The sequence below is a fragment of the Pygocentrus nattereri genome, chromosome 26 (assembly GCF_015220715.1).
Source record: "Pygocentrus nattereri isolate fPygNat1 chromosome 26, fPygNat1.pri, whole genome shotgun sequence".
Taxonomy (NCBI): Eukaryota; Metazoa; Chordata; class Actinopteri; order Characiformes; family Serrasalmidae; genus Pygocentrus; species Pygocentrus nattereri.
In genome coordinates, this window is record NC_051236.1 from 4,091,169 (window position 1) to 4,235,347 (window position 144,179).

General features: G+C 42.9%; 13 protein-coding genes across 14 annotated transcripts in view; all 13 read right to left on the reverse strand.

The window, feature by feature from the left end:
* Positions 1-19,549: 19,549 nt before the first annotated feature.
* Positions 19,550-32,465, reverse strand: si:dkey-43k4.5 (potassium voltage-gated channel subfamily S member 2). Of its 2 annotated transcripts, XM_017711663.2 has the most exons (4): positions 32,346-32,371; positions 32,025-32,112; positions 24,885-25,861; positions 19,550-20,550 (listed from the first exon to the last, which is right to left on the reverse strand). In XM_017711663.2, the coding sequence occupies exons 2-4, from the start codon at positions 32,101-32,103 to the stop codon at positions 20,008-20,010; spliced, it is 1,599 nt and encodes a 532-aa protein (XP_017567152.2). In that variant the 5' UTR covers positions 32,104-32,112; positions 32,346-32,371; the 3' UTR covers positions 19,550-20,007. The 2 variants fall into 2 exon arrangements, with proteins under 2 accessions (XP_017567152.2, XP_037391012.1); XM_037535115.1 differs by lacking the exon at positions 32,025-32,112 and having other exon boundaries at positions 32,346-32,465.
* Positions 32,466-38,566: 6,101 nt separating this feature from the next.
* On the reverse strand, positions 38,567-39,493 carry LOC108435667 (odorant receptor 131-2-like). The gene has a single exon (XM_017711665.2). The coding sequence runs from the start codon at positions 39,491-39,493 to the stop codon at positions 38,567-38,569; it is 927 nt and encodes a 308-aa protein (XP_017567154.2).
* Positions 39,494-50,184: 10,691 nt separating this feature from the next.
* On the reverse strand, positions 50,185-51,108 carry LOC108435668 (odorant receptor 131-2-like). Its single transcript, XM_017711666.2, has one exon. The coding sequence runs from the start codon at positions 51,106-51,108 to the stop codon at positions 50,185-50,187; it is 924 nt and encodes a 307-aa protein (XP_017567155.2).
* A 10,400-nt stretch (positions 51,109-61,508) lies between these two features.
* LOC108435669 (odorant receptor 131-2-like) lies at positions 61,509-62,432 on the reverse strand. The gene has a single exon (XM_017711667.1). It carries the CDS (start codon positions 62,430-62,432, stop codon positions 61,509-61,511), a length of 924 nt encoding a protein of 307 aa, XP_017567156.1.
* Positions 62,433-73,310: 10,878 nt separating this feature from the next.
* On the reverse strand, positions 73,311-74,234 carry LOC108435670 (odorant receptor 131-2-like). The gene has a single exon (XM_017711668.1). It carries the CDS (start codon positions 74,232-74,234, stop codon positions 73,311-73,313), a length of 924 nt encoding a protein of 307 aa, XP_017567157.1.
* Positions 74,235-80,602: 6,368 nt separating this feature from the next.
* LOC108435671 (odorant receptor 131-2-like) lies at positions 80,603-81,526 on the reverse strand. The gene has a single exon (XM_017711669.1). It carries the CDS (start codon positions 81,524-81,526, stop codon positions 80,603-80,605), a length of 924 nt encoding a protein of 307 aa, XP_017567158.1.
* A 9,860-nt stretch (positions 81,527-91,386) lies between these two features.
* On the reverse strand, positions 91,387-92,310 carry LOC108435672 (odorant receptor 131-2-like). The gene has a single exon (XM_017711670.2). The coding sequence runs from the start codon at positions 92,308-92,310 to the stop codon at positions 91,387-91,389; it is 924 nt and encodes a 307-aa protein (XP_017567159.2).
* A 6,342-nt stretch (positions 92,311-98,652) lies between these two features.
* Positions 98,653-99,903, reverse strand: LOC108435674 (odorant receptor 131-2-like). The gene is made up of 2 exons (XM_017711671.2): positions 99,833-99,903; positions 98,653-99,610 (listed from the first exon to the last, which is right to left on the reverse strand). Exon 2 carries the CDS (start codon positions 99,583-99,585, stop codon positions 98,653-98,655), a length of 933 nt encoding a protein of 310 aa, XP_017567160.2. The 5' UTR covers positions 99,586-99,610; positions 99,833-99,903.
* Positions 99,904-107,260: 7,357 nt separating this feature from the next.
* On the reverse strand, positions 107,261-108,184 carry LOC108435675 (odorant receptor 131-2-like). The gene has a single exon (XM_017711672.2). The coding sequence runs from the start codon at positions 108,182-108,184 to the stop codon at positions 107,261-107,263; it is 924 nt and encodes a 307-aa protein (XP_017567161.2).
* A 7,618-nt stretch (positions 108,185-115,802) lies between these two features.
* LOC108435676 (odorant receptor 131-2-like) lies at positions 115,803-116,726 on the reverse strand. Its single transcript, XM_017711673.2, has one exon. It carries the CDS (start codon positions 116,724-116,726, stop codon positions 115,803-115,805), a length of 924 nt encoding a protein of 307 aa, XP_017567162.2.
* A 3,946-nt stretch (positions 116,727-120,672) lies between these two features.
* LOC108435677 (odorant receptor 131-2-like) lies at positions 120,673-128,610 on the reverse strand. The gene is made up of 3 exons (XM_017711675.2): positions 127,685-128,610; positions 120,795-121,107; positions 120,673-120,690 (listed from the first exon to the last, which is right to left on the reverse strand). Exons 1-3 carry the CDS (start codon positions 128,608-128,610, stop codon positions 120,673-120,675), a joined length of 1,257 nt encoding a protein of 418 aa, XP_017567164.2.
* Positions 128,611-134,476: 5,866 nt separating this feature from the next.
* LOC108435693 (odorant receptor 131-2-like) lies at positions 134,477-136,706 on the reverse strand. The gene is made up of 2 exons (XM_017711689.2): positions 136,446-136,706; positions 134,477-135,196 (listed from the first exon to the last, which is right to left on the reverse strand). Exons 1-2 carry the CDS (start codon positions 136,704-136,706, stop codon positions 134,477-134,479), a joined length of 981 nt encoding a protein of 326 aa, XP_017567178.1.
* A 7,461-nt stretch (positions 136,707-144,167) lies between these two features.
* Positions 144,168-144,179, reverse strand: part of LOC108435678 (odorant receptor 131-2-like) — a 963-nt gene continuing 951 nt past the window's right edge. The window contains exon 1 of the mRNA XM_017711676.1: positions 144,168-144,179. This exon is cut by the window's right edge and continues 951 nt beyond it. Coding sequence (XP_017567165.1) covers positions 144,168-144,179 — 12 coding nt within the window.

Consider the following 144,179-nt stretch of genomic DNA (forward strand, 5'->3'; position numbering starts at 1 on the left):
AGAATTAAGACAGTTCTGAAGATAAAAGGGGTCCAACCTTTTACTAGCAAGGTGTACCTAATAAAGTGGCTGGTGTGTATATGTATATATTGATTTACAACAGATACATATGTACATACAGTACCAGCTACAGTACCTAAAAAAAAAAAAAAAAAAAAAAACTTTTAAAACTAAAACGGTTTCATCATCATACATATAACAGCTCGTGTAGGTTCTCTGGTGGTTCTGGATAGTAAAATAAAATGTCTATATTTGTATTGTAGTCATGGCGACCCCTGGTTCCCATCACCACCACTGTAAAGACATCTGAACCTCTACATTGAAACAGTTCACATCAAACCACTCTTTACATCTCAATGATTTGATTTTCAAAGGATTTGGTGGAATGCCCCTGTAAAGCTGGAGGGAAGTGAGGAGAGTTGCACATGTTTGGTGTTTTTAAACGCTGCTTTTGTCACATTTCTGACACGCTGTCAAATGAAACAAGCTCAGTTTAGACACAATCTGACGTGATTCCTGTCCCTGCTGGAATTCTGCAGGATGCGTTCCTGCAGTGAACGCCTTCTACGAAAGTGCAATTGAGTTAAACACCGTTAAACTAGTGTCAGTTAAAGACCGAGAGGACGGGCAACACCTGTCATTGCTAAAAAGCCCATTCAGAAAGAGCAGCGGTGCATGTTTTAAAGCTTACCTCATGATTTTTCCATTTTGCTCAGGAAGCTTTTTCAGCTCAAAAACATTCCACTCTACATTCGAATATTCTGAAAAGGCTCGAGTCCAACATGCATCACTTCAGCTTCATCTTTCAGTCGACTTCCCTCTGTTCAGGTGGAGTCCATGAGCCGGAGGAGGCTGAAGACCTCCGTTCTAGACCTAGAATGTCAAACGGTTGTCCTGTCCAGTATCATCTAAAGATGTCAAATTATTCCACTTTAGCAGATTTCTCCAGCTTACAGACACACATGATTAACAGTTAGATCACTGGAGCTCTGAACTCGGGAAGCAAACATTACATGCATCTGGGCATTCAGTAAAGCACAGTTTCACCGTTTGTGGAACTAGTGGCTACTTCTTATTCCAGCAAATACTAATCATATCAGAATCAGCAGGTTTTTGCATTAAAAAAGCATCGGGCAGATGATTTGGGTGCTTTTTCGAACCAGAAATTGTTGGTATATTAATGAACCGCTGGAATGTTTAGGTGACACTATGTTAGGCTCTTAATTAATTAATGAACAAATTAATGAATTAGTTAACTAATTTTTACCCAGTTTCGCTGATACATAATCATATCAATTGGTACTAAGTCCATAAAGATTGGCGCTATGAAGAAATTTAGCATTTGTGTGTGTATAGTGTTACAAATGCAGTAAAACGAATGAAATACAGACATTTTTTCTTCTGGATTCAATAAACACATCGGTTATCAGATTGAAAGAACGACCTAATCGAAACGTCCAAGGCTGATTTTTACTTTAAAATAAATAAATAAATAACGAAATGATCATCTGCCGATACTGATATGATTTCGATATCTTTTCATCCCTAAAAATATCAGATATCGGCACATAGTTCCCATATCGGTGCATCCTTATTTGCTAAGTAATGCTGCTTGATACAGGGGCTTATTTGCATGATGGACTATCTGAGCAGCCGACTGTAAACACCAACGTATTCACTTCCACAGTAAAAGCTGTCCTGGTGCTGTGACTGCACGCCAACTGGACATGGTTCTAAGCTTAAACCTGTTTGTTTTTCAATGCTGTATATGAACATATTCTTATACTCTGCAGGTCCCTGTAGGGCGCGTGACGATTCACTTGAACGTGAGGCACATACATTATTGTCTTGGCTGTATATATACGGGAATCCTGCCTAAAAGAAAATGAAAATGAAAACAGTAAAATGAAAATGCAAACCTCTTTTTTGCCATTTTTTTTCCAAACATCTGCGAAAATATCCTGCCAAAACTGAAAATGAAATGCCTTCACTTGCAGTTTCATTTTTTCGAGCCGTTTGTGACAAAAATAAAAATAAACATTTTAGTCCTTATTCTGGTTTTTCACAGTATTTTTATTTTTGTGACAAACGGCTCGTGCTTGTGAAAAATGAAATTGCAAGTGAAGTCGTTTCATTTTCAGTTTTGGCAGGATGTTTTCACAGGTGTTTGGAAAAAGAAATGGCAAAAAGAGGTTTGCATTTTCATTTTACTGTTTTCATTTTCCTTTTGGCGGGATTCACCTCCCATATATATAAGGGGTGTATTTAGTTATGCTGGCCATGGACATTTCAAAAGGGCATCATTTTATTTGTAGACGACTGTAAGCCAGTGCATCAGCTCCATGCATTTTTTCTTGCTGTAATGGCAGAATTGATTTACCAGTTTAATTGTCTTTTTTATTTTTCCTTTCAAACGTTTGGTGCTTTGCTGAAGCTGTGAGGGACTTTGGTTTTGTTCAACAGTCTTAGTCATTTCCGAAACCCATCATGCCTTTGTTGTATAGCAGGAGGTTGCATGTTTGTACAAGTTAGACTCAGGTGTTATTGACTCAGGATACTTTTATATGGTTTGTAATGCTTAAATACTGCTCACCATTCCTTTCAGGCTTGTTCAGAAAGCATGTATTTAAACTAAATTCTAAATAGCTCATTTAAATCATGCCCCAGTAATAGCACACAACCACATTTGCCTGGCGTCTGTCTGACGAAGCACGTTCAACTCGGACTGGGTTACCAAGTTTCGCAACACCTAACAAATGCAGTCAAGACATTTAGGAACTTTGGTGCTTGAGCACAAGAAAGTGTGACGTTTATGTCAAACAGCCAGTCGCATGAAAGCTATGAAAGCAATATTTTCCAAGTCACAAAGTGGGGGGGGGGGGGGGGCACTGCAGGCTGTCCACCTCTGCCAAAAGGCTGTCCCTGATTCGTCCCTGATTCGTCCCTGATTCGTCCCTGATTGGAAATCCTGACCGCATCCGGCTGTGGAACAAGTTAGGAGTGCAGCGTATGTTGCTGTGGTGATGCATCCTGGTAGAAAGTGATCCATCACTCAGTGCATTTACATGCACTCAGTAATCCCATTAAAATCAGATTTCTGCAGTTACCTGATTATTCAATTGTAAACCGCACACCCTGATTTCAAAGATCAGAGTAAGGTCTAAAAACCCAATTAAGAAATCTGATAAAGAGGCTGGATTTGAGCTCCGTAATCAGATTCCTCAGTGCTGTGAGCTCTTACTCTGATTTCTTTCGGGATTTCTCAGTCTGAGCATGTGTGAAAACAGACGGCGGCACCGGAAATAAGCAGCAAAGTCAGTTATATGCTTAACGAAATGAAGGATTTAAATATTCTTCATCATCTAGATGATGTATGTTCATATTTCCAGGTAAAGTGTAAAAAGTGTGACGTTTATTTAAAAAAATTAAATAAAAAAAGAAGCCACGACATGAAGTTTGAGTTTTACGTTATTTTTAAGTCACGTTGTCTTCTGTGACTTTATTGGCTGGTTTTAAAGCAGAAATCCAATCACCGCCTGACTCGTAGACACGGAATTTCCCCCAATATCTGATTGCTGAAGTGCCTGTAAACGCGTCAGTCAGCTTACCGACAAAATCAGATTTTTTGCAGTTATCGGAACATTAAGTGCATATAAACGCAGTCATTGTGAAACACAATCCAGGGCTAGATTAGATTAAACTACGCATAAAGTTGTCTGGTTTGGGAGGAAATCCTGCTTCGTGAGACAGATGCCAGGTCTTGTGAAAGACTCAAGTGCTCAGTCTTCAGTGTGGCCAGTATTTTCCAAGTGTGCCAAGGCAGGTTTGCACAGGAAAGGTCCATTCGCCTTCGCCATCTCAGTGTTGGTGGTGGGGAGAGACGCCTAACGCAGAAAACATAATGTAGTATATAAACCGTCTTTCTTTTGGATAATCAGCTAAAGACGTACAGTGACTATATTATCCATATTTGAGTCTGTTACATCCTGTATTAAATGAATGGGCATGCTGTCGAATCTCATAGTCATGTTTCTTCTTTCTTACACGCAGTGTGAATACAGAACCAATGTCAGAACACGTTCCTCGTCCTGTTGTTGGTCCTGAGCAAGGACTTTGTAATGTGCCTTAAATTATGCAAAGAACATCTATTTGCAAGTGGTTAAACCTGATATGTCTGTCTGTTTTTACTTGTGTGGCTAATAAACCAGATTCATGATCATCCTCTGTGTCATTTGATGTTCTGAATATGACACTTTTAAGAACTCTTGGAAGACATCATGGTGCATCGTCCCAGGACATATTGCTTACCTCTCTACCAGCTACATCAGTTACTATGCTCGACAGGTCTCAGTTTCAATAGACGTCTCTCCTATGGCTCCTCAGATCCTGGCAGACGTGTCTACTCGCATGTAAGCAGCCACCTGGGATAACAGGCAATGGCCAAGGAACACCTTAGCGCAGGAGTCGGCAACCCAAATGTCGACAGTCATTTTATCAAGTGTCAACAAAGATCTAATCAGCTTGGGAGCCACAACTTTTCATGTCCGTTTTATTAAAGTAAGTTAATGTTTCAGCATCTTGGCTGTAAATATGGCTCGGTATGTGCTGATGTACTAGAATAGTTTAACAACTATAAACAAAAACACAGACTCGCTTTGCTCTGCTAAGCTTCAGCTCAGCTATAGCCACTTTTTTCACATCTCTGGCAGGAAACTTTCCCGCAGAAGTAGAAGTTTCTTGTAAAATGTCTGAATGTTCGACTTTTTAAGAAGCTAGGGTTAGTTTCTCATCCACCAGTTTTATTCGAATTTTCCCGTTCCACCTTAAATTATTGTAGCTAACTACATAGCTGACTGTTGCACCGTTTAAGGTGGAACGGAAAAATTCAAACAAGAAGCAGGCGAGCAAGAAGCGGCTCCAGCCTGGCGACGTTTTTGTGTATAACAATTTCTCGTTGCAGGTTCAACGCATCAGCTGGAGTGATTATAAACGCAAATAATTTCTCTCCGAATTATTGATGTTCATCTTAAATCTTTTTTGTCGTGCCGTTGGCTACTAGCTGGGCGAAGTTGTGGTCTGTGTTGCTATGGTGACCAGCAGCCTCTGCACTGATCTTCATGGATAAAGGGTGAATTAGCGGTTCTACATTAACTCCATTTATTGTGAAAAAGCTTTATTTTACAGGAGAGGATTATTTTATTTTTACCTAAATATCTAATTGTGCTGCGGAGCCACAAAAGGACAAAGTACCGCATGCGGCGCCGGAACCACGTTGCCTACCCCTGGCTTTGCGCAATCACCTTTTGTTCCATAACAATAAATTAGCAACCACCTGGGATAACATAGCAACCGAACCTTTGTCCAGCCAACATAAAGTTCATTCATGAAGTTTCCCCTTCTAGTTAATAATAAAAATAATAGTAAAAAATAATTATAGTGTTTGTGGAAGTTGGATTTGATAAGTTTGGACTTTTGATAAGATGTTCTCGTCTGTTTATCCCTGTACTGTCAAGTCAAAGTTTATTTATACGGTGCTTTTTACAACTGGCGCCGTCACAAAGTAGCTTTACAGAAAAATCTGGGGCCGAGCCCCAATGAGCGTCGCCAATGGCGACAGTGGCAAGGAACCAAGACTCAAAAGGAGAACCCATCCTCTGATCGACACCAGGTAGCAAACAGCATTCGTTACAGGAGCAGCAGGAGGAGGGTCAGTTCATGAGCGATACTGGTGGAGTGTCACGTTTAAATTTGCATTATATAGTCACATATTTCAAATGATCATCTTCAACATCATCGTTACCATGGCTTATATTTATATAGCATCTTTCTAAATGATCAAGGAACCTTTGAAATTAGAAAGTAGCAAAATAATCAACAATACAGAACACACCGTCACGGTTCCCACAGCGAGTGGGGGGCTGCGGGGGGGGTTCACTGACCACAGTGTAGGCTATAGGTATAGGAAAGTCTTACTAAGTCACACCGCCACTACGGTGAATCACACAGGAGGCCGGCCTGGAAGACTTGAAGGCTGAAAAATGTTTATATTTACATTTAAAGTGAGTTCTGAACTACTGCCCATAAGGACTGACAGTATGAAACAGCAGATAAAGAGATGATGATAAAGAGAAAATGTTTTCTTTTAAGACCTTGACCTCGTCAACAAAGCACAAAGGAGTGCTGTCATGACATACCAGACCTTCTTTCGTTTCCGCGTCCTGTCTTTTCTTAGTCAAAATATCAGAGGAGAGTTTTCAGCGGGGTCAGCGTTTGACTTTGGGTTCCACATCCATCATCTCGTCCAGCTTTGGTGTTTATTTCACCCTAAATATGGAAGGGCGGTGAAAGGAGAGAGTTCTGAGAAACACAATCGCAGGCCTGGACCACAAAAACGCTGCCCAAGTTTCCACAAGGACCAAAAGTAGACAAAGTATTTTTTTAAATCATGTTTTATTTTATATTAATTTTTTTTATGTATGTTAATGATGCTGTAGGCGAACAATTTGATTGCTTGTAGCACCTCGAAGCATCTGTCCGTTATATTTTTCATCAAACAGTTATTTATGTCGGCTAAAACAGCGCGGTCACCTTCTGAGTCATCTTTGGTTACAGTTCTAGTGGCATGGACTGAACAAATATCAGCACCAGAATATGAGCAGTTTTATCTGCTGGAAAATAAAACGCGCGTATTACTATTCCTGAAAAATAAATAAATAAAAAAACAAGATGCACAAGAGCCTATGTACATATTCTGGACATTTCAGAGTGTGTAGTGAATCACAGAGCTGTGTTTCTTCCATCCTAACGATGGCAGGAGAAATGTAGTGCTTCTGGAAGTTTCCAGCATACAGGAGTTCAAAGCCTTTTCCAAAACGTCTCCCCTTGAGGTCCACTTATGACATTTGTGTGGTTTTGTGTATAAAAACAGACATAATTCACTTTTACATCACTATTTTCCAACTTTACCACAGAATCAAACAGGCTGGTTTATGTAAATGAGCTATATTCTGATTGGCTGTGCCCAGACTGCTTTTCGAATGAGCTTTTACCTTCCAAAGCATGTCCCCGAAAGAGTGAGAGAAGCTCTCCGTTCACTTTGGGCTGATTTCAGTCTTAAAGGCACAGCTGACTGATCACCGTCGGTCATTTGATCCACAGACTCGACCGTCGCTTTACAGCTTCAGAATAAAAGTTTCTTCATGACGGTACAGAAATATGATGAAGCTGTGACTGCAGAGTAATGTCTGAAGAAGAAGCTCCTCACTAATACAAAGCGTGGAGCAGCTTCAGCGCGTGATAATAAGTATTAGTAGTAATTATTTACAATTATTATTTTCCATTTCTTTATTTGCTTATTTTATAATGATACTCACCAGCCACTTTATTAGGTACACCCTGCTGGTAAAAGGTTGGACCCCCTTTTGCCTTCAGAACTGTCTTAATTCTTTGTGCCAGACTTTCAACAAGGTGTTGGAAACGTTCCTCAGAGATTTTGGTTGGTTATTTGAGTTCCTGCTGCCTTTCTATCATCTGGAACCAGTCTGCCCATTCTCCTCTGACCTCTCACATCAACAAGGCATTTTCGTCCACACAACTGACCGCTCATTGGATATTTCCTCTTTTTCGGACCGTTCTCTGTAAACCCTAGAGATGGTTGTGCGTGAAAATCCCAGCAGATCAGCAGTTTCTGAAATACTCAGACCAGCCCGTCTGGCACCAACAACCACGCCACGTTCAAAGCCCCTTAAATCCCATTTCTTCCCCGTTCTGATGCTCGGTCTGCACTTCAGCAAGTGGTCTTGACCACCTCTACATGCCTGAATGCAGAGAGTTGCAGCCGTGTGATTGGCTGATTAGCTATTTGTGATAACAAGCAACTGAACAGGTGTACCTAATAAAGAGGCTGGTGAGTGAGTGTTTAGTTGAGGCTGTTTCTGCTGTGTTGTCTTTCTCTTGTTTTCTAAATCTACAATATTTTATATGCAAACAACTAACGGTGGAGGAAGTAGCAGCTGAAATTCATAACGTGGTGAGCGTGTCCTGTCCTGCTGAATGATGAGCTCCAGCCCACAGAGCAGTAATGAGGAGCGCACGCTTTAGAAGGCGCCTGTGCAGTCCGACGTATTCCCGCTATCCACCACATGATCATTTCTAAATATTTTAATATCTCAAAATAATGATTCCTTGAATTTTTGGCTTCACATTTCTTATATTTTCTCAGTATTTTGACTTAATAACTTGGAAAATAATTAAATTTTCTGAATATTTTGACTTAATAACTCAAAAAGTATTACTTTTTCTCAATATTATGACTCAATAACAAACAATTACATTTTCTCAACCATTTGTCTTAAAAATAATCTCAATATTTTGACTAAATATAATGACATTATCTCAATATGTTGACTTAGTATCCCAGAATGATTTATATTTCTGAAATTGTTACTTCTTTCTTGAGATTTTGACTTCCGATTATTTCTGTGCTACAGAGTCACAGTAAGTCAACATTTTAATAAATAAATATTGTGACACACAAAGTCAGGATGGTTACATCCTGCCAGACGCAGAGAAGAAGAAGCGTGTTGTCTTCCTCTCTGACCTGACGGGACTTCATAAATCTGACTCCGTTATGATTTCATCACAGGGTTTTGTATAATCTGGTTTGCATATTTGTTGACTTTACTTAGCGTAACAAACATGTAGCACTTCCCTACACTCCCAGCTTTCCGCCGAAAGAGCAGAATCAGCAGAGCTTCTACATCAGCAACAAACTCCGAGAGAGACGAGTGAAGAAATGCACTGGAGTGTGAGAATTCCTGACCGTCCCAGGAGCAAAGCTTGAGTTACCTTTAATGTGCTTCCCTTCAGAACCAGCCTTCCGTAACGTGAGCGCGGAGATGATTCGTGGGGGTGGGGGGGTATATTAGGCGGGATATCAGCAACACAATACTCCAGCCATTAGGCTGCTGACACTCGCTCGCTGGACGAGAACACAAAGAGCAGAAATGCAGATTTGTTTTGAAGACCAAGACACAGAAAGGAAAAAGTTATGGGATGCTGTCATGCTGAGGAGGTAGTTGGCATGGAGACAAGCAGAAATAAATAAAATAAGCCAACCGGCCAACAAAGCCTGAATGGAAAAAATGAATTATGAAGCACTTTGTGAAAACAGAGGGGTATTAAAATGCGTTCTATAACTGACCACAGGTAGCGCGCACGGTGCTATACATACACAGCATTTCACTGATGAAAACACAGGAGACAACAACCTCCAAAGCATCGTCAACAATCATAATTCATAGCGCTGATCAATTAGGCAATGCCCTACGTTGCATCAGGTCACAGATGTCAGCTTTGATGCTGTAAAATTGGGACTTAAAATAATGACTTGTTTTCAAAATTATTATTAATTTTTTTTTTTTTTTTTTTTTATTATTAACTTTCTTGAAATTCTGACGTCTCAAAATGACGTATTTTCTTAATATTTTGATTTAATATCTCAAAATAATGATTCCTTGAATTTTCGGCTTCATATTTTGAAATGATATTTTCTCAATATTTTGACTTGTTTACTCGAAATTAGTTACATTTTCTCAAAGTTGTGAAAATAATTAACTAAAACATGGAATTATACAGCACTTTGTAAAAACTGACCACAGGTAGAGCGCACGGTGCTATACATACACAGCTTATTACAGCCGACACAAAAAGGACACAACAACCTCCAAAGCATAAACAGAGCATCGTCAACAATCATAATTCATAGGGCTGATCAATTAGGCAATGCCCTATGTTGCTATCAGGTCGCCGATGTCAGCTTTGTCACTGGAAAATTTTGGGACTTAAATGCTGAGCAGTATATCAGCTCATCAGGATCAGTGGCCACTACTTGCCGTCATCCATAAACATCAGTATCAGCATTTATTCCCCTGATTCTGTGTCAGTAGAGGAATTCCATTCCCGATCCTGGTTTAATTTACTTTTCCAGTTGAGGGGTTCTGTTCACTTTGGTCTTAACTGTACCAACGTGAATAAGGGACTGAACTGAGCTGCGTCCAGCCGGCTTTTCCCCCAGTGGTGACCAGAATGAGCTGAATAAACTGTCAAAGCAAAACAACAGCAACATTCGAGCTAAAGCTAGCTAGTTAAGATCGACTGTAGGAGCTAACAGCTAAATGCCGTTTGCATGTTCTCCCTGTGTCTGCATGGGTTTCCTCCCACAGTCCAAAGACATGCAGTCAGGCCTACTGGACACGCTGAACTGCCCCTAGGTGTGAATGTGTGTGATTGCACAGCGGTCAGGCATAACTTTCTACCACCTCCTCGTTTCTACACTCATTGTCCAGTTTATCAGCTCCACTTACTGTATAGCTGCACTCTGTAGTTCTACAGTTACAGACTGTAGTCCATCTGTTTCTCTGATACTCTGTTACCCTGTTCTTCAGTGGTCAGGACCCCCATGGACCCTCACAGAGCAGGTACTGTTTGGGTGGTGGGTCATTCTCAGCACTGCAGTCACACTGACGTGGTGGTGGTGATGTTAGTGTGTGTTGCGCTGGTCTGAGTGGATCAGACACAGCAGCGCTGCTGGAGTTTTTAAACACTTCAGTGTCGCTGCTGGACTGAGAACTTAAAATATCGAGCCGACAGCGTCCTGTGGGCAGCGTCCTGTGACCACTGATGAAGGACTAGAGGATGACCAACACAAACTGCAGCAGCAGATGAGCTGTCGTCTCTGACTTTACACCTACAAGGTGGACCAATATGGTAGGAGTGTCTAATAGAGTGGACAGTGAGTGGACACAGTGTTTAAAAACTCCAGCAGCACTGCTGTGTCTGATCCACTCAGACCAGCGCAACACACACTAACACACCACCACCACGTCAGTGTTACTGCAGTGCTGAGAATGATCCACCACCCAAATAGTACCTGCTCTGTGAGGGTCCATGGGGGTCCTGACCACTGAAGAACAGGGTAACAGAGTATCAGAGAAACAGATGGACTACAGTCTGTAAGTGCAGCTATACAGTAAGTGGAGCTGATGAAATGGTTCAGCACAGACGTGTTCAAACAGTTTGAGCGGCAGCAGATCAAAAGTGAAAATAGCCAAATGCAGCCATTTCAGCTCCTGTGTGAAACATTTATGGACTCTGTTTATGTTGAATATCAAGAGGAGAAACATCACCCAAGAACTTCTCCACTACAGCTTTAATTGCACCTGAAAACAACATCCCACTTGAAGCGAAAGCCCCCCTGTGTGGAAGGATGAAAGCGGTAAGTGTGCATGTGTAGTTGCTAGCTGACTAAGACGTCAAGATGGCAAGCCAGATGTTGAAGGTCTACTTAAAGACCTGCTCAGTTTAGCTTCACTAGCTTCACAGTTCAATGATTCACTGATTCAAGCGGCTGAAATGAGCTTTCTCCGCAGGGTTGCCAGGCTCTCCCTTAGAGAGAGGGTGAGAAGATCAGCGATTCAGGAGAGGCTCGGAGTAGAGCCGCTGCTCCTCCACATTGAGAGAAGCCAGTTGAGGTGGTTCGGGCGTCTGGTAAGGATGGCCTCTGGACGCCTCCCTAGGGAGGTGTTCCAGACATGTCCGACGGGGAGGAGACCCCGGAGAAGACCCAGGACACGTTAGAGGGATTATATCTCTCGACTGTCTTGGGAATGCCTCGGTATCCCTCCGGAAGAGCTGGAGTATGTGGCAGGGGAGAGGGAGGCCTGGGCCTCTTTGCTTAGGCTGCTGCCCCCACGAATGGACCTGGATAAGCGGTTGAGGATGGATGGATGGATGGATGGATGGATGGATGGATGGATGGATGGATGGATGGATGGATGGATGGATGGATGGATGGATGGAAACGATTCAACACAACAACCTTCTTGATTCTCAGTTCCAAAAATCAAGACATCAGCCATTTAATGCACGGACTGAATGTATGGACGCAGGAATTTAACAGGAATTAAACAGACAGTTGTTAAGTGTGAACACATTAAACTGACAGAGTTGTTGACTCTCTAACATCTCTCCATAAACAGACCTGTCCTGTTAATCTCTCTCTCTCTCTCTCTCTCTCTCTCTCTCTCTCTCTCTGTTTGAGCCCCTGAGCGACGTTTGCCTGAGTTGCCACATGGGAGCCACCAGAGCTGCTAGAGTCACCAGAGCTCCATCTCCGTTGGCTGGTCTCCATCGATTTGACAACCATGGAGCTTCACTCTGTACAAAGCTGTGCAAACCTCACCCTCATGAACTGACCATCCTCCTGCTGCTGCTGCATAAACTCAAACAAACAATCTAATGAACCATTGCTCCACGTGTTTTTCCCCGTTTTATGTTCTAATATTTTATACTAACGCTGTTTGATGTCCGGTGCGGTCCAGAGGAGGATGGGCTCCCCTTCTTAGTCTTGGTTCCTCTCAAGGTTTCTTCCTCTTGCTCTTAAGGAGTTTTTCCTTGCCACTGTCACCATCGGCGACGCTCTTGGGGGCTCGGACCCGGATTTTTCTGTAAAGCTGCTTTGCGACAACACCTACTGTAAAAAGTGCTGCGTAAATAAACTTTGACTTGACCTGCATCTCCACCTAACTTAGCACAGTTCCCAGGAAATTACCAGGAGGGCTCATGTGAACAGACGCCGATTCAATACCAGGAAAACAACGGCGTCTTGTTCATGGCTGGTGTGTTTCTGCCACGCATTTGGTGTCACAGGGTTTTCAGGTTTCATGAGTGAAGAACGTTGCCAGAGTGTATTTGCTGGTGCCGCACAAAAATGAAAATTCTCGGCTGAAGCTCAAACTGAAAATTCGGGATAAAATCAGCCAAAAAGCGAATGACGAATAAAAAACAGTTCCCATAAATTAGCTTACAAAAAGATTATAGTATGTAGGCTATGGATCCAGAAATTCAACAACCAAGAACAGTCGGCCATCCAGAGCAACGGATTCCACTATTCTTTAGTTGATTCTTTGTTTTGCCGTTTTCTGCGTATCGAGTGGGATGTTGTTTTTGGATGTAATCAAATTTGTCGTGGAGAAGTTCTTGGATGTTGTATCTCCTTTTGATACTCAACATGAACGAGATTCTAGTGCCATACTAGTGTATATTATGTATATGTGTATATTCAGAGTTGGTGTATGTATATATATATATAAGATTTTCATTCACTTCCCACCTGTGTAAATGTGATGTGACAAGCGTGATTTGATTGCAAATGCTTCTCATAGAAACTCAAAACAGTTGTTTTCACTGTTGATCTGCTGCGGCTCAAACTGTTTGAACTCGTCTGCGTTGACAGGCTCAGGACAGAGAAGAAAGCAAACAGTGCTTTAATGACCATTCCTATTTCATCATCATTAAATCTTTATTTTAGGCCTATTGTGTGTGTTTTTTTTTTTTCTCAGTCAAGAAGTTTCAGAAGTCTGCGCCAGAAGTTTTGGTGACAGAAATTTTGGTGCATCTGTAGTATTTCACGCGTAATTATTGTGTTTTCCGTTTATCTGCACAGTGACAGTAGAACATCTCCAAGGGGCTGCAGACAAACTTGAACATATCTTTGTAGAATGGAAAGCTTGCCTGGACTCTGGGATCGATTCCCAGCTCTAATTCGCCTGCTGTGCTGTGGAGCACCATGCTAACCAAGTGTCATGAAATATGTAAATAAACAAACAAAAAAAATAAATAAATACATCTTTTAGGTGAAAACAAAACACTTTTGAACCACATCATGCAGTCAAACAGTAAAAAAAACATACAGACCATTTTTCTTTTAGATTTTTTTACACTGTAACACGTATGACATCAGAAAAAAAAAACGATAAAAACAATACAAACCTCTTTTCAACAGTGATTCAGGTCAGTAGAGGCCGCTCCGTTTGTAATAGTCACGAGTTGTATGGAACCATTAGAACTACTTAGTCCTTCAGGTGAGTGGAGCTAATGTGAGTCTCACAGTCTTAAAGGCAGCATGTTTTCTGAGTCACTGCAGTGGAACTGAATTGTTGCTCTGCTGTCCTTCTGGTCAGTTCAGGCCTTTCAGGGTTATTCACGTTCTGTAGTAGTCAGCATGGTCAGTGCAGTCGCTCAGTCAATAGAAGGTGCATCAAATGGTTTAGGGTTTCATCATTAACAAACCGCAGTGCTAATACTGATTACAGGGAGGTTCAGCAGCTGAGTCTTTGTGGTTGTTCATGTTCAAGCAGTGCACATTATGACTGCATTGTTCTGTATTGAGCTGGTTAGTGGGACAGATTAGTGCACAGACAGGGAGGCAAATGCAAAAAGACCCACTGATTTCAAACCGTTAGACATGCATCAGGTGATAGGCAGTAAAGGAGCGTGCAGGCATGTGTGTCGTTTAAACTGCCTTTCGCTTCAAAGCGGTTCACATCAGTACAGCTTGAATACTGCAGAGCATCTACATCAGTTTAATCACGTGAAGTCTGAACACACAGGGCAGTGTTTTCATGGTGAAACAGTGACACACTGCCTGTAAACTGAATTCTGATGGCGCTGCTATGATGCTAAAATTATAGGCTGATTGCCATTAACCCTTGTGTGGTCTCCCAGTCTGTGGGATTTTCCATGTTTACCAAAATGATTCCAAAATTCCATTATTTCTGCCTCAGATCCTTGGTCTTAACTCATTTTCTGTGAAGAACATATAAAATAACCCGTTTTCAGAGCTTCACTCTGTTCACCCCCCACACATTTATACTACACATGTGGTGCTGGGCTGAACCCGCGGGCAGTAAAAGTGAGGAGGTGCTGTGTCCTTCACTCTCTTCTCCTCCTACATGGCCTGTGGTTAGGGTGTGTGTGTGTCTGTGAGGGTGAATAACATGGACAGGCTGCTGACTGGCTACAGCTGCTAAAGGAGAACTCTACACTGGACACTTGTGTTATTTTAAACATCTGGAATTTTTACATAATTTTTGGCTGTATTGATTAAAAAAAATACATTAACGTGGTGGGTCGACCAGACAAGGGTTAAAAAACAAAAAAACCTTATATGTGTGAATATATTGAAACACTGCACAATAAGGATGGGCATTCTAGATTATTTGAATATTCGAGTATCTGTAAGATGACAACATGCAACACTGGCTCATATTCATCAAAGCTGCATACATCTAAATTTGATCTTAAAATAGGCGCATACAAACGTCAATTTGGTTATACATCAGTATCAACTTTGGCGTAATAGACTGAGAGTAATAATTTAGCAAGGTAAAAATGCTTTATATGTGGTTAAATGATTAAAATCATGATCAATATCAATAACACTAGTAATAACATTGAGCGTGTTTACATGTACTTAATAATCTGATAACTGCAGAAAATCAGATTGTGAAATCAGTAATCAGATCAATGCATTTACATGCACTGGGTAATCAGACGATGGGGAAACTCCAGGTCTGCATGAGTCAGACAGTAATCGGATTCCTGCTTTGCAACCAGCCAGTAAACTCGCAGCAGAAGACGTGATGTAAAACTCAAACATTGCGCCACTTTACCTGTTATATGAACATGCATCATCTAGAAGATGAAGAATATTTAAATCCTTCATTTCGTCATGCATGCATTTGGTTTCAACGTCGCTCCAAAAGTGTTTCTCTGCGCCTCACAGCGACGCTGCTCGCTTATTTCTGGTACCGCCGTCTGCTTTCGCACGTGCTCAGACTGAGAGATCAGAAAGAAATCAGAGTAAGAGTTCACAGCACTGAGAAATCTGACTGCTGAGCTCAAACCCAGCCTCTTTATCTAATCAGATTTCTAGACCTTATTCCGATCTAAGAAATCAGAGTGTGCTGTTGACATGACAATTTGAATAATCGGTTACCTGCAGAAATCCGATTATGATTATTATCGAGTGCATATAAAAACACTCAATGTAATGTAAAATAATGTAATTTGTACATGTAAATCAGAACTTCTATTTTCTATTTTGGTCTTTTTTAGCTTGTTATTCTTTGAGTATTTAAAGTCTAAACAGACGAACATCTGAGCTTCAGGCGCAAAATAGTGGCAGGTTTAACAGAAGATTTCAACTGTACATGAAAGAAGCCGTTTACACCTTGAATCGACCAGCATTTTCACCGACAGGTTTATGTTCGAAATGCAAGATCAGTTTTCACCGTTTGATGGGCCGGGTGTAAACACCCGCACCACACACTGCGATCAGATTACGACTGAGCCACTCAAACCACATTCAGACGTAGTCAGAGACGGATCTTGACCACACGCAGTGCAATTGTAAGTGTAATGTGGTTTCTATGTGTAATTATAAGTCTTAACTTCCCTCTCTTGTCTATCAGCAGTGGTGCTGATCACAGAAGCAGCACGGTGATGCATCAACATCTGGAGACAGTGTGACTGCATTACAGTGAAACAAATAAATGGAATCGATACAACAGTGGGAAACCCTCAGGCCTTCAAGGCCTTCTGAGAAGGTCTAATGATTTATGGGAATTAAAAAAAAAGTCTGTACTTTTTAGTTCATTTTAATTAAGAAGAACCATGCTTGCATGTAAAGTCTGCAAGTGCTACGCAGATATAGCTAAGGAAGCTCTCCTATTAGTAAGGACATTAGGAGCCGACAAGAAGTCCTAACGCGTCAAAATAATCATCGGCATTATTACGCTGTGACAGAGAAATCATTCACATTTTGATTGCCAATAGGTGGAAGGCATTTTACATGAAACATCACTCTAGGCCTTCCAGAGGTTCTAGATACATCTTTGACTGACAATACAAGTGGCAGCTATAATCAGCGTAGTGCTAGAAATGGAAATCAGTGGGAACAGCTGTACACTAGAACTCACCACAGTAAAAGTGCTACAAGGTGAAAAATGTGTTTTTATATATATATATATATATATATATATATATATATATATATATATATATATATATATATATATGTGTGTGTGTGTGTGTGTGTGTGTGTGTGTGTGTGTGTGTATATCCATCCATCCATCCATCCATTTTCTAAGCCGCTTCTCCCTCAGGGTCACGGGTGTGTGTATATATATATATATATATATATATATATATATATATATATATATATATATATATAGTGTATCACGTAATATACTCTATTATATAGTCACGTAAAAGATTAAGATACCCATATTTAGTCCCACAAGGGGGAAATTTCATCTATGCATTTAACACATCCGGGCAGCGAAACACTATACACTGTAAATTGCTATTCAGTGCTGACAATGACGTAGAATCCTACAGTGATGATAGCAGTTTTTTACTCATGTTTTGGCCCAGTTTTGACATTTATGGCACAAACTGAAAGCCCAGCTTTAATAGTCACAGTTTGCCAAAGTATTTAAGATATGATATAGACATACAAACATATTAATGCAAGGTGTAAACAAGCTTGTAGAGTAGTCCTTGACTGCACAAGGTTTATTTTTTATTTGCATTACGACTAGCCTGTTCAATACTTTCCTCTAACTGATTCTCAACTGCACAAATTAGGGTGTGTTGCATATGTATATCTATATGAGGGTAAAATGGGATGTGTCTGTTTCCAGTAGTTTGCATGTCACTCTGTGCACTGAAATCTCCCCTTGCTTTTCTTTCCTCGTTCAGGGCAGTCGTGGGCTGGAGGTTAGGGAACCAGGCCTGTGGCCAGAAGGTTGCTGGTTTGATTTAAGTGCCCTTGAGCAAGGCACCTAACCCCCAGCTCCTCCCTGGGTGCCGTGGATAGGGCGAAGTGTGTCTTCACTAATGTGTATGTGGTGTTTCGCTGCCCGGATGGGTTAAATGCAGAGGTGAATGTCCCCCTTGTGGGACTAAATATGGGTATCTTAATCTTTTACATGACTTTCATCTTTCAATCTTTCATTATTGCCTACTAGTGTACTTGCAACACACAGAATGAGTTCAGTTAGGGCTAAATCATTTAAGGAAGGTATCAGTTTGTGGTTTTGATGATGATTATAGTCTATAAATTAAGCTCCGGGTCTTTTCTCGCCAAGAAGACTAGCACATCCGTTTCTTTGGATGCTGAATATGTGCCCGACTGCCAGTTCACAAGATTTTTGTTGTTACAAAGCTTGGTATGATGTATAATTAACTAGGGTATATATTTAAAATTGCAGCTTTTGTGATTTGAAAATTGTTCTCTTTTAAGCTGGGATTTTTAGACGGAAGTAATTGATCATTCAGCCCTACTCATGAATACGCATGTAGAGCATTCTCTCATCTGATTTAACATCTTCTGACGTTTGGCATGCAAGGGTTTTCACTTTAAAATAATGAACTCTAAATCGCAGTATTTATTTCTACTTTCCTGTCAGCCAGTTAACCAAGTTCTTGACACACCTCCTGCATGAATGCCCCCAACAAAGCATTCTTGCTGCAAAGGGCATCCATCTGCCAGTTCTCACTCTGTGTGATTCAAAGAATCAAATGATCCAAAGAGCTAGGTTGTAATTAATCCTTATCCACAATTATTCCAGCTGTCACGAGAAGTCAGAAAAACAAGACCCACATCACCACCCACAGCTGTGCATCCTCCCTACAGAGCTTCATCTCAGCAAAAGGCTGAAACAGGCTGATAATACCATCGCATGCAGAATCGAACAGCATCTCAGCTTCCTATGCGACTGTGATGGACCTCTGAAGTGTTGTTGTCATTCTGTAGTCGGGGTCTTGCTCAGATTAGAAACTCTGGGTCTAAGCAGGTATTCTCTGTGGGGCAAATGAATGGCATTAATTGCATCCTGTGGTCAACGACGTTCCGAACCCGATACGTTTTGCCGTAAGGACATTTATCCTCTGGACGTCGTCGGCTCCTCTGTATTACGAGGAGGTTAAGGAGCTGACTTAACTACTGCCTAATGACTACTGCCACATACAAGCTAACACGGCTGCTGACTGACTGGCAACCTCCCCAAAATACTCCGCCCAAACCAACAACTTGGTACTTAAACTGCTTTGGGTAGCTGGTGTTGTTTTACAGTAGTGTTCAGGTGAAATGGGAGACTTTGACAGAGCCCAGCTGGTGACATCGCCTATAGATAAAAATAATTGGCTTAGTAAGGCGTGGAAACAAGATAATTAAGCCTTGAATCCAGATTATTAAGGCATGACCTTACTAATTTGTGGCCATGACTTAATTATCTTGTTCCCAAGTCTAGGCCATTCATTAGGATCCCATTCCCACGCATTAATATGTTGTGGCCACATGCTATTTTTATTCATACAAGATGTCACCAGCAGGGCTCCGTAGACTTTAGATAAAGTAAATAAATTGAATGTCATTTCTGTGCGCAGACGTGGTAGAATTGTGTATGGAGTGTTGAAAAGCCTCATAATTCATAATTTGGGGCAGTCGTGGGCTGGAGTTTAGGGATCTGGCCCTGTAACCGGAATGTCGCCGGTTCGCTCCCCAGGGCCGACAGTCCATGACTGAGGTGTCCTTGAGCAAGACACCTAACCCCCAACTGCTCCCCGGGTGCCGTGGATAGGGCTGCCCACCGCTCCGGGCAAGTGTGTGCTCACTGCCCCCTAGTGTGTGTGTGTTCACTAGTGTGTATGTGGTGTTTCACTTCACGGATGGGTTAAATGCAGAGGGGAAATTTCCCTGGTTGTGAGATCAGAAAAGTATCACTTAACTTAATTCAGAGGATCCCAATTCAGAGGAGACCCAAATTTCCTTATAGGCATGATGCAGGCTATGGAATGAGGTGTGAGTTTAGAGGTCTACTGAATCAGTATGTGACTCTGGGAAGGTAAAACAGTGACCTCTGAGAAACGCTGCGCTCTTGAACCACTAGGTGCCTACCCAACATCACTGCTCTGACTCAATACAGCACAGCCCTAATGTCAATGTTTTGGTCAATGCATCAATAAGGTAGAGAAACAAAAACACTGGCAAAGAAAATGTATAAATGTATCCCTAATGAGTCATGACCCTATTTTGACAATAATTAATTAGGACACAATTAGGACGCTTGTACGTCTAGACGTGCAGACGCGTTACCCTCAGAGCTGATCAAGTTCTTTTCCTCTTGCGAGTGGAGCTCTCCTTTCATACTGAGATGAAATCACTGGAAGCGGATGATGTACATAGCTGTAGTTTACCACTCCTCCTTCATTGTCTCCATCTTCATCCTCTTCCTCATCCTCCAAACACTGACTGTCCCCTTCGGATCCTTCTTCCCCCTCTCTGACCTGCCCATTCATCCTCATTCTCTTCTTGCTGTTGTTGTTCCTCACCGAAGCCTCCAGAGCCTTCTGTTTGCGGTAGAAATGTGAGAACTTGTTGAATATGATGGTGATGGGTAAGGCCACCACCAGCGTGCCTCCGAGGATGCAGCCGGTGGCCGCGAGCTTCCCTGCCACCGTGACGGGCACGACGTCCCCATAGCCGACCGTGGTCATGCTAACTGTACCCCACCACCAGCAAGCAGGTATGGTGTCCAAACCGACATCCTCCTCATATTCTGCAGTGTAAGCCATGCCAGAGAAAACAGACACGCCCACCGCCAGGTACAGCAGCAGGATGCCCACCTCTCTGTAACTGTGCTACAAGGGTAAACATGAAGCAGGGAAGACAGTGAGCTGTTTGAATTCATGTGTGATACTTCCAGAGATGTGCCAAAATGACAAGTCTCGTTGGGCCAGATGTCATCTTATACTGAGAAATTCTAATGAGAGATGACCATAAGAAATTTTGGGCTAAATGTGGGTGGAAACATAGATTAATTGTTGTGTAAACAAAACTGAGTGTGAAATTTTGGTTCACTCAACATGAGCGGATGTTAGGTTCAAAAGTTCCACAAACGCCACTGAACTTCCAAAACGTTTTTACTGAATCTTATATGTAAATTCTTGAAGAGAACATCATTTGCTTGGGCCCCACAGTGAGAGACAAGAAACTTACTCAATGTAGGAGCATTCATTAGCTCTCTGAAGAGCCGTTGTGATAGATGGATGCTTACCTACTGCATGTGGCTTTAGCCAGAAATTCAACAGCTCAGAAATTCCAAGCAAAGCCCATTTAACTAGGCTTGAAGTTGTTGTGCCACTTTATGGTCACCCAACAAACCCCAAGGAACAACAGTCCAGACGTAAGGTTAGTTATTTTCATCTGCTATCATGTTTATCATCATCTGTGGGTGCCGGTTCAAATCCCAGGACTGACTAGGTAGGCAAGGCACTTAACCCCTTACTGCCCCAAGTGGTGCTGCTCTGCTGGCGACACTTTGCTGCTCCCAGAACGGGCATAGTTAGGCAGCAAAATGATGAATTTCCCTTGTTGGACAAATAAAGCACATGACATAATTTTGGAAAACCATGAATTGCCCTACGGAGAACAAGCCTGTCATTAGCCCATTTACATAATGCAAGGTAGTCTGGCTAAAAAATAAGTTCTCCCAGAAAACTCCCAATTATGCGTGTAGATGTGTGTTACGTGTTTTGAGTACAGTAAAAACAAATATTACCTCTTATAAGAGAAGACAGTTTTATGAGCTTATGACAGTTTTTCACTAGCTAGCTTTGCTTGTCTTTTTTATTGTGCTATTTATGTCCAGAATACAGACTAGAGGAAATTGGGGTGGGCTTTAAAGGGGGCATATTCTTGTCCCTAGACGGGTTTTCTCACTACAAGATCATATCTGGCCCCAGAAGACTAACATTTTAGTAAATTAATGTGTAGAAAAGTTTGACAGCAATAAAAAAAAAGACTACTCAAATGCATTTAGGACAGTGTCCCATGGGGACATTTGATTGGGCCCTTTGGAAAGTTACCCTAACCCCACCCCATCACCCACTGACAGAACAAGCACATTTTTATACTATGACATACATGCAACCTATTAAATTCTTATCTATCTGTCAAAATTGTGTTTTAATATTTTTGTAACAAAATATTGTGCAATGTTATAAAATAGCTGCATTTTTAAAAACCAGATTTGACACCTCCCTGACCTCTTTATGTGTATACTGTTTGTCTTTTTGGTCATCGTCCCACCGCAAAGACTGCACTTTGGCCCCACAGACAAAAGGTTTAGGCATCCCTGCTATAGTACTAACTGGTTTCCAGCATTGAGTGAAACCATACAGTGTCAGAGAAAGTAAACCATGGTATAATGTTCACGCCCTCCTACTCAAATGTTAATCACTCTCAATAGTCACCTGTTATTATGAGGTACCAATACATATCTGCGACCCTGATTATTTTTAATCTATTTTATCTAGCAGAATTCCCAATACCTGGAAAACAGCACACATAACTCCACAAAGGAGGTGATGCCGCTGATCTTCATAACTATAGACCCATCTCAAAATTGTCATGCTTAGCCAAGCTCATAGAAACCTTAGTAAATGATCATCTCAAGGCATTTCTGCATAGAAATGAAATCTTGGAGTATCAATCTGGTTTTAGAGAAAAGCACAGCATAATCTCTGCAGCTACTCTCATCTTAGACGATCTTTTCAGTGCCATCGATAAAAAGAAATATTGTGCAGCCATTTTCATTGACCTCTCTTAACCCTTTGATACAGCTGATCATTCCCTACTCTTAAAAAGTCTAGAAAACATTGTTTTTCGATCTCAGGGCTACTAACTGGATTAGAAACTCTCTCTCCAATAGACAACAATGTGTGGCCCTAAGACAGAACAAATCAGAGCTTCTTCCAATAACAAAGGGGGTCCCTCAAGGTTCGATCCTTGGACCAGTATTATTTAATATTTATATAAATGACATTGCCACCTCAATTGTTGACTGCAGAGTACACTTATATACTCATGATACTGTTCGACTGACTATATTGGTACTGCAGTATTCTTTTAATGTCCTGCAAATTAACTTTTTACCACAATAAACTAGTTTTAAAATGTTGATATAACTAAATTTATGCTGTTTTCCAGAGCCTCTAACATTGATTTTAGCACTTTTAAAATCACAACCTTGACATCGAAACAGTCAGTGAGTACAAATACCTTGGCATATCACCAAAGAACTTTTAAGCAACAAAGTTAACAAGCTTACCTGTAAACTGAGACAAAAATTTGGCTCCCTGTATCGTAACAAGGCATGTTTCCAAAGCACACAAGGAGAAAGATCATTGAAGCAACATTATCACCTGTCCTGGATTATGGTGACGCATTATACAGATATGCACCTGCAACTACTCCTAAATCTCTAGACTCTGTATACCATGCTTAAGATTCATTACTGGTGACCCCTACAGACCCATCACTGCATACTATATGAAAAGATCAGCTGGTCATCTCTGTGCGTCGGGAGCCTCACTGGCTTGTTTTATCTATAAATCGCTTACTGGCCATCGTACATCATAGAAACGCTCAGTGTAAACAATGCAGTTTAGACTCGTTCCAGTGACCGGATCAGCCTTCAGGTGCCGAGATTTTTACAGAGCTGGGAAAATCTGCTTTTAGCCCCAGCACCAGTGGCTGGAATTCACTACAGGAAACTCTAAAACTTCGGTCTCTGGTGTCACATGAACATTTGAACAACCTCCAATCAGCCTGACGCTGCTTTATTTGATTTAACTTAAGTTTTAATATGATTTTTAGTATGTTTTAGCTGTGTCTTAGCTACTGTTTCACTTTTTACTTTTATTTCTTCACTTTTTATTTATTTTATTATTCATTTATTTTATTATTGTCAATTTATTGTCTTACATCAATTTCTTTTATTTCACTGATTTATGTTTATGTATTTCATATATCCATAATGCTGTTACTTGATAAGTTGTTATATTGTAATTGTAATTGTTTATCGATTTAACAGTTTATTGGTAACTTATTATTATTATACATTTTTACTGCCTTTTTTTTAACAACTTTTCAATCCGATTCCTGTATTATTTGGCGACATTGTAAATCGGGGTCTCCCTCAACGTATTCTGAGTTTTAATAAAGGTTGACTGAGTGCTGCCCAATTTTGCACACTTCATCTCACAGGCACCCATAATTGTCTATTATTGATAAGGAAAGGGGGACTACGCCATTCTTCCTACACAATGAGAGCAGAGTCAGTTGTGTGCTTGTGAATGCTTGACGCATTCAACAGAACACAATCTTCTTAAAATTGGTCTTTCAAACCACTTCTGACACATTTTCATTTCATACATTCTTAGAAATAAAGGTACCAATCTGTCACTGCACTGGGGTGGAACCCTCAAGGCTCCATCTCAGTACCTTCAGTCAGGGAACATAACTGAACCATAATCCACTGAAATTATCTGTTCTAAGCTGTACTGACTCCACACCCCGCCTCGCCTCCAGGCTTTTATTCTACTGCTCTGTTTTAAAACATTCGGTTATGAAAAGGTACAAATACCAACTTTTCACCCGGAAAAACTAATTTAAGGTACACAGTCAGACCTTAAAACCTCGGGTGTACCTTTGAGGGAACATTTACACTGTTTGTACATTGATGAATGAAAAATGTCCCTGCACAGAACCTTCATTTCTAACAGTGTTGTGTAATGTACTTCCAAGAGAAACACAGTATCAGGGAGGGTTAATGACAGTGGCCTGGTCCTGGAGAACTACCTTCCTCCAGCGCTTAGTTCCATTCTGTATCCAATAAGCAGTCCTGCCCCTCACATAACTCTATTACATCTAATCTAGCCAATCAGGGACTTGGGAAAAGGTTGATTATCTGGAGCAGGTGAGGTAAACTGGCTGGAACTAGGTTGTGCAGGAAGGGCACTCTTCAGGGGATGGTGGGAGGGAGATATGATCCATTATATAACTGGTTAACATTTGTTTGATTTGACTGTGAATACCTGTATAGTCTAAGCAGACTAGGTCCCATTACTTTTAGGACGGTATGTCCAGGTGAGATTATTATTATACCCCTGATGTATTTTGATTACCCTACCTTTAATGTAGCGCCCAGTGACCTCAGCCCTGTTGAATGTCGGGCCAGCTTCAGCACCCTGAAGATTCTCATCAGCCTGAGGACCTGGACAAGTTTCCCCAAGTTCCCAAGCTCAGATTCGCCACCAGCAAGTAGGTCAAAGAAGAGCGTGATGTAAATGGGCACCACTGAGACAATGTCAATCATGTTTAGCGGAAGGAGGAAAAACTTTCGACGGTTTGGGGCTAGAAGCATCCGTGTCACCACTTCGAAAGTGAACCAGCAGATACAGAAAATCTCTAAAGCTTGCATGGTTGGGTCCTCAATTTGCTGACCATTCTCATCATACATTTGGTACTCTGGGATGCTATTGATGCACATGGTGGCAATTGACATTAACACGACACTGATGGAAAGTAAACTGAAGAGCTTGCTTGGGATGGAATATCCTGGGTTTTCCAAGGTCAGCCACAGGCACTTCCGAACATTACCACAACGCATGTCCTGGAAATGCTGAATGTCCTTGTTGAGGTCAGATATCTCATCCACGGAAGTGTCCACACTGCTCACATCGCTCTCCTCATCCCAGGACTTGTGATGGCTCTCCAGCTTGCGATCATGGTAACGATAACTACAGCAACTGTCCAAGAAGAACTCGTTGATGCCCCAGTACTCGATCTCCTGGCAGAAAGAGAAGACGCACAGCTCTTCCATGATATGCAGCTTTCCGGTCTGGTAGAAATGGAGGACGTAAGGGAAGAGGCCAGGGTTCCGGTCGAAGTAAAACTCCTTCTTCTGAACATCATAGTCATCACAGACCTGCAGAATAGCTTCCTCTGTGTCACAGGACAGAAGGCGGCACAGTCGCGTGTCTGGAAACTTCCGGAGCATGCTGGAGCAGAAACTGTGCTTCAGGCCACCCACGTTGATGTTCACCAGTCGATCCTCTGGATCCTGGTCCCACCTGGGGAGATTCCTCTTCACCATGCTGCACCTCTCTGTAGAAGCATAAACCACAGCCTGTCAGAGCTGCATAAATACAGATATAATCCAAATCAATGTATTTAGAAGGTAGGCTATACAGGGTGATTCAAAAAGATTCATCCGGTTTCATAATGATTTATTTCACTTGTAAGTCGTTACAGATCAATGCAGTGAACTGTAAACGGTTTAAATGAGCATAAAGTTTATTATGTAATTGTGCAAGGTCTCAGTCTGAACCTCCTCCAGCTGTACAGACGACATCAACACCACAGTCAAACTCATCCCGGGCATTGCTGCACTCACGGATCTTTCAGCGCGATTCCGGAGATCATCCAGTGCTGTGGAACCAGTGCCGAACACTCTGAGCTGCTGGAGCTTCACTGCTGATGAAAATCCCGCTGCACAGTTCTGACGGATTCACTCTTATTGACATGGAGAACGCAGAACGCTCTGCTCAGGGGTCTCAGCTCCTCTCAGACTGAAGGAGCCAGTCAGAAAATCTATGACCCTCTCTTACAGTTGGAGTGTGATTGGTTCCCCAGCGCCTCATGTTTGTAAAAGTTTTTGAAATCTGATGAATCGTTTTGAATCACCCTGTATTTTAGATCTTGTAAAAACTATGCCAGGCAGCTTGCTGAAAACTGGTAAATTTCACAGTAATGTCATTAAAACATGCTGGTGTCAAATTATTAAGAGATGACTTAACATTTAGAATAAATTAGATAACAGGTTTTTGTACATAATTGTGGAAAAAATCAGAGACCACCATTAATATATTTAAAGTCCAGTCAAAATGGTCATTAAGTACAAATTATTCCAACTTATCAGGGGATTTTTCGGAGGATATTAGCTATAAGATAATCAACTTGCATAATGAAGAAGAAAGTGAGTACAAAAAAGGAGCTATATCAGAAATTGGAGTTCAAACAATGAAAGATACTAAACCCTTGTGTGGTCTTGATGTGTTTGTGACTCAGTGGTCTCGTGGACCCACCATATTATTCATTTTAAATCAATACAGCCAAAACAATTTATGTAAAAATAACAGATGTTTTAGCAGCTGTAGCCAGTCAGCAGCCTCTCCATGTTGTCCACCCTCACACACATACACAAACACACACATACTAACAGCAGGCCATGTGGGAGGAGAACAGAGTGAAGGACACAGCACCTCCACACTTTTACTCCCTGCGGGTTCAGCCCAGCACCACATGTGGAATACAAATGTGTGGGTGGTGAACAGTGTGAAGACCTGAAAATGGGTTAAAATGTTCTTCACAGAAAATGAGCAAAGGCCAAGGAATCTAAGTTCGAAATAGTATTTTTTTCTTTTGGTAAACATTGAAATTGGATCCCAGAGATTTGAACACCACACAAGGGTTCTCTTTCATCTCTGAGAGAGAGGAGAAGATCAAGCTGCTTCAGATCTGAAAACATCCACAGGTGTTTGTCCATCCTTCCACTGTGAGAAGACCACTCAGCGATGTGGGTCTGAAAGGACGTGTAGCAGATCAAGAAGAACCTCGCTGAGAAAAGGAGACGGACACATCAAACAAAGAAGCTGAACGATGGACTGACCACCCCAGAGTCCAGACCTCAACACCACTGAATAGGTTTGATTACTTCAGAAAATCATCAACCAGCTTCTTGGACTGAATTCTTGAGATGTGGAGGATTGTCTGTAATTTTCTGTTAAACATGTTTTCTGATTTTTTTTCCTGACACTGACAAATGGATCATTTTAACTCTTTACTTGCTGTTTTGAGTGGAAATTAAACGGATGAAGGGTGGTCTCTGACTTTTGCACAGTTTTCTTGCGAGACAAACACAGTGTACAAAACATTAGGGCTGCATGCGTTACAACAGGTGTTCCTAATATGTTGTGTATAGCCACTTGTGAGTTGTGCGCACAAATTTTGGGCTTGTTTATATATAAATGTCTACACAACCAACAAAAGGACACACTGACTGTTGGCAGTTTTAGGTAAATCTCCTGCTGGGCAGCAACAGCAGCACAAAGAATGACCATCAACAGTAACTTGGCTTGTGTCGAAGAAAATGTTTTCACATTCTTCTTTGCATAATCGTGTCCATGAATTATGGATGACACTGGCACAGTCCCGATGTGTGACATCATCTGCATTAGCTTTATACATGTATTTATAAATGTCAGCATATATTGTGTACTTTAATATAATAAATTAAATATATTTCAGTGCTGAGAATGACCCACCACCCAAATAGTACCTGCTCTGTGAGGGTCCATGGGGGTCCTGACCACTGAAGAACAGGGTATCATGCAGAGAAACAGATGGACTACAGTCTGTAACTGTAGAACTACAAAGTGAAACTATATGGTGCTGAATTAATGGACAGAGATATTCGGAGATGTACTTAATGAACTGGCCAGTCTGAAGTTGATTGTCATGACTGAAGCGCAAACCTCTACATCAATCATTTCAAATGGTTCTCTGTAGTAGAGCTAAAAGTATGTCTTGGGCCCATGTTCTGCATTTATAAGGCACAATTGACCTCACTCTCTCTGGGGGGACAGGAGGCCATCCCTGTCCCCCCATCACTCCCCAGCACAATGTTAGTCAGTGCAGGCGTCTGTTAGCTGACATAACAGAACTGGAGTTTAGCGCGTTCGGCTGTCCAATGATATAGTGTCAATTTGAAAAGATGCGGTGCAGCTTCACAGGACTCGGAGGAAGCCTGTGTTTGAGTTTGCCCTCCTAGTGCCGGTGGTATCATGTGACCGGGGGGGTCCTAACTAGTGGATGGAATTGGACACGACAAAACTAGGGAGAAAAATAGGAATAATAATAGGAAAAATAGTGTGTGTGTGTGTCTGTGTATATGTGTGTGTGTGTTTGTATGTGTGTGTTTGTATATATGTTTGTGTTTGTATGTGTGCGTGTGTGTGTGTATATATATATATATATATATATATAAATAATGTATGTGTGTGTGTGTGTGTGTGTGGACAACATGGACAAGCTGCTGACTGGCTACAGCTGCTAAAGGAGAACCCTATGCTGAACACATTTTAAACATCTGGTATTTTGACATAAACTGTTATGACTCTATTGATTTTAAAAACAATAATATGGTGGGTCCACCAAACCACCAAACAACTAATAAATAAACTACCACTTGCTTGTCTGTTCTGCACCGTTTACTCAGTATAAATACATATCAATGATGGTTCTGATTATTATCTAATCAGTTTATACACAAACAGAATCAGGTGATTCGTTTGTGTGTGTGACAGTAATTCAATATGTACCAGCTGTAGACACCAAAACACTTCTGACTAGGAATAGCTAATATGGCAGAAATACAATATCACAAAACTTTAAGATATTTTCTCGATGCACAATTTTATTACTATAATTAAAAGAATCAATGATGTGACAGACAGACAGATAAATAGACAGACAGACAATGTATTGATCCCGAAGGAAATCTCACAAATTTAATAACTACTATCAAAGACATTTTTTACTCAGCATTTCACTTACTGCACTGCTCTAACCCAATTAAACAGCCCTAATTATGGTCCTCCTATAATGAAACGTGCAACTGGTCAGTGTTTTAGATGTACCGACGACATCCTATATGCTGTGATGTAATTTATCACAATAATCACAAATATCATTATATTGCCCAGCCCTACTTCTGACCCCATGGGACCAGATAATCATACCCATGTGTACATTTCCTCGAAGTGTCTCTCTTTACCCTAATGTATACAAGTCAAATCCCGACTGGAAGGTTATGTTAAACTTACCTTAACTAGTACTGAACTCGACCAGCTCTTAAAACCCATGTCACCCAGGATATTAGAGTTACGTCCTTGGCAAAAGGGGTTCTAAGGGGCCTTTTTGGTGCTACATAGAAGTTCATTAAAGAACCATGTGCAACAGGTTTTCCATCATAGAGAAGAATCAAGTATCCGTGCTAAAAAACAGTTATGCATTACAATGGTTTTATATACAGTCACTCAAATCACATCCTCTACAAAGACTTCTGCACATTTTAATACATAGTTACTGTTTATTTACTGAATCTAACGTCCTGGAAAAAATAAAGCATAAAATGTGGCCGGTGTGCAGGTGATGGGACACTTTGTATTTCATTTATATTTCATTTAATATGATTTTTTTTTCCAATATGTTAAATTCAGCAAAGAAACTGTGCACTGACATGTCATATTTAAGTGTGTTCTTCACTTACTTATGTTTAAGCCCTGCCTTTAAAAAAGGGGGGATATATCCTCACAGAGTGGGGGTCCAAACGTCTGAGTACACCTTCAAAATCTTTAGAACTTTTGAAACATTTTAAACCAAGTAAAGTTGTGAGAAGTAAAATGAAGACAAACATTCAGGATTCTGTTCTATTTCTAGGTCAATATTCACATTTTAGCGAATCTTAAATTCAGATCGTTTTTGTGGAAAAAGGAAATTTGTTTTTCATATTCCTTCGACCGAAGCTCGACTTCAGACGACCCTCGGCTGGATTTGACCTGCTCTTCAGAGGCCTGTACACAAACCTGTGGAGCCCAGTTTGAGTGCACACTGTGATAAAATACTGGAAAATTCTGAAATTCAAATAAACAGATTCTACTTTTTACTTGTAGTGAAAAAAGATGAGCACATTAGAAATGCAATGCAAAACGGACACATTTTCACTCGTGCGCTCAGACTTTTGGACCCCACTGCACATTATAATTAACGCACAGCTGCTGTGCGTTAAAAAATATGATAATTTTTCTCCAATATGTTAAATTCAGCAAATAAACAGAAACCGTGCACTAAAGGTGTCATAAGTGTGTTCTTCACTTAGAAAACCAACATGGGGCTGTGCAAACTTTTGCATGCGACTGTTTAAGCTTTGCCTTTACAAAAGAGCCCTTAGAGATCCTTTTTTAGGGGTGTGTATTTATGTCTACACAGAATGGGGGGCCAAAAATCTGTCTACACAATGAAAATATTCAGAAATTTTGAAAAAACATTTTAATAGAAAAGTTATTCGAAGAAAAATGAAGACACGACTGTAGGGGGCAGTTGGGGGCTGGAGGTTGGGAAACTGGCTCTGTGACCGGAAGGTCGCCGGTTCGATCCCCAGAGCTGACAGCACATGACTGAGGAGTCCTCGAGCAAGACACCTAACCCCCAACTGCTCCCCAGGCGCTGCGGATAGGGCTGCCCACCGCTCCGGGCAAATGTGCTCACTGGCCCCTTGTGTGTGTGTGTTCACTAGTGTGCATGTGGTGTTTCACATCACAGATGGGTTAAATGCGAAGGTGGGATTTCCCCGTTTATGGGATTAATAAAGGTATCAATAAACTTAAGCCAAAACATTCAGGATTCTGCTCTATTTCTAGGTCAACGTTCACAGTAAAGCAAATCTGTGACATTCCTCGTCTTCAGACGACTCTCGGTTGGACTCGACCTACTCGTCAGAGGCTTTTGCACAAACTTGTGGATTCCAGTTTGAGTGCACACTGTTGTCGAAGTAAAATGCCACCAAAAGCTGCAAAATTCTGAAATTCATGTAAACAGATTCCATTTTTCGTTCAAACAGTTGAGCTTGTAATGAAAAAAGTGTCTCGTATTAGAAACGCAATGCAAAACTGACACGTTTTCACGAGTGCACTCAGACTTCTGGACCCTTCTGAAACACATTCACGGCTCGTAATTAACCTGACAACTTCAAACACCTCCCTCTGTCCTTGCTCCTGCGCGGCGCATGGCACAGCTGGAGCACAGAGCTCTGCACAGGTTACTACTTAGTACATCAGATTCAGCTTGAGAGGCTCTTCATGAGTCTGGTCCCAGCTGAGTCAGGCCTGGGACTGAGACCTGCTCTGCCCTTTTAGGTCTGTATTAAATGATAATTAAACGTGAAAGCTTGTAGAAACTAGACAGCATGCAAAAAACACTGCAAAAAAACCCCAGAGTGCACTTTTCTCTGGAGGACAGTCCATAGGCCCTGCACTTAAGGTACAGCTTAATCTATATTTAAAGAGAGGAGCTCTTTGCCATGTTGCTCTGAGGAGGACTGGGGGGGGGGGCGGGGGGCGGTTGAGGGGCTTGAGGGGGTGGGGGGGGGGGGGGGGGGCAGCAAAAGGGAAAAGTAAACAGCACGACACTGAGAGCGGTCAGTACTCACCCTTTGCGGCTAGTTTTGCGTTAAATTGGGGGTATTTCTTCCTGCTCACGACCTGGTCAGTTATTATTCTTTGCCACATTGTCAACCACTGGAACACGTCAGGTCACGGAATTAATCACATGTATCGTAATTATTGGCATATATGCGTGCATGGTTATTCAGGGTGTCGAAGGCGAGGCTGAAGTTGGGATTCCTGTTGGAATTCGCCCGTTCCACCTTAAATGCCGCAGCATTTCAATGCAACTGCTGGCGCATTTAAGGTGGAACGGAAAATTCCAAGAAAGAATCTTCACTTCGGCTTCGTGCTTTGATGCAACTCACCTCGCAGACGTTACGCCGCACGTGCGCTCTCCTCCTCCGGGTTCTCTCATGTCCCTCGGGCACCTCCGGCCACCGCTCGCGCTGCCTCGACGCCCCGAGTCTAATCGTTCGTCAGCTCGGTGTAACAGTTGTGTCCAGTGCAGCTTTGTTCGCAGACCCCCCCCCAACCCTCCCTCCGCGCGCCGACCACCTCTGACGGTAAACCGAGCGGATCTCTCTGTCACAGTGACGCCCTTCCCGCGCGCTGCACGGTGGATTCCTGCACGCGAGTCAGCGTTGGCGGCGCACGTGGCCGCTGTCACACCTACCCTGCTGGAAAATCCCAAAGAAACCACTAAAAGTTTCTGTTGGTTCCTGCTGGTGCCCAGTGCTCAGTAATGGTATTCTGTATTTCGCTGATGGGTTCCCAGCTGGAACTTCTGTTCATGTTTTGTTGTTGTTCCCAGAATGTTCTTCTGGGAATGTTCTCCACAAACATCATGTAATATTATCTGTGATGAGAACATTCTCAAAACAGCCTCCGAATGATCCGTCATGTTTTATACGAACATCATGTGAAATAATAATTATCCTTAATACGCTTTTTAGATATTAGATTAAAAGGTTATTAGAACTACTATTAGCCAACGCTCCCTGCTAGCTGGGTTGATATCGCTGTCTAATGGAACCTAATGGTTTAACAGGCGTTCTGGGACAGATTCCAGATGCATTTGATGAATTCTTAATTGGACTTTGTGAGTTCAGACCATGGTTTCTACATGGTGGTGGTAGTATGAGGGAAGACTGATTGAGGCGAACTTGGGCTGGAGTTCTGTGCAGCTTCTGCCTGTCGCTAGACCCCCTCATAGCTGTAGTAGGACTGATGCAGGACTGAGGAACAGGGGGAGATTGGGGGTGGTCGTCATGGAAACGGAAGGTGAGGATGTGAATTTATAGGGCGTTAGATTGGAGGAAGGAGTTATAGTTATAATATAACTTCGTTTAAAAGTGTTCTACAGGAAACTAGTAGTCTGTAATGGTAACCACTAAGTCAATTTTCAATACAAAGCAAAACCATCAGGTTTTAACACTAATGGCTCTAATAGTCTTAGAACTTAGCAGAGGTTAAAAACGTTTGCTTGTCGAGAAACAAAGTAAGAGATTTATGTTACTCTGTAAATCAGGGGCGGATCATGATGGGCACAAGGGTCTTTGGGGTGCCCCCCCAAACTGTTAACAACAAACAAAGATACAAAGACGGCCATTTATGCTATTTGTGTACATGTGCATTTTGAGCAATGCAAATTATTTTCATTTTAAAAAGAATTTTCATTTTTCGTTCTTTCTGATGGAAAAGTATGAGTATATAATTTTCAGTACTGGCCGATACAGAGTCTGATTCCATACGGAGTCTCTTGCTTTGAATGAAGTAGTTGTTAATATAAATAAGTAAAATGTACCTTAACAGTTCAATCATTAAAATCTAGCTGATTTTAAACGACATGCTATGTAGGTAATGTAGCTATGCTGCATTAGTGACTTTAGATCGAATAGCGCTGCGGTGGAGAAGACCAGTTTTGTTCTACGTCAGAAAAGCACTTCTGCTTTAAGTAAAGTATGTTTCATAGTTTTGATCCTCATTTGTTCACTTTCAGCATGTGAAATGCAGCCTCTACAGGCAGCTCTATCTCTGGACAGTATCCAGTAAAGCTGTTTCATTCATTCACTTATCACACCTGCTGAGAAACTGAGCAGCGCTGTGCACACTAGCCACGTTTATGTTGCAGCATATTAATAATAATCTGTTAATAATCTAATAGCTCATTCAGAATAGATGATGTCCATGTATACACCTTACACAGAGTAGATTAGTCCAGTCGAGGCCATTTGGAATACAGTTTCTATCCGATTGAACAAGGTGGGTAATCCTGTACATAATAGATAAAGAATAATATCCGTGTAAACGCCTGTATCTGATTACATTCCCTATCGGAAAGTTTAAGTCTGTTCTGATTGTGCGTCGCATCACAGTGAAAGCTTATAACGTTCAACACGGCAGAGCAGAAACTGGTCTGCAAGGAGACGAAGTTCATGCTCTGATCTTTAAAACACGGCGGTGGGACGGACGTCCAGTTTATGTGTCTCAGAGCACGACGTCTTCCTCTCTGCCTTCTTTAATAAGGACATGTGAAGGACGCTTTCCTGAGTCTGAAATATTTTTAAAGCAGTTAAAAACACAATCACTGCTCACTGCTGCTCATCTCACTCTGACTGGACTCACATGATGCTTGTTGTCATGGTAACGTCTACACTAAGCGGTTCTCCACCCATACGCATCATTTTAGATCGGATTACTTGTAGCGAGCATGTAAACAGAGATTTTCCATCAGATTGTTGAGTAGAGTGAGAATAAACTCCTCAGTCTGAATCTATAATTGGAATATATTCAATCAGATTGGCAAAAATGTTGGCATATAAACAGACACTGTGCACTGAAGGATACAGAGTAGGACAGTACAGTGAAAGTCATATTTATCTTGCAGTTCTGTTTAGTCAAACAGAGTAAAGTCACATATATGGACAAATGTTGAGATGTTTTTTTTCCTCCGCTTTGCTAGGCTGTGTGGCTCGCCCCATATTGGGGAAGTGTTTATGTTGTGTTTGTGTCATGGGCTAAAATTGCGCCATGCTTTTCTGGCAGCGATTAGCCAAGGTGTAATATTTAAAGTGACCAATAACTTGGCATCCCACTCTAACAATTCTGTCAACACATCGCTGAGTGAGCAGACCCTCGTTTACTGCCAGCTTGAGTCATTTGTTCCTTAGTGCAGCAGCGTACAGTAGGCGTACGTCACAAGTATCAGCTGGAATCGGATGATATCTTCAGTGCATTCTTATGAAGTCGTATCAGTGAGGCCCAAGTCTACATCATCACAGTTTTTGTGGACTTCACTGAACGTCAGATAAGTTAACAAATGTAAAAGTCAATTTTTTTTCTGTCAGCTTAATATCAGACGTTCAGTGAGGTCAGTTTTAAGTTAACCAGGTTGCTTACTTTTTACAATAAAAAGTTCCATCATTTTTAGTGTTAGAGGGTTGATTGAATGTAGACTAAAATTGTTTTATAACCTGAAATGGAGAAATCACTGAAGAAAAGGACGATAAATGGTTTTGCATATTAATGCAAACATAATAAGATGGATGTATTTTAATGATGATGTTTAAGCTAAAGTGTAGTAATAGTGGGCTTGGTCAGGTGCTGTTGATTTAATGTTATGCCCCTGAATTCACGCCCAAGCCTTCTTTTATATCCCCTTATATGCAGTTGTTGGAAAAGCAACCCACTTCATAGCTGGGTCAGGCTAAACATCATTTTGCTGTAAGTTTGTTAAAAAGTCTCTTCATGGAGAAGCGGATCACATTTGTTGATAAACTGTTGTTGTTTACGCCCCCTAGAAGAACATTCAAGGGGTCGGCCAGGTGTTTTCTGGCCAGCATTGAGATACTACCTTATTTCATCCAAATACAGAACCCCAGTTTAACCACATGCTAGAACTACAGTGCAAACTGAGGAGGATCCCAGGATCTCATGTTTGTCATGTAGGTCACACAAGATTATTATTGATTCTGGGTTTCTAAGATTACGCTAGGCATTATCTGCGCTGGGCAACTGAACTGCTTACTGTGACCGCTAGTGATTTCATATCAGAGATAATATATCATGTTTTGATAAGGGCACATATTCAAACCTCTCAGAACTCAGAGAAGGAGCACATCTGTAAGCAGCTGTAGGCCAGGTATTTTAAACCTTTCAACACTGAGTATTTAAACATAAATTCAAAAGAAAAACTGCTGGACAGGAAAGTAGAATGACTGCACTTTGTCTATTTTGCATATTTCATCTAGACACTTCACTCCTCACCAGCTGTCCTGAGACATGGACTGCTGAAAGAAAGAAAAAGAAAGAAAGAAAGACAGAAAGAAAGACTTTAAGTAACAGATACAGCATCACAGCTGCAGTACACGCATTGACACTGTTAACGGTTTTCTTTTTTTTTTTTTTGCACCTGATTTTTAGGCCCCCCGCGACCCTGAGGGAGAAGCGGCTTAGAAAATGGATGTATGGATTTTTAGGCTTGCTGGAATGCTTAAATTAAATGCTTAATTCTTTAAATAATTAATGCCAGCAGTAATGCATTCTGCCAATCCAGTGGGCCCCCTCTGTGCAAACATTTGGTGGTTTAGCCTGAATACAATCCTAAGACCTTGACAATTTTGTTTTCAGTGTTTTTAGGTCAAAACTACAAATTAGACTTTCAAAAATGCCACAGGAAAAAGAAAACGGACAAACAACAAAAGTGGTAAAGGTGGGCTGTGAAGATAGACTGGAGCTGTTAATAGAAAGGAAGCTCATTGTTGCAGTCATGCAAAAAACAAAACCTTGCATCTCCGTCATTTTTCACTTTGTTGCAGAATTAATGCTGAACAGAACAGATCTATAGAAGTGGTCCAAAATTGCTCTTTTAGTTACATTAACTTCAAAAGTTAGTTGTAAGGAGTAAGCGTTAGTTGGTTAGTGTAGTGGGTAACATCTCTTGCCTTCCATTGCTGTAGGCTGGGGTTCAATCCCTGCCTGGGTAAGTGCCCTACATTATACCAATATGAGTCCTTGGGCAAGACTCCTAACACCACCTTTGCAACCCTGTGTAAAATGATCAAATTGTAAGTCACTCTGGATAAGAGCGTCAGCCAAATGCCGTAAATGTAATAAAGTTTGGTTTCAGTTGTGAAACCTACAGCAAGCACTTTTCAAGTTTTCCCCTCATTAAATCTCTGTGTTAATGTTCTCTCGACGCCTGAAGTGTAAAATTTAGGCAAAAGGTGAAGCATAAAGTGCTTTGGTGTCAGCTAAGGACCCTTTCTAGGCTCAGCTTCTATCTTGCAGCCTGAGGAAAGGACAAATTGAACCCAGATTATCTCCATTATTTTACAACTGAAGTTCATGATCTAAGTTTTTTTTTTAAATCTATCTAATTTGTTACTCAGAAATAGTTCCTTATACAGTTTAACATTAAAGCCACAAAGTTCTTGAGAAGAAACAACATTCCAACATTACCCAATTCAATACAACATATTAATATGCAGTCATTGTGCTTCTATTCATATTCACAGCTTGCTGCACAATACAGATGACAACATGGGCATTGTGGTGCTTTTATAAAATAAAAGTAGGCATGTGGACATATTGGCATATTGTAATGGAACAAGGAGAGGTGAGGGGCCCAAGCATTAAATTATCAATAGGCCAAAAATTTCCCACTGGCATTCCCAAAAAAGCAAATGCAGAACATTTGGAGTCATGTGAAACACAGATATTATACATTGAGCTAAAATGATTTTAAAACCTTTCTTTATGCACACAATTCTTGAGACATCTCTTCTCTGCTGTGGCAAATCTTGCCTATTAGACCTGGCCATCAGTTTGGGGCATAAATTAAAAAACCTGTTCTTTTCCAAACAAAAATTTTGCAATTAAGTGATTACTGCAACTACTAAAAATACTGCAATACTATAATAAACTTGCTGTAGGTAGACATCACGTCACATCATTCATACCAAAACGTTAAGGTGCAAATTGTCATGGCTCGCTTATCTACTGAGATATACAGCGATCAGCCTTAACATTAAAGCTTCCTCCTTGTTTCCACACTTGCTGACCATTTTATCTGCTCCACTGACCATATAGGAGCATTATGAAGTTCTGTAGGAGCACTGTACTCCATCTGTTTCTCTGCATACTTTGTTACCCTGTTTTTCAGTGGTCAGCACCCCCACAAAACGGGTACTGTTTGGGTGGTGGATCATTCTCAGCACTGCAGGGGCACTGACCTGGTGGTGGCGTGTTAGTGTGTGTTGCGCTGGTCTGAGTGGATCAGACACAGCAGTGCTGCTGGAGTTCTTAAACACCTCACACCGCAGCTGGACTGACAATCAAAAATATCCAGCCAACAGCGTCCTGTGGGCAGCGTTCTGTGGCCACTGATGAAGGACTAGAGGATGACCAACACAAACTGTGCAGCAACAGATGAGCTGTCGTCTCTGACTTTACATCTACAAGGTGGACCGACAAGGTAGGAGTGTCTAGTGGAGTGGACACAGTGTTTATACCAGCACAAAACACACTAACACACCACCATCATGTCAGTGTCACTGCAGTGACTTAGCCTTGTACAGACCAAGCTCTATGACTGAACTTCACTTGGTTCAATCTTTGTGAAGAACAGACTGCATGTTAAATACATTCTGACAAATCTGAACATTTTTTGATCTCGGAATCCATATATAAGAGGACTGAGTAGCCTTGGAATAACATTGGCCAGTAGATATGTACTGAACAAAATTATGCTTCTATATTTAGGGAACAGCGCTAGGAAAAAATAGTTTATAAGTGGAGTAACGTAGGAGAGCATACAAAGAAGGAGCTGCAGGCCGTGGAGCAAAATAGTGTTCCTGGCTTTTCTGGCAGAGACCTGATCAGAGGTCGCAGCTTTAGCTGCCTGAAGAACCCTGAAGTAAGTAAAGATCAGCGTCATCCACACACATGATAGAAACATTGTCTCTACACAGATCACTCTCAGGAGGTGCTGATTTGTGCCAAAAAGACTCTTGCTGTAGCAAATAATCGAGTTTGAGAAAATACTGATGGGTTCATTCACCAAGACGATGATGATATCAGTCAGTGCAGGAATAGAAGACACAAGCCACATCAGGCAGATGAGGATGTAGGTCCTTTTCACTGAACAAAGCTGAGGGTGATGCAGTGGTTTACAGATGGCAATGTAGCGTTCCAAGGCCATTCCTGCTAGATTCAGTGGAGTGTTTTCTGCAGTTATTGCGGCAAACAGAAGCAGAAAACTGCAGACTGTGACATTCAAAAGAGGTACAGTATAAACCAGGACATGCAGAGTAACTGAAAGGAAGAGCATAATTATGTCATTGATGACCAGGTGAACGTACAGAATGTATCTGGTATTGGTGTAGAAAACTGGGTTTTTAAAAAAGGCGATCACAAAGATGCCATTGATGTAGGTTATGATGACACCCAACCCAACTGCAACCAGGTTCCTCATAAAAGCCTCTTCATCGAAAAGATTCTGGCTTGAGTTCATCCTCACTGAAACAACCTTTGGATGAATTATCTTGTTAAGCTGTTTAGCCAAAAAGAACTATTTGCTGAGCAATTACTGCTAAACATTCACAGAAGATACATTCAAACTACTTATTAAACAGAATTACAGAAGTGTTTGTAAATGACTAAAGAAAAGACTGATCTACTAGATATTGAGTCCAGCAAAGGCCCCAGCAGATGTTAAGCTGGTGCTTTTATACTGTTTCAGGCTCTGTTATTGTGGCTTGCTTTTCCCTTCTGGTAATGACGGAAGCAGTCAAACCAGGATGATAACAACATGACAAACACAACCATCATCTGAAGAGTACCAAGAAATTTCCATATTGAAATCTTCACATTTGTACTGAAACACAAGGCAATGAACAGCAGATTCTCATTTCACTGAATACAATGTTTTTTAATATACATTTACCCACACAGTAATCACTGGAGATAGTCATCTATTTTCTATATTTTTGTACAATCCTGGCATATTTAAGCTCCGTTCAGCATAGCAGCTTTAAACCAAGTATGTTTTTGACCTCTAGTGGTTCAACTCTGAAACTGCAATTTAAGGAAGCCTAGAGGATATTAAACTTTTAGTTCATGTAGGACATTTTATTCAGTATTTCACTGTTAAAAGTAATACTAATCTAACTTAACCAAGAATAAAATTGACTTGCATAGCCTACAGTATACAGCACAGTCCATTAGTATTTGGCACCATATAGTTTTTGTTGTTTTAGCTTTGTACTCTTTAAAAAAAAAAAAAAAGAGTGCCAAATGTCATTTTTTTATTTAAGGGATTTTAAATTTTTTATTTATGCACATGTAAGACATACACTATATTTTCAAAAGTCTTCACTCACCCATCCAAATCACTGAATTCAGGTGTTCCAGTCACTTCCATGGCCACAGGTGTATAAAGCCGAGCCCCTAGGCCTGCAGACTGCTTCTACAGACATTAGTGAAAGAATGGGTCGCTCTCAGGAGCTCAGTGAATTCCAGCGTGGTACCGTGATCGGACGCCACCTGTGCAACAAGTCCAGTCGTGAAATTTCCTCACTACTAAATATTCCACAGTCAACTGTCACTGGGATTATAACAAAGTGGATGTGTTCTGTTGCACCCAATGTGACCCAGTGTCCTATATTGAGATTCACAGCCAGTTAAACTCTCTCTTGCATCACTTCCTCCCAGGAACAGGCATGTGTGTATTTAGACAGGATTTAATGCAAAAAAAGTGGGAAACTGGAACAATACGAAACACAGAAAAACACTCAGTATACAAAGCATATGTCCACTTAAATCATATAAACATTTCCTTTTATGTATAAGGTGCATTCGGGGGTTAATTTCAACTTAGCAGTCATATTACATGAGCTCAGATTGGATTTTACTATATTGACACATACGGCAAATCAAAATGGCTCAAACTTACTTCAGTAAATCACACACAACTTTGAACTTACTCATATTGCCACTCAAAGGGACAGAAAGGAGTGGGGTGGCTTTGGATTGGCAGAGACACACCATGCTTTGCTTGCCTCATGAGAAAACACTTCCTGTTCATTTCTTCTATTTACTTATTGGCTCAAAATAGCGAACTGTGCAAACCTGCGCCCCCTATAGGCCTGTAGAAACAACAACATAAAAACGGCTCCAGTACAGGAAGTGATCAGGCCCTGAACGACAGCAACTCAACCACAAAGGGGACGGCCATGTAAAGTGACAGAGCGGATGCTGAGGCACATAGTGTCACCAACTTTCTGCAGAGTCAATCACTACAGACCTCCAACCTTCACGTGGCCTTCAGACCAGCTCAAGAACAGCGTAGTGAGCTTCATGGAATGGATTTCCATGGCTGAGCAGCTGCATCCAAGCCTTACATCACCAAGCGCAGTGCAAAGCGTGGAATGCAGTGGCCGCAGCTGGACACTGGAGTCTGGGTTTGGCGGTTGCCAGGAGAACGGTACTTGTAGTGTAAAGTTTGGTGGAGGGGGGATTATGGTGTGGGGCTGTTTTTCAGGAGACGGGCTCCGCCCCTTAGTTCCAGTGAGAGGAACTCCTAAAGCTTCAGGACCAAGAGATTTTGGACAATTTCATGCTCCCAACTTTGTGGGAACAGTTTGGGGACGGCCCCTTCCTGTTCCAACATGACTACACACCAGTGCACAAAGCAGGTCCATAAAGACGTGAATGAGCCAGTTTGGTGTGGAAAAACTTGAATGGCCTGCACAGAGTCCTGACCTCAACCCGACAGAACACCTTTGGGGTGAATTAGAGCGGAGACTGTGAGCCAGGCCTTCTCGTCCAACATCAGTGTCTGACCTCACAAATGTGCTTCTAGAAGAACGGTCAGAAATTCCCATAAACACTCCTAACCCTTGTGGAAAGCCTTCCCAGAAGAGTTGAAGCTGTTATAGCTGCAAAAGATGGGTTCACATCATATTAAACCCCTTGGATTAAGAATGGGATGTCACTCAAGTTCATATGTGTGTGAAGACAGATGAGCAAATACTTTTGACAATATAGTGTACATGTCAAAGGTATTTGACACTTTTTGACAGAAATTTTGGCACAACAAAGCACTGACTGAAGACAAACACAATTCTGGACAGCTATGGTGCCTCCCATCCCATCAAGCTGGGTGATTTTAGCTTTGTTCATGGAGGGCTTTTATTATTCCTAAGCACGGTTATTTGGGCCTTAAGACTTTGTAAGAATTTGTTCAGGATTCCTCTGATTGTCTCAGTCAATCTTGTTCCTGGCCATCTTTTTCCTGTTTTACCTTCAGCTGTTCCAAGAAAAGTTAGCTTTTCTAATAAACAGGTTCTCAGAATATTGTAGAGAGTTCAGAAAATGGATGCCTGTTTTTGGGTTGGGGTTCTCCAGCATTATTTTCAGGGTTTATTTCTGGAAGGACATGGAACTAACCTTATGTTTTTGACTGTTTATGCTGAGTTCAGAGAGAGCAGCAGAGTCCAGGAGGCTGAAGGCTTAGGAGGCAGGATGTCACTCAGGCAAGATTCAGGCAACAATGTGCTCGCTAGCACAGTCTAACCACGAGGCTGTGCTGAACATCAAAACAGAGCATTTACTCTGGTAAAGCAGAATCATTTGAATGGCTGGATGAACAGAAAGCCTCGCAGCTGATGCTTTGTTTGAGTGATGATGGTTTAGCTTGCCTCCTCCTACTTGATCCAAGTGAGAGTTCTGACTACTTTGCATTAGTTGGGGCGCTCTGCACGTGTTTTGGTCAGTGCCACAGGCCTAAGCTTTTGCAATCTGACTGGTGTAACCTAGATGCAGACTAGCCCTAATTAATGATATTGAATGCTAGCCAGACAGGCTTATGCTCACATTGCGCCCCAAGTTCAAAATGAGCTAGCACATGACTGGTTCATCAGAGCGCTGTTCATAACTCACAGTTCACAGCTGTTTTGTAGCGTTCCACAGTTAAAAGAGTAAATATTTTGAGTATGTCACAGTTGCCAGCATGGGCTGAGTGGATATCGAAAATGATTAGCAGACTGACTATTCCCACTGCTATGCAGTCAGAGGTGCAGGACCACCAGTGTTGGTCATTTGGTCAGAATAGGCACTTGGCTAGGGTGTCCTCAGTGAGTGGCAAAAGTTGACCTTGACAGTTGGGGTAAGAATATGAGCCATTTAGTGTTGATGGTGGAGATGCAGGACATCTGCATTCTAGGCCTCGATTTTTGAGAAATAATGAGTGCCAAGTACACCTCACAAATGCCTTGCTTAGCTTCAGAGGGAGGCGTGTAGTGATGATCAAGCCACCTGACAGAGTGAGACTTGGACGGGGCTCCTGGCAAAAAACGTTGGGTGTGCTTGGAAGCAGTGGAGGCAGGTGAGGAAATGGAGGGATGACAAGATGCTGTTAGGAACCAGGCCCAACAGGCCAGGGGAAGAGTCTTCCCTCCTGAAGATGGTACAAGAAAGCAGCAAGCCATTGCATAGCAGGAGCATTGGGAGGTGGAGGTTCCCTGAGCAGGGAGAACCCCCAAAAACTTGTGACATTTGGGATGGAAGGGTGTGATGATCCTCCCCAAAAAATGCCTCAGGGAACACATGGCCAACAGATTGCTCACCCTTCCACACAAGAGCACTTTCTGCCCCTAAGGTTAATGTGAATCTGGCAGACTCAGGCCCCACCATCAGAAGGGAAAATAAAATAGTGATGGGCGAAATCTGGAAATCTGGGTGAGCTTGACAAACTGTTGAAATGTTCTGACATGTTTTAATGGAAGGATTAATGAAAGGATTTCAGGACTGCTTTTCATTTGAGGCAGAGGAGCTGGGGCAAATTAATCCAGTACAGCACAAAACACTAGGAAGACTATGCTGATATGGCAACAATGTCAAAGTCTCCCCCAGGGCCGGAAGGAGACTGCAGACCAATGCAGTGCCCAGCCATCATTGAACTATCAGAGAGCCCCTGGGCATCACCGCTTGTCGTGGTCCCTAAGAAGGCAGGAGACTGGTGCTTTTTTGTCAACCACAGGAAGTTCAATGAGGTCACAAAGAAAGATTCATACTTCATTCTTTGCTTGGATGAATGTTTAGATCTTGTGGCCAGGTCCCCATGGTTTTCACACTTGGGCTTAAGAAGTGGGTACTGGCCATACCCACTGTCCCAAGATATTAGAACCAAAGCAGCATTCTGCACAGGTATCGGACTATGGCACGTCAAGGTCTTAAAGTGGTCAAAGAAGTGTCAGGTAGATTTTTAGGTGCTGAAGTAAGCCCCAAGAAGCAAGCCTAGCCTGGCACCCCTGGATCACAACCAGCCCTTTATCCTAGACACAGGCACTAACAGAGAGGTGTTATGCTTTCACAGCTGTCTGTTTCACAGACCTATGAATTAACTATAGCCCACCATGCAGGTGAGCGGCATGGTAATGTTGATGCCCTGCCCTGGTGCCTGTGTAGTGAACTAGCATTCATGTACTGTAAGTGCAAAGAAGCCAAAGAGAGGTTAGGAGAAGTTGTGTACAGAGTGCTGCTTCCACTGTGCTGGTGCAAAATGCCAGTACACCTTGAAAGGCTGGTCCCTTACAGGGGCTGCACCAGACCACAGGGAGACAATGCTTGGGAAAAGCTCTCGGTCCCCTGCAGCAGTGCTAAAATAACCAGGTGCATCGTCCAGCCCTGGCAAGGCGGATAATGGAGAACAGAGAAACATTACAAATCGTCCAAAATAAGAGCTTCGGTTTGGTTATCTGGGCTTCAAGTGAGACGTGAGGCTTGGTTTGGTCAGTGATCTATTTGTTTGTTTTCTTTGTTGCCCAAGGTCCTCTTAAAAGTCTTTGCCCACATAAAAGGTACAATGGCATCAGTATTTTTCCTGTTCCACTTTTTACCGTCCAGCTTTCAAATGTGGAGCCTGTCTGTTTGTCCATTTTATGTCATGACTGATTTTACTGATCAGACTTTTCAAATATTCAGCATACAACAGCAATAAAATCTCTTATTATACAATAAAATCCATTGCTTTTAATGAACCCTACTTGTACATCTGGCAGTCCTCTTTCAATATAAGGCTCTAATCTGCATTGAATGATCTTGAGAATAATTTTCTTGCCAAGTGATAAAAGAAAATTGTATGGCACTTTGTGCATTTTTCCAGATTTGTTGGCATAATTTGATCAGCATGTTAATCAAGTTGACAGCATCTTGAAATATTGCAGTGTTATTAATTCTCGTGGCTTTCTTTTTTTGCAGTGATCTAGCAGGGAAGGTTCTTCTTCCTACTCATATACACCCACTAAATTTGGCAATTAACAGATGAGACTCCTCTGCTGAACAAAGCAGAAAAGACCACAAACAACAAGAACAGCAGGGAAGGTCACCTCTAACTATAACAGTTCACTGTATGGTAAACACTAAACACACTAACTAACCCACAGCCCAAACCAATTCAATGTGTAAGCCAAAAACACATTTTGCACTAAAAAAACAACACTAAAAATACAACAATGACAACAAATGTCCTTTAAATGGAGGAAGGAGGCACTTGCAGCACAGATTTGCATACCATACCCTAGAAGTCCCATATGAAATGCAGAACAAGTGGCAGATACCACATAGCACCTGTTGAGGGTTAGCCATCCTGGTGGCCCACACAGTCCAAACAAAATCTCAGATGTCTCGGAGCATCTCGCCCCTGTATTGCTCTCTGCAGGGTGACTTTCAGAATCCTTTGTCCTTGTCCAATACAAGTGCCATGAGGCACCTACTCCTTGGCCATGGGTACCCCAACTCTCTTTCTCAGGGCCGTCTCTCAGTGCCTTATGGGCTGGAGTGGTCTCTTGTTTGCAGGGTCATTTGAGTTTGAGTTCCTTTCTATTAACTGTCCAAGTGGCATCTCAGAAGAAGAAATACAGGATGCAATTTTTCTGCCCAAAAATACTCCTTATTTGAACAAAGCACAAATACCCACTGAATATCAATGAGAATAGCAGAGGCACTGTTTGCAGAATAGAGCCCAATATTCAATAACTAATCTATAACTGGATAAAGAAGAATATTTGTGAAGAGTTTTGTTGATTTTGAATAGTGCATCTGTAACAGTTCTTTACGGAGCATGCATCAACAGCCATAACACTTAAGAGGCAACAAACATTAAAATTTCAGCCAGTTGAATACAGTAAATCGATGTGCAATTTTTGACATATATGTATGACATATTGACATACAAAATATGACATTATATATATATATATATATATATATATATATATATATATATATATATATATATATAATCATAATGATTACAAATTATGGTAACATGGGCATTGTGGAGCTATTACAAAAAAAAAAAAAAGAAAGAGTAAGCAAATGAATGTTTTGGCATATCCTAACATTGTGGTAGGTTCTGTTAAGGGAAATGAGGTGAAGCGAATTCCTACTGTTGCGTCTGGTAGTGTAGTATTAAAACTTGCTGATAGTTGCTACTCCAACAAGCAAATGCAAAACATTTCAGGTCACATGAAAGATATTACACATTTAGCTAAAATAATTTCAAAATTACACACACGTCCACAAACTTCTTTCTACATGAACAATTATTTTTGAGTTTGAGACATTTCAGTCTTGTCTATTAGACCTGGCCTTAAGTTTGGGCCATAAGTCTCAAAACCAACATCTGACTGAAAAGCATTGATTAGGCGACTACTGACACTCTCAGTCAGTCTTGAACCTCTAAAAGAACTAAATCAATGTTTTTTCTTTTCAAATTGGTCCCATTATTAATTAAAATGTGAATGATTCTGCCGCCTGTTATTAGTAAATGTTAAGGGTTAATCTTACATGTTAGCCCTTCAGACCACCTCCTGTTGTCCTAACCAATAGGAGTCATAGCCTGGCTATAACTATACACTGTGTGCACAATTATTAGGCAAGTCTTATTTTTGAGGATTATTTTTATTAAGTCACCAACTACAGCGCTCTCAGTTAATCCAAAATGTTAATAAACCTCAAATATGAATGTTTAAGAAAGTAAAAGTGAGGTTTTGGCTTTCTTAGGAGAATATCTATATGTGCACAGTTATTGGGCAACTGTTATTGGGCAGGGATTATTACGCAGTTAAATTAAAAACACATTTTCCCATCTCACTTTTTTAAATTTTCATCTGTTCAAGTGAGAATTATAAACAAACAGCTCAACTTGCCAATAAACATTTGACATACAGAATCAGTGACCAATACAGCCACCCTTCTTTTCAATAACAGTGAGAAGCCTTCCATTCGTGGAGTCAGTTTCTTGATCTGTTGACGATCAACTTTTTGTGCAGCAGCAACCACAGCCTCCCAGACCCTGTTCAGAGAGGTGTACTGTTTTCCTTCACTGTAAATCTCCTGTTTAAGAACTGCCCACAGGTTCTCAGTTGGGTTCAGGTCAGGTGTGGAAGGGGGCCACGTCATAAGTCTTTCATCTTTAATGCCTTTACTGGCGAGCCATGCAGAGGATCACTTAGATGCATGTGATGGAGCATTGTCCTGCATAAAAATCATGGTCTTTTTGAAAGATGCAGATTCTTCCTGCACCACTGCTTAAAGAAAGTGTCTTCTAAAAACTGGCAGTATGCTTGGGAGTGGATTTTGAGCCCATCTTCAACCCAAAGAGGTCCAACCAGCTCATCTTTAATAATATTAGCCCAGTACCCCACCTCCAACTTGCTGGCGTCTGACTCGAAGTGGAGCTCTGTCCCGTTACTGATCCAGCCACGGGCCCATCCATCTGGTCCATCAAGAGTCACTCATTTCATCAGTCCATAAAACCTTTTTTAAAATCTGTCTTCAGATGTTTCTTGGACCAGTCTAGATGCTTCAGCTCATGTGTCTTGTTCCGTGGTGGTCAGGTTTCAGCCTTCCTTACCTTGGCCATGTCTCTGAGCACTGAACATCTTGCATTTCTTGGTACTCCAGGTAGGTTGCAGTTCTGGAATATGACAGAACTGGAAGATAATGGGTTCCTGGTAGCTTCACGCTTGATTCCTCTCAAATCCTTGGCAGTTAATTTGCGGGTTTTTTTCTCAACACGTTTCTTGTGACCTTGTTGACTATTTGCAACAAAACATTTGATGGTTCTGCGAGTAAATCAAGAGTTCTGCATCCCTCTGAGAGATTTTTGGTAACTTTTGACTTTTCAGAGTCAGTTCAATCTCTTTTTTGGCCCATTTTACCTGAAGAAAAAAGTTGCCTAATCATTATGCACACCTTGATATAGGGTGTTGACCTCCTTAGGCCACACCCTCCCTCATTACACAGATACACATCACCTGCTATGCTTAAATCCATTAAGCATTCAAGTTTATCCAGCTTGGAGTTAGAAACCAAAACTTTACAATTAAATAATTCCTACAATATTTGATAATCATGGATGATTATTCTATGATTATTATCATCTTTAAGTTTTCTCTTAAGGGCTAGCAGGCCCTGATTTTCTGCAAATAAGGAAAAAAAGTGTCATAAGGGATAAGGGAGCAGAAAACCTGGGCCCATATTTAAAAAAGCTTCTCAGAGTAGAAGCTCTGATCTAGGATTAGATTCCTCTCTTATTTTTTAAAAACTTTACTGACGGGATCAAATCCTAGATGAGCACTGCTATTCTGAGGAGCTTCCTGAATACATTCATGATATACAAATGCAGTGTCATCAGAAAAGTATTAATATAAAGTCGATTTGCATGTTGTAGCTTTAATAAACAGTGCAGCCCAGTCATTTGGCTGGGCGAGTTTGGTTTCAAACTCTCTTACAGAGTGTGCATCACAGTGCATCAGTCTAGGATTTTTTTTTTCTCTTCAAGCAGTGATCCTTTGATCTAGTGCCATATTTTATAATATACTGAATATGGTTTAAATTGCAGTAGGTAGACATAACATGTGCATCACTCATACCAACACATTGTTAAGGTGCAAATATGCATGGTTGGCCTCTCCATTGAGATACAACCTCTCTAACAGGGGTCGGCAACATGTGGCTTGTTTACTGCCCTGTTGCAGCTCCACAGTAGATTTAGATTTATAGGCAAACATAAAATAATCCTCCTTTGCAGTCAAATAAAGGTCTGCTGATCATTAACTCTAACATAGTTTAACAAACACTGGCATTAATGTATAACTGCTACTTCACTAACTTTTAACCCTGAAGATTGGTGTGTAGACTGCTGGTCACCATAGCAACGCAGATAAGAATCAGGGCTAGCTAGTAGCTAATAAAAAGGCAAAGAGAGAGATATAAGATGAACATCGATAATTTGGAGACAAAATATTTGCATTTGTAATCACTCCTGCTGGTGTCCTGACGCATTTAATCTGCAATGAGAAACTGTCAAAGTTGCAAAGTTGAAGTCTTCGTTTGTCGTTCACCAGCTTCTCGTTTTAATATTCCCGTTCCACTTTAAATGGTGCAGCAACTACATTTTGGCACCTCAAGCACTATTTAAGGTGGAACATGAAAATTTGAGTTGGTGAACAGAAAACTGACTTCAGCCTTGTAAAAAAAGCTAACATTGAGAGACATTTTACAAGAAACTATTTCATTTTTGCAGAAAGATTTCCTGCTGGAGGTGCGAGAAAAGCAGCTACAGCTGAACTAAAGCTCAAACGAGAGCAAAGTAAGTCTGTTTTTGTTTGTTATTTATTTTTTATCCTATCTTAGTCTATTAATACATGCCGAGACATATTTACAGCCAAGATGGTAAAATGAACATGAAATGTTGAGGTTCCCAAGGTGACTGATTTTTGCTGAAAGGACAAAATGGCTCTTCTTAACATTTGGGCTGCCGACACCTGATCTATAACATACACTCTCATCTCTGAATGCACAAAATCCTGGAATCATATTTCAGTGTTCTTTGACTAAGCCTTGTAAAGGCTGAACTCTAGGACTGATTTTTAAAGTTATTTTTTCCTCTTGTAGCAATGGACCTTTGATCCAGTGCCATATATAAGCATATATTGAAAATGGTTTAACTTGCAATAGGTAGATGTCACATTTCTATCTTCCTTACTAACACATTGTGAAAGTGCCAACTGTCCTAGCTTGCCTCTTCACTGAGATACATTATCTATAATATACACTCACAGCTCTGATTACATGGCACAAAATCATGAAATAAAATATCTATTTTCTTTGACTTAGCCTTGTAAAGACTGAACTCTATGGTTGAACTTCATTTGGTTCAATCTTTGTGAAGAACAGACTGCATGTTAAATACATTCTGACATATCTGAACATTTTTTGATCTCGGAATCCATATATAACAGCACTGAGTAGCCTTGGAATAACATTAGACAGTAGATAGGTACTGAACAAAATTGTGCTTCTATATTTAGGGAACAGTGCTAGGAAAATATAGTTTATAAGTGGAGTAACGTAGCCAAGCATACAAAGAAGGAGCTGCAGGCCGTGGAGCAAAATAGTGTTCCTGGCTTTTCTGGCAGAGACCTGATCAGAGGTTGCAGCTTTAGCTGCCTGAAGAACCCTGAAGTAAGTAAAGATCAGTGTCATCCACACACATGATAGAAACATTGTCTCTACACAGATCACTCTCAGGAGGTGCTGATTTGTGCCAAAAAGACTCTTGCTGTAGCAAATAATCGAGTTTGAGAAAATACTGATGGGTTCATTCACCAAGACGATGATGATATCAGTCAGTGCAGGAACGGAAGACACAAGCCATATCAGGCTGATGAGGATGTAGGTCCTTTTCACTGTGCAAAGCTGAGGGTGATGCAGTGGTTTACAGATGGCAATGTAGCGTTCCAAGGCCATTCCTGCTAGATTCAGTGCAGTATTTCCTGTAGTTGTCGTGGCAAACAGAAGCAGAAAACTGCAGACTGTGACATTCAAAAGAGGTACAGTATAAACCAGGACATGCAGAGTAACTGAAAGGAAGAGCATTAATATGTCATTGATGACGAGGTGAATGTACAGAATGTATCTTGTATTTGTGTAGAAAACTGGATTTTTAAAAAAGACAATCACAAAGATGCCATTGATGTAGGTTATGATGACTCCCAACCCAACTGTAATTAGGTTCTTCATAAAAGCCTCTTCAAAAGGATCTCGACTTGAATTCATTCTCACTGCAGCAACCTTTGGATGAATTATGTCATTTATATGATTAGTCAAACAGACATACAGGAAAAATACTGTTAAATATTCACAGAGGACACATTTAAACTTCTTGTTAAACAGAATTACATATGTAAGTTATATCAAATTAAAGAAAGAATAGACACATAAAGTGTTGCCTCCAGTAAAGACTCCAGCAGACGTTAAACTGCTACTTTTATACCATTTCAGGCTCTGTTACTGTGGCTTCCTTTTCCCTTGTGGTAATGACAGAAGCAGCCAAACCAAGATGATCACAAGAACAACATGACATTCACCAGAATAGTCTTCATCTCAAGAGTACTAATAACGTTTAATGTAAAAACACAAGGCAATTTATGACAGATTTCCATTTCACTGTGTACAGTTTTATTTTTATTTATGCATCCAAATAGTAATCCCTGGAGATACACGGTCACCTATTCTCTATATTTTTGTAAAATCCTGACATATTCAAGCTTTGCTCAGTATCACACTATGGTTTCAGCACTGCATCCCTTTCAGTCCAATTTCTGTTCTAAACTGGTTCATATGACAGAAATAAATGATGTTCACAACAGATATAAGCCTAACAGCTTTAAACCAGGTATGTTTGACTTCTAGTGGTTCACAACTCTGAAACTGCACTATGTGAAATTTGAGGGAGGCTAGAGGGTGTTACACTTTTATTTAGTTTAGGAAAACTTATGCAGTATTTATGTCTCATGTCTATACTATCATGTAAAACAGCTACGGTGCCTCACATCTCATCAAGCTGGGAGATAAATTAAAACCTTAAAGTTTTACATTTGATAATTTCCCTTCTTAATTATTCCTAAGCACTGTGAAGTTTATTTCCACTCCTGGTGACCGTAAGGATAGTGGTTGTCTCTTGTTTGGGTCTTCAGACTTCTTAATGACTTGTTCAGGATTCCCCTGATTGTTTCAGTCAATCTTGTTCCTGGCCATCTTTTACCCGTTTTACCTTCCGCTGTTCCAAGCAAATTTGTCTTTTCTAATAAACGGGTTCTCATAACATTGTGGTGAGTTCAGAAAATAGACACCTGTTGTTTGGGTTGGTTTCTCCCCAGCGTTATTTTTTTGAGAAATTGAGAAACTTGATGGTGAACAAACATCGTCCGTGTGCTCAGCTGCAGCAGGGTGAGACTCAAGTTGACATGTGGTGGGAGTGTGAAGGAAGCGGGTCAAGATATGGGCAACAGTGCCTTAGCTAGTGCCAGAGCTAACTATGCAGCTGTGCCATCTGAAACCACCGGTGGCCCCACATGGATCCCTCACAGTGAATGTACAGACCCCTGCATACTCAGATAAAGCAGACTGGGAGACATTCCATGCACAATTTGAACTGAGAGCCAAACTGTTTGAGTGGCTGGATGAACAGAAAGCCAGACACTTTGACTCTTCGTTTGATATTTTAGCTTGCCTTATCCCACTTGATTTGAGTGAGTTGCATTAGTTGAAGCACACCAGAGGTGTTTGTGAGCTTTTGTGATCTGACCTGTGACAAAGTCAAAGTTTATTTATATAGCGCTTTTTACAACAGGTGTTGTCGCAAAGCAGCTTTATAGAAAAATCCACTCCGCGTCCCCACGAGTGTTGCCAATAGTGACAGACAGGCTTATGCTCACATTTCGCCCCAAATTCAGAATGTGCTTGGACCCGGATTTTTCTTTTCTTTTCATTCTGTAATACTGATTGTTCTGCTAACATCCCACAAATGGGGAAATTCCACCTCCGCATTTAACCCATCTGTGAAGTGAAACACCGCATACACACTAGTGAATACACACACACTAGGGGGCAGTGAGCTGAGCACACCCGCCTGGAGTGGTGGGCAGCCCTATCCACAGCAGTTGGGGGTTAGGTGTCTTGCTCAAGGACACCTCAGTCATGGACTGTGGGCACTGGGCTGGTTCTCTAACCTCCAGCCCAGGACTGCTTGATAACACAACCTGCAAGAGTCTCTGGAGTATTCATTATAGAGGGAGCTGGTGCTGTTAGCAGTTTTGCAGTGTTCCACAGCTAAAACAGTGAATATGTTGAGTATGTCACAATTGCCAGCATGGGCTGAGTGGATGACAGAAATGATTAGCAGACTGACTATTCCCACTGCTATGCAGTCAGAGCTGAGGGCAACCAGTGTTGTTCATGCGGGCTAGGGTGTGCCCAGTGAAGGGGAAGTTGGCAGGAAACTCCCTGATGTTGCAGTAAGTGGAATGCTGCAGGCCCATTGGTCTTTGTACCACATACCCCAAGGGAATACTGCTCAGGATTGATGATACAATCAGTGGGTGGGGGTGATGGATTCCTGAGCCCCAAGGGAGAACCCCCAAAAGATTCTGGCATTTGTGATGGAACATGTGGCCACCAGAATGCTCACCTTTGCACACAAGAGTACTTTCTTGCCCCTAAGGTCAAAGGGAATCTGGCAGTACACAAATCACAGGCCTGTCTCAGGCCTGACCATCAGAAGGGAAAATAAAATATCAGCTGTGAGGAAAATCTGGAAAAGTGAGGGTGAGTTTGACGTACAGCAGCGATAAATGTTGTGGCAGATTTTAACAGAATTTTATAATTGCTTTTCATTGGAGGTGGAGAAGCTGGGGCAAACTCATCTAGTACAGCAGAACAACACTGGGGAAGCTGCGCTGATATGGCAACAACCTCAACATCTCCTCCTGGGCCAGCTGGAGGCTGCGGACCAAGCCTTAGAATAATGCAGTGCACAGCTATCGTTGAGCTATCAATGAGCCCCTGGGCATCACCGACTGTTGTAGTCCCTAAGAAAGCAAGAGGATGTTTGTGTAGACTACAGGAACTTCAATGAGGTCATGAAGAAAGATTCATACTCCATTCCACGCTTGTATGAATGTTTAGATCTAGTTTCCAGGTCCCTCTGTTTTTATCCTTAGACTTAAGAAATGGGTACTGGCAGTTCCCTTTGTCCTGAGATATTAGACCCAAAGCAACATTCTGCACAGGCAGGGGCATTTCAAGGTCTTAAACTGGTCAGAGGACTGTCAGTCAGGTTTTTAGGCCCTGAGGCACCCCCTAATGAGCACATCTTGCCTGGCACCCCTAGACCAGAACATGCCCTTTATCTTAGATATCTGTGTAGTGAACAAGCATGAGTGCTGAGACATGAGGGCATACAGGTTCAGGTAGTGTGCACGGTGACCATACCATGTGCTGCAAGAGGTGGACAATGAGTGGGCTGATCAACAAATGCAGGACCCAGATCTGCAGCCAGCAATGCAGTGGGTGACTATGGTCCCAAAGGAAGGAGGTGGCAGTGCTGTCTCCATACACAAATGGGCTGTGGGCCAAGTTTAAAGCCCTGCTCCTGGGGGGGGAGGTGTTCTACAGCAAGGCTGGACAGAGAAGAGATGGCTCAATGGCTACAGGAGGAAGTTTTAATAGCCCATACATGGCTCACAGCCACAACATTTCTAAGAGGCAACAAACATTATACAGGAAAATCCATCATCCATCATTGTTGACCGCTAGTCCAGACAGGGTCGCGGTAGCAGTTGGGAGAGCAGAGAATTCCAGATGACCCTGTCCCCCGCAACTTCCTCCAGCTCATTCCCGGGGACTCCAAGCTGCTCCCAGCCCAACTTGGAGACATAATCCCTCCAGTGGGTCCTAGGACGACCCCGGGGTCTCTCACGATCCCTCTTCCCGTCACTCATGAACAAGACCCCAAGATACTTAAACTCCTCCACCTGGGGCAGGTCCTTTCCCCTTACCTGGAGTGGGCATGCCATCCTTTTCCGGGCCAAGACCATGGACTCAGACTTGGAGGTGCTGATCTGCATACCAACTGCTTCACACTCAGCTCCAAACCGCTCCAGCGAGCACTGGAGGCATCCATGTGATTCTGCCAAAAGCACAACATCATCTGCAAATAGCAGAGACGCCACCCTCCGGCCTCCACACATCATGAATATCACAAACAAAAGTGGAGACAGATCACAACCCTGGCGGAGTCCAGCGCTAACAGTGAAAGAGTCTGACTTAATGCCAAGTATACGGACACAGCTCTCACTCCGGGAGTACAGAGATTGGATAGCCCGGAGTAGTAGCCCCGGCACGCCATACTCCCGGAGGACCTCCCACAAGATATCTCGAGGAACACAGTCATAAGCCTTCTCCAAGTCCACAAAACACATGTAAACTGGGTTGGCAAACTCCCATGCCCCCTCAACTCTCTGTGAGAGGGTGAAAAGCTGGTTCTTTGTTCCACGGCTGGGACGGAATCCACATTGTTCCTCCTCAATCTGAGGTTCAACTATCGGTCGGAGTCTCCTTTCCAGCACCTTTGCATAGACTTTCCCAGGGAGGCTGAGCAGTGTGATACCCCGATAATTGGCACACACCCTCCGGTCCCCCTTTTTAAAATAGGGACCACCACCCCAGTCTGCCAGTCCAAGGGTACTGTTCCTGAGGTCCATGCAATATTGCAGAGGTGTGTTAGCCATGACAGCCCCACAATATCCAGAGCCTTAAGCATTTCTGGATGAATTTCATCCACCTCCGGTGCCTTGCCACTGAGGAGCTTACCAACTACCTCAGTGACCTCCACCAGGGAAATGGAACTTGACACCCCAGAAGTTTCTGGCCCTGACTCCCGTGAGGGAGGCACGTCTCCCGGATTAAGAAGTTCCTCAAAGTGTTCCTTCCACCGACTGACAATATCCTCATTCGAAGTCAGAGTTTCTCCACCCTTGCCGAATACAGCTTGGGCGCAGCCACCCCGACCCCTCCTGAGTCACCGGACAGTTGTCCAGAACCTCTTTGAGGGCGAACGAAAGTCTTTTTCCAAGGCCTCACCAAACTCCTCCCATGCCCTGGATTTTGCTTCTGCCACCATTGCAGCTGCCACCTTTTTTGCCTGTTGGTGTCTATCTGCTGAATCGGGAGTCCTTCGGGCCAACCAGTCCCTAAAGGCCTCTTTCTTCAGCTTGACGGCCTCCCTCACCAACGGTGTCCACCAGGAGGTTCTTGGGTTACCGCCCCGACAGGCACCCACAAGCTTTTGGCCACAGCTACACCTGGCAGCTTCCACAATGGAGGTTTTGAACAGGGTCCATTCAGACTCCATGTCCCCTAACTCCCCCGGGACGTGAGAAAAACTCTCCCGGAGGTGGGAGTTGAAATCATTCCGAACAGGGGCCTCTGAAAGTCGCACACCCAGCACACCCTCACTATTTGCTTGGGCCTACCGGATCTGACCATCTGCCATCTGATCCAACTCACCACCAGGTGGTGATCAGTTGACAGCTCAGCTCCTCTCTTTACCCGAGTGTCCAAAACACATAGCCGCAAGTCCGATGACATGACTACAAAGTCAATCATTGAACTGCGGCCTAGGGTGTCCTGGTGCCATGTGCACTTATGGACATCCTTGTGTTCAAACATGGTGTTCGTGATGGACAAACTGTGGTTTGCACAGAAGTCCAAAAACTGAACACCACTCGGGTTCAGATCAGAGAGGCCATTCCTCCCAATCACACCCCTCCAGGTCTCATTGTCATTGCCCACGTGAGCGTTAAAGTCCCCCAGTAGGAGAATAGAGTCTCCAGGAGGAGCACATTCAAGCACCATTCCCAAGGACTCTAGGAAGGCTGGGTACTCTGAACTGCTGTTGCTGTTCTGTGCCTAAGCACAGACAGCAGTCAGGACCCGTTCCCCAACCCGAAGGCTTAGGGAAGCTACCCTCTCATCCACCGGAGAACCCCTACTACTGCCCCTCCCATTGGTGGTAGGTCGATGGGAGGGGGGACTCATGTAACTCCTTTGGGAGTAAATGCCCGGCCACCAGACACTCGCTGGCAAGCCCCTCCCCCAGGCCTGGCTCCAGGGTGGGGCCCCGGTAACCCTGTTCTGGGCAGGGTACACAAGTCCTGTTTTCGTATGAAACAAGGAGGTGATCGTAATATTATGCCTGATCAGTGCATGTTCACAACAAGTAGGAGCATAATAGCATTAAGATTTATTTTTGACCTAAAGTGGTTTTACTTTGAAACTACAGTATATAAGATTTAAAGAAACTTTAACACTAATTTAATCTAGAATAAGAATTACTTGTAAAGCCTACAGTACACCGTGTAGTCCATTATTGTGTGGCACTGTAAAGTTTTTTGTTTTGTCTTTGTAGTCCAGCATACTAAATTTAAAATCAAACAATGACAGTGCCACATGTTACTCTTAATGTTTGGGTGTATAAGCCTATGCAAAGATGTACACCTGGAGGAACCTGTGTCGTATTTCTTGACTGCTTCCAGCTTTGTTGCAAATAAATGATAGAATTAGGCAAAAGCTGTCATCTACTTCTGCCTCTTGGCCATTAATGGCAAAGTTTGTAGCCTTTCCCACGGTCATAACCTTCTTCATATTGAGCTGAAGCGTTATCTTTTCCTTCTGTTTTTTTTTTTAATTACCTTACAAGAGCCTTAAGGTCTGTGTCACTGAATATCAAAGATTATTGATGTTTCTTCTACAAATCTTGAATCTTCAAACCTCTCCCAGCAGTCCTGCTATTCTTGTTAAATGTTTGGCTAAAAGTTTGAAAAGGTATGGTGATATTGGGCACCATTGCCAAGCTCCTTATCCATGTGGAGCCTCTCTGTTTGTCCATTTTCTGCCATTATATTGGTTTGTTGATCAGTGTAGTAGTAGTTCCTCATTAGAACAAGAAGGTGCTCTGGTATACCCATCTTCCTGAGGACATTCCTTAATTTCATAGTTGACACAGTTGAAGGCTTTGCAGTAGTCAGTGATGCACAAGTTCTTCAAGTCCTTTTTGAATTCCTCGGCTTTTCAGTTATTCAGCACAGTAGCAATTTCTAGTTACTTTGCCTTTCGTGAATCTTCATGTAAGGCTATATTCTGTGTTGAATGATCTTAAGCATGGGTGCCCATACTTTTGTGGCTTGAAATCTACTTTTTCCAGTGGATTGGTCATCGTGATCTACCTTTAAAAAAGGAAGAGGCCAGCCTTTTTTTTAGCTTAGATTTTTAAATTTAATAAATTAGATAAATGGTCTGAATATGACTGAATAGTGTCAGCCAAGATTGTGTAGTCTGGACAACTTTTTACTTCCAGAGTTAACTTTTAGCTGGGAATTCGTCATCGTAGTTTCTGTGTACAATTCGACATTCCCCTTCTTTGGAACTTGACAAATCAAGCAGATGCATTTGGAGTTTGACATTATGAAAAAATTGTCCTTCTCCCGCTCTGCATGGAAGAGGTACGTTTTTGGTCTCTCGCTCATTTTCTGAAAGAGTCGGTGTAGGTTACAAAAAGAAAACACAAAAAGTGGCACTACACAAACTGGCTACCGATAACTGAAAATTTTCTGGATTGCTAGAGACGCATCAATCATGCTGACCTGCTCTCTGCAAGAAGCACTAGAAAAATGTTTAAATTTAATAGCCTGTTTGAAAAGGTGCAATCTACCAACATGCACTGTGCGATTGACAGGTCGACCAGGTACCCCTGATCTTCAGCATAATTGTATTATTCACTGATAAATAGAAAACTGTATGGTAGTTTGTGCACGTGTTCAGTGTTCTTTGGTACTGATGTATAAATGGACCTTGATATATAAATGGACCTCTTCTAATCTGCTAGCCATTGAGTAGTTTACCAGAGTTATTGGCTTAATTTGATCAGTACTTTAACCGAGTCTTCAGTATCTTGAATTATATCCACTGCACTGTTATCAATTCCTGTGGCTTTCTTTTTTGCAGGGACCTCAGAGTCTGTGTGACTTCATCTTCTAGTACTGAACATTCTTCTCCCTACTGAAACACACCCACTAAACCTGGCAATTAACAGATGGGACTCTTTTACTGAACAAAGCAGAAAAGCCATTCTGGGTCATCACAACCCCTGGAGTTTGAGGCAGTGTACCTTCCTGTGGCACAAGTTGTGCAACCACCCAAGCCCCAGGTGAAAAAGGCTGTCCCTGGCAATGTGGGTCAAATGCCCATTTTTGGAGAGCACTGGCTGCGCCCTGGTGGTTTCAGCAAGCTAATGCATATTATAGAGATGGTGATGGAGCTCCTTGGCATGCCCTGCTCCAGGTGTGCTGTGCTCCTCCAACTCTGGTAGACAACCAAAGACCAGTTCTGTGAGCATTTTGAGCTTGCGGCCAAACATAAGAATAGCTGAAATTAACCCAGTAGGCTCCTGCATTGAGGAGAGCAGCAGCAGGACCTGTGGAATATGTCGCTCCCAGTCTAGCTAATGCTGATCAGTGACCATATCAAGCTGAATAGAGGGCATTTGATTGAAACCCTTCATGACGCCGTTGCTCTGAGGGTGGAGCAGAGGAAAGCCCATCTGGTCACAGACTTCAGCCATGACTGCTGCCTTGAAGTTGTGCCCCAGTCACTGTGGAGCTTTTCCAGCACTCTGAACCAGCAGAACTCCTCAACTCACTACACCACTAGTGTGCTTCCTTTCTATTACCAGCCCCAGTATATTGTGGCATCAGCTCAAAAGAAGAACCAAAGGGTGCCCTTTTTCTGCTCAAGGAAAATGCTCCTTTATTGAACAAAGCAGAAAAGGCCCTGAAAAAAACAAGTATCATGGGGGAGGTCACTTGTATCCATACAACTTCACACAATGATGCAGAAAATCTCCATAATTCTACAATTGAATTTCATGGGCTGTACCTGGATGAAGGACTACATTTGTAGAGATTTTACTTGACTTTGAATAATGTGTCTGTAATGTATGACAAAAACAGTTAATTATAGAATTTTGCATCAACAGCCAAGATGCAGTGTTTTTGAGAGGCAATGTATATCACAGTGTCAATCAGTGGAATAAGGTATAATGATAAGCAGTCATGTTCCTTATATTCATGCTTACCGCATGTTGCATGCTAAAGATGACAACATGGGCATTATTATAGAATTCACAATCATTTCTCACTGTGTTTGCACACTGTGACATTAGACCTCTGCATTTAACCCATCCGTGAAACACCCACATACTTGCACACTAGTGAACACACACACTAGGGGGCAGTGAGCACACTTGCCCAGAGCAGTGGGCAGCCCTGTCCATGGCAACCAGGGAGCAATTGGGGGTTAGGTGCCTTGCTCAAGGGCACTTCAGTCATGGACTGTCAGCCGAGGGGATCAAACCAGCAACCTTCCGGTCACAGGGCTGGTTCCCTAACCCCCAGCCCACAACTGCCTCCCCTGGCTATTACGAAATAAAGAGTAGGCATTTGAATATTTTGGCATATTTGTTGTGTGTTGTGGTAGGTACTGCTAAGTGAAACGAGGTAAGGCGAAGGGCCCATGCATGATTTATTTATTTTTTTTAAGTAGACCAAATGTTCCTGCTGTCATACCGTGTACACTATGGAGTCACTTGAAGATTTTATACCTTTATCTGAAATAATTTCAAAGTTACACACATGTACACAAACATCTTTCTACATGCACACAATCATTTTTGAGCTTACGCCATTTCTTTTCTGCTATAGTAAATCATGACCTGGGCCTTCAGTTTGGATCATAAATGGCAAAACCAACATCTGACTGCCAGTTTATAATTTCAGAAAGGACAAGATTGACATTTCTTCCTTTCTTATTGTAAATCAAAATGTGACTGGTTGATTGATTCCGCTGTCAGTTCTTAATAATGTTACTGGTCAATCTGACAGGATAGCCCTTCAGTCCATCTACTGATGTCTTAACCAATGGGAGAGGAAGCGTGGCTGTATCTCCAAGATACCATGGAGGAAAATAATTAGGTAATTTTCAATCAGGCATTTCAACAATTTAACCCTTTTGATTTTCCAACTAAAACTTTACAATTAAAGAAATACTACAACTACTGATAATTACTACAATACTCACAGAGTATAAATACAATAAGTATGATGATTCAATTAAAGGAAATTAACTAATAATTACACTTTTTTCACAGAAATCTTTAAGCCTTCTCTTCAGGCCTAACAGGCTGTGATGGTTACTTTCTGCTTTTCTGCAATTAGGACAAAATAAAGCATCAGATGCTAGAACAAAACAAAACAAAACAAAAAAAAGGGCTCATATTTACAAAGCTTCCTAGAGTTATTGTGCTGCTACAGGATTAGATGCCTCCTCTATTTACTGTGACTTTACTAATTGCAGCAAATCATAGATCAGCACTTCTACTCTACTGCTTCATTAAGTGGGGTGATATAGCCAAGCATACAAAGGTCATGAAAAACAAATGCAGTGCCATCAGACAATTATTAGCACAATCTCAACTTGCAACATGCAGCTTTAAATAAACAATGTAGCCCAGTCATTTGAAAAATCTATTCTCTTTGACTTAGCCTTGTAAAGACTGAACTCTATGATTGAACTTCATTTGGTTCAATCTTTGTGAAGAACAGACTGCAGGTTAAATACATTTTGACATATCTGAACAATTTTTGATCTCGGAATCCATATATAAGAGGACTGAGTAGCCTTGGAATAACATTAGCCACTATGTAGGTACTGAACAAAACTGTGCTTCTATATTTAGGGAACAATGCTAAGAAAAAATAGTTTATAAGTGGAGTGATATAGCCAAGCATACAAAGAAGGAGCTGCATACCATGGAGCAAAATAGTGTTCCGGGCTTTTCTGGCAGAGACCTGATCAGAGGTTGCAGCTTTAGCTGCCTGAAGAACCCTGAAGTAAGTAAAGATCAGAGTCATCCACACACATGATAGATAAAGTGACTCAACTGAGATCACTCTCATGAGGTGCTGATTCGTGCCAAAAAGACTTTTTGGATAGCAAATAATGGATGTTAAGAAAATACTGATGGGTTCATTCACCAAGACAATGATGATATCGGTTAGTGCAGGAACAGAGGTCAATATCCATATCAGCCCTATGATGACGTAAGTCCTGTTCACTGAGCAAAGCCGATGGTGATGCAGCGGTTTGCAAATGGCAATGTAGCGTTCCAAGGCCATTGCTGCTAGATTCAGTGGAGTGTTTTCTCCAGTTGTTGTGGCAATAAAAAGCAGAAAACTGCAGATTGTGACATTCAAAAGGGGAAGAGCATAATTCAAGACATACAGAGTAACTGAAAGGAAGAGCATAATTATGTCATTAATGACCAGGTGAATGTACAGAATGTATCTGGTGTCGGTGTAGAAAACTGGATTTTGAAAAAAGCCGATCACAAAGATCCCATTGATGTAAGTTATGATGACACCCAACCCAACTACAATTAGGTTCTTCATAAAAATGTCTTCAAAAGCATTCTGGCTCGAGTTCATTCTCACTGAAACAATCTTTCTATGAATTGTCTCGTTAAGATATTTAGTCAAACAGAAATGCAAGAAATATTTGCTGCATAATCACTGTTAATTTACAGAAGACACTTATTGTTATATTAAAGAAAGGAAAAAAAGGATAAAAACATAGGATGTTTCCTCCAGCAAAGACTCCAGCAGATGTTAAGCTGCTACTTTATACTGTTTTAGGCTCTGTTATTGTGGCTTGCTTGTCCCTTGTGGTAATGACAGAAGCAGCCAAACCAGGATGATAACAACAACAACATGACATTCAACACAATAATACTCATCTCAAGAGTACCAAGAACGTTTAATATTAAAACACAAGACAATTTGCACCAGTTTTTCAATCCATTGTGTACAATGTTTTATTGGTATTTATTTATTTATTTATTTATTTATTTATTCATTCATTCAGATAACAATGCCTTGAGATTTCTATATTTTTGAACAATCCTAACCAAGCTTCACTCTGAATTACAGTGTTTATAGTATTGGACCCCTCTCCCTCCTATTTCTGCTCTACATTGGCCTTATTTGACACACATAAATTATGTTCCATAGTAGCGTAATACAATTAAATCAGGTTCATTTTTTAACTTTTGTGGTTTAACTATGTCTGTGTGAGATTTAATGGGCCCATTCCTTTTATCAGTTAGGAAGTCCTAAGAAATGTTCCAGTGTTAAAAGTAATACTAATCCAATTTAATCAAGATTAAAAGTGACTTGCATAGCCTACGGTGTACTGCAGTGTATTAGTATTGGGTAATGTAACGTTATTGTTCTTTCAGAATCAGACTTATTTACCAAGCATGTTGACTCACACAAGGAGTTCCAGCCAGTGGTGTCTCCCTAGTATTATATGCAAATTACAGACAATGTATATGTAATTTACAGACAATACACAATATAAGCTGTACACACTATACATAGTATTTCTATGATGGTGGTTTTGTTTGGAAATGACAACAGATGTGATGAACAGTGGCCAGGAATGCAGGACTCCAGACGCCACTCTGTCCCCCACAGTTGCCGAGTGTACAGAACATGAAGTGTTGAAGCATAACCTAATCTAAGCCATAGTAAACCACATGTGCCCCTGGTTTCACGGCTGGCTGGGGCCCCGCTATGGGAAACCCACACTAAACCTTCATAAGGGCCCTTCAGTGTCAAAGCCCTTATATGAGAGCTGCCAACATAGGGCCCCTTACACGAGGCCCTGCACATGCCCTGCATGTACCACTGCTTTCACAACCAACTATGACCACACTTCAGGAAGCCCACACTAACTCCTCATATTAGGAAAACCCACATTAAACCCTCACATTTTAAGCAAACTTTTTAGTTTCTGGATGGCCAAGATTACCTCTAACAGTGAGGCCCACATGTACCCTCCATTTCACATTATATGCAGGTAACCCACACTTAGCCCCTTTTATATGGGCTGAGTGTAGGTTTGGCTTCAGTGGGTCTGTCAACACCTAAATGTAAACATGACAATAATTAAATTTTGTTAAATAAAAATCAGACAGCATCTGAACTACCAACAAAAATTCAAGTTACTATAATGTATACTGTAAACCATAATCTGGATCCAAAGATTGTCCACAGATATGGCCCACCAAGATTTCATTTAAGAACTTCATACAAAGACTAAGAAGGAGTGCTATAGAGTGTTGTGAGCATACTTAGCCCAGATAAGATGCTTGGACAAAGAGGAGGGACAGACAATAAAGTCTTTTCAAGGTCCTAATTTACTACCTCTATCTGGCTATTAGACTGGGGTGAAACCCAGATGAAAGAAAGGCTGAAGTTCCTAAGACTCAACAAAAGCCCCCCAGAACTGACTGGCAAACTGAGGACCTCAGTCAGACACGTCTGAAGATAAGATGGATCCAAATTGCGGAGGAGTAGGCTTGCAGTCTCCTTAGTGAAAGAGAGTGCCTGTAAAGCAAAAACAATTGCAGACTTTGGAGAACTGGTTGACCACCACCATGACTACAGAGTTGGCTTTGGATGCAAGTAATCCCATCACAAAAATGATTGAGAGCTGGGACCACAGAGACATGAAGGCAAAAGCAAGGGTCAGGCTCCCTCTGAAGCACATCCTGAATGGTGCCTTCTAACTCCCACTGGATTGGCACCATGACCCATGAGCTGGGGATTACGGTCTCAGGAGAGTGATCAAAGTCCCACTGACAATAGAGGGCATCAGGCAGGGAGAGGATAGCACCTACACCAATATCGGATACTAAGGGTCCATACTCAGTTGTGCTAGTTATACTTAGACCCTGGGAGACAACAAAGGACAAGAAAGTCATCTATCGTGCACAGAAAATAAATTAGAGCAGCTAAAGAATTCTTCTCACATGCTCAATGTGCTTATCTACTATATGGCTGAAGATGAGTATATCGTCCAAGCAGATGAACTCATAATGGTCAAGGGCATCCCTGAGGACCCTTGGTATCCAATATTGGTGTAAGTGCCATCCTCTCCCTGCCTGATGCCCTCTTCTGTCAGTGGAACCTTGATCACTCTCCTGAGATCATAATCCCCAGGTCACGGATCATGGCATCAATAAAATTGCCTGCAAGCCCCTAAGTCCACAAAAGCTCAGAGATATTCTTCCTGCTGATGTCCCTAGGAGATGGAGAACACCCAAAAACCTAGGTAAGGAGAGACCGGATCCATCACAGACCTTGCTTCCCATGGCAGACCTTGGCTTTTCCCTGAAATGTGGGGCACAGGGCATGCATGTGAGAAGACTAACCACAATACTGTGGCGTGGTGGAGGAGGGAGAGACATTGAACCGATCCATTTTGACAGAGAAAGGCTCTTTTAATTCGATGCCTTAGCAACGTAATCACCCAAATGGGTAAATGGCCACGTCCCAGACACAGCACACGAGGGAATGGCATCAACAGCAATACAACACACGCACACGGCAGGTGACAACTTATACATAAACCGATAAGGGAGGATTCAAGCTACATAACACACATAACCAAACACATAACTAATAAATACATGCGCCAACATTACACATAACAGGAACCAATACCGGAGCCGCAGGGGCTCATGGGAAGTAGCGCCGTCCCCCTTTGGGCCGACGCTACACACCCCCCCCCTAAGAGGTCAGCCGTCCTCGGTGACCCCACTAGGACACGGCATCACACGACAGTAGCAAGTACAGCGCACGAGGCATCTCAGAGTGACATAAGATCCAGAGTAACAGAACACCAAATAACCACGTATCTTTTTTTTCTTTTTCTTTCTTTTTTATTTTCTTCATTTAAACACCTAAAACACAGAACATAGCACACCCCATAATAACCCCACAGCAACCCACAAGGCCCACACAACGGCATAGCATAACGACAGTCAAACGTAGTCCTGCAGCCGGCGTGGCATCCTCTGCGTGCGCTGCAGTCTGGCCACGGGGGGTACAGAGGGAGCAGTATTAGGGGAAACACTGGGGGAAATGGGAGCAGGAGAGTCCGGGCGACGTCCAGCGCCCATAAGTTTAGGCCAGTACGGCGCCAGGCGGTCGCGGTGCACCACCAAGCGCCGCCGACCCCAACGGATGCGATAAACAACCTCTCCTATTCGGGAGAGGACCCTGCACAGCCCAACCCATGCCGACTGAAGCTTGGGGCACAAGTGAAACCGGAGGTCTCCTGCACTGCCGAGCGGCAGGCCAACAGTACAACAGGCAGCCGCTTGTCCCAGTCGCGCTGGTGTCCTTGTGTAGCGATGGCTAGCTGGGTGGCCAGGGTCCGATTTAATCGTTCGACCAGCCCATTGCACTGCGGGTGAAGGGGGGTCGTGCGAGTCTTGTGGATGCCCATGAGTCTGCAGACTTCCCCCATCACCTCAGACTCAAAGTTCCTGCCCTCATCACTATGCAGGACCTCAGGAACACCGAACCTGCAGAAAAAATTGTCAACCAGAGCCTCAGCTGTCGTAACTGCACTCTGGTCCGGTACAGCGTAGGCTTCCGGCCATTTGGTAAAATAGTCCATTGCTACAATGATGAAACGGTTCCCCATATCCGTGACAGGGAATGGGCCCAGGACGTCCACCGCCACCCTCTCCATGGGGGACCCAGACTGCATCGGTTGAAGAGGAGCGCGTGCGGCCTTTGCAGGGCCCTTCTTTGCGGCGCAGACGTCACAGCAGTGAACGTGGAGCTCCACGTCAGCCCGGCAACCCATGAACCGCCTGCAGCACCGTGTCACGGAGGCGTCGCGGCACTACCGCCTGAGTTAGCCCACGCCCGTTGCTCGGGTCTTCCCACACGTGGCAAAGGATGCCCCTCACGACCCTCATGCTGCTCCAGCTTGACCGAATGGCTTTGGCTACGGGGCCCAACCACACCACAGCGTCCCAGTCCGGAAATAAACCCGTCTCAACACCGCGTAATGCCCACTCCAACTCGGGATCCCCTTTCTGAGCCGCAGACAGCCCCGGAGACGCACGACAGCATTGGTGGGGCAAAGGGGGCCTGACCAACCGCCGTGCAATGCCCCACCTCCACAGCTCTACTCTCGGCGCGCTGGCAGTACACGCAGCTCAACTCTGTACACGGACGACGGGACAAGGCGTCAGCGTTCCCATGGCTACGACCTGGATGATGCTCAGCCATGTAATCGAACTCCTGCAGTCTCGCGAGCCACCTCGCGAGCTGCCCCTCCGGTTCGCGAAACCGCATCAGCCAAAGCAGCGACACGTGATCAGTATGCAGTTTAAACGGGACACCATAGACATACGTCCGAAAATGGCGAAGTCCTTCCACGACTGTTAACAGCTCCCACTGCGTCACACAGTAATTGCGATCCGCCTTATCTAGCCGCCTGCTAAAGTAAGCAATCACCCGTTCCGACCCATCCTGCATCTGTGACAGTACAGCGCCCAACCCGTGATCACTGGCGTCAGTGTCAACCACGAATTGCCCCAACGGTATGGGGTAGGCTAAGACCGGCGTGCTGCACAATTTTTCCTTCAGTGTGAGGAAAGCTCTATCCGCCTCGTTGGACCAACAAAAATTGGTACCACTGCCACCCGTCAAGCGATGCAACGGCATGGCAATCTCAGCAAAGCCCTTCACAAACCGCCTGTAGTACGACGCGAATCCCAAAAAACTGCGTACCTGGCGTACTGTGCGGGGAGTGGGCCAGTCGTGAACCGCAACCGTTTTGTTTGGGTCAGTGGCGATGCCCTCCCCGCTCACTACGTGCCCAAGGAAACTAATACGTCGTTGTAGCAGGTTACACTTGGCTGGGTTAAGCGAGAGACTCGCCTCTTTAATAAGGCCCAACACCAGCTCCAGATTGGCCAACGCAGCCTCAAACCCGGCAGTGTGTACCAGCATATCGTCCAAATAAACAACGCACTTTTCCCTAGCGACCCCTGCTAAAACACGCTCCATGAGGCGTTCAAAGGTTGCCGGTGCGTTACAGAGCCCAAACGGCAAGACGGTAAACTGCCACAGGCCCGTGCCGATGGAGAAAGCCGTCTTCTCTTTCGCAGTATCCGCCAAGGGAACCTGCCAGTACCCGCTGCGGAGATCTAACGAACTGAACCAGTCCCGGTGTCGCCGACCCTCGGCACGGGGTACGAATCAGTCCTCATCACCGCGTTCAACCGACGGTAGTCAACGCAAAACCGCCAGCTGCCATCCTTTTTCTTGGCCAGCACAATCGGCGCGGACCACGAGCTGCTCGACGGCTCTAACACCCCCGCGGCGGCCATCTAGTTAATCTGTTGCTCCGCTGCCAAGCGCTTGGCGAGCGGAAGACAGTGCGGCCTCAGCCGAACAGGTAACGCGTCTCCTGTGTCAATCGCATGAACCGCGAGTCCCGTCCTCGAGCACTCACGCTCGCTGACCGCGAAAACCCCTCTAAACCGGTCGAGCAGCGCCCACAGCAACTGGCCCTGCCCTTCAGACAGCCCTGCGCGGCTACACTCCCACAGATCGCGAACCGGGTCCACACTAAACGGCGCCGTTGTGTCACTCCCCGCCTGACGTGCGACTACAGTACACGGCCTTTCTGCCATCTCGTGGATGCCACCCCCGTGAACGATGACCCTGTGGCCATTTAGAGTCAGGCTACCGCTGCCGAAATCAAACACCGCCCCCACTCGTTCCAGGAAATCACCGCCTAAAATGCATGCGTCCATGATGCCCCCAACCCATAAGGACTGAGTCCACGGCCCGTGTCCGAAATCGAGCGTCACGGAAACGCACCCAACAAGCTCAAATCGGTTACCCGTCACAGTAGTCAACTCAGTGCGCCTACCCGAAAGTGCTAAGGCCTCCCCCACGTCATCCGGCAACAGGTCAGGCCTAAGCAGAGAGACCGACGACCCCGAATCGATAAGCGCAAGAAAAGAATTACCGTCCAACTCACATTTTATGTAGTAGCCCGGCAGCCCCGTAACTCATGAGATAAAGCTGGAGGGTTTTGTTAGACGTCATGGAGTCACCGCGCCCCTCACCGGGTGGCTCCCATCTCATTTCCCGACGATTTACACGTGTTTGCTTTGTGACCAATCTCGCCACATCTCCAGCAGGTTAGCTTCTTGTCAGGAGGTCTGACCCGAGGTCGCGCCGTCGCGTCCCATCCGTCGCCTTTTCCGGAGAGTATCGTCTCAGCTCTGGTCGCCTCGTCCACTGCAGCGTTGATGGTGATTGGGTTCGCCAGCCGGACGTGCATCCGCAGTTCACCTGGCTCAAGCGCGCGTACAAAGTGGTCGAAGGAGAGCTGTTGCTGGGCCTCCCGGGGGAAGGACGGGTAGGCCTGCCGCACCAGCAGTGCCACTTCGGAGGCCAAGACGCCTATCTGCTCGGCGTGGTTCCGTCTCCGGTTGGCAAGTAGCAGTTTCGCCGCCGACTCATCAGGTTGTCTCCCAAAGCGCGTCATCAGTGCTCTTTTCAGCGGCGCGAGCTCGCACCGACACTCAGCATGTAATTCCACCAGGACCCTGAGCGCCAGCCCCTGAAGCGCCAAGCAGAGCTGTGCCGCGTCGGACCACCCCTCGCAGCTTGCCACGACCTCCAGTTGGGCCTCGAAAGCCGCCCAGTCGGCGTCACCGTTGTAGCAAGGAAGGCTAAGCCGTCGCGTCGTGCTAGCCACCGTGCTAGTCGCCGTGCCCGTTGCCTGCGCGTGAGGAGTGGGCGGGGTCACCGCCGCCGTCACCCGCCGTGCTGAGAACTGTAGGTTGCTGTCACTCGGGCCGTCCAGTTGTTGCCTCTTCCTTGTCGCACTGCCTGGTTTCCCCGTCTCCTTCCTCAGCCGTTCGAGTTCCTCGGAGATGCGTCTCATTTCGTCTCACAGGACCACTTCCGACACCAATTGTGGCGTGGTGGAGGAGGGAGAGACAGTGAACCAATCCATTTTGACAGAGAAATGCTCTTTTAATTCGATGCCTTAGCAATGTAATCACCCAAATGGGTAAATGGTCACGTCCCCCACACAGCACACGAGGGAATGGCATCAACAGCAATACAACACACGCACACGGCAGGTGACAACTTATACAGTACAACTACATAAACCAATAAGGGAGGACTCAAGCTACATAACACACATAACCAAACACGTAACTAATAAATACATGTGCCAACATTACACATAACAGGAACCAATACCGGAGCCGCAGGGGCTCATGGGAAGTAGCGCCGTCCCCCTTTGTGCCTACGCTACAATACAAACACCTGCCTCCCTTTTTATGTGCCTCCAACTCTCAAAAGCTTAGTTTGGTGTGCCAAAGCTGCATGGGCTTGACTAGTCACATCCAATAAGTGGGTTGTGGTGAGTGGAACTAATGGAACATCTTTAGTCGCTGGAAGCAGTGCTCCCAGCAATGCTCCCAGAAGCAATTGTCCAACTGCAAGGAGAGTTCGTAGAAACTCTCTACAATCAAAGGAGGATTTCTAGATGCCAACTTGTCCTTGGGTTCCTCATCCAGGCCTTGATGGTAGACAGCCATGTGTGCAGCTACATTCCAGTCACTCCTGGCCACTAGAGTGAGGAATTGAATAGTGTAGTCCACCACTGACCTCTTTTCCTGACATATGCCAAGGAGGCAGAGACCACAATCCCATCCACCAACTGGGTGGTCAAACACACAGCGCAGGACTGCCATAAATGTGTCAGCATTGTCGCAGACAGTGGGTTGATTCTCCCACACAAGTGAGAGTGGGTCCAGAAAACAATGCAATCATGTAAGCTACCTTGACCCCCTCTGTAGGGAACTGGAAAGGTTGATGTTTAAAGACTACTGTGAATTGAAGTAAAAAGCAACTCCCTGGATCATCTGTGTACCTATTGGGAGGGGGTAGCTGGCATTTGGGCTGGGGGGTTCTGTCCACCAGCAGCCTGGTGGTCTGGTCGAGGGACAGGTTTAGGAGGCACAGGGGGTGTTACTGCAGGAGCTGTTTTGGCAGGACAAGTCTGCTGAGCTAGGGTTATATTGTGCAACCAAATCAGAATCTGTTGCAGACACTCATGCCCACCAACCATAGCACTTTGAGTGGTCAGAGCTGTTGCAATTTCATATTTAATAAAGATTGTCTGTTACCTTCTTTCTTAACCCCCTTTTTTTAGGAAAGGACAAACCATGCAGCTACTCAAGAGAAAAAGTATAGGTCTCGCGAAGCTAGAAAGAGAAAACAAAAGAAAATCCCTCTCATCTCTATCCAAGATACTGTCTGGGTCATTTGTAAGAACTTGACAAAGATTGAGCAAAGCTGAAACTGAGCCTTGCTTTTAAATAGGTGGGAACATACCCAAGGAGAAGTGCCATAGAGTGCCTTGGGCATACTCAGCCCAGATAAGATGCTTGGACCAGGAGGAGGGATTGGATGAGGCCAGACAGTGAAGGGTCTGTTCAAGATCCTGATTGACCCTCTCTGTCTGGCTATTAGGCTAGGTGTGAAAGCCAGACTGGCTGAAACTCCCAAGAGTTTACAAAAGCCCCCCAGAACTGACTGGTGAACTGAAGATCTCGGTCAGACACATATGTTTGATTATAATCTGTGGATCCAAACAATGGAGGAGTATGCCTGCAGTCTGTTTAGCAAAAGGGAGTCCTGGTAAAGCAAAAAATTGGAGAAACGATCAAACATCACCATTTACAGTTACAAAGTCTGAGTAAAGCTGAAACTGAGCCTTGCTCATAGACAGGTGTAGTGAATCTCCGCTGAGTAGGAGCCACCCCACACCACCCTCTGGTGGCTGACGCAGGTCAAGATCTGGTCCTGGCCCTTACACACATACTTTCAGGACAGGACATGTTATCAAATCCTGTGACTCTCTATTCTGATGATGAATTTGTCTCAGAGTCCATTTGACTTTATCTTCGGGCAGTGAAAGCTCTTCTACCCACACTAAACCTGGTAATTAACAGATGAGCATGTAAACCTTTCCATAAGGCAGGGGTCACTAATATTTTCTAGTTTTCACTTTTGACATAGCCTGAATTTGAGTGACTTCATGGTTAGTGTGAACTCCCACTGACTGATTTATATCTTTGCTGGAAATAAATACTAGTGTACGATGGCCGTATGTAAAAATGAGATGCCAGAAGGAGGAAAATAATGACATCCCCTTTAAGAGAAATAAACCTAGCAAATAACAGATCTGCATATCTCTGAATAAAAATGCAACATATGTGATTACAGCCAATGAGAGTGATATTCTGAGGTCACAAAGGTGTGTTGTAGCTTGTGCAGCAGGTGGAGCAACTGCAGTGCCTGATGTCAAGATTTTAATGTGACATGACGTAACATTCTGAAGCCGCAACAAAAGTTGGACAAAAGGTCTAAGCAGTATACACTGTTTAAAGTCCATTAAGTCAATCACAATCAAAGTTATCAACATGGCCAAGCAGGGGCACACCTGATTGCAGTTTTTTAATAAGTTGACTTAAGTCTTCAATCAGCTGATTAGTTATTAAGATGTGCTCTATCATGGTGGGAATGAAAACTTAAATATCTTGCTGTTTGTAGATATCTAGATGGGTTTGTAGATAGCTAGATGTCGATGGGAACACTTCTTCTTTCAAAATAAAGTTCTCCTGTTGCCAGGTTGATTGTTTTGGGGAAGAGGCATCTTTGCAACTTTAGAAAATAAATTTGATTTAATGATGTGTGTGCTTGCATGGTCCCCCATGGTCATTACTTTCATTTTAGTAAAAAATATTATCTTATTGTGGTATCAGTGATGAGGAAGAGCCAGAAGAAGCCATTATTTCTTTTAGAGGAAATGCTCTTTCCTGAAAAGACAACCGGATTACAGTGAGAAGGTAATTTCTAACCAAGATGCATAACTCTACAGTAGAACACTAAACACACAAAAAATAATTCTAGCCTAACTTAATAAAAGATATAAGACAGCTCGAACACATTTTAAACTGGCTGGCAGATGGCCCATAGTACTCCCCTGAAGGGTCAGCCATCCTAGCGGCCCCACAATCTGAACAAAGTGTGTAAGGTGTGTGTTCTGCAGAGCACTTGAAAGACAGATATTATACATTAAGCTGAAATAATTACGCATGTGTAACACAACTGTGTTACATCAGTGAGTGTACACCACAGTGCATCAGTCTAGGATATGTTTTTTTTTTCTCATCCAGCAGTGGGTCGTTGATCTAGTGCCATATGTTAGAATGTATTGAATATAGTTTAACTTGCAGTAAGTAGATGTCACACTTCTGATAGCATCTTTCTTACCAACACATTATGAAGGTGCAAATTGTTATAGCTTCACTGAGATATATCATCGAGAATTTACACTCACAGCTCTGATTAAATAATAAATCATGAAATCAAATTTCAATATTCTTTGACTGAACTCTAAGACTCAACTTCATTTGGTTCAATCTTTGTGAAGAACAGACTACATGTTAAATACATTCTGACATATCTGAACATTTTTTTATCTCGGAATCCATATATAAGAGGACTGAGTAGCCTTGGAATAACATTAGACAGTAGATAGGTACTGAACAAAATTGTGCTTCTATAGTTTGGGAACAGCGCTAAGAAAAAGTAGTCTATAACTGAAGTAACATAGCCGAGCATACAAAGAATGAGCTGCAGGCCGTGGAGCAAAATAGTGTTCCTGGCTTTTCTGGCAGAGACCTGATCAGAGGTCGCAGCTTTAGCTGCCTGAAGAACCTTGAAGTAAGTAAAGATCAGTGTCATCCACACACATGATAGATAAAGTGTCTCTACAGAGATTGTTCTGATGAGGTGCTGATTTGTGTTAAAAAGACTCTTAGGATAGCAAATAAGGGATGTTGAGAAAATACTGATGGGTTCATTCGCCAAGACAATGATGATATCAGTCAGTGCAGGAACGGAAGACACAAGCCATATCAGGCTGATGAGGATGTAGGTCCTTTTCACTGTGCAAAGCTGTGGGTGATGCAGTGGTTTACAGATGGCAATGTAGCGTTCCAAGGCCATTCCGGCTAGATTCAGTGGAGTGTTTCCTGCAGTTGTTGTGGCAAACAGAAGCAGAAAACTGCAGACTGTGACATTCAAAAGAGGTACAGTATAAACCAGGACATGCAGAGTAACTGAAAGGAAGAGCATTAATATGTCATTGATGACGAGGTGAATGTACAGAATGTATCTTGTGTTGGTGTAGAAAACTGGATTTTTAAAAAAGACAATCACAAAGATGCCATTGCTGTAGGTTATGATGACTCCCAACCCAATTGTAATTAGGTTCTTCATAAAAGCCTCTTCAAAAGAATTCCGGCTTGAGTTCATCCTCACTGCAGTACCCTTTGGATGAATTCTCAGCAAAATATTTGCTGAATAATTTGTAAAATATTCAAAGACGATGCTTCTTTTTAGATAGAATTACAACAAAGTTTGTAATTTACAGTAAAGAAAGGATAGAAACATTGGGTGTTGCCTCCAGCAAACAGTCCAGCAGATGTTAAACTGCTACTTTATATTGCTATAGGCTCTGATATGGTTGTTATGGTGGCTTGCTTTTCCCTTGTGGTAATGGCAAAAGCAGTCAAACCTAGTGAATAACATGACATTCAACACAATGATCCTCATCTTAAGAGTACCAAGAAAGTTTTATACTTAAACACAAGGCAAGATAAAATAGGTACTCCACTGTGAATGTCTTATTTTTAATAAGCTTCCAGCATAGTCCTAAAACTCTTTAACAAAACATTTTCTAAACATATTAACAAGGAACCATGCACTAACCTAGACATAATAAAATTTAGGAAATTTCCAAAAACTCGTTCAATCATTTTAAAGAATGCATATTAAATTAACACCACTACGTTTTTATGTTTTGTTTTTTTCACCACAAGATCATCTTGTCTCATTTTTTTGATTTTGTTTTGCTTTCACCCTTTTTTCCTTTAGTTCAGTCACAAAGTCAGTCTGACGGGACATGTTGCCTCTTGAACGTTCTTAGTTTACCAGCTGAGCCTATCACCCTGTGAGTAAGGTGACAGAGGAGGCAGACATGTCTAAGATGTGGATGAAACAGACCTAGCTAGTGTAGCCATTTCTATGCTTTAAAATGGTCCTTACCTTACATCACCGCCCTTCAGTTCTACTCATCAATTAACCAAATGAGTCACTGAATAAAAAAAAGCACGAACAAAAACTACATCACTTCATTAACAGCTACTAGCGCTGCTCTCTGTAGGCGACCCTGCCCGTACGCAGTGACATCAGAGGAGGGTAAAGTTCAGCTCCTCAATGCTTAAATACATTTAGGGCATCATTCGCCTTCAAAGAGGGTGCAATTATTTATTATCACACACCAAGAATTCTTCAGTGATATAAAGCTGAACTTAGCTTTTTTGATAGCCAGCTTCATGATCGATTTCCTGTTCCACCTTAAATGGAGGGGCTCGTCGGCAAGCGCCTGGTGGCCGGGCCTTTACCCATGGGTCCCAACCGGGCTCAGCCCAAAAGAGTTACATGGGACCACTCTCCCATGGACCCACCACCCGGGGGAGAGGCGCTTATTGGGGTCTGGTGCAATGTGGATTGGGTGGCGGCCGAAGGTGGAGGCCTTGGCATTCCAATCCTCGGCTACTGAAACTGGCTCTCGGAACATGGAACGTGACCTCTCTGGCAGGGAAAGAGCCCAAGCTAGTGTATGAGGCTGAGAGATACCAACTAGATATAGTTGGGTTCACCTCAACACATGGCAGGGGCTCTGGAACAGACTCTCTCAAGAGGGGTTGGACTTTATTCCATTCTGGAGTTGTCCAGAGTGAGAGGCGTCGGGCAGGAGTGGGCTTACTCATAGCTCCCCGGCTCAGTGCCTTTACGTTGGGGTTTCCTCCAGTGGATGAGAGGGTTATTTCCCTGTGCCTTTGGGTCGGGGAACGGGTTCTGACTGTTGTCTGTGCTTACGCACCGAATGGCAGTTCAGAGTACCCAGCCTTCTTGGAGACCCTGGAGGGAGTACTGGAAAGTGCCCCCTGTGAGGACTCCATTGTCTTGCTGGGTGACTTCAGCACTCACGTGGGCAATGACAGTGAGACCTGGAAGGGTGTGATTGGGAGGAACGGCCTCCCCGATCTGAACCCAGAGTGGTGTTTTGTTATTGGAGTTCTGTGCTCGCCACAATCTGTCCATAACTTCTGTGTGGAGAACACTGTACCCACCAAGACTGTACGGTGTTTCTCTAACAGTAAGCCGTGGATTAACCCTGACATAAAGGCTCTCCTGAAGGAGAAAAATAGGGCCTTTAGATTAGGGGATAAGGAGGAGCTGAAAGCTTTGCAGAAGGAGCTGAGGAGGAAGATCCGGGAGGGGAAAGCTAGCTACAGGAGGAAGATAGAGGAAGAACTACAGCAGAATAATGTCAGCGGAGTCTGGAAAGGCCTTAAAGCAATCTCTGGCCACAAGAAGTCCGACTCTCAAGCAGCAGGGGACCAAAAGTGGGTGAACGATCTCAATCTGTTTTTCAACAGGTTTGATCACTCACCCGCCCCTCCCACTACACAGACATCTCTGCTGAAACCCTCCTTTCTGGCACTGCTCTACCCCCCCGCTCACACCCACCCCCAGCACAACAACTTTCAGCTCACACCCACCCCCCACTGGTTCTTCTGCTGCTTGTCGTAACACCCCGTTCACACATTTCAACACTCAGCACCCCCCCTGCTCCAGTCTGACCTTCACAATGGCCCAGGTGAGAAATGAGCTCAGGAAGATCAAGACGAGGAAGGCTAGTGTCAACCAATCACCACCTAGTGGTGAGTTGGATCAGATGGCGGGTGAAAATACCAGACAGACCTGGCAGACCCAAATAAGTTGTGAGCGTTTGTTGGGAACGTCTGGCAGAGGAACCTACTAGTAAGATCTTCAACTCCCTCATCCAACAGAGGTTTAACCGCATACCGAGGGAGGCTGGTGACCTTGAGTCCGAGTGGGCCCTGTTCCATGCCTCCATTGTCGATGCAGCGAATCGGAGCTGTGGCCGCAAAGTTGTAGGTGCCTGTCGTGGCAGCAATCCCCAAACCTGCTGGTGGACACCTCGGGTCAAGGAAACCGTCAAGCTGAAGAAAGAGTTCTATCAGGCCTGGTTGGCTTGTGGGACTCTGGAGGCAAAAGATGGGTACCAAAGGGCCAAGCAGGCTGTGGCTTCGGCAGTTGCTGAGGCAAAAACTTGGGTGTGGAAGGAGTTTGTTGAGGCCATGGAGAAAGATTATCGACAGGCACCGGGAAGGTTCTGGCAAACTGTCAGGCGCCTCAGGAGAGGAAAGCGGTTCCCGACCAACACTGTATACAGTGGGGCTGGGGGGCTGCTGACTTTGACTGGGGATGTCATTGGATGGTGGAAGGAATAATTCAAGGATTTTCTCAATCCCACCAACAATCCTTCCCCAGAGGAGGCAGAGCTTGGAGATCCGAGCAAGGGTCCATCCATCACCCGGGCTGAGGTAGCCAAGGTGGTTGGAAAACTCCTTGGTGGCAGAGCACCGGGGGAGGATGAGATCTGCCCAGAATTCCTGAGGGCTCTGGATGTTGTAGGGCTGTCTTGACTGACACGCCTCTGCAACATCGCGTGGACATCTGGGGCGGTCCCCCTGGAATGGCACACTGGGGTGGTGGTCCGACTTTTTAAGAAAGGAGACCAGAGGGTGTGTTCCAACTACCAGGGGATCACACTTCTCAGCCTACATGGTAAGGTCTATGCAGGAGTACTGGAGAAGAGAGTCTGATCGATAGTTGAATCTCAGCTATAAGAGGAACAATGTGGGTTTCGCCCAGGTCGTGGAACACTGGATCAGCTTTTAATCCTCACCAGGGTGCTGGAGGGTGCGTGGGAGTTTACCCAACCAGTCCACATGTGTTTTGTCGATTTGGAGAAGGCATTTGACCACGTCCCTTGGGGGATCCTGTGTTGAGTGCTCTGGGAGTATGGGGTGAGGGGCTCGTTGTTACGGGCCATTCAATCCCTGTACAAATGGAGCAGGAGCTTGGTTCATATAGCCGGGAGTAAGTCAGAATGGTTTCCAGCCAGGGTTGGACTCTGCCAGGGCTGTCTGTTGTCTCCGATTCTGTTCATAATGGAATTTCTCAGAATTCTGTTTTATGGACAGAATTTCTCGGAGCAGCCAAGTGGCAGAGGGTGTCAGGTATGGTGGCTTCAGAATTTCACATCTTCTTTTTGCAGATGACGTGGTCCTGTTGGCGTCATCAGGCCAGGACCTCCAGCTCTCTCTGGACCAGTTTGCAACCGAGTGTGAAGCGGCTGGGATGAAAATCAGCACCGTTAAATCTGAGACCATGGTCCTCAGTCGGAAAAGGGTGGAATGCTCTGTCCAGGTCGGGAGTGAATTCTTGCCCCAAGTGGAGGAGTTTACATATCTTGGAATTTTGTTCACGAGTGAAGGAAGGATAGAGCGAGAGGTTGACAGGCAGATTGGTGTGGTGTCTGCAGTAATGCGGACCCTATACAGGTCTGTCATGGTGAAGAGAGAACTGAGCCAGAAGGCGAAGCTGTCAATTTACCGGTCAATCTACGTTCCGACTCTCACTTATGGTCACAAGCTTTGGGTAGTGACCAAAAGAACGAGATCGCGGATATAAGCGGCCAAAATGAGCTTTCTCTGCAGGGTTGCTGGGCTCTCCCTTAGAGATAGGGTGAGAAGATCACCGATTCGGGAGAGGCTCGGAGTAGAGCCGCTGCTCCTCCATGTTGAGAGAAGCCATTTGAGGTGGTTTGGGCATCTGGCAAGGATGGCCCCTGGACGCCTCCCTAGGGAGGTGTTCCAGACATGTTTGACGGGGAGGAGACCCTGGGGAAGACCCAGGACACGTTGGAGGGATTATATTTCTCAACTGTCTTGGGAACGCCTCAGTATCCCTGCGGAAGAGCTGGAGGAGGAGGCGGGGGAGAGGGAGGCCTGGGCCTCTTTGCTTAGGCTGCTGCCCCTGTGATCAGTATTATTTATTCATTATAAAGTAGCTCTTAGTGTCAATGTTTGTCTTTTAACTTCATTTTAAACCACATGAACTCAACTCTTAACTTCACACACATCATGGAATTGCATATTAATTTCCATTTATACTAGAAATGAGTTTAACTTAAGCTTTATATAAACTTATAGCTACATGCATGTTAGCAATATTAGCAATAGTAGCAGCAATGCAATCATTTCAACTTCATTTAAATAACATTCAAGAACAACACAAACCTCATTGGCTGCATTAAAAAACACAGGGAGGGTATGACTTCCTTTGGAGCATTCCTTGAAACGTGAAAACACTTTTAAACACTTATTTTTAACTTTAAAAAAATGACTTGACAAAGTTTTTGCTACTTGTATTGTCCATGCATATAACGGGGCCCCCCCCCCCCCCCCCCGGAAACCCTTGTTGACACATAGTTCTGCCTCAGTTATTGATGTGTTTAGGGGGGTAGGAACCAAAACGAAAGGTGTGTTACACTAAAATATGCACTGCCCATGTAGGCAGTTACATCCAGAGTCATAGGTGTCCTGAGCTCACGGCTGAACATAAAATAAGAGCTGGGGTAAACCTGGCTGACTACACAAGGCTGTCACTCTGAGGACGGATCAGCATAGCGCATCCAGTCACAGACATTAACTAGTTGGTCTTCAACTTCAACTAGCTTCCCTTCTATTACTATCATTTGATCAGAAAAAGAAACAGAGTATGACACTTTTTTGCTCAATTAAAATGCTCTTTTACTGAACAGGACAGTAAAAGCCTGTGAATAACTGTGCAATTAGCATGGGAGCCATACAGCTTCACTCTGTGGTTCAGAATATCTCAATTATTCTACAATTGAATTTCAGGATCTATAGCTGGAAAAGTCACTATATTTGTGGATATTTTAGTTGGCTTGGGATAACGTATCTTCTGATGTTTTAGTTTAGTTAAAAACCTTTTTACAGAATTTTATAGTATTTTCAGAGGCAATACACATTACAATTTCAGTCAGTTGAATATGGTATATTGATACGCAGTCATGTTTTTATATTCAAATGCAGAGCTTGCTGTACGCTAATAAGGACAACATGGGCATTTTGGAGCTATTGCAAAATAAAGAGTAGGCATGTGAATATTTTGGTATATGTCATACACATGTTGTGGTAGGTTCTGCTAAGAGAAATGAGCTGAGGCGAGGGGCCCATGCATGAAATTTGAGAATAAGCCAAATATTCCTACTGTCAATCCTGGTAGTATACTATTAAAACTTGATGATAGTGTGCATTCCTAATGTGGAGTCACATGAAAGACAGACATTATACATTAAGTTGAAATAATTACACAATATGTAGCACAGTGCATCAGTCTAGGATATGTTTTTTTTGCTCTTCCAGCAATGGGTCTTTGATCTTGTACCATATGTTAGAATGTATTGAATATGGTTTAACTTGCAGTAAGTAGATGTCACACTTCTGATAGCATCTTTCTTACCAACACATTATGAAGGTGCAAATTGTTATAACTTCACTGAGATATATCATCTAGAATATATACTCACAGCTCTGATTAAATAATAAATCATGAAATCCATCCATCCATCCATCCATTTTGTAATCTGCTTCTCCGTCAGGGTCGCGGGGGGGGTTAAATCATGAAATCAAATTTCAATATTCTTTGACTGAACTCTAAGTCTCAACTTCACTTGGTTCAATCTTTGTGAGGAACAGACTGCACGTTAAATACATTCTGACATATCTGAACATTTTTTGATCTCGGAATCCATATATAACAGCACTGAGTAGCCTTGGAATAACATTAGACAGTAGATAGGTACTGAACAAAATTGTGCTTCTATATTTAGGGAACAGCGCTAAGAAAAAGTAGTTTATAACGGCAGTAACATAGCCGAGCATACAAAGAAGGAGCTGCAGGCCGTGGAGCAAAATAGTGTTCCTGGCTTTTCTGGCAGAGACCTGATCAGAGGTTGCAGCTTTAGCTGCCTGAAGAACCCTGAAGTAAGTAAAGATCAGTGTCATCCACACACATGATAGATAAAGTGTCTCTACAGAGATTGTTCTGATGAGGTGCTGATTTGTGTTAAAAAGACTCTTAGGATAGCAAGTAATGGATGTTGAGAAAATACTGATCGGTTCATTCGCCAAGACAATGATGATATCGGTTAGTGCAGGAACGGAAGACACAAGCCATATCAGGCTGATGAGGATGTAGGTCCTTTTCACTGTGCAAAGCTGAGGGTGATGCAGTGGTTTACAGATGGCAATGTAGCGTTCCAAGGCCATTCCAGCTAGATTCAGTGGAGTGTTTCCTGTAGTTGTTGTGGCAAACAGAAGCAGAAAACTGCAGATTGTGACATTCAAAAGAGGTACAGTATAAACCAGGACATGCAGAGTAACTGAAAGGAAGAGCATTAATATGTCATTGATGACGAGGTGAATGTACAGAATGTATCTTGTATTTGTGTAGAAAACTGGATTTTTAAAAAAGACAATCACAAAGATGCCATTGATGTAGGTTATGATGACTCCCAACCCAACTGTAATTAGGTTCTTCATAAAAGCCTCTTCAAAAGAATTCCGGCTTGAGTTCATCCTCACTGCAGTACCCTTTGGATGAATTCTCAGCAAAATATTTGCTGAATAATTTGTAAAATATTCAAAGACGATGCTTCTTTTTAGGCAGAATTACAACAAAGTTTTTAATTTACAGTAAAGAAAGGATAGAAACATCGGGTGTTGCCTCCAGCAAACACTCCAGCAGATGTTAAGCTGCTACTTTATATTGCTATAGGCTCTGTTATGGTTGTTATGGTGGCTTGCTTTTCCCTTGTGGTAATGGCAAAAGCAGTCAAACCTAGAGAATAACATGACATTCAACACAATGATCCTCATCTCAAGAGTACCAAGAAAGTGAAACACAAGGCAAGATAAAATAGGTACTCCACTGTGAATGTCTTATTTTTAATAAGCTTCCAGCATAGTCCTAAAACTCTTTAACAAAACATGTTCTAAACATATTAACAAGGAACCATGCACTAACCTAGACATAATAAAAATTAGGAAATTTCCAAAAACTTGCTCAATCATTTTAAAGAATACATATTAAATTAACACCACTACGTTTTTATGTTTTGGTTTTTTCACCACAAGATCATCTTGTCTCATTTTTTTGGTTTTGTTTTGTCACCCTTTTTTCTTTAGTTCAGTCACAAAGTCAGTCTGACGGGACATGTTGCCTCTTGAACGTTCTTAGTTTACCAGCTGAGCCTATCACCCTATGAGTAAGGTGACAGAGGAGGCAGACATGTCTAAGATGTGGATGAAACAGACCTAGCAAGTGCAGCCATTTCTATGCTTTAAAATGGTCCTTACCTTACATCACCGGCCTTCAGTTCTACTCATCAATTAACCAAATGAGTCACTGAATAAAAAAAAGCACGAACAAAAACTACATCACTTCATTAACAGCTACTAGCGCTGCTCTCTGTAGGCGACCCTGCCCGTATGCAGTGACATCAGAGGAGGGTAAAGTTCAGCTCCTCAATGCTTAAATACATTTAGGGCATCATTCGCCTTCAAAGAGGGGGCAATTATTTATTATCACCCACCAAGAATTCTTTTTTGATAGCCAGCTTCATGATCGATTTCCTGTTCCACGTTAAATGGTGCAGCAACCTCAGTTACCAGAACATAACTGCTGCTCTATTTAAGGTAGAATGGGAAATTTCGCCAGGTAGCGACTGAGACATCAGTGTATTACTAATGATTTTTATGCATGTTATGAAGGAAATTATCATAAATCGTTATTACAATGGTTCTCTTACAATACAGCAGCTTTTAACAGAGAAATACTTACATTTATGTTTAGTTATGTATATTTAAAGTGTGTGAGGTGTGTATTCTGCAGAGCACCTGTTCCATGGGCACTCCAACTTCCTACAGAGACCCTCCCTCTCTGGTACAATGGCACATCCTGGTATGATGGAACTTCCTGCATGGTAATATGTTTGTGGGACTGGTACAGGCCAAATTTGTCTGTGTGGATAACAACATCGCCTGCACAGCCCTAATACAGCACCTTGCCAGGCACTGTTTCACCAGGGACAGGCCTTCCCATGGTGACCGGAGTTTCCTCCACCAACATCCGACTTCAGCAGGTGTAACAAAGTCCAGTTTGCCTCCCTCTGATATAATGACAGCACAAGTGTTCTTAACTGCACTGATTAGGGTTTATTCCTAAACATGAGAACTGTAATATAAAATAACACAAACAATGAAACAATCAAAGTACAATTGTGCATAAATGTCTTACTTTAACTCCAGTACATAATACCCTTTATCCTTAGACTAGAATATCATCCTCTCCTTAGATCACCACCTTACCGTGGTGGAGAGGTTTTTGTGCCTACATGAACCTAGGAACTATGTTGTCAGGGGCGAAAGCTCCTGGTATGGCCTCCCAAGGCAAACAGGTCCTAGGTGATGGGCCAGACAAAGGGTGATCTAAAAACCCCACATGATGAAAAAGAACAGGACACACTTTCCCTCGCCTGGATCAGGGTTACCAGGGCCTCATCCTGGAGCCAGGCCTGGGGGAGGGGCTCGTCAGCAAGCGCCTGGTGGCCGGGCCTTTACCCATGGGTCCCAACCGGGCTCAGCCCAAAAGAGTTACATGGGACCACTCTCCCATGGACCCACCACCCGGGGGAGAGGCGCTTATGGGGGTCTGGTGCAATGTGGATTGTGTGGCGGCCGAAGGTGGGGGCCTTGGTGTTCCAATCCTTGGCTAGTGAAACTGGCTCTCGGAACATGGAAAGTGACCTCTCTGGCAGGGCAAGAGCCCAAGCTAGTGTATGAGGCTGAGAGATACCAACTAGATATAGTTGGGCTCACCTCAACACATGGCAGGGGCTCTGGTACAGACTCTCTCAAGAGGGGTTGGACTTTATTCCATTCTGGAGTTGTCCAGAGTGAGAGGCGTCAGGCAGGAGTGGGCTTACTCATAGATCACCGGCTCAGCGCCTGTACATTGGGGTTTCCTCCAGTGGATGAGAGGGTTATTTCTCTGCGCCTTTGGGTCGGAGAACGGGTTCTGAATGTTGTCTGTGCTTATGCACCGAATGGTAGTTCAGAGTACCCAGCCTTCTTGGAGACCCTGGAGGGAGTACTGGACACCTTAGGCCGCAGTTCGTTGATCAACTTCGTAGTTGTGTCATCAGATTTGTGACTATGTGTTTTGAACACCTGGGTATAGAAAGGAGCAGAGCTGTCAACCGATCACCACCTAGTGGTGAGTTGGATCAGATGGCAGGTGAAAATACTAGACAAACCTGGCAGACCCAAATAAGTTGTGAGGGTTTGTTGGGAACGTCTGGCAGAGGAACCTACCAGAAAGATCTTCAACTCCCTCATCCAACAGAGGTTTAACCGCATACCGAGGGAGGCTGGTGACATTGAGTTGTAGGTGTTGTAGGTGTAGGTGCCTGTTCTGGCGGCAATCCCCGAACCTGCTGGTGGACACCTCGGGTAAAGGAAGCCGTCAAGCTGAAAAAAAGAGTACTATCAGGCCTGGTTGGCTTGTGGGACTCTGGAGGCAAAAGATGGGTACCAAAGGGCCAAGTGGGCTGTGGCTTTGGCAGTTGCTGAGGCAAAATCTTGGGTGTGGGAGGAGTTTGTTGAGGCCATGGAGAAAGATTATCGACAAGCACTGGGAAGGTTCTGGCAAACTGTCAGGCGCCTCAGGAGAGGAAAGCGGTTCCCGACCAACACTGAATACAGTGGGGCTGGGGGGCTGCTGACTTTGACTGGGGATGTCATTGGATGGTGGAAGGAATAATTCAAGGATTTTCTCAATCCCACCAACAATCCTTCCCCAGAGGAGGCAGAGCTTGGACATCCGAGCAAGGGTCCATCCATCACTCAGGCTGAAGTAGCCAAGGTGGTTGGAAAACTCCTTGGTGGCAGAGCACCGGGGGAGGATGAGATCCGCCCGGAATTCCTGAGGGCTCTGGATGTTGTAGGGCTGTCTTGACTGACACACCTCTGCAACATCGCGTGGACATCTGGGCGGTCCCCCTGGAATGGCACACTGGGGTGGTGGTCCGACTTTTTAAGAAAGGAGACCAGAGGGTGTGTTCCAACTACCAGGGGATCACACTTCTTAGCCTACCTGGTAAGGTCTATGCAGGAGTACTGGAGAAGAGAGTCTGATCGATAGTTGAATCTCAGCTATAAGAGGAACAATGTGGGTTTCGCCCAGGTCGTGGAACACTGGATCAGCTTTTAATCCTCACCAGGGTGCTGGAGGGTGCGTGGGAGTTTACCCAACCAGTCCACATGTGTTTTGTCGATTTGGAGAAGGCATTTGACCACGTCCCTTGGGGGATCCTGTGGGGAGTGCTCTGGGAGTATGGGGTGAGGGGCCCATTGTTACGGGCCATTCAGTCCCTGTACAAATGGAGCAGGAGCTTGGTTCATATAGGCGGCAGTAAGTGAGATTGGTTTCCAGTCAGGGTTGGACTCCGCCAGGGCTGTCTGTTGTCTCCGATTCTGTTCATAATGAAATTTCTCAGAATTCTGTTTTATGGACTGAATTTCTCGGAGCAGCCAAGTGGCAGAGGGTGTCAGGTATGGTGGCCTCAGAATTTCATGTCTGCTTTTTGCAGATGATGTGGTCCTGTTGGCGTCATCAGGCCAGGACCTCCAGCTCTCTCTGGACCAGTTTGCAGCCGAGTGTGAAGCGGCTGGGATGAAAATCAGCACCTCTAAATCTGAGACCATGGTCCTTAGTCGGAAAAGGGTTGAATGCTCTGTCCAGGTCGGGAGTGAATTCTTGCCCCAAGTGGAGGAGTTTAAATATCTTGGAATTTTGTTCACGAGTGAAGGAAGGATAGAGCGAGAGGTTGACAGGCAGATTGGTGCGGTGTCTGCAGTAATGCAGACCCTATACGGGTCTGTCATGGTGAAGAGAGAGCTGAGCCAGAAGGCGAAGCTGTCAATTTACCAGTCAATCTACGTTCCCACTCTCACTTATGATCACAAGCTTTGGGTAGTGACCAAAAGAACGAGATCGTGCATATAAGCGGCCAAAATGAGCTTTCTCTGCAGGGTTGCTGGGCTCTCCCTTAGAGATAGGGTGAGAAGATCGCCGATTCAGGAGAGGCTCGGAGTAGAGCCGCTGCTCCTCCACGTTGAGAGAAGCCATTTGAGGTGGTTTGGGCATCTGGCAAGGATGGCCTCTGGACGCCTCCCTAGGGAGGTGTTCCAGACATGTTCGACATGGAGGAGACCCCGGGGAAGACCCAGGACACGTTGGAGGGATTATATTTCTCGACTGTCTTGGGAACGCCTCAGTATCCCTCCGGAAGAGCTGGAGGAGGTGGCGGGGGAGAGGGAGGCCTGGGCCTCTTTGCTTAGGCTGCCCCTGTGATCAGTATTATTTATTCATTATAAAGTAGCTCTTAGTCCATCCATCCATCCATCCATCCATTATCTTCCGCTTGTCCGGGGTTTGGGTCGCGGGGGCAGCATCCTGAGCAATGAAGCCCAGACCTCCCTTTCCCCAGCCACTTCCACCAGCTCTCCAAGGGGGATTCCGAGGCGCTCCCAGGCCAGCTGGGCGATATAGTCACGCCAGCGTGTCCTGGGTCTTCCCCGGGGTCTCCTCCCAGGTGGACTCGCCTGTGACACCTCCCGAGGGAGGCGTCCAGGAGGCATCCTAACCAGATGCCCGAACCACCTCAGCTGGCTCCTCTCGACGTGAAGAAGCAGCGGCTCTACTCCGAGTCCCTCCCGGATGACTGAACTTCTCACCCTATCTCTAAGGGAGAGTCCAGACACCCTGCGGAGGAAACTCATTTCAGCCGCTTGTATTCGCGATCTTATTCTTTCGGTCATTACCCAAAGCTCATGACCATAGGTGAGGGTGGGAACGTAGATCGACCGGTAAATCGAGAGCCTTGCCTTATGGCTCAGCTCTTTCTTTACCACAACAGACCGGTAAAGAGCCCGCATCACTGCTGACCCAGCACCAATCCGCCTGTCAATCTCCCGCTCCCTTGTACCATCACTCGTGAACAAGACCCCGAGATACTTGAACTCCTCCACTTGAGGCAAGAGCCTATCCCCGACCCAGAGAGGGCTCTCCACCCTTTTCCGCCTGAGAACCATGGTTTCGGATTTAGAGGTACTGATTCTCATCCCAGCCGCTTCACATTCGGCTGCAAACCGATCCAGCGAAAGCTGAAGTTCGCGGCCTGATGTCCCCAATAGGACCAAATCATCTGCAAACAGCAGTGATGTGACCCTGAGGTCACCAAACCGGACACCCTCCATCCCTTGACTGCGCCTAGAAATTCTATCCATAAAAATTATGAATAGAATCGGTGACAAAGGGCAGCCCTGACGGAGTCCAACTCTCACTGGGAACGAGTCTGACTTATTGCCGGCTATGCGAACCAAACTCCAGCTTTGTTTGTACAGGGCCTGAATGGCTCGTAGCAAAGAGCCATGTACCCCGTACTCCCGAAGCACCTCCCACAGAATACCCCGGGGAACACAGTCGAATGCCTTCTCCAGATCCACAAAGCACATGTGGACTGGTTGGGCAAACTCCCATGAACCCTCCAGAATCCTGGAGAGGGTAAAGAGTTGGTCCAGTGTTCCACGACCAGGGCGGAACCCGCACTGTTCCTCCTGGATCCGAGGTTCGACTATAAGCCGGACTCTCTTCTCCAGTACCCCTGCATAGACCTTGCCAGGGAGGCTGAGGAGTGTGATTCCCCTGTAGTTGGAACACACCCTCCGGTCCCCTTTTTTAAAAAGAGGCACCACCACCCCAGTCTGCCAATCCAGTGGCACCGCCCCCGAAGTCGACGCGATGTTGAAAAGGCGTGTCAGCCAAGACAGCCCCACAACATCCAGAGCCTTGAGGAACTCAGGGCGGATCTCATCCACCCCTGGAGCCTTGCCACCAAGGAGCTTCTTAACTACCTTAGCGACTTCGGCCTCATTAATGGACAAGCCTATTCCCATGTCCCCAGACTCAGCCTCCTCACTGGAGAACGTGTCGGTGGGATTGAGAAGGTCCTCAAAGTATTCCTTCCACCGCCCAATGACGTCTTCAGTCGAAGTCAGCAGCACACCATCTCCACTATATACAGTGCTAGTGGTACACTGCTTTCCCCTTCTGAGTCGCCTGACGGTTTGCCAGAATCTTTTCGGAGCCGACTTAAAGTCAGTTTCCAAGGCCTCACCAAACTCCTCCCATACACGGGTTTTTGCCTTGGCAACAACTGAAGCCGCAGATCGCTTGGCCTGTCGATACCTGCCAGCTGCCTCTGGTGTCCCACAGGCCAACCATGCCCGGTAGGACTCCTTCTTCAGCTTGACGGCATCTCTCACCTGGGGTGTCCACCACCGGGTTCGAGGATTACCGCCCCGACAGGCACCAACTACCTTACGGCCACAGCTACAGTCAGCCGCTTCAGCAATGGAGGAACGGAACATGGCCCATTCTGAGTCAATGTCCCCCACCTCCCCCGATATCTGGTCAAAGTTCTGACGGAGGTGTGAGTTGAAGATCAATCTGACAGGTTCTTCTGCTAGACGTTCCCAGCAAACCCTCACTATGCGTTTGGGCTTGCCTGGTCTGACCGGCATCTTCCCCCACCACCTGATCCAACTCACCACCAGGTGGTGATCAGTTGACAGCTCAGCTCCTCTCTTTACCCGAGTGTCCAAAACACATGGCCGCAAGTCCAATGACACGACTACAAAGTCAATCATTGAACTGCAGCCTAGGGTGTCCTGGTGCCATGTGCACTTATGGACATCCTTGTGTTCAAACATGGTGTTCGTGATGGACAAACTGTGGTTTGCGCAGAAGTCCAAAAACTGAACACCACTCGGGTTCAGATCAGAGAGGCCATTCCTCCCAATCACACCCCTCCAGGTCTCACTGTCATTGCCCACGTGAGCGTTGAAGTCCCCCAGTAGGACAATAGAGTCTCCAGGAGGAGCACTTTCAAGCATCCTTCCCAAGGACTCTAAGAAGGCTGGGTACTCTGAACTGCTGTTCGGTGCATAAGCACAGACAACAGTCAGGACCCGTTCCCCAACCCGAAGGCGTAGGGAAGCTACCCTCTCGTCCCCCGGAGAAAACCCCAACATACAGGCACCGAGTCGAGGGGCTATGAGAAAGCCCACACCTGCCCGCCGCCTCTCACCATGGGCAACTCCAGAAAAGAATAAAGTCCAGCCCCTCTCAAGGAGATTGGACCCAGAGCCCAAGCTGTGTGTTGAGGTGAGCCCGACTATATCTAGCCAGTATCTCTCAACCTCGCGCACCAACTCAGGCTCCTTCCCTGCCAGTGAGGTAACGTTCCAAGTTCCAAAAGCCAGTTTCAGCAACCGAGGATCAGAACGCCAAGGCCCACGCCTTCGGACACTGCCCGATCCACAACGCACTGAACCCCTACTACTGCCCCTCCCATTGGTGGTGGGTCGATGGGAGGGGGGACTCATGTAACTCCTTCGGGCTGGGCCCGGCCGGGCACCATGAGTAAATGCCCGGCCACCAGACGCTCGCTGGCGAGCCCCTCCCCCAGGCCTGGCTCCAGGGTGGGGCCCCGGTAACCCTGTTCCGGGCAGGGTACACAAGTCCTGTTTTTGTGTCTTCATGGGGGTTATTATGGATCACAGTTTGTCTGACCTGTCACCTAGGACCAGTTTGCCATGGGAGACCCTACCAGGAGCTTTTGCTCCAGACAACATAGCTCCTAAGATCATTCAAGCACGCAAACCCCTCCACCACGATAAGGTGGTGATCCAAGGAGAGGAAGTAGCTCTTAGTGTCAATGTTTATCTTTTAACTTCATTTTAAACCACATGAACTCAACTCTTAACTTCACACACATCATGGAATTGCATATTAATTTCCATTTATACTAGAAATGAGTTTAACTTAAGCTTTACATCAACTTATAGCTACATGTATGTTAGCAATATTAGCAGTAGTAGCAGTAATGCAATCATTTCAACTTCATTTAAATAACATACAAGAACAACACAAACCTCATTGGCTGCATTAAAAAACACAGGGAGGGTATGACTTCCTTTGGAGCATTCCTTGAAACATGAAAACACTTTTAAACACTTATTTTTAACTTTTAAAAAATGACTTGACAAAGTTTTTGCTACTTGTATTGTCCATGCATATAACGGTGCCCCCCCCGGAAACCCTTGTTGACACATAGTTCTGCCTCAGTTCTTGATGTGTTTAGGGGGGTAGGAACCAAAACGAAAGGTGTGTTACACTAAAATATGCACTGCCCAGGTAGGCAGTTACATCCAGAGTCATGGGTGTCCTGAGCTCACAGCTGAACATAACATAAGAGCTGGGGTGAACCTGGCTGACTACACAAGGCTGTCACTCTGAGGACGGATCAGCATAGTGCATCCAGTCACAGACATTAACTAGTTGGTCTTCAACTTCAACTAGCAGCTCCACTGTTGAGCTTCCCTTCTATTACTATTGTTTGATCAGAAGAAGAAACAGAGTATGACTTTTTTTTGCTCAAGGAAAATGCTCTTTTACTGAACAGGGCAGTAAAAGCCTGTGAATAACTGTGTGATTAGCATGGGAGCCATACAGCTTCACTCTGTGGTTCAGAATATCTCAATTATTCTACAATTGAATTTCAGGATCTATAGCTGGAAAAGTCACTATATTTGTGGATATCTTCGTTGGCTTGGAATAACGTATCTTCTGATGTTTTAGTTTAGTTAAAAACCTTTTTTACAGAATTTTATAGTATTTTGAGATGCAATAAACATTACAATTTCAGTCAGTTGAATATGGTATATTGATACACAGTCATGTTTTTATATTCAAATGCAGAGCTTGCTGTACGCTAGTAAGGACAACATGGGCATTTTGGAGCTATTGCAAAATAAAGAGTAGGCATGTGAATATTTTAGTATATGTCATACACATGTTGTGGTAGGTTCTGCTAAGAGAAATGAGGTGAAGCGAGGGGCCCATGCATGAAATTTGAGAATATGCCAAATATTCCTACTGTCAATCCTGGTAGTATACTATTAAAACTTGATGATAGTGTGCATTCCTAATGTGGAGTCACATGAAAGACAGACATTATACATTAAGTTGAAATAATTACACAATATGTAACACAGTACATCAGTCTAGGATATGTTTTTTTTTCTCTTCCAGCAATGGGTCTTTGATCTAGTGCCATATATTAGAATGTATTGAATATGGTTTAACTTGCAGTAAATAGATGTCACACTTCTGATAGCATGTTTCTTACCAACACATTATGAAGGTGCAAATTGTTATAGCTTCACTGAGATATATCATCTATAATATACACTCACAGCTCTGATTAAATAATAAATCATGAAATCAAATTTCAATATTCTTTGACTGAACTCTAAGACTCAACTTCATTAGGTTCAATCTTTGTGAGGAACAGACTGCACGTTAAATACATTCTGACATATCTGAACATTTTTTGATCTCGGAATCCATATATAAGAGGACTGAGTAGCCTTGGAATAACATTAGCCATTAGATAGCAACTGAACAAAATTGTGCTTCTATATTTAGGGAACAGCGCTAAGAAAAAATAGTTTATAATTGGAGTGATATAGCCAAGCATACAAAGAAGGAGCTGCAGGCCGTGGAGCAAAATAGTGTTCCTGGCTTTTCTGGCAGAGACCTGATCAGAGGTCGCAGCTTTAGCTGCCTGAAGAACCCTGAAGTAAGTAAAGATCAGTGTCATCCACACACATGATAGATAAAGTGTCTCTACAGAGATTGTTCTGATGAGGTGCTGATTTGTGTTAAAAAGACTCTTAGGATAGCAAGTAATGGATGTTGAGAAAATACTGATGGGTTCATTCGCCAAGACAATGATGATATCAGTCAGTGCAGGAACGGAAGACACAAGCCATATCAGGCTGATGAGGATGTAGGTCCTTTTCACTGTGCAAAGCTGAGGGTGATGCAGTGGTTTACAGATGGCAATGTAGCGTTCCAAGGCCATTCCTGCTAGATTCAGTGCAGTATTTCCTGCAGTTGTCGTGGCAAACAGAAGCAGAAAACTGCAGACTGTGACATTCAAAAGAGGTACAGTATAAACCAGGACATGCAGAGTAACTGTAAGGAAGAGCGTTAATATGTCATTGATGACGAGGTGAATGTACAGAATGTATCTTGTATTTGTGTAGAAAACTGGATTTTTAAAAAAGACAATCACAAAGATGCCATTGATGTAGGTTATGATGACTCCCAACCCAACAGTAATTAGGTTCTTCATAAAAGCCTCTTCAAAAGAATTCTGGCTAGAGTTCATCCTCACTGCAGCAACCTTTGGATGAATTTTCAGCAAAATATTTGCTGAATAATTTGTAAAATATTCAAAGACAATGGTTGTTGTAATTCTGTCTAAAAAGACAGTTTGTAATTTACAGTAAAGAAAGGATAGAAACATCAGGTGTTGCCTCCAGCAAACACTCCAGCAGATGTTAAGCTGCTACTTTATATTGCTATAGGCTCTGTTATGGTTGTTATGGTGGCTTGCTTTTCCCTTGTGGTAATGACAAAAGCAGGCAAACCTAGAGAATAACATGACATTCAACACAATGATCCTCATCTCAAGAGTACCAAGAAAGTTTTATACTGAAACACAAGGCAAGATAAAATAGGTACTCCACTGTGAATGTCTTATTTTTAATAAGCTTCCAGCATAGTCCTAAAACTCTAACAAAAGTTCTGAGTGAAAACATATTAACAAGGAACCTAGACATAATGAAAATTAAGAAATTTCAAAAAACTTGTTCAATAATTTTAAAAGAATGCATATTAAATTAACACCACTACGTTTTCATGTTTTTTTTAATTTATTTTTTGTTTGACACAATGGGTGCATCTGCCATTTATTCTATGAGTCCACTAGCACCAAAAAAGTGTGCCCATAGATGGGCCAGCAAAATCCAAGTGCAGCCTGTACCAAGGATGACCTGATTGGTCACTTGCAAGGATGGAGTGGAGCTGCTTCTGGTTAATTCAAGATTGTACAAATGCTTTTACCTTGCCTTCTATGGCATTGTCCATTCCATGGCACCAACCAAATGACCTGGCAAAGCTTTCTATCATTGAAACTCCTAGATTGCTCCATGTGCTTGGGGAGGAACCATTACTCTGGATCCCAAAAAACATATATCCAGTAGGTTTTTCTAAGCCATCTTCCATAGGGTGAAAAAGAATGCATGAAAAGAGAGTGTGATGTCTTTGCCTGCCTGAATCAAAGTGCACAAGCATTTTTGTTGAATGCAACAGCTTCTTCACCTTTTCCTCTGGACCTGCCAACTCTGAGAGCTTTCTTTATGCAGCAAATTATAGAGGGGCACCAGTATGGTGCGCAGGTCAACTAAGAAAATTCCATAATAATTCATTAACTACAGAAATGGCCTGAGCTCAGTGACATTCTTTGAGCTTTTGGTATCCTTAATGGCCCTAACTTTCGCTTCAACTGGAGACAACCCCTTACCTGAAATTCCCAGGTCGCTCATATTAGGAGCGTGAAAAATGCACTTTTCACTGAAATGCCTTCACACGCATATGAACTTGGGTTACATCCCATTTTTAATCCATATGGTTTAATATGATGTTGGCCCACCCTTTGCAGCTATAACAACTTCAACACTTCTGGGAAGGCTTTCGACAAGGGTTAGGAGTGTGTTTATGGGAATTTTTGACCGTTCTTCCAGAAATGCATTTGTGAGGTCAGACACTGATGTTGGACAAGAAAGGCTGGCTCGCAGTCTCCAATCTAAGGCCCAATCCCATTTCTTATTTTTACCCCTACTCCTTGTTTTCGAGTGTAAACCTCACCCTTGAAACTGAGTTGCAAGGGGTAGTGATTGAAATCTTCCCCCTATGAAATGGGAGAACCCTTCAAGAACCCGATACATCATGAGTTGTCATCACTTACTTTTACATAAGCAGAAGAGACAAGGTTTTCCGGCCATTTCCAATATGCCACCTCCAACTGTGGTGATCTCACTTGTGTGTCACATGACAGGACAGATAAATCACATTTAAAATATCCTTGGAAAAAAAATCAGGACGTGTTTTCCTGCTTTGTCTCCTGCTCTGTAGGCGACCCTGCCAGCCTGCAGTGACAGCAGAGGAGGGGAAAGTTCAGCTCCTCACTGCTTAAATACATTTATTTTAAGCTTTAAGAGTTCCTCTCACTGGAACTAAGGGGCCGAGCCCAGATCCTGAAAAACAACCCACACAATAATCCCCTCTCCACCAAACTCTACTCTCGGCACAATGCAGTCAGACAATTACTGTTCCTCTGGCAACCACCAAACCCAGACTCGTCCATTGGATTCCCAGACGGAGAAGCGTGATTGGTCACTCCAGAGAACACATCTCCACTGCTCTAGAGTCCAGTGGTGGCGCTTTACACCACTGCATTCCACGCTTTTCATTGCGCTTGGTGATGTAAGGCTTGGATGCAGCTGCTCAGCCATGGAAACCCATTCCATGAAGCTCTCTTCGCTGTTCTTGAGCTGATCTGAAGGCCACATGAAGTTTGGAGGTCTGTAGTGATTGACTCTGCAGAAAGTTGGTGACCTCTGCGCACTATGCCCCTCAGCATCCGCTGACCCTGCTCTGTCATTTTACGTGGCCGACCACTTCGTGGCTGAGCTGCTGTCATTCCCAATCGCTTCCACTTTGTTATAATCCCACCGACAGTCGACTGTGGAATATTTAGTAGTGAGGAAATTTCACGACTGGACTTGCTGCACAGGTGGCGTCTGATCACGGCACCACGCTGGAACTCACTGAGCTCCTGAGAGCAACTCATTCTTTCACTAATGTCTGTAGAAGCAGTCTGCAGGCCTAGGGGCTCGGCTTTATACACCTGTGGCCATGGAAGTGACTGGAACACCTGAATTCAATGATTTGGTTGGGTAAGTGAATACTTTTGGAAATATAATGCATCATCTAGACAGTAATCCCAGGAATATTCTACAGTAGATTATTTATTGTGCATTGGAAAATTGCTGGACTTAAAGCCACCAGAAACACCAAGCAGTTGTCTTTGAATAAGTCTGTGTGTTAATGGTTATATACTGTTTAAAATCCTTATCAAGCAGCAGATGGTTAGAATCATGACTCATGTCCACCTTTGTGAAAGCTTTGCCAATGACCAGCATAGCAAACTGATTATTATTAGAGGGTATGTGTCAACTTTAAAAGCTTGGTTTATTGTCAAATTACATGGTGCCACAGTGCCTTGTACATTTTTTCACTAATCACTGAAACTGAGACACTCATATCCACTTCCATAGTTAACTTCTTCCCATCAACGTCTAGTACTGCACAGATGGTTTTAGCCTGGGGCTTTCAAATGTATAACATATTATAGGAACACTTTCTTTTTTAGCCATGTGGACGCTTGTGACAAACAGAGTCTTTTAAACAACAGTCACAAGCAACGTGTGGACAACTGCAATAGTAACATTCAACTGGTTTGGAGGATTTTCCTGACTTCCCTTTTGATATGTGATGGGCAGTGCCCACCAGCCGTGTTTATGTCTCGTGTTAGTAGCCACTGACTCCACTGGTTGTACAATCTCAAGCACCTTTTTGAAAGTCAGTGTTGTTTCTCCTAAAGGCAGATGATACATCTGTCATCATTTATGCCACAGATTAAGCTGTTGGACAGCAGGTCCTCTACCACTGTTCCAAATTCATCAGCTTCCAGCATGGTCCTAAAACCGCCTAACAAAGTGAAATCATATTAACAAGAAACCATAAAATAATTGCATTTTGCAACATTATTGTCCAAGCTTAAAAGTCTTTGCCACCACTTTGCATGGTACAAAGGCCCAAATATTTATTTATTTTTTCGCTTTCTTTATTGTCCAGCTTTCACATCTGTGACAAACTATATAAATAACCACACCTTTGGACAATTATGATCTTTGCAAAAGCTGTCTACCACTTCTACATCTTTACCATTAATGGTATGTTTATGGTAAAGCCTTTCCTATTGTCATAACCTTCTTTATATTGAGATGAAGTAATATTTTTCTTTCCTTGTAAGAGCCTTCAGATCTTCCAGATATTTCATTGAGTGTTGTTCCATTTGCATATGAAAGGTTATTGATGTTTCTTCTACAAATCATGCATCTTCCGTCCTCTTCATACTGTCCTGCTTTACTTGTTATGTGTTTGACATGAAGGTTGAACAAGTATGGTGATAGTGGGCAGCCTTGACAAACTCTTTTGCTGATGTGGAGCCTGTTTATCCATTTTCTGTAAAGACTGGTTTGCTGATCAGTGTAGAGATTCCTCATTAGAACAATGAGATGCTCTTGTGCATTAATTTTCCTGAGGACATTCCTTAATTTTACATAGTCAACACAGATGAAGGCTTTTCAGTAGTCAGTGAAGCAAACATTGACTTCCTTTTTGAATTCATGGGCATTTCAATTGTTCAGCATACACTATCAATGATGTATCTTGTTACTTCACCTTTCCTAAATCCTGCATGCACGTTTGGCAGTGTTCACTCAGTGTAAGGCTGTAATCTGCGTTGGATAATTTTGAGCATGATTTTATTGCCATACAGTAATGTGGAAAATGTATGGTAGCTAGAACACTCTTTCTGGTCTCCTTTCTTTGGTATTGGAATATAAACTGATCTCTTCCAATCTGCTAAATATTGGTCAGTTTTTGAGATTTTTAAGATTTTAAGCACTGGCTCTTCTCCCTAACACACCTGCAAAACTTAGCAAATAACATGAGTTAAATCAGGTGTGTTAGAGCAGGTAAAGCTTGCATTAAGGCAGAGGTGCGCAGGTTTTTATTCCGGTCAAGCAGTGGCACACTTGATTCCAGTTGTATAACAAGCTGATCTTCAGTCAGCTGATTAGTTACATGATCCTACTTGGTAGGAATGAAGACCAGCAGCCAGTCTGGCCCTATGTAGATAAGATTGGTTAGCCTTGCCTTATGGTGCAGAATGATTAGAACGCTTCTCCCTTGAAAATAAGAGTTCTGCTGTCACCCTACTGGTTGTTTTGAGCAAGCAAGAGTTGTAAATGCCCCTTTAGAAAATAAACCTGATTTAATGATGTGTGTGCTTTCATGGCCCCTCATGGTCATGACTTAATTTTATTGTTTCAATTGTGTATTGTTTTTTCTCCAAGTAGCTGTAGTAGTAATTTTCACAACAAACCCTGATCCATAGTGAAAATGAATGAAGCATTCAGTTCAAATTAAACTGAAAATTTTCATATTAGTATAAATGATAAACAAGATTCAAGGTTATATTTTAGGTGATCCACCATGAATGTAACAGGTGTTTTAGTTATATTGCTACATGCACTGTATTTCACAGATAATGTGGTTTAGAGCTTTGGATTATAAGCAATTCAAATACTTTACCAGGAGTACAAACAATGCTTCCTTAAGAAGAACCAGAACCAGGAGGCCAGCCTGGTGTCTATAGCATTAATCCTTTTTTTTCTTTGATGTGTGCACAGTTCACAGACACCCAGCTGACCTGCTTGGCATAGAAAATGACCGTGTTTATATCGGCTGGTTCAGGCACATTGTAGGTAAAGATTGTTCTTAACCTATACACAGACAGCTAGGACTTTTCACAGTGTCCTTCCACTGTCCTCCCAGGTACAGCTCACATAAAACATACAAAGATCTCATACGTATTATAAGACCTAGTACTGAATATACACTCACCAGCCACTTTATTAGGTACTTTATTAGGTATTTGCTAGTAAAAGGTTGGACCCCCTTTTGCCTTCAGAACTGCCTTAATTCTTCATGGCACACTTTCAACAAGGTGTTGGAAACGTTCCTCCGAGATTTTGATCCATATTAACATTATAGCATCACACAGTTGCTGCAGATTTGTCGGCTGCACATCTATGATGCGAATCTCCCGTTCCACCACGTCCCGAAGGTGCTCTGTTGGATTGAGATCTGGTGACTGTGGAGGCCTTTGGAGTACAGTGAACTCATTGTCATGTTCAAGAAACCAGTTTGAGATGATATGAGCTTTGTGACATGGTGCATGCTGGAAGTAGCCATCAGTTCAAAGTCCCTTAAATCCCCTTTCTTCCCCGTTCTGATGCTTGGTCTGCACTTCAGCAAGTTGTCTTGACCACCTCTACATGCCTAAATGCAGTGAGTTGCGGCCATGTGCACCTAATAAAGTGTCCAGTGAGTGTAATATTACACATAAAACATAATACAGCAGATCCTTCACAGGACACTTATCAGCCTATCAGCAACCTAAGCCAACCTAAGCCTAGCAACCTATCAGCACATTGTTACCTCTTGGAGGACACAATTTTTAAACAGACTACAGTTGCTTTGAATGAAAAATAAAATAAAATATAGAATCAAATATAGACATATAGACATATAGATATATAGACCTAGATCTATAAACATTAAAGACTGAGCCATTAGTCTCTTATTATTAAGAAATATGCTTTAAAAATGGCCATGTAGCTATGATGATTGAGCGTCTCTTATATATAAAGAAAATTTCCTGAGAAATCCATGAAAATCTGCCTTTAAATATATCACACATGATAAATATGTGTTTACGTGCTTTATTTCCATCCAAATCCATCAGTCACACAGATTATGGTGCAACCTTTACAATAACCAGTTCACAGGAAAAATAACGTTTGATATGACTCACAAACTTCTGGTCTCGAACTCCATAAATCAGAGGACTCAGGAGTCTTGGCACAATGTTTGTGAGCAGATAGTTAAAGAAGGTGATCTTAGTTCGATGAGATGGGAAAAATGGAATAAGTATCAAATCCAAAACAGGGGTTACATAGGACAACATGCAGAGAAGTAACTGACCACCATGTAACAGGATTGTATTACGCGCCTTTTTAGCTGAGTTTTGATGATGGCCAGATGAGGCTACTTTGGCTATAAAAAGAACTTTAAAGTAAGTATAGAACAGGGTTATCCACACAATGGACATGTAAAGGGTCTGTGCAGCAATGGCCTTTTGCATATGATACTTTGAGTTGTATATAATAATTGGCTGGCAGTAGGTAAGAGAGTTAAAAAAGGAACTGGGTTGCAATGCAATGACAATAATAACATCAATTACAGCAGGAACAGCTCCAATACCCCATATCACAAAAATGAGGATGTAGGTCCTATTCAATGTGCAGATCTGAGAGTAATGCAATGGTTTACAGACAGCAATGTAACGTTCTATTGCCATGCCAGTCAAAATCACAGGCGTGTTCATATGAGTAGTTGAAGCTATTGCTATTAGCAGGCAACAAAAGGAAACATTCAAATAAGGCCAAGCATAAGTCAAAACATACAAAGTGACCGATATGCAAATCATGAGGATGTCATTGATGACAAGGTTAATGTACAAAATGTATCTAGGGTCTTTGTGAAATACAGGATTGCAGACAAATATGACCACAAACATTCCATTTATGCCATTAATGATTAGAGCAAGAGAGACAATCACAATGTTTTTTGCAAAAGCTTCTTGGTAAGTGTCCTGGGTTCTAAACAGATCTGCTGTCACGTTCATTGCTCTGTTTCTCTCTGACAACGACCTAAAGAAAACAATATTTCTTAAGAGAACAAATCCATCAAAATAGGCATAGACCTGTATCAGAAGAATAAAATTAATATTCACACTAATATAATTTAAACCAGAATCTAAGACATCGTTAAAATTTCCACACCATAGTTCCTAAATGTATTCCCTGTAGTTAGGTACCTGTGAAAGACTTATTAATGTTATACTCAATATTAAGCTTGAAATCTGTTTATACCTTTTTAGGCTGGTATCAAGATTGCAGTCCAACACCAGATCCCCTACATTTCTTTACACTGAGAAGAGCTGTTAACAGAGAAGAGCTGAACTGCTGGATTTGTTCAGATCACTGCTGTTTTATAATGTATCAACCTCAGGGGAATACAGAGGCGTGTAAGCCAGAACCTTAAAAGTAATCTTCATGTGTAAGATGATTAATGAAGTACATATATGTTCTCTGGTGCACAGTAATGTGATAAGCCTAGTCATTTAGTTTGATGTTATTTATAGCTTTTAGTTTCTCTGAAAACTCCTCACTGAATAAAAAAAACTGTTGGAAGAAAACCTTGTATCCCCAAAATGGTAACTTTACAGGGGAAGGAAAAAAAATACTTTTCTTTTAACGTAAGTCAATGGAACCAGACTTTTTCCAAGCCATTTTAGGCCATTTCTGTTGGTCCACTCTCCATGAAATTTTCAGGCACGGTAAAGGCATTTTCAAATAATGTCAAAAACTGAAAAACATAAATGGAGAGACAAGGTTTTCTTCCAATCTATGTGTATATCAACAGCAACCTTCCAAAAGCCAAAGGAGTGCAGTGGCTTTTGTTAATATGAAATGTACACTCACCAGCCACTTTATTAGGTACACCCTGCTAGTTAAAGGTTGGACCCCCTTTTGCCTTCAGAACTGCCTTAATTATTCATGGCAGACTTTCAACAAGGTGTTGGAAACATTCCTCAGAGATTTTGGTTGGTTAATTGAGTTCTTGTTGTCTTTCTATCATCTGGAATCAGTCTGCCCATTCTCCTCTGACCTCTCACATCAACAAGGCATTTTCGTCCACACAGCTGCTGCTCACTGGATATCTTTGTGTTAACAAACAATTCAACCTAATAAAGTGGCCGGTGAGTGTATGTTTATAGATACATTATATTTCCCCAAAGTATTCAATCACCCATCCAAATCACTGAATTAAGGTGTTCCAATCACTTCTATGACCACAGGCCTGCAGACTGCTTCTACAGACATTAATGAAAGAATGGGTCGCTCTCAGGAGCTCAGTGAATTCCAGCATGGTTCCAGATCGGACGCCACCTGTGCAACAAATCCAGTCGTGAAATTTCCTCACTACTGAATATTCCACAGTCAACTGTCAGTGGGATTATAGCAAAGTGGAAGCGATTGGGAACGACAGCAACTCAGCCACGAAGTGGTCGGCCACGTAAAATGACAGAGTGGGGTCAGCAGATGCTGAGAGGCATAGAGTGCAGAGGTCACTGACTTTCTGCAGAGTCAATCACTAAAGACCTCCAAACTTCAGCATAGAGAGCTTCATGGAATGGGTTTCCATGGCTGAGCAGCTGCATCCAAGCCTTACATCACCAAGCGCAATGCAAAGAGTGAAATGCAGTGGTGTAAAGCGCCACCACTGGATTCTAGAGCAGTGGAGACCTGTTCTCTGCAGTGACCAATCACGCTTCTCCATCTGGGAATCCGATGGATGGCTCTGGGTTTGGTGGTTGTCAGAGGAACAGTAATTGTCTGACTGCATTGTGCCGAGTGTAAAGTTTGGTGGAGGGCGGATTATGGTATCGGGTTGTTTTTCAGGACTTAGTTCCAGTGAGAGGAACACTTAAAGCTTCAGCACCAAGAGATTTTGGACAATGTCAGGCTCCCAACTTTGTGGGAACAGTTTGGGGACGACCCCTTCCTGTTCTAACATGACTGCACACCAGTGCACAAAGCAGGTCCATAAAGACACGGATGAGTGGGTTTGGTGTGGAAAAACTTGACTGGCCTGCACAGAGTCCTGACCTCAACCCCATAGAACACCTTTGGGATGAATTAGAGCGGAGACTGTGAGCCAGGCCTTCTTGTCCAACATCAGTGTCTGACCTCACAAATGTGCTTCTGGAAGAACGGTCAAAAATTCCCATAAAAACACTCCTAACCCTTGTGGAAAGCCTTCCCAGAAGAGTTGAAGCTGTTATAGCTGCAAAGGGTGGGCCAACATCATATTAAACCCTGTGGGTTAAGAATGGGACCTCACTCAATTACACATGCGTGTGAAGGCAGACAAGCGAATACCTTTGGCAATATAGTGTAGATGTCTTATGACAGCTTTGCAAAATAGGAGTGCAGCATTAATAATTAAGCTTTTGTTGATGAAATCTCCTTTATCCTTTCCTGACATCTACTTTTAGGACTAAAATCAGCTTGGAGACTATGGACTGGCCTAAATATTCTCTGACTCACTCTTCCACTGTACCATTTGATTAACAACATCAATTAAGAAAGTTAATCTTGTTGGTGTGAAAGTAGAGGAGGCAATGGATAGGGCAAGATGGAGGCAGATGATCCGCTGTGGCGACCCCTAAAGGGAGCAGCCGAAAGAAGAAGAAGAAGATTGTCCAATAGATCTTTTCCAGTTTGCTTAAGACAGCTCACAAGTCTTGTCCAAATGACTGCCTTAAGCTTTAAGGTCCTTGTTTTAATTAGCCAGGATCCATGGAATAGATTTCAGTGTAGAAATCTACTTTATCATCTTTTTACATCTATCTGTTCCACCACTAGGGTGTAGTAGGCCTTAAATTGTGTCATTCCTTGGCACTTGGATCAGCTGATGCTGATGTCCAAAAATCTGTCTCAGGCTCTTAAGCCACAAAGGTTGAACCATAGGTAAGATCTGATCCCAAACTGAGAGAATAAACCTAGGAGGTGGCACTGCTGTGTGCAGTGTTGTGAAATCGAATGCCAGCTTACCGACAATCTCTAGTGCTGCAGGGTTAGGCACTGGACAAGTCTGGTACTGGTTTGCTTGTGCCTTCTAGGACACTGAGTGGCACTGTGGGGCTTGTAGGTGATCTGGCTTGTAGGCAATCTCAGGACATTTCGTGGTGCTGTGGAGCCACGTACCAAATTGTTGATGCCCTCCAGGACAACAGTTGATGCTGTTTTGCTGATTTGTCATATTGCTGTAGCATTATGGGGCCTGGTTTCAGATTGACACTGCCCTCTGGGGCATTAGGTGGTGCTGTGGGGCCAGGTGCTGTTTTATGGTGCCCTCTACATAGTGCACCACATATTAAAATAGTGGTTCCAGCATTTATTCAGTCTATAAATAGCCTTTTGTGTTTCAGCCATGATTCCCATTTCCATACTGGACAAACACTATTTTGGTGTAGAAGCCAGAACTTAGTGAACTACAGGGGACCATTTGAGATACAGCCATATCTGAAACCTACAACAGCTTTGCTAACTTGTTCCACACTATGCACTGAAGCTAAGGAACAGGCTACAGACAGTTCTGCAAATAAAAAAAATAACGGTATTTATTTATACCAGTAAGGGTTCAGCCTGCTCTGCCTGCTGCCAGCAGAGGGCGTCGGCAGCAAGGCGCCCAGCCTGTGCCACCTGGTGCCAGCAGAGGGCAACAGCAGCAAGGTGCCATGGACTAATTGGGCTAACCCAACGCACCTGGGAGCGTCCCTATTTAAGGTGTTGTCAAACGTCAATGTTTGTCACACCTTTGTAGAGGGGTGACCGGTACAGTACATAGTCTTTGAAAAGAAAAGAAAAGAGACGTGACGTGAAAAAATTGCCCCAACACCAAAGAGAAAAATAAAAGAGGGCTGAAAAAAGAAATTGCCAAGAAATTCAAGTCATGCAAAGGTGTTTGCTCCTGGAAGAACAAACTGGTTGCACCAAAAGCTGACCTTCCTCACGCACTCGCAGAGGAGGGGCCTCGTTTTTCTGTTTACCTTTCTCACCTTTCACTAACTCAGCCTTTGTTTGTGTAGCAGACTTGAAACAGTGGTTGAGACCAGGCACACACACCCAGGAAGTGGAGATCTGAAGGTTTATTTCTGTAGTAGCATGGGGCAGTAGTAAGCTCAGGCAGCCAGAATAGCTCTCTCGCACTCCCCTTACAAGCATCCACTATGCTTCTCTTATGTTCACAAAACATGTGTAATAAATTATAATGTAAACATGTATGGCCACTGAAGACTAACTAAAATTTTAAAGGCTATAACTGATTTCAAGTTACAATGCTTAAAGTATTGCAAATAATCACTTAAGTTACTGAACTCTGCTGCTTAATTTAGGCATAAATGCTGTACACAACAGTGCCACCAGATGGCGCTTGGGAAACATGGATAAAAGGAACGGCATTAATACAACTAAAAAAAAATGCATTGTGACCGTATAGCGTCTTAACCAACATTTTAGAGCCCGACCGATCTCATATTTCATTTAAATCCACTTTACAAACACAAGGCATGAACATACCTGTACAAAAGTAGCATGGGGCAGTAGTAAGCTCAGGCAGCCAGAACAGCCCTCTCGCACTCCCTATAGATAGTCAAACGTGAGCTAAACATCAAAGGTCCGTTCAAATTCATCATAAATTTATCACACACCGTTAAACACATTCTGGGTCTCTAGCTTTACGTTCTATGTGCCGTTTTAAGCGAAATTCATGGCTTTTATATGTTTAGTTAGACATTTTAGGAGGAGAGCTACTCAGCACGTCTTACCCACACAAGCATCCACTCTGCTTCTAACAACCCGGGTAAAACTGCCGCGTGTGCTTACTCTGGGTGTCAGTAATTGAGGCCCCAGCTACAACGTGCAGGAGGAACAAAAACTATTAGAGAAAATGTCTCACTACTTAACTACTAACTCTTCATTACACAAAGACATTAATTAGAAAACTGAATGTTTTAGTGAAGTTCACATTACAAATCCCAAAATTTACAGCCAAAAATAAAAAAGCGAATAAAAAGAATAATAAAAATAATAACCTCAGCTACATTTGAGCACACCACGCTTGACGTCGCGTTAGTGTGCCGTTTTTGCCCCCCTCATTTCCGCCTTCCTTGAGGTGCTTTGACTCCAGTGGCGCAGTGGTAATGCCGCAGACTGCTAACCGTTACAGCGGCGATTTGAACCTTCGTCTGGTTCACCTCATTAGTAGCAATGTCAACCATACACTCCCCATATTTCTATATTTTCTGGGTTTTTTTTTTTTTTTTTTTTTTTTTTTTAACTGGGTTTGTTCTGCACTTGGGTCCACCTCCCTGCCATCCCATAAAAATACCTTACAATTCAACTTACTCGAGCAGAGGAAAGTTGGCATAAACGGACATTGATGTGACAAATGTTGATATTTTTATTTTATTTTTTTTGGCTGCTGTGTAGGAGCAGTGGACGTGACTATGTATGGGTTTGGGTGCAACTTTGAGAAATCAGTTTGTGAGGCTCCTCATACTGTGAGACAAGCAACAATTTCTGATGTCAGAAATCCATCCAATCGTCGTGACTGCTCAGATTGTTTTGCGCAGCTAATCGGGCATCTTTTCCCCTCTCAAACGACAGCTGATGAAGCTGAAATACAGCCAGATCATGAACTTCAACCAAATCGAGCTTAAAAACGGGCTAAAATCTATGTACGGTGTATGTCTGGCTTTAGGCCTGTCCATATGAGTGAGAGACAAAGGAGGAGGTCAAGACAGGGTGGGAGGGGGCATGACAAACCACATTGTAGAGGACCCCCTCAACCAGCACAGGTAAGGCAGCACAATCTAGGGCCAGAAAAATAAAGCACGGGGCAAAGCCTGAAATTGTGGCTTTCTTGCTTCATTACCTGGGAAGGGTAGAGTGGGCTACAAAACTTGTAATGCTATGGCTTGCCTTTCTTGCTCCTAGTCATCCTTGTCAAGAAACACACAGTTGCACCAATAGCCCAGTCCAGAAGGTGGACATCATCTTAGTGTCTGTTGTTATCAGGATCAGACACACACACACACAATGTTGCATTCAAAAAGGCTGCAGTTTATTTCCAGTTTGTGTATCACTTTAACTGGTCCATAGAACCTTATTCTCTGCTGTTTACCTCTCACTGGCCCACCTGGAGATGAAAGACAATGTGAAAATGCTGTTCATAGACTTTAGCATTCAACACAATCATCCCAAAGCAACTGACAAAGTTGAGCCTGCTGGGCCTGAAAACCTCTCTCTGCTTTGTTGTGAACCTCCTGCCTGGGAGACGTTAGTCTGTCAGGATCGGCTACTCCACCTCCAGCATCACCACGCTGAATGCAGGCACTCCTCACGGCTGTGTGCTAAATCCCCTGCTATTCACACTGCTGACCCATGACTGTGCTATGTTGTGTAACCTCCCACCCCTCTCATGGATTCCCCAAGGCAGACTACTGAAAACACCAATGTAGACTGAACACACAACCCTTAACCATCACTGCACATCTACACTTCAAAATTAGTTATTTGAATGCTGCTATGGAATCCCAATTCATTTATTTTATATATATAATAAATATTTTGCCATAACATCACAGGTTTTTCACAAACACTATCTCTCCACTGAGATACTGTTGCTAAGGAATGACTTTGACAGCTGTAGGAGACGCTCAAGCCCTTTGATCGTTTTTACTTCTTACTTTGCCACAAACAGAAAACGGACACTGTTAAGACCACATCTGACCGACAGCTGATTTGGTCCGACTCTGAAGACGAGACGACACTAAATTCCCAAACTGTCGTCACCACTGAGCAGCTTTCCAGTCGGCAGCTGTGACAGAAGAACAGCTGAACAACCTGGAATCAGCCAGAAATGAACCCAACACCATTCGCCAAACGTGTCTGATCTTCAAAAACTGACCCAATAAAAACAGAAAAGCTGCTCAGTGGTGACGACAGTTTGGGAATTTAGTGTAAGGAGCTGGAGAACGAACTGCCGGCTGTGCAGCGAGTGGGCGGAGCTCGACGTAGCAACAAGCTGCTCGTTAAGGAGCTATAATTAGGAGGAAGGAACTGAACATTAAAACATATTAAATTCACGGCCAGTTTATTCATTTCTTACTGTATTTATTTAACTGCTGTATTAAAGCAGTAGAACAGTCGAGGAGGGAGTTATTGTGAAATAACATCACTCCCTCTGGTGTTTTATTTCTTCAGTATTCAATATACATGTGTACTGTTTTGGTGTCCTGTTATTATTCTGTGTACTTATTGTCTGATCTGTTGTCTTACATGTTACAACGTGTAATAATTCGGCGATGATTGATTGACCAATCAATGGTCTATACACTTCTGTACCAGACATCTTTGAGCTTTTCTGCAGTTAGGCAGCTGGTACACCAGAGGACAAACAAAGCATCATGTTAGAGCAAAAAATAGTGTACAAATGAAGTGCCTTCACACACGAATATTAAAATAAAGTGGCTTTGCAATGTGTAGTATTAAACATTGTTGTCCAGTCTTTTGGCTATGATAACTCTGGTAAAACATTTATATAACCTGCAATAGCTAGACATCATATATGGCTTTATTCTTTTCAACACTTAATCTGAAGGTGCAAATGATCTGGCCTCGCCTTTGCATTAAAATTCTTTGGCTTGGCATTAAAAAGCTGTTCTTGAATTAAGGTTCATTAGCTTTAGGTTTAACCTTTGTATTAAATAAATTACATGTAAAATACATCCTAACATATCTGAACATCTTTTGATCTCGGGCTCCATATATAAGAGGACTGAGTAACCTTGGAATAACATTGGATACTAGATAGCCTAAATACATAAATATGGTTCTATGTTTAGGGAACAATGCAAAGAAAAAATAATTTAGAAGTGGGGTGACATAAGCGAGCATGCAGAGAAGGAGCTGCAGGCCGTGGAGCAAAATGGTGTTCCTGGCTTTTCTGGCTGAAACCTGATCAGAGGTTGCAGCTTTAGCTGCCTGAAGAATCTTCAGGTATGTGAAGATAAGTGTGATCCACACTAATGATAAATAAAGCGCATCAATAAAGACTGCTCTGACAAAGTGCTGATTCGTGCTGAAAAGACTCTTGCTGTAGCAAATAATGGATGTTGAGAAAATACTGATGGGTTCATTCACCAAGACGATGATGATATCAGTCAGTGCAGGAATAAAAGTTAGAATCCATATCAGGCAGATGAGGATGTAGGTCCTTTTCACTGTGCAAAGCTGAGGGTGATGCAGTGGTTTACAGATGGCAATGTAGCGTTCCAAGGCCATTCCTGCTAGATTCAGTGGAGTGTTTCCTGCAGTTGTCGTGGCAAACAGAAGCAGAAAACTGCAGACGGTGACATTCAAAAAGGGTAGTGCATAACTCAGAACATGCAGAGTAACTGAAAGGAAGAGCATAATTATGTCATTGATGACGAGGTGAATGTACAGAATGTATCTTGTGTCAGTGTAGAAAACTGGATTTTTCAAAAAGGCGATCACAAAGATGCCATTGATGTAGGTTATGATGACTCCCAACCCAACTGTAATTAGGTTCTTCATAAAAGCCTCTTCAAAAGGATCCCGGCTTGAGTTCATCCTCACTGAAACAACCTTTGGATGAATTCATTAACCTATTTAATCAAACAAACATAAAAGAGAATTCTTTTTATTTTGCAAGAAATGTTCTGTGTAAATAATCAGAGTATAAGCAAAAACTCCTCACATACTTACCACTAGAGAAATTGTCAATTTTATAATAGAAAGGATTATAATCATAACCTTTTAGATGCTTCCTTGAGTTATGACTGTTAAGCTGCTACTTTTATACTCTGCTTTAGCTCTGTTGCCTGCTTCTCCCTTGTGGTGATGACAAAAGTAGGCAAAGATGGATCACGACAACATGACGTTCAACATGACCTTCGAGTAGCAAGAAGGTTAGCGTACTGAAAGACATTACCAATATATTTCAACTGTTGTAAATGTTTTATGAATGATCTATTTATCACTGACCGCTTAATCCAGATAAGGTCATGGTATGATCTATTTATTCACATACTATTACCTGGAGGATCTGGAAACTAATTTTGTTTACATAACATACATGCATATTATATACTGAACACAAGCATAAATTATTTTTGGTTTCACTTCAATTGCAGTGGGTGGGATTTTTTTTTTTTTTTATGAAATCCTATGTAATGCTTTCAGTGTGTGCAATCTGGGCCTGGGTGATACCTAAAAATGACTTATTTTCCTGTTTTAAAACAGGCCTATTAATTACAACACAATTAATGTGACCAAGACCTCAGACATACTTTCTTTGCTCTACAAAGCCAAAAACAGACCAGCCCCTCCCTACCTGATGGCAATGGTCAAAACTCGAAGTGCACCTTGAGCCCTTTGAGCTTCGAGTACATCTCGGTTTGACTCGCCATCTTTAAAAATGTGTGCAAGACAAGCATCGAGACTTTTCTCTATACTGGCACCCAGATGGTGGAACGAACCCCCTCTGACTGTCTGAACAGCAGTCTCTCTCGCGGCCTTCAAACGTAGACTGAAGACACGTCTCTTTATACTACACTAAAGGAGCATTGTGTTAAGTATTTATTGTAATTTATTGAAATGCACAGAGGTGGACGACGTACACAAATCATGTACTTGAGTTAAGACACCCAAGGTAAAATATTACTCTAGTAAAAGTAGAAGTTCCTCCCTTTAGACCTCCACTTGAGTAAAAGTACTAAAGTATTTACCTTCAAATGTACTTAAGTATAAAGTAAAAGTACTAAAAGAGTAATTCTGGCTCTGATGTCCTGTTATCATTTTTATAACCAGACTGGCTTCATGAACTCATTTCAGGTGAAGGTCCTCCAGCGTCTCTCTTGGTAAACCAGTCTTTTAATAGAACGTCATTAATTAGTGACGCTGACGTCTATTAAAATGATCAGAAGCACAAAACACTGAAGGTAAACAGTTTCCATCAGGGAGAACCGAGTGGCTCTGAAATCACTTTTTACACACAAGCAAAGTTTCAGTTTCAGATTTATTTACAACTTAGTTCCAAGTTTAAGTTGAATAAAAACTGGCTTTAAACTCAGGATCACAGATGAGCTCCTTTACTATGTTGATCTGTAGGCGTCTGTTCATAAACATAAACCAGCCCAAACTCATTTACTATAAAATGAAATGGTGTTTGTAGAAATTCAGAAAAAAGCCGCGTCAGTCTCGACTGCATATGTGGACATATTTCTATATTGTGCTCTATTTACACAAAGTTAGGTTAGTTCATCATTTATGTTGAACAGACTCTCCCAAAGTTTTACGCTGCTGCGCTGACGTTGAACCGCGTGCTGCACTGGGTCGGTATGACCAACAGGTCAAAACCAGCTCTAAACAAAGTGACCGCTGGGCCCTGATTGGTGCTCTGGCTTTGCGCTTCTTTCGTTTTGACATGTTACGTTTTTATACGCACAGAAACCAAAAGGAACGACAGATTTCTCAAATGTAGGAGGAAAAAGTCGGATATTAGACTCTGAAATGTAGTGGAGTGAAAGGAAAAAGTCGCCCAAAATCTGTAAAGTACAGATACATGAAAAAACTACTTAAGTACAGAAACTAATTACATTTACTCAGTTACTGTCCACCACTGGAAATGCACTGCATGCATTGAAATGTCTTGTATTGCACTGCTCTGTGTTTTAAGTTTCTTTTTCTTTCTTCAGCATTTTTATTCTGCGCCTGAGACATTCCAAAGGGAAATGAGCAACCCGTTAGAGACATGAGGGCACTGTGGTGGTAATGGTTTATTCCCATATACTAGAATATCCAAGCTGCACATGAGGAAAACCTGAAAGCTGTCTTAGTCAAGATTCAGAGTGAAGCTCAACAGAGATGAACATCATTTTAGTAAAAGTGACCTTTCAATTTTTTGGACATGTTATTAGTAAAGGCAGTGTTAAATCAGACCCCGACAAGCTAAAGGCAGATGTAAACATATCATGCTGAATATGTAGACATATCTTGTCCATATCATGGACAAGTATATGGTATGAATGAATGAATAGTGGATATATTGGCCAAAGAATGTTGGAGATGGAGCTGCCGGGTAGAAGGAGAAGAGGTAGACCTCAGAGAAGGTTTATGGATGTAGTGAAGGTGGACATGGAGATGGTTGGTGTGAAAGTAGAGGAGGCAGTGGATAGGGCAAGATGGAGGCAGATGATCTGCTGTGGCGACCCCTAAAGGGAGCAGCCGAAAGAAGAAGAAGAATCATGGACAAGTACAGATAATGCTGTTCTCAGCCCAGCACTGGCCTACTACAATGTGACAAAGTCCACAGTTGTGTCTGCTGATGCTAGCAGTTATGGACTGGGGGCTGCCCTGTTGCAGATTCAGAGGCAGTGCCCAGCCGGTAGCCTTCTGCTCAAGGACACTTACGAAGGCAGAGCAGAGATATTCAGAAATTGAAAACCAATCTTTGGCTGCAAGGTGGGCTTTGCCTGCAATCTCTATGGTTGGAGTGAATTCACCATGCAGGCCAACCACAAGTCCCAGGTTTCCTTCATAAAAATGTGTGACCTTGATAAAGTATCTCAACTACGACAGCAACTGCCTGATGCATTATAATGTCAAGGATGTGCACATTCGAGGGAAAATACTGGTGCTGACTGGCACCCTGGCACACAACCCAGTCTGCATAACTACCAACTCAGATACAGAAGTTGATGTAAAAGTCTACGTGGAAGCAGTGATGAACACGAGGCCGGCGCCAGAACCTAAACTAGAGCACATCAAACAAGCTCCAAGGAACAACCCAAAAATAATGTGGGTTACTGAAGATGGCCACACCACGTGCTATATGAATTAAGCTACAGTGCTGCAAGAGCATAATTTTCAGAGGCTGAGCGACTGCTCCTGCATGGGGATAGGATTGTTGTCCCCATTGCTCAGGGTAAGGAGATCCTGGAGTGCCTGCATGATGGTCACAAGGGACTACACAAGTACACTGAGCAAGCAAGAATGTCAGTGTGGTGGCCTGATATAGGAACTGGCATTGATGATGATGATGATGATGATGATGTGTTAATCTACACTGTTGCCAGGAACCCAGGCTAACACAGAGAAAGGAACCACTCATCACCACTCCTTTGTCATGAGGCCCTGGTGCAAGATAGGGGCTGACTTGTTTGAGCTCTTAGGTTAAAATTGTTGATTTAGGGTAGAATATTGTTCCAGAGACACTGAAATTGCACACTTGCAAGTTTATATCACACTTGCAGTTTATATCAACTCTCCATGTCACTGACAAGCTCAAGAGTGTGTGCTTCAGCTCTGTGGACTTTGCACAGGTCTGTTCTGACTGGGGTATCCAGTACACTACCCATAGCCCCTACTAGCCATGGTCTAATGAATCCTACAACAGCCTGACCCTTACTTGGATCTGTTGAACTACAGAGCCACCTCAACTGCAGCTCCAAGAGCTGGCCCTGCCCACTTAAAACTAGGCTGCCAAATCCACATCACCCTCTCTCTTGAGAAAAGTCTGCAGCCAAGGCTCATTAGTCCGAAGAAAGTGGTCAAAAAGGACAAAGCTAAAGCAGCCTCCTCATGACAGGAGAAACACTGCTTGTTCCCTCCCTGGCCTGCAGTCCAGTGACAGGGTCTGCCTCAAGTTGGATGGGGAGAAGATGTACACAAGTCATATATAACCAAGTACACACACAGAATGGCTGCTGCAATCATCATCTTTTGCCACCTGCAATAGAATTAGAGCTGGGACAAAATTCAGACCACCTACCACAACAGCAGGAGAACCAGTCCATCCTGCCCCACTGACGCCCCCTCCAGGGTTCAGAGCCACCTCTAGGGGCAGAGTGATGAAACAGTTTGTAACTGTGAATAGTTTAAAACTATACCAAATTCAATGACTGTCAGATAATTTTACTTCTGACCCTCACAAAAAATGTTACTGTCTTCAAGAAAAACTGCGTTTTCATGTGAACATTTTTGGTATGAAATCTTGTAACACAATATTGTGTTATGTGTAACATGATATTGTTTCATGCTCACAGTGATTCATTCATTGCTATTGAAAATTGTCTTAGAAGATGTATATGGCTTGAGTTCAGAAACAATACATCTTCAATTCGATTGCCTACAAAGACTGAATGTTGGTAAATGTAATTGCCAAAATATTTAATAATGAGATTCTCAAAAGAAATCTGTTAACTTTTTTTTTTTCTTCTTAACATTGTGTTGTCTATGTTTTTGTAACAGCCCAGCCTGGAGTTTGGTCAGCTGCAAGACCAGCCGCAGCCACCAGAGGGAGGCAGAGAGCTCCTCAACAATCAGGACAACCAGCATCACTTGTGTCCAGCTCGGTTTGCTCAGTTCCTAGTCTTGAGTTGATTTGCCATGGGCATGTATCTCCTCACTAAACTGGTAATTTGGGTATTTTCTCCCCCTGAGTTGTCTCAAAGCCTTCTGAAGCCTAGTTCTGAGTCATACTCTTTGTGTCAGTTGGGAGGAAAAATAAATGAGTTGTTGTTGTTGTTGTTGTTGTTGTTGTTGTTGTTGTTGTTGTTGTTGTTGTTGTTGTTGTTGTCTTTCTTTGGAAAGTGAACAGTAACAGAACAGTAAGTGGAAACTCCTAAGCCTATCACTACAGCAGCCCCATTTCTCTTTGGCTCTATGATTTACAGTAGGGTGGAACAAGCTACCTTCCGCTGTCAGAGCAGGGGCGTCCCTAGCTATTTTTAAGAAACTCCTGAAGACAGAGCTCTTCAGGGAGCACTTACTCTAATCGCCTCTTGCAATCTAACCACTATCAACCTCATCTCCTTCTTGCCCTCCTTCCCTTCTCTACCCCGCTATTACCCTTTGGCCTGCTTTAAGGCCTGACTATGCTTGTTCTATGTACCTCATTATTTGTAAGTCGCTTTGGATAAAAGCATCTGCTAAATGTAAATGTAATGTAGGGAAAGCTTCTGAAACATGTGTAGCTTGTTACTTTGTAGCTACTTTCCCAAAATGTGTACCAAGCTACAATTTAGCTACTTTTTTTTTCAGAAAAAATAGTGGTTATTTTTTAGCTCCTTTTTTGAATAGTGCACCACTTTTTAGCTACTTTTTAAGAGCACAATAGTTAGAAGGCTTGACACACCACACAAGTGAAAGTGTGAAAAAAGACACTGTACTTAATCATGTGCCAGAAAGAAACATACTTTTTGGTAATCTCTTTGTATATTTGCAGCTTTTCAATTGTAAGTTTAAGTGTAGCGAACAATCAAACTTGCACAACCAAAAAATAGACTAAGTAAAGGCAAAGTCAATCAATCCAAGGTTTTTCCTAACAAAAATACTCATATACAAACCAAATAACTTTGTGCAAATCAATGTCAACAGCTGAAATTAAACTGCTCCAATTTAAACATTTCAGCAAGATATTTACAGACACATTCAGAATCACTTGTTAAAGTTCAGCAACACTTTGGCCTCAAAATTCTCATCAGTGACCCTGATTATGTACAGTCTATTAGTAATGGTCTATTATTATTATTTGTCTATTATGGTGTTTTTTTTTCTGCTTTAGCTAAGCCAGGGGTCGGCTACACACGGCTCCAAAGCACTAGATTACATAATCCTCCTTTGCTGTAAAATAAAACTTCCGATCTTCTGATCGTTCAACACAGTTTAACACCCTTTTAACAATAAATGTTTAATCCTTAATGCTAGATTTAATAAAGAACTGCTAATTCACCCTTTAACCCTGAAGATCAGTGCAGACTGCTGGTCACACGCAATGCAAATAATAAGTCTCATCTAGGTAGTAGCTACGAAACAGGAAAGGGAAAGATTTAAGACGAACATCAATAATTTGGAGATGGACATTTGCATTTATAATCAGTCCAGCTGGTTTCCTGTTACTTTTAATCTGCAATGAGAAACTGTCAAATTCTAAAAAGTCATGAAGCTTTTTCCCTTTTGCCAGCTTCTTGTTTGAATTTTCCCAGTCCACCTTTAAATGGTGCAGCAGTTACATTCTGGTGCCTCAGGCACCATTTAAGGTGGAACTGGAATTTTCAAGTAAGAAGTTGGCCAAGGAGAAGTGACTTCAGCCTCGTAAAAAGTCGAACACTGAGGGATATATATAACAAGAAACTAGCTATTTTCACATTTCTCAAAGTTCCCTAACTAAGATGTGAGAAAAGTGGCTACAGCTGAGACACATTTACAGCCAAGATGGTAAAATGAATAACATGGTAGTTGCTCCCAATGACACTTCTCTTCTTAACATTTCCATTGCTGACCCCTGAGCTAAGCCTACTAGTGATCAGGGCATGACCGTTTGCCCGAACTGTCCACCCCTCAGTCGGGATTGCACAATTGCCTCTAGCCCAGTTAACGACCGTGTTGTATGTGGATTACTTGAAGCCTGTAGTGAAGTCGTAGGGAAAATTATCACTATAGCTGCACAAAAAATTGTAGTTAACCACAAAAAGTAGCGTGCTATCTAGGTACTCCCCCATCCGTGATATATATATATATATATATATATATATATATATATAATAAATTTAATCATGGTTACAGAAGCATGTTTAATGACTGCCCTTTGTACATTTTGCATGTATTTATAGAGTTCAGCATCACTAACAGTGCTTTTCAACTGAAGTGTAGTACAGCACGATACAGTTTTAAACTGAACCCAGAACTATCTGAACTCTGAGTACCCTGTCTTGATATCATACAACAATACCAGTGAAAGTAGGCCAGGTTGTCTAGGAGGAGGTGATGGTGACATTTTCCATGCAACGTTAGTGTAAACAGTAATAAACAACAGCAGCAAAAGTGGACTAGCTTTCAGGCCCAATTTACCTTTTACTTCCCAATTTTTTACTGAGCTTTTTTCTTTTCTGTAATTTGGCTGTTGATACACCCAAGTTCTTATTAAACATCACATACTGGAGCAAAGAAAAAACAAGCAGAACATAGAAATGCATTGCACATAAGAGGATTTCGCAGTGCGAAGTATTGTGCAATGTTTTTGCTAGGCGAAATCTGGTAGAATATCTTACAACAAGGAAAAAAGTTGTAGAAACGCCAAACCTCATGTGGTATCATTCTTATCAACATGTATTCTTAAGATGCAAATGATCAAGCCTTGGATCTACATTGAGATTGTTTGGATTGCTGTTGTAAAACTACTCTTAATCTAAGTTTCATTAGCTTTTGGAATAACCTTTGCATTGAATAAACCACACATTAAATACATTCTGACATATCTGAACATCTTTTGATCTCGGACTCCATATATAAGAGGGCTGAGTAGCCTTGGTATAACATTGGATACTAGATAGGCAAAGTACATAAATATGGTTCTATGTTTAGGGAACAATGCTAAGAAAAAATAGTTTATAAGGGGGGTAACATAAGCGAGCATGCAGAGAAGGAGCTGCAGGCCGTGGAGCAAAATAGTGTTCCTGGCTTTTCTGGCTGAAACCTGATCAGAGGTTGCAGCTTTAGCTGCCATAAAAACCTTGAAGTAAGTAAAGATCAGCGTCATCCACACAAACGATAGATAAAGTGACTCTACAACGATTGTTCTAATGAGGTGCTGATTTGTGCCAAAAACATTCTTGCTGTAGCAAATAACCGACGTTGAAAAAATACTGATGGGTTCATTCACCAAGACGATGAAGAGATCAGCTAGTGCAGGAACAAAGGTCAGAAACCATATCAAGCCAATGAGTACATAGGTCCTGTTCACTGAGCAAAGCCGATGGTGATGCAACGGTTTGCAGATGGCAATGTAGCGTTCCAAGGCCATTGCTGCTAAATTCAGTGGAGTGTTTTCTGAAGTTGTCACAGTAAACAAAAGCAAAGCACTGCAGATTGTGACATTCAAAAAGGGTAGTGCATAACTCAGGACGTACAGAGTAACTGAAAGGCAGAGCATAATTATGTCATTGATGACGAGGTGAATGTACAGAATGTATCTTGTGTCGGTGTAGAAAACTGGATTTTTCAAAAAGGCGATCACAAAGATCCCATTGATGTAGGTTATAATAACACCCAACCCAACTGCAACCAGGTTCTTCATAAAAGCATCTTCAAATGGATCCCGACTTGAGTTCATCATAACAATCTTGTTTTGATTAAGTTGATCATTTACCTGTTTTATCAAAGAGAAATATATGTTATGCAATTAGACCTGCTAATTTTATGGTACAAAACATTTTATCATTCTTTTTTTTGAACATAAACTGAATTAAATTTAATATAAATAGTACTACAGACATGTTTGCAAATATGATAGAAAGGGTTGTAACCTATTAGATGTTCTCTCCATTTTATACTGTGTTTTAGATCCATTTCTGTTGCCTCTTTTCCCTTGTGGTGATGACAAAAGCAGCCAAAATTGGACGACAATAACATGACATTAAACTTAAGTCCTCATCTCTAGAGCTCAAAGTTTGAAAACAATTCAACTAAATGAGTAATACTTGTTTTTCTGCATATGCAAAACATAAAGCAATATAAGATTGGTACCATTCTTTTGATTTTAAAAATTATGTCCACATAGTACCCCCTGGATGGTCATAGTTTATTTTCACATCAACATACTGTATTTTGGTCATTTTTGGCCCTGAGTTTTATGTATTTGTTCAGTTCTGGAATGTTCTGGCTTCATTTGATCACACTGCTGTTCTGTATTGCATCTTTGCCAACTTTTTCTTCATAGGACCCACATAAATCATTCTCAACACACAGAAGCATAGTAAATTAGGTTTAAACTGCAGTAGGAGAGATTTTAGGGTTATTTTGTTATGAAATCCCATGCAATGTGAACAGTGCATGCATTCTATGCCTGGGCAAAATCTAAAAATAATTGACATTTTCTTGTTTAAAAAAACAGGACTACATTGCAGGACTATCTTTTTTTTTTCTTTTTGGTTCAGTTGGTTTCACATTGCAGGTGTGCACAAAATTACATATGTGGTGGTTATTGGTTGGATATTTTGCAGGCACACAAGTACTCTGTTAAATTGACATTTGCCACCATTTGAGCAAAAATACTTTAAATATAGAGATGCATAGATGTGCTATGTGTGCCACAGTTAAAGCAATAATAATAATCCTTACTTGCTATCTGCTTCTTTGATTGGTTACACTGAATTTGACAAACCAGGACAATATGTTCTGAAATCCATGTGCCAAAAGCATTTCTTTGCCATATTATTATCAAACCCCAGTGTACAATGAGGAGGAAAAGGTGTTACTCACTACACTACCAACCACTTATTAGCAGCAGCTTGTGCTACAGGAGTGTCTGTCAGGAGTTAGACATTACAAAAGGCAGAATATTGTAACTGGGGTCAAAAGATTCAGCTGAAGCCATGATTCTGCTATGAGAACAACCCTTGGGGGAGGTCAACACCAACCACATGCTTCATGCCACCAGTGGAAACCCCCTCCCTCCCACACACAAACAACCTGCACCCCAGACACAAAGCAGCACACACCTTAACTAACAACAGCAATAATAACAAACAACAAAAATCAATCATGTCAAACTGCAGAGATTAGTGTTTCAGTTCATGAAGGCCTTGCTTATTAGCTGATGAGCTGAATCAGGTGTGTCCTAATAAGGCAGTGTGCTGAAGCCTGCAGTGTTTTGACCTGCAAGTACTGGAGCCTGACACCCGTGGACGAATACTTTTATTTAATATTTTTTTAACTGGAGTGTGCGCCTCCTGTGAGCCTCTTCACTGCATGCCAGCTCCTAGTTGACGACATGCCCTGTGGCCATGCTGCCCCCTTCCTTAAAACTGGCGTGCTAAGGCAGGGTGGCAAGAGAGCTCTCCTCCTGAGCACAGCAAGTCCCCTTACAACCCACTGCACCAGATCTGCTGCTAATGTGGACGATGACGGCAGCAGTGCTCCTTTCCACCACCTTCTGCCGTGCTGACAATGCTGGTGGGGCTGTTGCTCCTGTGCGCTACTTTACTCACAGCAAGCAACTTCACTTGCCCTGTATCCAAGAATTTTCTTCTGAGGTTGAGCACAGCTCCACACACTACCAAGAAGTCGAAGCTAAGAATGCATGTCTCCTGTATGGGTGCGAGCCAAAACTTCTGTACTCCTCTCAGACACCCAGGGGTACCAGGAGCCTCATTTTCCCCCTTAACTCTATTCAGCTGCTGGTGACTGATCTGCATTAGGTGGTGGTTGTCACCCTGCATTCTCATGTGCCTCTCTCAGCATCCAGGATACACCTGGACATAGCAGAGAAACTGATGAGCTCAACTGACAAGCTCACAAGTGCAATGAGCCTTCTGTTACATACACTGCATGGGCGACAGCAGGCTACCTAGCTGGCTTTTGTTTTTCTACTTGTGGTAATGCTTGGCACATTGTCCCCTCTTCCTGTAATATCTGCTTGCTCCTCTGCTGCATTGCACTGTGTTGTTGCTTGCTTGGGAGTCATGTGGCACTTCTCCTATTCGAGCTCCTCCACCACATTGCGTTGTTGCCTGCCCCGTCTCCTCTGCCAATCCTTACCTTGCTGTTTCTGGCATGATTCTCGTCAGCATTTCTTCTTCTTCTTTGTCATCTGTTTGAGTTCTAAGTAGCACCATTCTTTTCCTGGCCACTGGAGGGTGCAATGTAATACCTCAACTAAACAGCAACATACCCAACAACAAACATAATGGTACCTTTTTTTTTTTTTTTTTTTTTTTAAATGGTGGTGTATGCCTCTCAATAGTCTCTTTACTGCATATGCCAGCACCTAGTTACAGTGCTGACATGCAGCTAGGAGAGCAAAATATGTTCTGATGCTGAATTCCCTTCTTTAGTGTGAACTTTCATAATTTATTTCCACCATCAGCAAACTGAATTAGAGTTAACTTGGAAACCGACTAAGACCTGCAACTGGACCACAGTTCAGTTCAGTTGCTTTGCGGTGTGCTTGCTAATATAAGGCTTGGATGCAGATGCCCAACCGCGGAATCTTATTCCATGAAGCTCTCTACGCTGTTCTTGAGCTGATCTGAAGGCCACAATGTTTGGAGGTCTGTAGCATTTGACTCTGTAGAAAGTTGGTGACCTCTGCACACTATGCGCCTCAGCATCCGCTGACCCTGGCTGTCATTTTACGTGGACAACCACTTTGTGGCCGAGTTGTCCGATCACGGTACCACTCTGGAATTCACTGAGCTCCTGAGAGCGACCCATTCTTTCACTAATGTTTATAGAAGCAGTCTGCGGGCTTAGGGGCTTGGCTTTATACACCTGTGGCAATGGAAGTGATTTGGAACATGTGAATTCAATTATTTAGATGGTTGAGTGAAATACTTTTGGCAATACAGTGTTCTCCTCTTCAGTTTCTCATGATGAAATTTCATACTGACAGCCAAGTCTGATACCTAGTGTATTCATCTATTCTCACCTCATTTCACTACAGACCTTGATATCACTCTTTCCTTGGTTGAAGATCTGTATTTATTTTCCCTGATATCCAACCAGTGCTGCTGTGAACCCTCTCCATGTTACCTGATGAGAGCAATCCTCCAGATAGGACTTGAACCACTTCCATGCATAGCCAGTGATTCCAATGTTGGTGAGGATGTCCAGAAGGATTGTATGGTTGACTGCGTCAAAAGCTGCTGAGAGATCAAGAAGGATCAGGACAGATGACATTTTGGCTGATCTTGCTGATTGGAGCTTCTAGGTCACTGCTATGAGGGCAGTTTTGGTTGACTGCATAGGTTTGAAGCCAGACTGGTTGGGGTCCTGGAGCTGGTTCTGTGTGACAAAGAGAGAAAGTTGATTATAGACTGCACGTTCAAGATTTTTTGAAAAGAAAGAAAGAAGCCGGTCTGTAGTTTTTGACATCAGACCTGTCAAGCATGGGTTTCTTCAATATGGGAAGTACTCTTGAAAGTTGATGGAACTTCACCTGATGTCAAGGACATCTTGATGAGAAAATTGATGAAGGGCAGTAGGTCCTTGGAGATTGACTGAAACAATGCAGATTGGGATGGGATCCAGGGGGCAGGTGGTTGGGTTACTGGATTTGATCAGTTGAAGGACAGAATCTGTGGAAAGAGAAGTAGAACAGTTTAAAGGATTGAGAACGAGAGGAGGCGATTTAGTGGAAAGAGTGGGGACGGAGGGAAAAGATTTGGTGGATTCTATCGACCTTCTCCACAAAGGTGACAAAATCCTCAGGGGTGAGAGAACAGGGTGGAGGGGGAGGAGGAGGGTTGAGAAGAGAGGAGAAAATGTTGAAGAACTTGCGTGGATCAGATGCTGATGCTTCCAGTTTCCCTCTGTAGACAGATGACTTTGTGGCAGTAACTTTGAGTGAGAACTTGGAAAGGAGAGATTGGGAGGAGTGAAGATCTGAGTTGAGCTGCAATTTCCTCCACCTTCTCTCAGCCTTCCTTAGTTCTTGTCGGTTGCTGCCCAGGACACCCATCAGCCAGGGGGCAGGTGAAGAAGATCTTGCTGGCCTGGAGGAGAGAGAACACAAAGTCAATCGCAGATGAGAGTGAAGAAAGGAAAGCATCTGTAGCCATGTTCAGTGAGAGAGAGGAAAATGAGTCAGGATGGGGAAGGGTCATCAGGTTAGTTGAGGTGAAAGATGAGGAAGGAATGGAATGCAAGTTGTGCTGAGAAGAGGAGCACAAAGGGGTGGAATGGACAGGAGTAACAGGGAGGGAGATCAGGTCCAAAGCATTGCCTGCTCTGTGCGTCGAAGGAGTCTGGTTGAGGGCGAGGTCGAAGGATGATGGTAGTGGTAACAGGCAGGATGATTGCAGCTTGTCAGATGGCAGGTTAAAGTCACCCAAGAGTATGAACGGGGTTTCATCAATGGAGACTGTAGAGTGTCTAACTCAATGAAGTAGCCTAGAGGAGAGGGAGGACAATAAAGAACAAATGATGTGAAATTTAGAGGGGAAAGATACAGTGACTGCATGGTACTCAAAGGAGGAAATTGAAAGATGAGAAAAAGCAAGTGGAATTGGAAGCAAGTGAAATGCCACTTTCTGGACAAGAGCAAACCTGTGCCACCACCCCTGCCAGACTGCCTTGGAGAATGGGAGAAGTGAAAGGCAGAGGACAGGGCTGTTGGAGTCACCGAGTTCATGGGGGTGATCCAGGTCTCTGTCAACCCCAGGAAGTGCAGTGAATAGAAGGATGCGAGGGCTGAAATGAAGTCTGTCTTCTGCAAAGCTGATTGGCAATTCCAGAGCTGACCTGCAACCCTGGTCTGAGATTCTGATGACCGTGGGGGATAGATGAGGTTACTGGAATTACGGGTCCTGTGACAATGAGTAGTTCTACATGATCTGTGGGATAAGTAAACGGGTATTGTAAAGCACACGATAGACACAGTAATTATGATATAAAAAGGTAATAAAGGATAAAGTAATGCTTAGCCTAATTTAAGCAGACGCATCTCAGTTAATGAATTAGAACTGCTACAGATGAACACCTCCTCAATTTATCAGCCTTGTGACTGATAGTCTGGCCCCTACAGTTCATACCTTTGGCTAACCCGAAACCACAGCTGAAACTAGTAATTACAATTAAGCACTAGGTACTACAAGACAGTCTGGTAACTAACAGAGTCTAAGCTAGAGAAAGTGTCAACTCAGAGCCTACCTTTACCAGCAGAGAGACAGTACTCAATTAGAAGACAAGCACACTGCTCACTGGGGACCAAACAGCAAAAACTGAGTTCAGTACATTCTGGACCTGACAGCACAACCCCACAAACTTGGTCACTTAATGCAGGTGAATTTGTTCCAGAAACCTCCATTCTGGCTGATTAACGGGGGCATTATAGTTGTGTAAAGCACCACATTGAGATCCCTCAAAGGATAGTTGTACACAGCCATGTCAATGATGTGTCTAAGTTTGATGACTATCCATTGCTGTGTACTGATGAGCTGCTCGATTAAGTAGGCTCACTGCTTACTTTTATTCAACAACGGATCAAAAAAGGGTTCCCAGCTGATCCCATTGCCTACATTTTCAATTGGTTTGTTCTGCTACCTACTTAGAATACACAATACTCACAATACTTTAAATCAGAATCCTTTATTGATCCCAGAGGGAAATTGCAGTTGTTACAGTTGCAACCATTTATGTAAAAGAGTAAACACTTTAATAATTTAAAACAAAGATAAAGAGAAATTTGCAATATGTACACAAGATTTAAGTTCTTATAAATATAGTAAAGTGGTGGTGACTGTGATAATATAATATTAAACATCTATTATAAGGCAGTTAAAATTATTGTACCTCTGAGTTATTGCAAACAATTATTATTATTATTACACATATGAACAGTTAGGTGTTGAGTTTTGCATAGATGAGACACACTGAGGGAGGGGTTATAGAGTTTGATGGCAACAGGTAAGAATGACTTCCTTTGGCGCTCTGTGGTGCATTTTGGTACGATGAGTCTTGAGCTGAATGAGCTCCTGTGTCTCATCACCGTGTCGTAGAGTGGGTGGGAGCCATTGTCCATAATGGCCTGCATCTTAGACAGCGTCCTCCTCTCCGACACGGCCGTCAGCGAGTCCAGCTCCACACCATCAACATCACCAGCCTTGCGGATCAGTTTGTCTGTTGGCATCTGCCACCCTCAGCCTGCTTCCCCAGCATGCAACAGCATAGAGGATAGCACTCGCCACCACAGACTCATAGAAGATCCTGAGCATAGTCCGGCAGATGTTGAAGGACCTCAGGCGCCTCAGAAAATAGAGAGGACTTTGGCCCTTCCTGTAGAGGGCGTCAGTGTTCTTAGCCCAGTCCAGTTTATTGTCAATATACACACCCAGATATTTGTAATCCTCCACAGTATTCATACTGACCCCCCTGATGGACACAGGGGTCACCGGTGCCTTGTCCCTCCTCAGGTCCACCACCAGTTCCTTTGTCTTTGTCACATTTAGCTGCAGGTGGTTCCACTCGCAGTGGAATGGGCTGCTGAGGACCGGCAGCAGAGGAGTCAGGATGGGGGAGGACAGAGCTTGCAGTATGAAATCTGTTGAAGAACAGATTTAGCTTGTTGGCCCCATCCACGCTGCCCTCTATTCCTCTGTTGTTACTGGACCTGAAGCTGGTGACGGTCCTCATTCCATTCCAAACCTCTGTCATGTTGTTCTGCTGGAGTTTCCACTCCAGCTTCCTCCTATATTTGTTCTTCGCCTCCTTGATAGATGTCTTCAGTTCCCTCAGGATCGTTCTCACCTCCACTCTGTCTCCAGCTCTGAAGGCACTCTTCTTCTGGCTGAGGAGAGCTTTAATGTCCTTTGTTACCCACAGCTTGTTGTTTGGGTAACATTTAACAGTCCTGGTTGGGACAGTGGAGTCCACACAAGTTAATGTAGTCTGTCGATGTCCTCTCCGTGCGGCTCACAGAGTGCCGGCCAATCAGTAGCCTCAAAGCAATCCTGCAGTGCCTCTTAAGTCTCCTGAGACCATCTGCTCACTGTCCGCATGGTCACTGGCTGACTCTTCACCAGTGGCACATAACAGGGGCTGAGGTTCACCAAGTTGTGGTCTGACCTACCCAAAGGGGGGAAGGGGGAGCAGCAGTATCCATCCTTAACATGAGGCATGATACTGAATCTCTGCAATAAACTTGCCACACAACAAAAATTTCCTACTTCTTCAAAATCAACCCTCATATCGCTGAGTTGCTCTGCCTTACTCTACTGCTAGGTCTCTCAGGCCTTCAGATTGGTTACTTTTGGCTAGTCCACAGGCTCATGTGAAGCTCAAGTGTGACTGTGTCTATGCTGTTGTTGCACCAAGGCTCTGAAAGAGCCTACAGAATAATGTGTCCTCTCTATATGGCCATTTTTAAATCAAGACTCAAGACGTTCTATCAGGGTATCCATGGCCATGTCTGTGACATGTTTCTGTTTGCCTTGCATGTTCATCTTTTATATATGTTCATTTATTTCTTGATTAGGTGCAGGTAGATTAACAAAACAAGGTGTTAGTATCTTATAGAAATGTAGCCCGACTGTGCAGATATTAGTATGCTAAATAGCCTGGATGAATTATAATGGCCCTCTCAAATCTGAAGTGCTCCACATCCTGGACATGAATCTTCATAGCAATGCAGACCATCTACAGTGGGTTGCAAAAGTATTCAGCCCCCTTGAACTTTTCAACCTTTTGCCACATTTCAGGCTTCAAACATAAAGATATGAAATTGACATTTTTTTGTGAAGAGTCAACAACAAGTGGGACACAATCGTGAAGTGGAACGAAATTTGTTGGATATTTTAAACTTTTTTTAGAAATAAAAAACTGAAAAGTGGGGCGTGCAATATTATTCAGCCCCCTTGCTTTAATACTTTGTAGCGCCACCTTTTGCTGTGATTACAGCTGCAAGTGGCTTGGGGTACGTCTCTGTCAGTCTTGCACATCGAGAGACTGAAATTTTTGCCCATTCTTCCTTGCAAAACAGCTCGAGCTCAGTGAAGTTGGATGGAGAGCGTTTGTGAACAGCAGTTTTCAGCTCTTTCCACAGATTCTCGATTGGATTCAGGTCTGGACTTTGACTTGGCCATTCTAACACCTGGATACGTTTATTTGTGAACCATTCCATTGTAGATGTTGCTTTATGTTTTGGATCATTGTCTTGTTGGAAGATAAATCTCCGTCCCAGTCTCAGGTCTTTTGCAGACTCCAACAGGTTTTCTTCCAGAATGGTCCTGTATTTGGCTCCATCCATCTTCCCATCAATATTAACCATCTTCCCTGTCCCTGCTGAAGAAAAGCAGGCCCAAACCATGATGCTGCCACCACCATGTTTGACAGTGGGGATGGTGTGTTCAGGGTGATGAGCTGTATTGCTTTTACGCCAAACATAAGTTCGATTTTGGTTTCATCTGACCAGAGCACCTTCTTCCACATGTTTGGTGTGTCTCCCAGGTGGCTTGTGGCAAACATTAAATGAGACTTTTTATGGATATCTTTGAGAAATGGCTTTTTCTTGCCACTCTTCCATAAAGCCCAGATTTGTGCAGTGTACCACTGATCGTTGTCCTATGGACAAAGTCTCCCACCTCAGCTGTAGATCTCTGCAGTTCATCCAGAGTGATCATGGGCCTCTTGGCTGCATCTATGATCAGTCTTCTCCTTGTTTGAGCTGAAAGTTTAGAGGGACGGCCGGGTCTTGGTAGATTTGCAGTGGTCTGATGCTCCTTCCATTTCAATATGATCGCTTGCACAGTGCTCCTTGAGATGTTTAAAGCTTGGGAAATCTTTTTCTATCCAAATCCGGCTTTAAACCTCTCCACAACAGTATCTCGGACCTGCCTGGTGTGTTCCTTGGTCTTCATGATGCTCTCTGCGCTTTAAACAGAACTCTGAGACTATCACAGAGCAGGTGCATTTATACGGAGACTTGATTACACACAGGTGGATTCTATTTATCATCATCAGTCATTTAGGTCAACATTGGATCATTCAGAGATCCTCACTGAACTTCTGGAGTGAGTTTGCTGCACTGAAAGTAAAGGGGCCGAATAATATTGCACGCCCCACTTTTCAGTTTTTTATTTCTAAAAAAAAGTTTAAAATATCCAATAAATTTCGTTCCACTTCACAATTGTGTCCCACTTGTTGTTGATTCTTCACAAAAAATTACAATTTCATATCTTTATGTTTGAAGCCTGAAATGTGGCAAAAGGTTGAAAAGTTCAAGGGGGCTGAATACTTTTGCAACCCACTGTATGTACATTTTACAAAGCAAATCCCCTGCAGAATTTATTGACAATGACAACTTATTTACTATCCAAAACCACCAGTGAACCTACACGAGTCTTCTGAGTTTCTATATGCAATGTTGATGGTAAAACAATAGTATATCCAAAAAAATGATCCTGCCTTCCAATTTCTGGATATACCTTTTTTAAAAAATGTTTTAGATCAAAGCCTTTTTGTAAAACTATCATAAAACTATGTCTCTGACATCAGGCGGCATATGATATGAAATGGCTATGAATATCTTTTTCTGTGATGGTGCTTTAGGAGGCTTCAAATCTTCAGATGCCTGATTTCCATCTCCACCACTGAGAACGATTCTGACTCCAACTGGGCATTTCACTTCAAATCACTCTCAATGACTTTTACATCCTAACCACTTAACTATGCCAAAATATCTTTAAATTAGTGGAATTCCCTTTTGAATTTAAACTAGGCCAAGTTGTTTCCCTTGAAATGTTCTTTACCATATGACATTTGGAATTTACTCTATACTGCACTGCATTCCCACCATAAGCATTTTACCGAGTCCTTTACCAATGTACCTTAATATCACTTACTCATATTGTACATTGATAGAAATTTGGAATTATTTTTGTTAAATGTTTGTCTGACATCCACAGATATTTTACAGCATGAAAGAAATTGAAAGGCAAACTAAGTATTTATACATAATATACAGATATTATTTATACATTCTCTATACACAGAGCAATGTTTAGCTGTGCATTTAAATAACATTAATCCTAATTCTGTCAGCTTTGCATTTTGTGTCGATAAATTTCATGTTTTGTTGCTTTTTCTAAATAATAATAAAAAAAAAATCCTCTACAGACAAAACACTTCTGCACGTTTTAATGTATTATTACTGGTCATTTGCTGAATTTAATATTATTGGCAGTGGTCTGTCAAAACAGTATGGCATGCTTAATTTTGTTAAATGCAGCATCTAAATGGAAATTGTGCACTAGAAATTGCAGAAGAATACCACATTACAGTGTATGTTTACTGTATAGCATGTGTTAACAAGACCACCAGATTTTCACCAGCTATGTTTGCATACAATTATATCCCTAAATGATCACAAAACACCCAGATCAGCATTCCGAGGTACCAGCAATTATGGGGAAACGCTTAATGAAATGACAAAATAATGATCAACGATGCACTTGAGTGAAAACGCGCACTGCATTTATTTCAAATTCCCCCAAAGAGACAAACACTGTAACAGAACATGCAGCATTGGTGCACATTTCATAACTCATCTTAAGATCATCTTATTGCTGTTATTACCTGCCTGATTCAATTTTTACAATTAAAATTCTTCTTAAGAGATATTTTCTCATGTGTTTGATGAACGTCTGATCTCGAACGCCGTATATTAAGGGGCTCAGCAGCCGTGGAAGAATGTTTGTCAGCAAGTAATTGAAAAAAACGATATTTTTTCGATGAGCGGGCAAAATAAGGACAAGAATTATGTCCAGCACAGGAGTGGCGTAGGACAACATACAAAGCAATAGCTGCACTGCATGCAACAGGATTGTACTCTGAGCTTTTTTAGCAGAAGCTTTGTCAGTTGACATCTTTCTAGCTGTGAGCAGCACCCTGCAATACGTGAAGACAATAATCACCCATACAAACGACATATAAATGCCCTGTACAGCTTTGTTCTTATCCTCATGGTAAACAGAGCTGTAGAGAAATGCTGAAGCACAGTAAGTAACGGTGTTAAAAATGGAAAAAGGGTTAATGATGATGGCAATAACCAAGTCTACCAGTCCAGGGATACATCCAACTCCCCATATCAGACCGATAAGGATGTAGGTTCTGTGCACTGTGCAGATGTGAGGGTGATGAAGAGGTTTGCAGATGGCAATGTAGCGCTCTAATGCCATGCCGGCCAAGTTCAGCGGAGTGTTCTTGTGAGTTGTTGAGGCTATGATAAGTAGCATACAACAGAATAAGACGTTTACATTTTGACATGCGAATGTCATTACATATAGCGTCACTGTGACACCAACCATAAGCATGTCATTCATAACCAAGTGTACATACAAAATATATCTTGGATCTTGATAGAAAACTGGACTCTTGAAGAACGTGAAAATAAACATTCCATTGATGCAGATGATGGTGAATCCAAAAAGGACGATGACACAGTTTCTGATGACAAATTCCTCAAAACCTGGACTGCCGAGTTGAAGAATTGAGGAGTTCATTGTGGCAACACAATTCAGGAGTGTTTAATGATAAAATCTTAAAAAAAAAAAAAAGTAAATAAAACCTGGCTTCTTTTGCAGCTAGCTGGCAAAGTAACTTGGTATAGAACTTAACTGAGAGCTTTATATAGTTTAAGCTGGTGATATGAGTGAATTTTTTTTGTGGGGGGGGGGCAGTTGTGTGAGGGGAGGGGAGGGGAGGGGAGGGGCTGGATGGTTGGCATGGGATTGATTTCAGCAGATCACTGAATGTAAAATATCCCCTATAAACAATGTAATCATAACTGACATTAGACATTATGTATTCTCTGTTGCTTGATGACCCTGGACACAACATTGTGCATTTTGGCCACAAAAAAAAAAAATATGCAGAGACTGTAGCCCAAGTGACCACTTGCCTTAAAGATTTCTTTCCATTTCCCTTCTGAAAACCTATTGGTTGGACACTTAACTAATCAGGCAAAATCTGATTTTGTCAGAATTCTTCAATTGATAGTTGATATGATTGAGTGTGGCGGCCTCCCTTGCCGAGCTGGTTCACACAGAGTCAGTGATGCCCCCTTACACACTATACTTCATCATGATGAGAGCATTCAAATCTGCAGCTTACCTGTCTTATCTCCTTCCTCCTCCTCTTCCTCAAAGAGAAAGAATGAGGGACACATGTAGGATGTATGATATTCCCTTTTGGCAGATACAAGCCCTGTCAAAATGTAGCCAAAAAGAGCAAAAGTTAGCTATCTAGATAACGGTAGGAGCATAGATATATATATATATATATATATATATATATATATATATATATATATACCGAGATGTATGTACCTAGACCGCGTTGGGTCCAGACAGGCACGGCAATTGCCCCACCATTTAAGTGAGGTCAACATCGCTGCTGGACTGCATTCACTACTATTACAGAGTGGCAGTTTCAGATACTGTCCAAAATTACACTTTCAGGAATATTGCTCTCAGAAAGTGGGATAGGATTGTATAATGGAGGGAATCGCACTCCAGTGTTCTGCCTCAATGACTACCATCCCATTGCACTCATTCCCATCATCACGAAGTGCTTCGAGAGGCTTGTCATGAGGCACATTTAAAGACCAGCTTCCTCCTTCACTGGAACCACTGCAGTTTGCATATCGCCCCAACCGCTCAACAGACGACACCATCTCCACCACACTCCACCTGGCTGTCACCCACCTGGACAATAAAGACACCTACGTCAGAATGCTGTTCATAGTTCAGAATGCTGTTCAATTCAGTTCAGCATTCAACACCATCATCCCTCAGCAGCTGATTGGAAAACTGAGCCTGCTGGGCCTAAACGCCTCCCTCTGAAAATGGATCCTGGATTTCCTATTTGAGAGACCTTAGTTAGTCAGGATAGGTAACATCTCCAGCACCACCACACTGAGCACCGGTGCCCCTCAGGGCTGTGTACTCAGTCCACTGCTGTTCACTCAACTGAGTCATGATGGTACTCCAAAGTACACCTCAAACCACATCATCAAGTTCGCTGATGACATGACTGTGGTGGGTCTGATCAGCAAGAATGACGAGTCAGCATACTGGTGCGGAACCAACAACCTGTCTCTGCATGTGGACAAAACTAAGGAGATGGTTGTTGACTTCCAAAGAGTGCAAGGTGACCACCCAGAGCCAGTGATGTTCAGTGGGGGGGCACTGAACATCACTGGCTCTGCTGTGGAAATGGTCAGGAGCACCAAGTTCCTCAGCGTCCACATCACAGAGAACCTCACCTGGTCCCTCAACACCAACTCCATAGCCAAGAGAGCCCAGCAGTGCCTCTACTTCCTGTGGAGACTGAAGAAGGCTCATCTCCCCCCTCACATCCTCACCATGTTCTACAGGGGGACTGTGGAGAGCATCCTGAGCAGCTGCATCATCGCCTGGTTTGGGAATTGCACCGCCTCAGACCGCAAGACCCTACAGCGTATAGTGAGGACAGCTGAGAAGATCACTGGGGTCTTTCTCCAATGGTCCAGTCGGGATCCTGACTGTGCAAAGTCTGTTACTCAAGGAATCTAGAACCCAGTTACAGCGAGTCCAAGCGAGTGGAGTTTGCTAAGTAGCTTATTGATGATGTTGAATGTTGAGCTGAACAGCATCACAATGTTGGGATGGTGTTCATGTGCCTTGATCTTGTAAACACAATACCTCCAACATGGCTTGAGGCAAGAAAAATCTTTTATTTTGTTGTTGTTGTTGTTGTTGTTGTTGTTGTTGTTGTTGTTGTTGTGTTTTTTTTTTTTTTTTTTTTTTTTTTTTTTTAAGAGGAAACAAGAATTTAGTCTTTTAAATTATGTATGATGAATCATCCTTAACATGACCAGGAACACTAAACGATGAAACTAAAGCTATACTAAAAGAGTTTATTCCATCCGATGTTGGATATTAAAATCGCCTAAAGATGTTTTCCAATAATGTCATGGTTCTATATAGTGACTCAGTCCAGTGCATAGCGAACATATAGATAAGCAACAATGATCTGCCACACATAATCGTGACCTTCTGTGACCTTTTGCCCCAATATAACCTGCCTTTGCCTTGCTCAGGAAACTCTGACTATCCATGACGTGCAATGTTCACGCAGATTCTAGCTGACTTCTCCACAGCTTCATTCCATATTGGATGATTTAAATGGTGCAGAAGATGAATTATGGTTAATATGATCATGTGTTTATACAATAATCATATAAATTATGTTTATGCATTTATATGATGCACAATATTATCATGCAATGATTTGTGTGTTTGTGGTGAGCTGTATGGAGGATAGTTTATATATGTGTATATACATACTGTACCTAATAAAGTGGCCGGCGTGTGTGTGTGTGTGTGTGTGTGTGTGTTCAGTTGCTTGTTAACACAAACAGCTAATAGGCCAATCACACGGCCACAACTCAATGCATTCATGCATGTAGAGGTGGTCAAGACAACTTGCTGAAGTGCAGACCGAGCATCAGAACGGGGAAGAAAGGGACTTTGAACGTGGCGTGGTTGTTGGTGCCAGACGGGCTGGTCTGAGTATTTCAGAAACTGCTGATCTACTGGGATTTTCACGCACAACCACCTCTAGGGTTTACAGAGAACGGTCCGAAAAAGAGGAAATATCCAGTGAGCGGTCAGTTGTGTGGACGAAAATGCCTTGTTGGTGTGAGAGGTCAGAGGAGAATGGGCAGACTGGTTCCAGATGATAGAAAGGCAACAGGAACTCAAATAACCAACCAAAATCTCTGAGGAATGTTTCCAACACCTTGTTGGAAGTCTGCCACGAGGATTTAAGACAGTTCTGAAGATAAATGGGGGTCCAACCTTTTACTAGCAAAGTGTACCTAATAAAGTGGCCAGTGAGTGTGTATATGATCGACATGATTTAGATGATGGTTCATATGATGATTCTTATGCCATGATATGAATTTTCTGATGATCAACGCTCACCTGAAGAGAGAGTGCAACTGTATACACAAATGGTCTGTACAAAGTAGACCAGTTCTTTTTATTTAAAACATGAGCATAAAAATATAAAGTCTTACAGTTTCATATCAATGCATAATATTATATGTATGAAACTATATGCAGTGACCTTTACTTCCCGAGTCTTACTGCATTGTGCAGTCAAAGCAAGTCTTAAGCCAGCCAGGAGAATAGTTTGAACTGATTTTTGTGGGCAGGGAGTATGTTTCTGGAAAACAGTGAAAAATCTAAAATAAGTTCTCTTTGGGGACTATTTTGCGGTATAACCTGCATATACAGTGTATCACAAAAGTGAGTACACCCCTCACATTTCTGCAGATATTTTATCTGTTCATGGGACAACACTGACAAAACGAGACTCTGATACAATGAAAAGTCGTCTGTGTGCAGCTTATATAACGTTGTAAATTTATTCTTCCCTCAAAATAACTCAATATACAGCCATTAATGTCTAAACCACCGGCAACAAAAGTGAGTACAGCCCTAATAGACTACACCCCTAAATGTCCAAATTGAGCACTGCTTGTCATTTTCCCTCCAAAATGTCATGTGACTCGTTAGTGTTACTAGTTCTCAGGTGTGTTCATACAGCTCTCACACTCTCTCATACTGGTCACTGAAAGTTCCAACACGGCACCTCATGGCAAAGAACTCTCTGAGGATCTTATAAGACAAATTGTTGCGTTACATGAAGATGGCCGAGGCTACAAGAAGATTGCCAACACCCTGAAACTGAGCAGCAGCACAGTGGCCAAGATCATCCAGCGTTTTAAAAGAGCAGGGTCCACTCAGAACAGACCTCGTGTTGGTCATCCAAAGCAGCTGAGTGCACGTGCTCAGTGTCACATCCAAATGCTGTCTTTGAAGGATAGGCGCAGGAGTGCCGTCAGCATTGCTGCAGAGATTGAAGAGGTGGGGGGTCGCCTGTCAGTGCTCAGACCATATGCCGCACACTACATCAAATTGGTCTGCATGGCTGTCACCTCAGAAGGAAGCCCGTACACAAGAAAGCCCGCAAACAGTTTACTGAAGACATGTCAACAAAGGACATGGATTACTGGAACCATGTCCTATGGTCTGATGAGACCAAGATTAATTTGTTGGCTTCAGATGATCTCAAGCATGTGTGGCGGCAATCAGGTGAGGTGTACAAAGACAAGTGTGTCATGTCTACAGTCAAGCATGGTGGTGGGAATGTCATGGTCTGGGGCTGCATGAGGGCAGCAGGTGTTGGGGAGTTACATTTCATTGAGGGACACATGAACTCCAATATGTACTGTGAAATACGGAAGCAGAGCATGATCCCCTCCCTCCGGACTCTGGGTCGCAGGGCAATGTTTCAGCATGATAATGACCCCAAACACACCTCTAAGATGACGACTGCTTTATTGAAGAGGCTGAGGGTAAAGGTGATGGACTGGCCAAGCATGTCTCCAGACCTAAACCCAATAGAACATCTTTGGGGCATCCTCAAGTGGAAGGTGGAGGAGCGCAAAGTCTTGAATATCCACCAGCTCCGTGATGTCGTCATGGAGGAGTGGAAAAGCATTCCAGTGGCCACCTGTGAAGCTCTGGTAAACTCCATGCCCAGGAGAGTTAAGGCAGTTCTGGAAAATAATGGTGGCCACACAAAATATTGACACTTCAGGAACTGTCTCTTAGGGGTGTACTCACTTTTGTTGCCGGTGGTTTAGACATTAATGGCTGTATATTGAGTTATTTTGAGGGAAGAATAAATTCACCCCGTTATATAAGCTGCACACAGACGACTTTTCATTGTGTCAAAGTGTCATTTTGTCAGTGTTGTCCCATGAAAAGATAAAATATCTGCAGAAACATGAGGGGTGTACTCACTTTTGTGATGCACTGTAAGTTACTTCTCCCCATGAATGCATAAAAACGTAGGCCAAAACTTAAGATCTGTCCTAAAACAGTATCTCATATCATGTAATTTATTCATAATTATTCATGTCATAACTTTCGGTGAGGGAGCTTTTAGAGGTGGACGTCTGGTTCCTATCACCACCACTGTGAACAATTCTGACTCGGTAAGTTGTAAATGGTTTAATTACACATGAAGTTTTAATTAGCTGGTAACTAGAAATACTGGCCTATATTGAAGGATATTTGGAAATGGTTAATGGTTTGTATGGTCATGTAAGTGGTTTCCCCAAGCAAGTAGAAACTTATTGGCTAATAAACAGTTTTAAATATAATTCAATATATATATATATATATATATATATATATATATATATATATATATACAAATGTTCAATTCAATAAAACTCAATATATACAAATGTTAATTCACAGTGATATACTGTACAGGACACACATTGTGCCAAGGTGCTGTTCTTCATGTTCATTTTGGCTTCTGTGGCAAGTGCTCACTTGGCTTCACTCTCCTGACCCTGTGGATGAGGTATTTGATCCAGTACTTTCTAAACTTCTCATCCCTGAACCCGTAGATCATAGGGCTTAGAAAGCGGGGGATGATGTAGACGAGCAGGAAGTTAACGTAACGGATCTCCAGGCTGTACTGCGGGAACAGCTGGATGAGCGGTGCCTGCATGGAGGGCACCACGAAAGCCAGCATGCAGAGCAGCAGCTGCACACCATGGAGCAGCACTGTGTTCCGGGCTTTTTTCACAGACACCAGGTCTGTGGAGGCTGCCCGCGCCGCCAGCATGATCTTGCAGTACGTGTAGAGCAGCACCACGAAGACGGAGGAGAAGTAGACGCTGTCGAAGGCACAGTTTTTGTAGTAGATGGAGCGGTCTCGGAAGAGCAGCGAGTGGTCGCAGAAAATGGACGTCTGGAAGAAGGACGCAGGCTCTTTGGCCAGAGTTATGAAGAGGTCCGTCAAAGGGGGTGTGGCACTCAGAAGCAGAATGACCCCAACCAGCCAGATGGTGCGCTGGACGGTGCACATGTGGCCATAGTGGAGGGGGAAGCAGATGGAGACATAGCGCTCAATGGCCATGCCAGCAAGGATAAGGGGGGTGGAGCGTGTGGTCAACACGGCCATCATGATGAGCAGGCAACAGGCGGAGGCCAGGATCTTGGAGAAGGCATAGCTCACCTAGAGGAGAAGAAGGACGGACTGTTGAGAGATGGTCAGTGGCACTTGTATACAGCACTAGTCTCCAATCCTGGTCCTGGCCTGGGTTCTGGTCCAGTACCATCCAGTCTTCTACACCTGCCCTAGCTAACGAAATTTTTCAGAAGTCCTTGGCTGCACACAAGACCTCGTAGACTCCTATTATGCATGCTACTGTTCTGTATGCCTACTAACCAGGGGTCACCATGTTATTTACTATCCAAAACCACTAGTTAGCCTACACATGCCTTCTGAGTTTTCATATGGAATGTTGGTGATAGTAAAACAGTGAAAAAACAGTGAAATGTTTTCTGTGATTATTTTGCCTCACAAGCCTGAAGCCCTCTAAACCATTTTATAACAATATCTGAGGAATAAGGCAGCTCTTTAGACGTCTGGTTCCTATCAGCACCACTGCGAACATTTCTGACTCTAAGTTCATCTAGAACGGAGCATTTCAAGTTAAAGCACTCTGAATCACTCTGTTTACAGCTTGCTTAACAATTTAATTACACAGAAATTTAGAACATTTTGTGGAATCCCCCTTTAAACACCTTGCTTGAGAACATAAGGCATGATTTTGCATGACGTCCATCATTAGACACATCTAAAAAGAAAAACATATGAGCTACCAGTATGACAGTGAAGCAATAATGTTGATGCTACAATGCTTAAAGTAAACAGGGCCCTGAAAAAAAAAATGTCTGTTTTCACTTCTTTTATTTATTAATTCCTCAGAATAAGGGCTGTTAAATGTGTTGTTCATTCTCTGAGTGAAAATAAGTTCACACATCCCCTGCAGAGGACAAACTCGGCAAATGTCAGTCCACAATATTATTTGCTTATATTGAATTTAACATATTGGAGACAAAAAATACAATATAAAATATGAAATGTGCACTACCGTTTGCACAGGCCACGTATTATGTTCTATTCTTTTTCCATTATGTTAAATCCAGCAAGTAAACAGTGATTGTGCATTAAAACGTGCAGAGGCTTGTTCTCTGTAGAGGATGTGTTCACTTATTTTCACTTAGAAAACGTGTCATTTGACCAGAAGCACCCACACTTTCACATAGGACTGTGTGAAGTATGACATTATGCCATTATAGACAAGACAGGCACATTTCGTTTCTCTCCAGACTTCAAACATGATCATAATCATAACAATAACTCGACATTTCTACCCCAGTCCACACTCTGATGGGTCAGCTCTTAGTGTCACACTCACCACATATAAACCAGTGACCAGCGTGAGCTGAACAGCATCGTTAATAACCATGTAAATGAACATGATGTATCGTGGGTCCTCATAGAAGAAGCTGTGCCTGAAGAAAGTGGACACCATGCTGCCGTTGATGATGCTGAGGGCCAGCCACACCAGCATGGCCACAATGTTTTTGGTGAGAGTGGCGCTGAAGCTGTCTCGCGGTGTGGCATTCTGAAGAGGCAGGCTGGAGTTTTCATATAAAGAAGCAGCAGAGATGTTCATGGTCTGAAATTGAAAGCACAAAGTTGTAAACAGTAGAGTGATAAACACGTCTTCAGTGATGCAAAGACCGAAAATATGACAAATTGTCATACATGGAATTTGTCAGTCAATTCACTAAATAAATCAAATGGTTTAAACATGCATAGAACAATCTAATCTGGTGGTCTCAAAAAGCTTACATTAATACATACATTTTCTCCATATAGCTGTAATGGCACGTACTATATATTTATCTATTTTAAGAAATGTTTACGTGAATAAAGGTTTATCTTCTGCATGGTAGACTCACCTTTGTTTCATTGGCCTGACCTCTTGGCACAGATCCGTACCCTCTCTTATATACTGCGAGAGTGTCATTGATTAGAGATGGTTGACTCGTGAACAGGTGAGATCTCCATAGGGAGCTTCTGTTATTCACTATCTCGACTTAATGGCCCGGGGACTCAAGAGGAAGTAACCAAGGCACTATATGCAATCGTGCAAGTCAATATAAGTTAATACGTTCTTTACAGAGAACCCACTTCCGCACAGTCCCTGTTCGTTTGCTGCAGTTAACAAGTTGTAAAAAAGACATTTGCACAAATATTACATTTAAGGCATTCTCTGTACAGCATGAGTTCGGTTAGAAAATCAGCAAAACATAATTTGACTGGCGTACTGAAATATTTACATATGACTGTCGGTCACAAAAGCATGGCTGTTACAATCGGTGTTCAGTAGGGATGCATGCAGGTCTGTGGCTGAACCCCAAATGGACCTTTAATACACTGTTTGGCTGAAGAAGCTGTTCAAAATGTATGCAGTGCACTTTAAACAGGGAGTATGGGGCCAATTTACATTCAGCGCAAGCAATTTCCACAAATACAGTATGTGTTTTGAAACACGCAAATCTTTTAAAATTCCAATAATTTTTTCTTTTTCTGTGAGGTGAGGTGTCACAGGCAAGTCCACCTGGGAGGAGACCCCGGGGAAGACCCAGGACACGCTGGTGTGACTATCGCCCAGCTGGCCTGGGAGCGCCTCAGAAGCCCCCCCAGGGAGCTAGTGGAAGTGGCTGGGGAAAGGGAGGTCTGGGCCTCATTGCTTAAGATGCTGCCCCCAAACCCCGGAGAAGCGGAAGATGATGGATGGATGGATGGATGGATGGATGGATGGATGGATAATTCCACAGAAATATAACGTAAGAAAACAATATTTATAATATTGTGGTTGTGTTGTGCATCAGGGACGTTGATATTGGATTGGTGGGGGTGATTCTAGGAGCACAAATTTCCACAAAGGTGTATTGAACAAATTTGATGTATGCTATAGATATAATATTAAACAGAATATTATGTATCAAAGTTGAAATAACAGCACAAATCACGCAATATTTATTAAAAGTTTGTTTTAGATTCCCTTCTCCGCTCCAAACGATGGTTCAGTCCACTGCTGCGTTGTCGCCGAGCTGCAGGTTTAACAGCTGACAGAACTTGAAGAGTCAAAATGTGGAAGAAAGAAAAAGCCAAAGAGCTGAAATCCACATTCAGAAAGAAGGAAAAGGAGGCCAGAAGTGGTGCAGGTGTTCAGGTTATGACTCTTTTATAACAAAAATGTGAGTTTATCGAGCAAATGAGTGAGGTAAAAACATTCAGGTAGCTAGCTTGTTCACCGAAGTTACTTGTCTAAAATAGATTTTCAAATACCGTTACAGCGAAAATACACACTGTTCTTCTTGGATGACATTGGAATCCAGAATGGGGTGATTTTTATCAGCTATCTAGCAACTCAGGAGTTTTTTTTAATACCACTCAGCCTAATTTTAACCTGTCAGAGGACATTAACTAGCACATTCCTCTCGTTAGCTTATCATAGTCTACTACATAATTATCAATTTTATCAAAATTGTCCTTTATGAAAGGGGAATTCCAGAGAATTTTCAAAATTTCTGTCCTAATACAATTGTTCAGATGCAAAATGGTTTAACAGAGATTTACCAGAGGTGACAGGAACCAGGGGTCACCATATCCACGTATAGCCATAGTATTGGTTAACAATCCAAAGTGAACAATGAACCTCCTGTAATGTTTCAACACAATTCAGACGCTTGGGGTAAAAAGACGAAAGGAAGGCTTTACTAGAAAAATCAGAGTCCGAGGCCCAATCCCATTTCTTATTTTTACCCCTACCCCTTGTTTTCGAGTGTAACCCTCCCCCTTGAAGCTGAGTTAAAAGGGGTAGTGATTGAAATCTTCCCCCTATGAAATGGGAGGACCCTTCAAGAACCGGATACGTCATCAACGACTTTTACGTAAACAGACGAGACGAGGTTTTCCGGCCATTTCCAATATGCCGCCTCCAGCTGTGGTGATCTCACTTGTGTGTCACATGACAGGTGAATCATATTTAAAATAACCTGGAAAAAAAAAAATCAGGATGTGTTTTCCTACTTTGTCTCCAGACTATAGCAATAAGGGTACATCACACTGACATTTGCCGTTTATCTGAAGGAGATTGGAAAGCCAGGGCACTCGCGATTCAGTCACAACTTCAGTTTCATGCATCAATCAAATGGGTCACTGAATAAAAAAGAGCACAAACAAAAAAACTACTGAATGAAGATCACTTCATTATCAGCTACCAGCGCCACTCTGTAGGTGACCCTGCCAGTCTGCATTGACAGCAGAGGAGGGGAAAGTTCAGCTCCTTACTGCTTAAATACATTTATGTGTCTCTTTGGTCGCTTGTGCAGCCATCTGGCAGATGATTTGCAGGACATTCTGGGAATTTTCTCATAACGCTCCATTTGTAGGGCCATGTAGCCCAATCAGTTCACCCTACCCCTCCATCTCAACAACAACTGGGACAACCCTTCCCCTAGACGTGAACATGCAAAACGGAGGGGCACAGCAAAAGGCAGTCGGAGAAACGTAAAGTACAGGTCATACACAGAAATGCACAACGCTCAATATAACGCTCAGTACTTTGCAAATGGACCACAATACCTCACAACTGTCTAAGGCTGAAGCCCGGGCTTATAAGCTATACTAGGAAGATCATATGATCAACTACACAGGTGACAATAATTAGTACTCTGGTGATCTAGAGCGCTGATGGGTGCGTGTGGAGATTTTAGGAGTCAGCTGAGCTCCCAGAGAATTCTGGGAGATTGAGTCTGAATCCTTGCTATGACTTGTGGATTTGTGACACCTACACTTGTCTTCTGAGTTTTTATATTTGATGATGATGATGATGATGAAAACACACACACGTTTTCTAAGCCGCTTGAGCCTAAAAACCTTTTGAATAATACATCAGCCCTCAGACATTTTGAGACGATATGTTCTTGCCCTCTTTGAAAAAGGTTTGGACACCCCTGCATTACAACAACACATCTCAGCTAGTTCCTAGCCCTGCCTTTCACAATAAGAGTCCCTGCAAAACTGTGCACAACAAATGGTAATATTTCCTTTGAACTAGTCTAAATAAGCATTTAAACTAGACAGAACCAGGTGTGACTAATGCCATGTTGCCCCCCTTTGTTCAAGGGCTGTGACCCTGCTGCTTACTGGTTTCACCGGACAAAGTCTTTGAAATGTTTAGGATCCCATCACCTCCTTTCCTGTGGGCACTCTGCCCAAAGTGGTCTCTAGTTACTCTAGCATGCCCCTTGACTCTGCCTCTGAGCTGTCTGGATGTCTTGGTCCCACAGAGTCACCGAAGGGTGTTAAGGGGATTCAGAAGCTGCTGGCATCTGCAGTGCTCTAATGATGCTGGAGAGCTTGGAGGAGTTATTTGTGCAGCTGGGGAGCATGGTTTGGGCCCTGGGGCTATTGTTCTAGAGGGCCCTGAGGACTAGGGTGCCGTGTTCTGGTGCACACCCAAGGCACCACGTCTGTCAGCCTTTCCACCACGAGGTAGGGTGCCATCATTTCTTGATTCCACTTGAGAGAGCAGCGTTTCTGGCGGCGTGGAGTAAACACTCAGACTTTCTCTGCTGGCTGAAACTCCTGGGTCTTAACTCGGCAGTGATAGTTCCACTTTCTATGTCTTCCACTGCGTTGTCGATGCTGGTGAGGGTGCTGCTTGTGGGCACTGCCCACAGCCCTTGGGGACCCATCACCTCTCTGTCTCGGGTCTGCTGCTAGCCACCACAACCAGCTTCACTTGTCCTATGTCCAAGCCTAGTGTTCATTTCCTGAGGTCAAGCACAACCCCAGTCACCAACAGGACACCAATAAGCCAGTCAATGAGGGCAGTGAGCATTTCCTGTCCATGCTGCACTCAACCCAAAGTCCTCAGGGGAAGCCAGACTTCCTGGCTGGCTTCTGTTTTCCCCCTGGCTTGTGGAAGCAATTGAGAATGACAGCAACTCAGCCATAGTGTGCAGAGGTCGCCAACGTTCTGCAGAGTCAATGTGTCAGACCTCCAAACTTCATGTGGCCTTCAGATCAGCTCAAGAACAGCATAGAGAGCTTCATGGAATGGGTTTCCATGGCCGAGCAGCTGCATCCAAGCCTTACATCCCCAAGCGCAATGCAAAGCATGGAATGCAGTGGTGTAAAGCACCGCCACTGGACTCTAGAGTAGTGGAGATGTGTTCTCTGGAGTGATGAATCGTGCTTCTCCATCTGGCAATCTGATGGACGAGTCTGGGTTTGGCGGTTGCTAGGACAACGGTACTTGTCTGACTGCATTGTGCCAAATGTAAAGTTTGGTGGAGGGGGGATTATGGTGTGGGGCTGTTTTTCAGGAGTTGATCTTGGCCCCGTAGTTCCAGTCAAAGGAACTCTTAATGCTTCAGCACCAAGAGATTTTTTTCGAAAATTTCATGCTCCCAACTTTGTGGGAACAGCCCCTTCCTGTTCCAACATGACAACACACCAGTGCTCAAAGCAGGTCCATAAAGACATGGATGAGTGATTTTGGTGTGGAAGAACTTGACTGGCCTGCACAGAGTCCTGACCTCAACCCGATAGAACACCTTTGGGATGGATTAGAGCGGAGACTGCAAGCCAGACCTTCTGGTCCAACATCAATGTCTGACCTCACAAATGCGCTTCTGGAAGAACGGTCAAAAATTCCCATAAACACACTCCTAACCCTTGTGGAAAGCCTTCCCAGAAGAGTTGAAGCTGTAATAGCTGCAAAGGGTGGGCCGACATCATATTAAACCCTATGGATTAAGAATGAGACGTCACTCAAGTTCATATGCGTGTGAAGCCAGACGACCGAATACTTTTGGCAATATAGTGCATTTGTGGGTTTCTTTGGTTGCTTGCGCAGCCACCTTGCTGGTTTTTTTTTTTTTTTTTGCTTCATAATGCTCTGTTTGGAGTGTGTCTCTGAAACCTTCGTTTGGAGGTAATGTAGCCTAAGTGGCTAAGTGGTAGAGGCAAGGGGTGAAATGGGATTGGGGCTTAATGTTCTTACCACCTGTAGTAATTAATCCAATCCCAAGCTATTATTGGCTGTCGTGAACCCCACCCTATTCTCCAGGATGGCGGTGAGTGGACCCAGCTTCTCTCTGTGCTGGTGTTCATTCAGATTGAGCTTCTCTATGTGTACAGGCCACACTCGCTCACCAAACTATGTCCAGGGATCATAGAGTGAGGGCGTGTCAAGTTGTCATAAGGCTAAACTTGGCTTAGAACCCTCCGCTGCTTCCACAGATAAGCTGAACAACTCCTCATACCATCATAAAGTCTTACTTCAGGCAGATGGATATTGGACTTGTAGGGGTGGCTCCGGCCACCCTGTTCACATCAGGGGCTGGCAGTGGTGTTGGGCGAAGACACCATGGAGGACAACACCTAATGCCCTATCGACCTCCTGTCTCTTCAGCTAACCTGAGTGTGGGGGAGTAGCATCACACCCCTCCGCCCAGCACACAGCTTTCAGGAGAGCATACTTTCCACAGGGCAGAGAGTACAGGCCATCCCGTGGTCACTTGTCCTTCGTGATGGCTTATTGCTTTCTTTTACCCTCTTCGGGAGATTGTACTCAGTCCCCAGGCCTAATTTCTTGGTTCTTTGTAGTGTCTCTTTTGTTCTTTACTGGCCTTGCCTCCCTCGCTCCAATCCCCTCACAGTGCTGCCTACCTGTCTCCCCACCAGCTCTGTCGCTAGAAACAACCTCTCACTGCCGTTTTGTTTGCCACTTCTGACACCATTGTAACATGGGGTCTCAGAAGATTATCAATTAAGACCCCTCTTTTCTTTATGACAGACTGCATAGTCCATGACATTGTCACATGGCCCAGCCTAAAGCAGGTAAACTCTTATGTAAATATTGCAGGTAAGTACTGTGTGAGTGCATGTATCCTATGTTTTATTCTTTTCCCAAAATAAAGAAGAAAAAAAAACACACACAGGGGACATACTTGAAAAACAGAATAAAAAAAGAAATCAGGCAATTGTTATTCATATAATCACCAGTATAACACAAAGACTGGTCGTGGCACATGCTACCCTTTTTATCAAAGAGACTGCTTAGTGAATTAATGTAAACTTTGTGTGATTTGTGTCTTATGTCACTCTTTTTATGGGGACAAATCATTGCTGTAATAGTACTGGGGAGTACTTTGCTTGTCTCCGCAAAAGAAAAATGCCTTTTATCCAAAATGTAGCTTGCACTGAAAGAGTATTGTGGATTTACTTTAAAACACCATCATGTAATGGTGATTGTGGACGTTTCCTTATTCAAATATTTAAGCAAATGCAAGGAAGATTCAAGTAAGTACAGGTAATCATTTACCTGTCCATTTGTGATCAAGCTGCATATCAAAAATGTCAGCAATAAAAATAAAGCTTGTAGAGAGACATTTCAAAACAGATGTTTTTGTAACATTTATTAGTCCTCTAAAGAACAAAAATGATAACATTTTGGGAGATTATATAAATTCAGTAACTTCAGCCCTAATCAACAGTCAACATGAAACTAGGAGCTTTTACTGTAAAAAATTATATCTTTGCAAGTTAAATCATCTTATTTATGAGGCTATTGTACTAATATAGGCTTATTCAATCTGTTTACTATTTGTAGATGTTTTTATTTAAGTAATTTTATATAGAGAAATATTTTATTCTACTGCCAGACAATATTGCTTCTTTCCAGCACAATTTCTTGCCCCGAAACATGATCATTTATGCCAGTATAAGAAAACTTGTCTAGTTAAAATGATCAAAACCAGGTAAAACACATCTGGAGATTGTTGTAAGAATATTAACTGTCTCATTTCAAAATGACATCAGATATTTTGACCAGATTTCAGGTGCTTTGAATTGCCAAGATATTTTTTGCAGTGCTGTCATATGTTAAGACAAGCTGCTAAAAAAAAAGATCAAACACTAATACTTGTAAGCATTTTTTTATTTTCATAAACATTTAGCGAGATACTAATAGCCTCGATTTAAATCCTGTTGCATTTAATACAGGCCATATTGAAGATGATAACAAAATAATAATAATAAATTTAAAAAACTAAGGATCCAC

Coding starts and splice junctions, on each gene's coding strand:
- si:dkey-43k4.5 (XM_017711663.2), bottom strand. CDS start 32,103: ATGTGGCAAAGAATAATAACTGACCAGGTCGTGAGCAGGAAGAAATAC. Junction 25,862..32,024: donor CGCAAAACTAGCCGCAAAGG/GTGAGTACTGAC, acceptor ATGCTTCTACAG/AGAGGTGCAGCATGGTGAAG. Junction 20,551..24,884: donor CACTGGGCGCTACATTAAAG/GTAGGGTAATCA, acceptor TTACCCTTGTAG/CACAGTTACAGAGAGGTGGG.
- LOC108435667 (XM_017711665.2), bottom strand. CDS start 39,493: ATGAACTCAAGCCAGAATCTTTTCGATGAAGAGGCTTTTATGAGGAAC.
- LOC108435668 (XM_017711666.2), bottom strand. CDS start 51,108: ATGAATTCAAGTCGAGATCCTTTTGAAGAGGCTTTTATGAAGAACCTA.
- LOC108435669 (XM_017711667.1), bottom strand. CDS start 62,432: ATGAACTCGAGCCAGAATGCTTTTGAAGACATTTTTATGAAGAACCTA.
- LOC108435670 (XM_017711668.1), bottom strand. CDS start 74,234: ATGAACTCAAGCCGGAATTCTTTTGAAGAGGCTTTTATGAAGAACCTA.
- LOC108435671 (XM_017711669.1), bottom strand. CDS start 81,526: ATGAACTCAAGCCGGAATTCTTTTGAAGAGGCTTTTATGAAGAACCTA.
- LOC108435672 (XM_017711670.2), bottom strand. CDS start 92,310: ATGAACTCTAGCCAGAATTCTTTTGAAGAGGCTTTTATGAAGAACCTA.
- LOC108435674 (XM_017711671.2), bottom strand. CDS start 99,585: ATGAACGTGACAGCAGATCTGTTTAGAACCCAGGACACTTACCAAGAA.
- LOC108435675 (XM_017711672.2), bottom strand. CDS start 108,184: ATGAACTCAAGCCGGGATCCTTTTGAAGAGGCTTTTATGAAGAACCTA.
- LOC108435676 (XM_017711673.2), bottom strand. CDS start 116,726: ATGAACTCAAGTCGGGATCCATTTGAAGATGCTTTTATGAAGAACCTG.
- LOC108435677 (XM_017711675.2), bottom strand. CDS start 128,610: ATGAACTCCTCAATTCTTCAACTCGGCAGTCCAGGTTTTGAGGAATTT. Junction 121,108..127,684: donor GTAAAAATTGAATCAGGCAG/GTAATAACAGCA, acceptor TCTCTCCTCCAG/GCCAGCAAGATCTTCTTCAC.
- LOC108435693 (XM_017711689.2), bottom strand. CDS start 136,706: ATGAACATCTCTGCTGCTTCTTTATATGAAAACTCCAGCCTGCCTCTT. Junction 135,197..136,445: donor TGGTCACTGGTTTATATGTG/GTGAGTGTGACA, acceptor CTTCTCCTCTAG/GTGAGCTATGCCTTCTCCAA.